The 144179-nt window shown below is 40.9% G+C and overlaps 1 protein-coding gene across 1 annotated transcript; it reads left to right on the top strand.

Moving 5' to 3' along the window:
* Positions 1 to 68055: 68055 nt before the first annotated feature.
* Positions 68056 to 137071, top strand: CNTN3 (contactin 3). The gene is made up of 18 exons (XM_024194979.1): positions 68056 to 68159; positions 68493 to 68595; positions 69502 to 69686; positions 82613 to 82749; positions 83917 to 84046; positions 85364 to 85514; positions 103245 to 103372; positions 104225 to 104400; positions 117867 to 117984; positions 119279 to 119437; positions 119535 to 119684; positions 121136 to 121206; positions 122219 to 122453; positions 122651 to 122766; positions 126154 to 126340; positions 131802 to 131914; positions 134358 to 134526; positions 136870 to 137071. The coding sequence occupies exons 2-18, from the start codon at positions 68498 to 68500 to the stop codon at positions 136971 to 136973; spliced, it is 2427 nt and encodes an 808-aa protein (XP_024050747.1). The 5' UTR covers positions 68056 to 68159; positions 68493 to 68497; the 3' UTR covers positions 136974 to 137071.
* The last annotated feature ends 7108 nt before the right edge of the window (positions 137072 to 144179 follow it).

Here is a 144179-nt window from a genome sequence, read left to right as displayed (position 1 = left end):
GACGCAGGTGCCAATCCAAGAAATCTGTCGGGCTGCTACCTGGTCGTCTGTCCATACCCAGCAAGCTCGGGATGATGCTGGCTTTGGCAGAGCAGTGCTGCAAGGTGTAAAACCGTGAACTCTGAGCCCGTCTCCATTGATACTGCTTGAGTCACCTAGAATGGAATCCACATGAACAAGAACTCGAAAAAGAAAAAAACAGTCAGCTTTTCTAACTGTTCTTCGAGATATGGTGCTCATGTCCATTCCATTGCCCACCCTCCTGCCCCTCTGTTGGAATTGTCAGCAAGAAGGAACTGAGGGCATAAGACCGGCAGCACCTAATATACCGCCGCATGAGCGCGGCACTCCAGAGGGTGCCACAGCCAACCCCATGGTTACCGCTAAGGCAAAAATCTCCGATGACCGTGCATGTGGGTGCGCGCACACCTAGAATGGAATGGAAATGAGCAGCACATCTTGAAGAACAACAATTATGAAAAGTAGGTAACTGTTTTTTTGTTTGTTTGTTTTTTAAACACCTGGTGAACTCCAGTCCATTTCAAAGATAAGTATTTTGTTCTTCAGAAGAGCCACTGAACCCTAGCAATGGATTAATACCCAAAGATACCTCTAGCTAAACCAGGAAAATAATTTCAATTTCCATTTTATTGCCAGAATTTTATGAATGGGCCCCGGTGCGCCCATCCAGCACACCACAGATAAATATAAGATGGTCATTCAGTGACAGCTATATTAATATAATGTTTAGGGCCTGCTCCAAAGCCCATTGAAGTTAATAGAAGTCTTTTCTTTAAATCCAATAGGCTTTGGAGCAGGACTCATGGCTACACAGTTACAAATCATAAACTCAACAAAATTTTAAATTTCAGCAACAACATATCAACTCATCTCCATTGCATATTCCTCTACGCTTATTCACTCTCCTGCAATTTAAAAGTGGCTGATGGGGATTTGCTCAAACTTTCTAAAAATATTTGCTTTAAACTTTTTTCCAACATGGAAAATATTTCTACAGAAAAGGTGAACGTTACCAAAAATTGTCTGTAAAAACAATGACAACTGTTTTGTGTCCCTAACAGTAGCTGTAGGAAGGACTAAGAGTGATTTTCATTGATGAGTGCACTGTATCTCTTTTGCTTGCCTTATATATGGCTGCTTTGGGATCCTGATTTGCTCCTGACATGCTTTGCTTTATTGTCTCGATGCTTGTTACCTTTTGAACTACTCTATAACCACATAGACATTTTAATACCAAAGAGAGAGAACTCGCAAGACTGCTCTGTTAAATTGGATTGGTCACGTTTTATTTTTATCAACAATGCATAACATAAATGTTAATAGGATTTCCAGTGTAGTGAAAGGAAAAGGAGAACTACTCGCACAGACTCTGAATTGCCAGGAGTGTCATTTAATAAACAAGTGAGCTCTCACTGCTTATGACAGAAGATGCAATACTTGGTGTTTATTTTCCTCTATGTTATTACCTGGCTCAGCACTGTGTACAAAGACATCTTCATTCTTTTTTATGAACCAGTATTTTTTTCAGTTAAATTGTAGATAACAATATACCTTTGAGGCTTAAGCCACTCTACATGGAGCAATTTGGCGAACCCTGGAGATCAATCATTACATACTGCATCCATCACTTAAGATTTCTGTTTATGTACCAATAGAAAGATTTGAAATCCTATGGGTTTTGTAGTTTGTTTGTTTGTTTTCTTATATATATATCTCAGTCGATTAACTCCTCTTCAATAATGCTGTCTTTAAACTTGGTTTTTGAACAGAATACAAAAGGAACAAATGTGTATTTTTGAACATTTCCCCCCCCCCCCCCCCCGGCCCAAGCTTCTGTTTTGGAATGGTTAGATGCTGAAATCTGTGTAGTTGTTTGGTCATGTGTAACCCCAGACTCAGCCCCATTTATTCACCCATTGGAGAGTGTGCACATTGGATACATCGTGGTACATTAAAGGTTTACCAAAGCCTGCCACAGCTGTCATCTCTTTGACCTGTCAGTAAACTAAGTCTTCATATAAGTTTGCTTTCATTCAAGTATAATGCTATTACTGCAGAAGTGGGCAGAATACAATTCTCTAAAGATCTTGTCTCATTCCCTTCTGATCTAAAGAGGTTAATGTGCTCAAATCATCCCATCATTTTGTTTTTCCATTCTCTGTCACTGCAAGAGGAGTAAAGAGAGAAAAAGAAATGTATTGAATAATCTGTTACTATCAGCATGGGGGATGAAGGGGAGTGGAGAAAATGACTGACTGCTGGGGTATAAGGCCTGTTTCTCTTCTACCACCCCTATCCCACATAGGTAATCACCCCTCCTCGATTCAGTAGCAGCAGACTAATCTAAATCCTCCCTTCCCCTTCTCCTTCCCACTGTGAACTACCAAAGCAAAGTCTGACTTAAACAGTGTTGTGCATATTAGTGTTCATTAAGCCATGTTTGCACAAAGAATTTCCTAATCACATATATGTGTATATATAAAATGTTCTACTTATGCTTTTAAAGAACTGAGAACTCTGCCTTGCATGCACAGATATCTGATTTGTAACACTACTTTGCAGAAAGATTGCTAATCCTGTAAGCGCTCCCCATTTCGCCGATGCTTAAAAAAGCCTGGTGCAATGGGCACATGACTAAGCCACATGACTTTTATATGCTTCCCTTTTATACGCATTCATGACCCACCATTCCAGGAGAAACCTCTCACAGAAACAGAACTTCTTGCATTACCTCTTGATGGAATTACTGCTGTGTTGGGACCTTGGAAACCTGATGAGAAATTGAGAGATTGGAAAGGATAAGAAAGTATATAGCTGAGGGGCGGGAATTGGCCTCTTGGGCCATCTATCCCAACTCCCTGCATGAAAGAAGGCAGCTATCCTCTTTGTCTAGCGTGATTGCTCTTTATGAACAGATGGTTTTTATTTTACAATGTTGTTCTTTTTCAAGTGCTTATTTATTGATTCCTTGTATTATATGTTTCATTCAGTAATGAAGTTAATCTAACAAGTCAGTCATTCCTTGGGCTTTTCTTTTTAAAGATTGGCTCTGTGGTGCAGTTGCTTTTCACCTACTTTTTTCTCTCTGAATTCTAACACGCGATTGCTAGCAACCCTGCAGATTTCCGCACTAATTTCCGGAGGACCTTAGATCTGTATCATCTGCTTCTTTTTGATTTATGAATATCTAATTTTACCAGGTGTTCTTTTTTCTGCATTCTCTTACCAATCACTTGCCTCGCTTTGCACAAATAATCAATTACATACCATTCCCAAACAATTTTCTTTCTCATTATCCTTTTTATTAACAAATAGAACAAAATAGTTATGCAGCTATTCCTAAAGTACTTGCTCCTTAATTAACACACACACACCTTCTCCATATATTTTCTTTTATTGCATGTGCTTATGAAGACGTTTCTTATTATCCCAGTTTTAATACTACAAAGTTTGCTTTGCTTACAGCATATGCTACTGCTTATTTGCCCTTCTTAACTTCATGTGTTACTCTTCCTTTCCCTTTCATTTTACAGCTACTGTAACCCTTCTTGAAATTGCATTGTCCTGCTCTTGATCTTCCTGTGTTTTGCTTTTACTTTTGTTTTTTAGGATACTGCAGAATTAATATCCTATTATGTTTTTAATTGTCTGTCCCTCCTGATACCTCCTTATCGTTTGGTAATTTTGCCCATAGGACTCTGCCAACTCATTTACCTGATTTTTTTCAAATATGTGACTGGTTGAAGTAGAGCCAGGGCTGGCTCCAGGCACCAGCATTCCAAGCAGGTGCTTGGGGCGGCAATCTGCAAGGGGCGGCAGTCCGTGTGTTTTTGCCGCTCCAAGCAGCGCGACGAATTGCCGCCACAGACGGCGGGGGCAGTCAGTGTGCCATTAGGCCGGCACGTGCGTTTCCGAGGCAGCGGCAACTTCTATGTTCAGCTGCCCGCGGCGGCAATTCGGCGGCTTCTGTCTTCCGGCTGAAGACAGAAGCTGCCGCCAAATTGCCGCCGCCACAGAAATGCATGTTCCGCCCTAACGGCACACGGACTGCCCCCCCCCCGTCTGCGGCGGCAATTCGTCGCGCCGCTTGTGGGGGCAAAAACAGTAGAGCCGGCCCTGAGTAGGGCATCCTCTGTGTGACTGCTTACCACAACCTCGTTCCTTGGAATTGTAAACTGAATTCAGAGTCACCTGTTCCCAGGTTCCTCTTTCCTCCTAGGTCCATGGCTAACTCCTTTGGGCCAATACTAGATCCGTTTGTCTTCTGTTTTGTTATGCCCCCATCATTGTCATGCTAGAAAAATCAAAATACTTTGCTGTAAGTTTTCCCCAACAGTCACCCATATAAAATTTCTCATGAGCCTTAAAGTCTGAACACTCGGGGGCCTTGTGAGCTATTTCATTAGTGCTTCCCTTCACTATCTACTTAGGGTGCCATCACTGTACTTTCTGAGCTCGTCCTTGGTACGTAGAGCCATTTAAAATCAAAAGCAATAACCGTTTCATGCTTTTGACTTAGATTTTTTGAGGAGGTGGGAATTTGATTAATTAGAAACAGTGTATTGTATTGGTGCTGTATATGGGCCAGAAGACTATCAGAGCTGATTGAGTGCGAGACAGCCCACTTAGCCCACTATCAAAACCTGTTTTTTTTTAAAAGGTATTGATTATCGAAAAGATCAAATGTGTTTGGGGAAGAGAAAAATGTTGATTTTTTTTTTAATGGTTTATGGGGCCTTGCCTTGTGAATCTTTCCAGACACAGAGCGACAGGCTGATTCGTGCTTTTTGTATTTCAATTGGGATTTATCATCCACATAAGTATTACATTGTTTGATTTTAAATGTAACTGGATTGTATCTGGGCTAGAGCAACAACTATTATTAGGAGGTGGTTTTTGTGACCAGACTGTCTGGAAACTACATTACAAGGACCAGGCGGCATTTTTATTATTTCCATCTTAAGAGTAGTGGGAGTAGGTATACAGCAGAGGACGTGAAATCCTTGCCCCATTTAAGTCAATGAGAGCTTTGACATTGACTTCAGTGGAACCTGGATTTCATGTTTCAGGCATTTTCTTACATGCTGTATGTGGAGAAAGGGTACAGTGCAGTTGTTTTAAAGGATAACTTTTACATAGCTGCAGACACCACAAGGAAAGCTCTGCTACAGGTAAGCAACATCATGTCCGTTTGAGATCATGGTTAGTGTCCCTGTGAAAGTGCACCATGGAATCTGTCCTGAGAACTTCAGCAGCCAGATAGGTGTGTCCTAGTCACGTAGGGTACCTGTTTGCTTACCCCTATGGCATGTATTCACTCTAAACTAGTGGTTCTCAACCAATTTACCATTGTGGGCTACATCCAATACTACCTGTATGGCCCTGAGGATGACACATGGGCGGCAGCTGTGTGCCAATTGGGCCACAAGCGGCCCATGGGCCACAGGTTGAGAATCACTGCTCTAAACAAAATGATTTTTATTGACTGCTGTGTTTCTACTGATGAGAGAGAAGCAAACACAAAATAAAGTTGCTTATAGTAAAATCATATTTTGTCTGGGGTTAGTGGAACAGTTGGTCTGGGTGTGAATAAGGCTTGCTGAGTTTGTTAAAAGAAGTGTCAATTTGCAAGGCTCCTGTTTACTAAATTTGCTGAAATGACCAACCGGGAGATAAAGCCAGTGCTAGGTAAGGATAGTAATGTATTTACCATCCCTGCAGGAACATACATCTTACACTGAGTATTCAGACTTTTAAAAACCAGTTAGCTACACTCAGCAGCAGGGGAGAAGGGGAAAGTTTCCTGGATCAAACAGAGAATTGCCTGTTCTAGCAGCTGCAGAATATGGTAGGTACAAATCATGTGCTCCCCTTGCTAAGCAGCTACCATCTGTACTAAGCGAAAATGTTAAGCCTTTGTTTTATTTTTTGCAAGATAGTATTTATCAGTCTCATCTATTTTAGCATTATAGATTAATCGTATTTAAGGAGAGTTGTCACTTCTCTCATTTCAGAATTTGTGTTTGAAGCCTTTAACTTGCCAAATGCGTGAGTATTTTGCAACTTTGCTTGAAGGGTTAGCTTATAAAATACCATAGGCGCTGGTAGCCTGTGTAACCTTCATTTGGCCCTCTTACGTGTATACATTATGATACAGTCTTTAATTACATAATCACATACTGTACTATTTTTTCCACAGGACCCCTGCCTCATTCACAGGATGGACAGTGCTCACTTAATGAACAGCTATACAATATTTAGTTTTATCCTCATTGGTCAATGTGTGGCTCCATATCTTATTTTCTCCACACTATTCAAATCCTGCTCTTAAGACAGAATCATTAATTTCCTTAGTGGTCAAACTAGATTATTATTTTACTTTTTTAAAATATGATTTTGGTAATTTCTTTTTTTTAACATGTAAACACATGGAAGTAATCCGTGTCACACCTTTGTTAACCAAAGTCGCTTGTTCTGCTCATTTAATGGCATAGATTATCTACGACACATTGTTGGTTATCCGCCAATTAAATCAGGGCAATAAACTCATTTCTGTTCAAAACCCTCTCAACACACTGCTTTTCTGAAAACTTTGGTGAGAGAAAAGTATTGTGTAGTCCACACGGTATAGACAACTCACACTACTGGAATGTAAAGGAACAAAAATATATTCTGCCTTTCTTCGATGTTCTCCTCCACTTCTATTAAGTTACAATTTAGCTGTACTACCTTGATAGAAATAGATCATTTTCCTTATCTAGCCTGTCCTTTTGAGCTTGTTAATGCAGTCTAATTCTAGCTAGTAACCTACGAGATTTAAATTCATAACTGGTTGCTGCGATTTCTCAGACTACATGTTTTATGCTTTTGAGACATCTTCGTAGTCAACTTAGGGCTGGTCCACACTGGGGCGGGGGATCGATATAGGAAACGCAACTTCAGCTACGAGAATAGCGTAGCTGAAGTCGACGTTTCCTAGATCGAACTAAAAGTACCTACTTCGGGTCCACGCGGCGCAGGCAGGCTCCCCCGTCGACAGCGCTTCTTCCTCTCGGCGAGCAGGAGTTCCGCAGTCGACGGGGGAGCGCTTCTGGGATCGATCTGTCGCGTCCAGATGAGACGCGATAAATCGATCCCAGAAGATCGATCTCTACCCGCCGAATTAGGCGGGTAGTGTGGACCAGCCCTTAGATACAGCAGCATTTATACCAGACCTTCCTATTCCTTTTGTTAAGGGAACCTGAAGAGGAAGAGCATTAATTCTCCATCTGAGAAATGTTACATTTTAACATTGTATTAGTGATTACTTTTGTTTCAATACTATATGTTTTTGTACAATGTGCTATTTTCAGGTGGTTCAGTGTGAGTTGTGTTTTGTCAAATGTAAAATTCACTTAACATATTGACAATTGTCATGCAATAGGTAATTAGCAAAACAAAGGTCTTAGACTCCTTCCAAATCAAATAAGCATGATTCCATAGAAAAAACTATTATACCCAGATGCCAAATGTACTGGTACCTCACACAAGCTTAGACAGAAAATTAAAAGCTCTAATTTGCTTTGAAATCCACTGTGAAATACTTATACTCTTCATAATATTAAATTCTTATTTTCTTGATTCCTGTTTGTAACATACCAGCTGTATAGATTTATTACTTCAAAAATATTCTCTCTCGGGCTTTCTTGTATTTATTACGGTTGAGTAAATAATTTCAATGAATAATTTATCTGACAAATTCATCTTCTTCTAAGGTTGCAGGATATCTCTGAGATGATGATAATTTCCTCAATGTAAAAAAAAACTGATTAATTTTAAATGTTTAAGCTCTATAGGTTGATTGCAAGCATTTTATGTGAGCTGCATTACTTAACTATCATTGACAAGGTGGGTGAGGTAATCTTTTTTTATTGGACCAACTTCTGTTGGTGAACGAGACAAACTTTCAAGTTATATAGAGCTCTTCTTCAGGTCTGGGAAAGGTACTCTGAGGCTTTCTCTACATCTACAGTACCAAGTTTTGTCGCCAAAACTGCCTTTTGGTGACAAAACAGTGAGTGTGTACACACTGCAATGCAACTTTTGTTGGGAAAAATTCCCAGTTTTGGCAACAAAATACTTCCACCCCCACGAGAGACTTTTTTCGCTTCGCTTTATTATCAACAAAGAGCCAGTGTAGACACCACACCTGCTTTAATTGCTTTATTTGGCCTCCAGGACGTATCCCACAATGCGCATCCTGACCACTCTGATCAGCATCTTGAACTCCGCTGCTCTGCAGCCAGGTAAACAACAATCCACCCCTCCCCCTTGCAAACGCCGGGAATTTTAAATTCCATTTCCTGCTTGCTGGCTCGGCATGGGGAGGTCTCATCGTGTCTTTCCAGGTGACCATGGCTGGCTATTGCACCAAACGCTCTCCTGCCTGGACCACAGCAGAGCTGCTGGATCTGATCAGTATATGGGGAGAGGAGTCTGTACAACCCAAGCTGCTCTGGAACCGTAGGAATTGGGATACCTATGGGCACATTTCTTGAGGCTTGTGTGAAAAGGGCTATGATCGGGACACGCCACAGTGCAGATTGAAGATAAAGGAGCTGAGGCAGGCGTACTGTAAGGCCAGGGAGGCAAACTATCGTCCCGGTACTGCACGTAAGACCTGCCGTTTCTGTAAGGAGCTTGACGATATCCTTGGTGGTGACCCCACCTCCACCGCCAAGAACCCCGTGGATACTTCAGAGGGAACAGAGGCGGCAGAAAGAGGACCTAACCCGGAGGATGAAGTTATTGATGAAGAGGTGGAGCTAGAGGAGGATGTGGAGGTCCCGGCGGTGTTGACCAATGGGGCAGGCAGCCAGGTACTTTTTTCCACTCCTGAGGTGCCTAGTGAGTCTCAGCAGTTGCTCTCCAGCAAGCAAGAAGCAGGAGATGAGATGCCTGGTAAGTGGCTGTGGCTTGTGTAGTGCGGAGGTTGGTTCAGGGCATAGAAAGGTGGAAGGCTGGCTGTGTTTCTGTGAGCTGGACATTTCCCTGTGTAGCTAATTGGTACGGCGGAACAGGGTGTTGATGCACGCCGAGATCTCATGGGAATCCTCCAGAGAGATCTCCAGGAAAGTTTCCTGGAGGTACTCAGTAATCCTCTACCGCACGTTGCATGGTAGAGCAGCTTTGTTCCTTCCTTCCTTCATTGCAGGACACTGTCCCGTGCCATTCGGTAATCACGTGTGCAGGGACCAAAGCGGCACATAGGTGATCTGCCTATAGAGCTGGGCAGAAGCTGCAAGCAGGTAGTAGATGTACCCTCGCTTCCCTGCTTACCCTCAGCAGTGAGATGTCTGCTAGAATCATCCCTGTCTGTGGAAAAGTGTGGGATAATTTTAGAATTATTTCCCTTTAAAGCTGCACTGCAACTCTTGCAAAGACTGCATGTTCTTCTGTTCAGGTGCAACACCCTCCCCTCCCCCACCCAAAACTCACCATGTTTTGGGTGCTTGCAGAGATGTGTGCCTGGCAAGGGTCAGTGAGGAAGTGATTGGTATGTTGCAAAAGGTGCATATAAGTGAAATGTTTCAATATTGTGCTTGAATTTAACAATCCTGCTTCTGTGCATCGTCCCCTGTGCTTCACCAGATGTGGCCTTCAGGAACACCCCATGCACCCCTGCTGACCATCTCCAACAGATAAGGAAAAGGCCAAGACGCAGCAAAGAAGACATGTTCCGGTACTGAGAAAAGGGAACAAAAGGAGTGCTGGGAAGCCAAAAGGCAGGACAGAAAAGAGAATCAAGCGTTTGCTAGGGACACAACTGAGCAAATGATAAAAGTAATGGAGGAGCAAACAGAAATGCTCAAGTCTTTAATAATGCTGCAGAGTGAGCAGGTCTGGGCTCGACCTCCACTGCAGCACATGCACAATTCTTTACCAGCCTTCCTCCCCACTCCCCCCACACATTCCTTTCTACTTTCTGGGACTCCTCAGTTACCCCTTCACTCCGCCCCCTCACACAACTTTCAGAATGACAGCTGGACCTACACACAGTTGTGAGGGTCTGCCCTTTCCCAGTCCCTCCTTTCCCAGCAAGCGTCTGTGTTTTGGTGAGTGTCACTGTGCTTTTTCTTGATCAATAAAGGCAAGGTTTTATAATGGGTAAATCATCTTTATTTTGTTTTCTACGAATTCACATTGCAATCACTACGAGTACATGTACAGGCATTTTAATCATTTTCTTACTGCGATATGTGGCCCCAAATGTCAACATAACCTCCTAGGAAAAAAAAACACGGAATGCACCATGGAAGCTACTCTAAGGAAGATATATGTTGCTGCTGCTCATTGTCAAAGTGCTTCCTCAGAGTCTCCCTGATTTCAACTACCGCCCTGGGAGCTCCTCTGACAGCCCTGGTATCTGGCTGCTCAAACTCAGCAGCCAAGTGCTTGCCTCAGCGCTCCACCCCAGAGCAAACGTTTCACCCTTAGATTCACGGAGATTATGCAAAGTGCATCATGTGGCTATGACCATGGGCATATTCTCCTCACTAAGGTCTAACCAACGCCAGCGCACCTTTAATCTGCCAAAGGCACATTCTGTCATTCGGCACCTACTCAGCCTGTTGTAACGCTCCTTACTGCTGTCCAGGTGTTCCATATAAGGTTTCATGAGCCAGGGCTGTAAGGGGTAAGCCGGGTCTCCCAGGATCACTATGGGCATTTCCACATCTCCCACTGTAATGTTGTGGCCTGGAAAGAAATTCCCCGCTTGCAGCTTTCTGTACAGGCCGGTGTTCCTGAAGATGTGTGCATCATGCACCTTTCCAGACTTCCCCATGTTCATGTCTGTGAAACGCCCACAGTGATCCACAAGTTTCTTCAACACCATGGAGAAGTACCCCTTCCTATTGCAAGGTGGTCTGCTGGTAAAATTGTAATATGTGTGCCATTTATTGCCCCTCCACAGTTAGGGAAACCCATCTCTGCAAAGCCGTCCACTTTTTAATGTACATTACCCAGAGTCATGGTCCTTTGTAGCAGGATTCAATTTATTGCCCTGCACACTTGCATTAATGCAGCCCCAATGGAGGTCTTCCCCACTCCAAATTTATTTGTGACCGACTGGTAGCAGTCTGGAGTCACCAGCTTCCAGACAGAGATTGCCACACACTTCTGTACCGAGAGGGCAGCTCTCATTCTGGTGTCCTTGCACCGGAGGTCTTGGGCCAGCTCAGCACACAGTTCCAGGAAGGTGGCTTTACGCATCTGAAAGTTCTGTAGCCACTGCTCTTCATCCCACACCTGCATGACAATGCGATCCCACCATTCAGTGCTGGTTTCCTTTGTCCAAAAGCGACGGTCTACCCTATGCAGCTGCTCTATGAATGCCAAAAGCAATGTAAAGTTGCTGCTATCCATATCACGCAGAATGTCGGGCACCTGCGAGTCTTCCTCTGTCAGTAATTTCATGATTAACTGCACTGCCATACGCGATGTCCTCATGACACTTAACAGACCATAGGAGAGAAGTGCGGGATCCATCCCTTCTCACAAAGGTGCCGGGTTGCACAGCAGAGAATGGCTGTTGCAAAAATGCCATGAAAGAAAGCCGGAAGCCCGTGGAGTGCTGGGACACAAAGCAATGCATCACAGGACATTTAGCCAGATCCCAAGATGCGTCACGACCCACTCCTCCTTCCCACAACACCTAGCAACAGAAGGTGTCACCCTGCACTGTGGGATACGTACCCACAGTCGATGACAGTGCCCCCAGTGTGGACGTGATCTGTTGCCAGAGGGGGCTAGTGTTTACAAGCTTTTCCGTTTTTTATTCAGTTGACTTTTGGGTTTTGATATAAGTGTAGATGACAAAACTTGGTAGTGTAGGCAAAGCCCTAGTGTCACAGCTAAAGACAAGGTGGAACATATTGTTTAGCATAAGTAGTTAATACATCTTAAGAGACCATTTATGGTGAAGTAACCTGTTAACTCCTCTGCAGTCAAAGGGGGGGGAAAAAAGGGGGTGAGGGAGTTACAGATTGTTGTAATAAGCCCTCTAAAGCCAGTGTCTTTATTAAGACCATGATTATTAGTGTCTTCCAAAGTTATGAATTAAAGCTCCCAGGCTCATCTTTTGAAGGTGTTATGAGGTCAGATATGGAGTGATCACAGGTGATATGGAGTTTTTTGTCTTTTGTCACTTTTCTGTGTGAATTCATTCGAGAATGTAGTGATTGTCTGGTTTCACTCACATAGTTGTTGTTGGGGCATTTACTGCATTAGATGAGGTACACCACATGTTGAGATATGCATGTGCAGGACCCAGGATGTGTCGTGGGGAATATTGATCATTGAAGCAGTGGAGGTATGTCTGCAGGTTTTGCATCTGTTGTTATGGCAGGGAGTCTGGTGCTGCATTGAGTTGGTGTGTCCTGATCTGTGGGAAGTTTGCGTCTGATGATGATTTGTGATTGGTCAGATAAAGCGATATGCTGTTATTACTGTTCTCTGAATGGGAAATTGTGCTAACCATTTAGCATGAATAGTCATGTGCAAACTTACATTTTGAGTTCCACTAATATTTACTCCTCAGAGGTTGAAATTTTTCTTTCCCTGAACTCCATGCCAGTAAAAAGTAATTGTGTGATTTGTTCATCAGAAGCAGTCACAATGTAGGTCTAAACACAACAGAAAGAAATTCATTTAAAATTCGATTGAATATTCACAGAACTTTTTTCTGCAATATTTGCCCCAACTTGTTGCTTGTTGAGAAACTCTATATGCAGAACACTCATAGAAGTCCTGATTCAGGAAAACATTTAAGTACATGCGTAAGTCCATTCTCTATTCAGGAAAACTCTTAAGCAATATTTAAAATGAAGCATGTTCTTAAGTGCTTTCTTGAGTGGGATTGCTTTCCTTATTCAGGGCCTGAACTACTTCTACGTTACTGTGTACATCCTACCAACTGATGATGTTTCCCTACTTCAAGTATATGAAACTATATGGACAGTTATTTAACATAGTTGTCCTAGAGCTAAAATAGATGCATCCATAGGTTTCCGTATTTAGTCACTCTCATCTGTCTTACACAGGAGTAGAACTGGCATATAAACTATAAAGGTAGCACAGCTGGCTCTTCTTCAGCCTAAATGCAATATCTGAAAATATTTTTTTTTCTTTTTGGATGATTGTATTTGGGTTTGCTGTAGCTAATCAGCATGCAGGGCTGGTTCCATATCCTTGCTGCAGCACCAACTAAATTGGTGCATTTCACACAATTTTCGTAGCCGGCTTTATGATGAGTTTCTCTGAGACTGGAACTATTAATCTTTAAAGCCACAGAACTCAGATCTTTGTTAGCTGTGGAGCAACAGATGTTGTAGGGCTTCTGTTGATAGGATATTTTGTAACTTAGATTTGTTATAAATTGTGTGGTACTAGTCAAAGCAGGTTTGCTTTTTATTAGGTGTCCCAAACCAAGGTCCAAATGACACTTTGCTGTATAACTCATTGGCAATGTCCTTGCAATGCTCTCTGGTGAATGAGAACCCAATTATACTGCAAAGTCTCTGATGTACAGCATCATTTCACCAGCATTTAAAGAAGGCAGACTTCTTTGGAAAACTAAGGAATGAAATCCTAGCCCTATTGAAGTCCGTGGCAAAACTCCACTTGACTTCGACAGGGCAGGATTTCACCTAGCATGTTCACTTGAAAAATGTCTCATTCTTCACAGCATCTAACAATGAATTTCTCATTCAGGAATAGTATCTCTTGTAAAGACCTTCATATTTATGCCCACATCTAGGAAAGCACATAGACATGTGCTTGTCTGTATGCAAGTGAGTAGTCCCATGTTCTATTGACAATAACGCCTGCCTTTAGAACATCTGCTATCGAAGTGATATGGATGCTTTCTGTAGGTCTTCAAGGACTATTCACATGCTTTGCTGGATAGGAGTCTTAGAGAGCAACAAGTCAAGGAACTCAGTTATAGGGGAGTTAATTGCTTTAAGACCCCGTACTATAGCATCTCTTGAACTTTCTAGCCCAAAGCTGTAACCTCAATATTTGCCTTGAGTAAACGGATAATTCATAGAAAAGATTAGCTTTGGGGTGCTGTTCCTTTGAAATACATCTCTTCTTAGGCTCCAGATTGAGTAGGACCATTTTTTAATATTTCTCTTTCAAGATGTGTTTTTCCTGGCTATTTCCTCTTTCCCTTAATTCCTGCAGTGCACACTTTCCAGCCCCATATGGTCATACAGATCCTTTTCCTGGACCTTATGATTTCTCTCTCCATTCCATCTGGTCATTCTGTGTAGCTCATACACACTTCTCCCTCCCTCTTTCTTTCTCTTTCTCTCTCCTGATCCCCTTTTTACTGAAAAGTTTTCACTCACTTTGTTGGCATCATGTCTCTCTGCATCTCTGGTGATTTTATGCCAATTTGGTTTGCTTTTAGTGTTGTTTGTGTTTATATCTATTTATATTTTGTTTTGTGATATTTTAATTATTCTCAGTTAATTATTATGATCAGATTTTATTGTTTTTTTTGTTACTTACGTGACATAAAGGAGTTGGAGAGTGAAAGAGCTTTATAAATAACAGTTTATTGCTATTATTATTTGTTGTTGTTCACAGCTCCCAGTTCACACCATCTGTTAATCTCTGTGTGAGTCATTTGTGAAACATAATAGAAATTAGTCTGCATGCAACAGAAACAATTCATAGAATCTATTTCTTTTCTTTTGTCTATGGCAATGTTACTTCATTTTGTTAGCAGTAGTGTTCAAAGCCCCATAGATACGAGTGTGGTCCCACTGGTTTAAATAAACTTTGTAAGTTAAGAATAACGTAACCCAGTACGGTAATGAATAGAGCAATGTGGTGTAGCGTGAGCAACATTTTAAACTAAAACCAGCCCCATTAGCTGTGCTGAGATTGGACTTGAGGCAACTAAGAAGAGTCTACCTTTCTGTTCCTTCTGGGTCTGCAAGGCTCTGAAATGCTTCCCCGGTATAAGTTAAAGAAATCTAAGGTATTGCCCAGGATGAGCAGAACTCTGAACATTTCATTTCTCCTATTCCTGGTTCTGGCATGCCCCCTTCACAGGGAGAGAGCCTACAGAGGGGGAGAGAGTACTAGTAGGGACTACACCAACAAAGAGTTTCCCCCTCTCCCCTTCAGAGGCAATCCTCAGCTTGATGGAAGCTCCACAGCTGCTTTGTGCTGCTAACATAATGCAGAAAACCTTTGTCAAGGATGTGAATTTGGCCAACGTAACTGAAAGTGTGCGCGCACCCAAATAGCTTCAGCATTAAAGATACTAACACTTTCTACAACAGCAACTGGGGGACAGCTATGTTTAGTACTGATCTAACCGTGGAAGATTTCTCAACTTTGCATATGTTGTGTAAAAAATTGACTATTAAAGTTTTCCTGATGCTAAACTTGTATGAAAATGCATATCCCACTGAAGTGTGTTAGAAGTTTTGTCATAACCTTGAGGTAGGGTTGCCAACATTGTATATTAAAAATAAGGGACAGTTTTCTTAGCACGCTCGCTCCATCTCTTCTCCCGACATTATCATTATTAGTATTATTAATAATAAGCAGTCACCTACATTCACGAGGAGGTATTTCTTGCAGCACTCAGCAACTCCAGATCTTGTTGTACAGAGATGAAAAAATAAGGGAAAATTACATCCCTTGTAATAAGGGACTATTGGCAAACCTACCTTGATGGCATTTTAACATCACTGTTTGCTATTATTAGAGTAATGTGTTGCAAATGAGCATAGAAGATATATAGCTTCCAGTGTTATGTCAAAGTCATCTCACTGTCTACTTAGGTACGTTATTGGTTAGAGCTGAACTTCAGTAAGGTATATATTTAAAGTATCCATGTCCCTCCAGAGCAGATGTTTGCAAAGCAGACATTATTGCAAGTGGAAAGTGGCACTCTGAAAAATGTATTTGGTCTGTTAACTATGTCACTGATATTAAACATTGTAAATAGTGTTGATTTTATGACTAAGGATGCAAAAAGGCAGCATTCATCACTGCATAATAGCCCACTGGTAGTAGACCTTTAATTGCGTGCATAGTTTTTCCTGGTTTTTATAAACACAAAGAAACTGAAATCCTGCTATTTCTGTCTTCTTCTTTTTTAACTTAATTTTCAGTCCCCTATTTGAACATTGTTTTATTGAAAACTTATTCTACGTAGACTCTACAATCAGAGCTAAGCAGGAGGAGTAAGGCATGTGTATGTGGGTAGGGAGCTGCTCTCTCTTACTCCCATGCATGGCCAAGTGAAGACTCTGACTATCTAGCTTGTAGCAAGCAAAGTGACTAGCCCTTCTGGTGACCTCCGAATGTTTTGGTTTAAAGGGTCGTTTTAGTTATCCAAGCATTACATCTGAAGTTCATAGTTTAAAATCTGTTGTGTTCTACTATATGCCAATACATATTTCTTAGATTGTAAACAATACGTAATGAAAATTGCCTTTGACCCAGACAGACTTGCATACCATTCTCAGAAACACCCACCATGGTCCCATGAGCTACACTCAGTAGAACAGCAGTGCTATATCAGATATTTCAGCAGCAGCAATCTTTGCTTTAATATTTTTGATCAATGGATGAGTTTCATTCTCCCTATTTTATTTTATTGTATCCTAGTCTTCAGAGTCATGAATCACATTCTCTGTGAGCATAATGCCACTGTAGTCAGTAGAGTAGTTTATGCCAATGTAGAAACCACCAGGAAGGGGGTCTTCTGCAAGGACTTAACCTGGGACCTCTGATTTTAAAACACAGCCCACACCCCTCCCTAGGCTCCCTAGTTTATCGACCCAGCATGGGAGGCTCGCTGCCACGGGCTGTATTGACACACACGAGGAGCCCTAGTTATGGACCTGGATCTCATTGTGCAAGGCACTGTACAAAACCCCAAAGAGCTTACAGTTTAGGTACCCAAGTCCCATTAAAGGTTAGTGGGATTTGGTGCCTAACTCCCTTAGGGTCCTTAACAATCCCAGCCTTAAAGTTTTCAAAATCATACTTAAAATCTTTTTCATACCAGATGAATTGCTTCCGAGCAAAATGCATGCCAATTTAATGACATAGAATTGTGTCGATGGGGCACTTATTGAAGATAAAATCACACTCAAGTTTCCCATCTAGTACAGCTGGTTCAGAAGATGAATTAAGTCTTTGTTCTTGCTGCCTGGACTAGCAATTCAATAAAGTGTAGATAAAAAGTAGGCACATTGCCAAGGTCACCAGCTGGATATAAATATTTATATCTGTTATTCACGTGTATTGATTTGGAGGACAATATTATGAAGGGAAAATAGCATGCCTCAGAGAAGAACTTCTAAGATTGTACAGAGTGTCACTGCACTTATTTAAAAATCTTTTTTTTCATCTTTGTAAAAATGGGAGCACTTGTTATACCTAATTTTCAATATTAGTGAAGGCTGTGATTTAAAATAAATGGAATTCAATAGGAGTTGGATTCTTACCTTTGAAAATCCCAGTCTTAGCTAGTTTTAGTGAGGAGCTATTGTGTATATTGTATGTGGGTTGTTTTTTTAAATGAATTCCACTAGTGGTGGGAGAAGTTAGTGTATCTTCAGTCATCAGTACAATACAATAATCAGCCAGAAATGAACTGCCTAAAAAGTCCTACTGCTGGTATGCAATGGAATTTACATATGGATCTATATTTATGGAGAACTATTGGCACATGTGTTTTTCTGCCTGGATAGCGTGGGGATATTGCTTGGTATTCTCAGCCGGTCAGAAAGCTAAACTGAAACAAATTTCTGAAGCTACTTCATAATTAAAGAGCAAAAGTCTCAGGATTTCTCATGTACAGCATCATCCGGCTTCACTGAACAAAGACAGGATAGTAGGTCTGATGTTTTATCATCCATTTGCTCTCTCTCGTAAGCAGAAATTTGTGAAAACCAGAATTTTTCAGTAGGTAGCTTAAGGGAACTAGCAGACATGTTTTTCGCAGATTAAAAGCTTTCCCCCTTCCCCTCCTGAACAGATGTCTGTAGCCTTTTATTTTATTTAAAGTGAATTATGTAATGTGGTTTTACACCACCGTGGGTTCAGCTCTGGCAGCTATGGTTTCAAGCTTAACAGAGTGATAGTCACCTCTGCTACTTGCTTCAGAGTTAGAGTCTCTAGGAACACATAAAGACCAAGGGTAGTGACGAGACATACATTCACCAGTACAAAGTCTAGTCTGTTTTATTAAAGTTATGATTGCCCAAGCATATAGAAATTCTATACAGACCTATGCACAAGTTAAAAATATAGTTATATTCACAGTCTTAACAACAGTGTTAGGGTCTGATGGGTCTCTCATGGTTTGATCATCAGTAGAGGGATGGGGACAGAGGGTCCTGTGGCACCTTTAAGACTAACAGAAGTATTGGGAGCATAAGCCTTCGTGGGTAAGAACCTCACTTCTTCAGATGCAAGTCAGGTTCTTACCCACGAAAGCTTATGCTCCCAATACTTCTGTTAGTCTTAAAAGTGCCACAGGACCCTCTGTTACCTTTTACAGATTCAGACTAACACGGCTACCCCTCTGATAGTAGAGGGATGGTTCCTGCTGAAGTCTCCCAGAAGGAGCTCAGTTTTCCCATACTGTGATTCTGTCTACACCTACATTCTGCACGTGTCCATAAAAGCGTCCACCCTCTTTTCTCTTATTGGTCTGTGTCCCCTGGAAACTTAAGGGACCCCAATTTTCTATAGGCTGTGTAAGTTCCCTTTGTTCTCATTAGCATTGATACAACCTGTATCTCATGATTAAGACACATGTCTGAGACAGATGCACCTTTACAGTATTTTTATGATTTAATATTAATTTTCTGGGTAATTTTGTGCAATTTTACCAGTTGGTACCTCTTTTCCCATAATCTTAGGGCATCAGGTTATTTCTTGGTCACTTAAGTCATCATTTCTTGTCTCCAAGGCCTAAAATAGTTAAGCTAAAGTCTTGCAGGCCTCAACCTACAGATCTTGCATTTCAGCTTGTCTTACTTATGTCTAATACTTGGTTCCTCTAAATATTGATCAGTTTTATACTTTTATAATCCTACAAATTAACTCTAATTATCATACAATGAATATATGTAACATAACAAATTGATTGATCATAACATCACACAATAAATGGATACTAAACTAAAATCTTTGACTACATTCCCCGCCTTGACAGGGTGAGTGTTATCTCATTATCATTGAGGATTATATAATAAGAGGCCTGTCACATACATATTACACGACAGTATCCAGCAATGATTAATGCAGTAGTACACATAGTGATAATATTGTGGACAAAAATTCATTTTTTCCATCCAATTCTCATCCCTCTTGGTAGAGTGAATACCTTATATGAGCTGCTACTGTCCAAAATTTCAGACAGTGCTTGGTTTGTCTTATTTATGTCATTCCTAATTTTAATTAATTGAGATTCTTTTCTCTTTAACAATTGTTTTAGATGTAAAGTTAATGGCATATATGCATGAAGCACTGGAGTACTTTGTTTAATGAGATCCTGGTAATCTGGGTTGCTAAGAATAACAGTTTCATTTTCAAAAACATTGGAGATTTTGTCGTATGCCCAGTAACTGTGGGTATTTGTTGCTTCACACACAAATTTGGATTTGTGACCATACATCCAAGAGGACCATAATAGAATTACTTGTGATTAGTTACTACACAATATTATTCCTTTTCATCATAGGCCACACATTCTGTAAGAGATTTCCATTTGATTAGTAGCACTGGGCAGGATACCAGTGTTGCATTGCCCTTGGTACCTTTCCAGCTGGTCACATGTCAAGGAGAAGAAGAAGGAGGAAAAATAGGCAATATATCTGCTTTTTTCTTGTATAGGATGTTTCACATGTTGTAGTATATTATTGCTTTCCTTCACCCTCCCTCTTCACAAATCAGTGTCATTTAACGATCATGGGTAACCATATCACATGAACTTTTTAATGCTCTACTTTCCAAAGCAGATAAGCAGTTATTCCCCGAGTAAAGGCAATGAAAATGATTGTTATGTTCTTCTTAGGTCAACTTGATATTTGGCAACAATTTCTGAGCAATGTACTTAGGACTTAAACTCCTACTTTACTAAATAGAGGGAAGCCAGTGGAATATGTGATCTTATATGCTTACTATTTATGCTTTATTTTACAAGAACACATTTGATTGATTGATTGCATTCCTTTTCATGCAGAGTAAGAAACTCTTCCAAAAAGCTAAATTCCATGTTCTCACACCATTTTATTAAAATGGCATGTGTATTCTAACTGATATAAGTTTAAGTATTGGGTGCTAAAGCAAATGAAAAGTGTATATATTACCATGGAGAAAGAAGGGAAAGTGCTGTTTTGGAAGCCAGAAAAGTGTATATCTCTTTCCTTACCTTGATTGTTATTAATTTTAAACTTACTTCAATTTTACAGGCAATAAAAAGGCAATAAAACTGTTCTTTTTATTTGCAAATTATCCAGTTCAAGCACTCTGTTTTTCAACCAAGCATTTTACTCACCTCCTACTCAAAATTGGCTGAACCACTTTCTACTGAAATAAAATAAAAAACCCCAAAACATGATTTAGACCGAGACCAAGCCTGGAAAATTTCACTCTGTGAAAGAAAAGTCATAAAGTAACTGAAAAATTAGAATTTCTGTGCTTTTTGCAACATTAAGGTGGTCTCTGCTGCTCTGCTATAATACATAAACAAGGTCAAAGACCGTTATATTCCTCCAAGCACAGGTTTAATTTAGAACTGTGAATTTCATTGTATTCCATCAGCAGATGACCATTTCAAAAGTGGTGTATACAAATATACACTTGTTTCTGTTTAGTAACAGGTGTACCTTCCAAGATGAAACACCGTTTTGGACCTGATCTCATTGTTTAAGAAAAAATCAGGGCTTAGACTTCTGCGAATGAAAAATATTTTTTTTTCCTTCCTTTTAGCAAGCCCTTACCCTGCTCTTATCTGTTTGTCAGAGGGCATTGGCAACTGTAGGAGGTGGGCAAGCAGCACGTTACCTGGCTCAGATACAGTGCACTCAAGTCCAATACCTGTAGCTGATAGTGAATGGCACACATGTAAGGTTTTTTTCCCTTATACCACATTCGTCATTTGGGCCCAAGATCAGTTAGTTCAGTTATTCCTGAGAAATGTATCTCTAAATGATGAGTAATAGCTGGAGTCAAACCATGTCAAGCATTATAGGCAGAGATTGTAGTTAAGAGGACCTGACACTTCACCATTATAAGATCCTGTTTTGAGATGCTTATAACTTGGCCGAATTTTAACTGGGCTGAAATTTCCCATGCTGGGTGTCTACTTCTGGCTGAATTCATTGGGAAAATGTTCAGCAAAAAATAATTCTGCCGTTACAGAAAATGAAACTTTTTTCTGCCATGTTGAAAATTCTTTGTCTTTTTGTTGAGAAATTCTAGTACCTCCATGCTTTGGAACATGGCCTTAACATTTGGCATGGAGGGGTGGGCTTTGTATCAGGATTGTGCCATGTGTTGGTCTTGTGAAAAAATGCCCAAATTTGGCCAAGTTGTAAGCTGTTGGGAAAAAAATCTCAGTTTGCAGTTTGTGAGAGTTTGGCAGCTAAATTCTCCAGAGATTCTGTTTGCAAAGAGCATGCTCCAACCTGGGAGTGCAAGCACTTAACAGGACTTCCTCTGAAATTGCTCCTACAAGCAGCCAGGAGCTGCTCTGGCACGGGGCAGAGGAACTGAGACTAGGAAGACTGGCTGTGTGTGTGTTCTCAGCTTCTTCCATTGCTGGTGTCCAGGCAACATGGAGGAGAAAGAAGAAAAAGCCTGACTGGAATGCAGAGGTGACAAGAATCAGACCGGGGGGATGGAGGGAGTAGTTTGAGGTACAAGAGACTGCTACTGACTAGGTGAGAAGCCCAAGAGGAGACTGGTACTGCGACTGGGAGCTGGGATGAGGGGACATCTGGGACTCAGACAGCCCAGAGCAGGAGAGTGGGACTGGGGATGAGATGCCACAGGTGGGAATGGAGAGAAACAGGGACAGGCAGCAGGGGCCAAAGGTAGAAGGAGGCCAAATTAAGGTTGCACAAGTAGCTTTAATTCTGATATTTCCTAACTTCTGAATGATCGACTTTGTAGCTTTAACATTACTTTAACATAGTTTTTGTGTGTAGGAATGGTTAGCAAATCTCTCTTCCTCAGAGCTTGTCTAGAAAGGCTGCCATCAAAGGGTCCTAGACTAGGGGGCCTGGGTAGCTGTATCCACCGCTCCCATGGCACACTGAGAAGGATTAGTAGGCTCTGTGACAGATGCATTTCTGCCCGCTGCTCATCAGTGACACTTCTTCCTTCGACAACTCTGATCTCCCCTGTAACCACAGGCTTCTCAACTTTTCCTGACCAGCACTGATAGAGCAGCAGTGCCAAAACAGAGATTCCTGGTCTGACGGTGACATAATAGTTGGACTCCCAGATAGCTGTGGAACAGCTGGTTTGGGATTGGAGCATGTGGATTATTTTACTTTTGCCAATACCTCCCTGGATGTATTCACTTTCCACCCACATAGCCCCCCTTTCCCTCAAACGTTGGTGCAGCAGGTGAGCAAGTGTGCAGCAATGCAGTACAGGATATGAAGAGGACACGGCTCCACTGGGTAGCTGACTTGCTCAGAGGAAATGTCAAGTGACTGGTTAGCCTCTGACAACAGTCCTGTGCATTTTAATAGAGGTTCTGGCCCTGTGTATAATGCAATTAATTCTAAACTAAATATCTTTAGGGCTTTTCCTCAAGTTCTATATCATCTGTAAGATTATATTTTGAATTCAAGAATTCTTCTTTTCTGCGAATTTTATATTCTCAGCACTGACAAAGCCTCTGTTAAGAGAAAAAAGCAACAGAGGGTCCTGTGGCACCTTTAAGACTAACAGAAGTATTGGGAGCATAAGCTTTCGTGGGTAAGAACTTCACTTCTTCAGATGCAAGTAATGGAAATTTCCAGAGGCAGGTATAAATGGAAATTTCCGTTACTTGCATCTGAAGAAGTGAGGTTCTTACCCACGAAAGCTTATGCTCCCAATACTTCTGTTAGTCTTAAAGGCGCCACAGGACCCTCTGTTGCTTTTTACAGATTCAGACTAACACGGCTACCCCTCTGATGTCTGTTAAGAGAGACTCCTTTACAAAGTAACCTACTTCTGAACATGCAATTCACAATTTAATATAAGAATAATATAATCCCCAACATTCTCCTTACCTGACCCCAGATTTACAAACAATATCTGCATCATAAGGGTATTACTACCAACCCTTGATATGCAATGGTTCATCTGTCCAAAAATATATCCCCTTTTCCAGAAACAAATTATGATTTCAGGAAGGTACATGAAGCTTAAAAATGTCCAGAATGTTGCAATTACAAGACAGCAAAAATAAAGGAGATTATTTTTCCCTCTTATCTTTTCTGAGTGCTAAAAAGGGTGATTTTTTGATACGTTATAATATGTTTAATGTTGGAGAGAAACCAAAACTAATGAACTGCATCTTATTTATATATATTTTTTTAAATCACATAATAGCCCACTGGGGTTAGGAGATGATATAACACTCGCTATTATAATGATCAGGGATGTTGCCTTTATAGAAACGTATCCTCTTATTCCGCAGAACAGGGCCAGATTTTGATCTTGGTTGCACTCTGAACGGATTCTAGTGTAACTGAGATCAGTCTCTCTCATAATCAGGGGGAATGTTTCCCAAATTCAGAGATTTGGGCTTTAAGTGCATTACAATAATGGCGAGACAAGGTGAGTGAGGTAATATCTCTTATTGGACCAACTTCTGTTGGTGAGAGAGAGACAAGCTTTAGAGAGAGCTCTCTGTCAGGTCTGTGTAGCTCGAAAGTTTGTCTCTCTCACCAACAGAATAAAAGACATTACCTCACCCACCTTGTCTCTCTAATATCCGGGGACTGCCATGGCTACAGCTACACTGCATACATTACAATAATGCTCATTTTAACATTTATTTCATGTGGTAGTTTTTGATTATTACCTGACTTGCACTTTTTGTCTGATGTCAATTTGCAAAGGAGAATCTAAAGATTTATAAAGAAATTCACTGATGCTATTTCTAAGACTAGGTGATTAACTAGTGTTTGCTGTCTAAATCTGAGGTTGAGAATTTCCTGGTATTGAGTGAAAATAGCTTTTCCATTAGAATGTGTGGCTCTTCTGTTTAATTCTTTACTTTATTTAAGAACCTCTCCTGACCTGAAAACCTCTCTTCAGGTACCTTGGAGGGTCAGACACCATGTTTTCAGCTGCTCCTTCTGTTGTCTGTCTCTTTGCCTGTCAGTCTGTCTGTGTCTTCTGTGAATTCTCAATTCTTCTTTGAGTGCTTGCTCACACCCATTCTATTGTAGGGGTGTGTGCTCGCCACATGCACCAGTGCTGGAAGTTTTTTCCTCAGCAGTATCCATAGGGGACCGGCTCTGGCACACTCTGGAGTGGTGCCCGTATGGCGCAATGTAAGGGGTGCTTCCGGCTCCCACCACCCTCGGTTCCTTCTTACCGCCAGTGACATTTCTTGCATTGGCAAGCCTTCTCATTCTTAATCCTTTGAGATGAACTTTTCTCTGTAAATAGTTAAAAGTTGTTAGTAGTTTCCCTCAGTGTAGTTAGTTAGTCCCAGATGGGACTCAGCCTAGGGATGGGGCCTGCCCCGATCCCCAGGCTTCAAACCCTGTGATCGCCGCAAAAAACAACTATGCCCATCAGCGATCCTCATAGTAGCTGTCTGAGGTGCCTGGATGAGTATCAGTGACAAGTGTCGGGTTTGCAAGGGGTTCAAACCTCCGACAAAGAAGGAGCGAGACCTACATCTCCTGGTGCTCCTTATGGAGTCGGTGCTAGCACGGGCACTGGAGCCTTCCAGGTCGGACTCTGCTCCTAGTATCTTCACCAGCACACGTACAGGTAGGGACACACCCAGCTGCAGTTACATACAGATGCTGTGATCAGCTCTGCATGGGGAGGCACAGTGAGGGCACCTCCCAGTTCCTAAGGCACACACTCCTCTCTGGAGTGTAAACCCAAAATTATACTGTCTTGCGCTGCACAGAGAAGTGTACAGCGTAAACTCGTGACATTCCCCTCCCCCCAATGTAGAGAGGAAATATACAGCAGCTTTCTGCCCCAAGTTATGATTTACACACAAACTGGTTTTAGACAAAGCAAAAACAAATTTATTAACTACAAATGGTAGATTTTAAGTGATGATAAGAGATAGCAAACCGATCGAAGCAGATTACCTAGCAAATAAACAAAACATGCAAACTAAGCTTAATATACTACATAGGACAGATATGAATAGCAAATTCTCTCCCTAAATGAGGAGGCAAGCAGGCTGCAGGCTCCTGAGGGGCAAGCTGCACTAATTTACAGCTTGGAATCCCCAGGTGTTTCATTCACAGGCTAAAAATTCCTTTAGCCTGGGTCTAGCACTTCCGTCCAATTCAGTTTTTGTTCCTTCGGTGTTTCCAAGAGTCAGTGTCCGAGTCAGTGGAGAACCCCGATGATGTCACTCCCCTGCCTTATATAACTTTTGCATATGGCGGGAACCCTTTGTTTCAAAGCTTGGTTCCCACACCAGTCAGTGGAAAAATACTGGTATCCCAAGATGGAGTCCAGTACCAGGTGACCTGATCACATGTGCCTGTAGTGTCATAGCAGCCATGAGTCAGAGGCTGTTTGTAGCATCCTCAGGAAGTCGTCCCCCCCCGACTAGGCCCCCACTCCCGGTGGGAGATAAACTACTTCTAAGGCCTATTGTTTTCTCTAATGGCCCTTTAATCTGAATGGGCCCTTCCCAGCCAGCCATCTGGACAGAGTGCATTGTGCCTAGTGGGCGTTCCCCAGGTGTAAACACATTTGTAATACAGATATATAGTCAATATTCCTAACTTCAGATACAGAAAAGATACATGCATACAAATAGGATAACCATATTCAGTAAATCATAACCTTTCCAATGATATCTCACATGACCTATCTTGCGTGAAGTACATCAGAATTATGCCATAATCATATCATATATAATAACATCTCTATGAAGAATACGGGGTGCAGTGTCACATATGTGTCCGTATGTGTTGTGCTCCCAAAGTATCTGAGAGTCACTGAATGAGACCCATATCAGTGACAAGTGTCGGGTCTGGCAAGTATGAGTGAAACCAATCTGCCTGTAAAGTGACTGACTCTGCCCCAGTGAGAATACAGTGTCACGCTGATATGAAAAGAGAGAGATGGTCAGGTTCATACATTAATAGGCTCTTAAGCGCTCACAGATGTTTTCTCTTTCAGTTTGATGTTTAGTGTTTTTAAATTGTTTAAAGAATAATAATATGAATAAGGAAAAGTACATTATTACTGTTGCATTAAGCAACAGTTTTTTTAAAAAATGAGGCATTGAAATGCATAATTACTGTAGTTGAGTGGTCTTGTTGGGTGAACATCTGTTGTTGCTTTTTAATGTTACATATAAATTACACTGGAAAACAGCTATTGTTGGTCAACCCACTATTTTTATTATGCTTGGCTGCAAAGATTTTAAAAAGTCCTTTGTGCGCGTCATCGAACATCTGTACATGATAACTTTTGTGCCTGTCCCCTTTCCAAAGTTCTAAACAAATCTTTTTCCCCTCCTAGCTGATTCCACTGATAGCTGTCTGGATTGACTTCTGTTTGGCCTATTAATTTGTAATGGTGTACTTCAGTTCTTCATTATTGTAAATAACACTCAAATGAGTATCTTGAGAGCAGATCTCAGATTGTACTGGAGGAAAACTGCCATCCACTGTGAGCTCTGTTTTCAAAATCCAGTGTTGATGTCTCTGCAAGTTTGCGTTTGAAAGATTTGCTTTAAGATTATTTAGAGTTTACTGGGGAGGACTTCTTTCTTTATTTTTTATTTTTTTTAGGATGGAGTACCAAATTGTCAGCTTGTATTTACGGCTGTTTCTGGCGTCACAGATAGATGTAACAGGGCCTGACTGTCCATTGGACCGTGTGTCATCATTTACACCATTGCAAAGTGGGTATAAAATGTTATTGATCTGGAATTCTGCATTTACGCACAGAGTTAGCAGCATTTTACACCCACTTTGCACAGATATTTAAATGACTGTACAAGGTACAAGGCAGTGGAGAATCCAGCCCAATATACTGAGACCCAGTTCTGGTGTCCTTACGTAAACAAACTACCATGAACTTCAAAGCAAATTTTGCCTGAGTAAGATCAGTAGCATCAAAAAGACATCCTCCAGTTGTTCTTCGAGTGATTGCTCATGTGTATCCACAATAGGTGTGCGTGCTCACCACGTGCACCGGTGCTGGAAGTTTTTCCCCTAGCAGTACCCGTAGGGGGGGAGTGCCCCCGCGATCCCTGGAGTGGCACTTGCCTGGCACGATATAAGGGAGCTGCGCGCTCAAACCCCACCCTCAGTTCCTTCTTGCCGCCAGTGAAGATGCGTCGGAACTGCTCTGCTCCAGCTTTGCTGCAGCTTGTCCCCAGAACTGTTGGTTCGTTCAGTGTTAGTACCTGTAGTTAGTTAGCTGTTTAGTTAGCCAGTGAGCCCGGGCCGGGGCATGCCCTGCGCCCCAGGATTTAAGTCGTGCAGCTCTTGTAGGCGTTCTATGCCAAGAAGTGACCCGCGCGCAGACTGTTTGCACTGCTTGGGAGAAACCCATATCAACAAAAGGTGCAAGATTTGCAAGTCGTTTAAGCCTCGGACCAAAAGAGAAAGGGACATTAGGCTCCAAGCCATCCTGATGGAGTTGGCACTGACCCCGACCCCGGCACACTGTTCTGAACCGGTACCCGGCCCCATGGCATCGGTACGCGGCGACTCTCCGGTACCATCGACCAGAGAAAGAAGTCGGTGGGACATACGTACTCGGCATCATGCCCGGAGTCCAACCAGGTGGTGGACCCTCCGGTGCCGGCCAACACCCAGAGCACCGCACTGGCCTCTTCGCCCCACCCGGAGGAGGCAATTGCGGCCCCGCCCTCCTGCGTCCCACAGGAGGACTTTAGGGCCCACCAAGAACTCTTAAAAAGGGTGGCAGCAAGCCTTCACCTCCAGACAGAAGAGATGGAGGAACCCTCAGATTCCCTCTTTAACGTGTTGTCCCCATTGGCACCAGGTAGGGTAGCCTTGTCGCTCCATGACGGGTGGCTAAGATTTCAAATGCCCTGTGGCAAACACCGGCCTCGTTGGCCCCCATCTCTAAAAAGGTGGAACGCAAGTACTTTGTACCCACTAAGGGGCACGAGTACTTGTATACCCACCCAGCGCCCAACTCCTTGGTGGTTGAGTCGGTCTACCATAGGGAATGACAGGGTCAGCCAGCCCTGACCCCAAAGAACAAAGATTCTCGGAGACTAGACTCTTTCAGAAGGAAAATTTATTCATCTTTGAGCTTCCAGTTAAGAGTAGCGAACCATCAGGCTCTCCTGGGCTGGTACAAATTCAGTCGGTGGGGCTCCCTGCCTAAGTTTGAGGACTCTCTCCAGGAGTGTGATAGGAAAGAGTTTAAGGCACAAGTGGAACAAGGGGCAGCAGCCGCTGGGGGTCCCTGCAGGCAGCCTCGGACGCTGCGGACATGGCCGCATGATCAATGGCCTCTGCGGTGTCCATGAGACGGGCACCATGGCTCCTGCTTTCTGGGCTGTCCAGCGAGGCACAGTCTTCCACGCAGGATCTCCCGTTTGATGGGAAAGCTCTGTTTGTGGAGGAAACAGATACAAGGCTGCATGGAATGAAGGACTCCCGCACGACCCTCCAGACTCTGGGCCTCTATGTCCCAGCTCTGGCAAAACCTAAATTCAAGCCGCAGCAGACTCCCGCCCAGGCTGCCCTCCCGAAGTACGGGACCGCCCATAGGAAGCAGTGGGAATATAAGAAACGCCCTCAGAGGCATTCTCAGCCTGCCTCCCAGCCTGGGTCCTCCAAGGGCAAGCAGGCGGGGAAAAGGCGTTTTTGATGGGATGCTCAGGGGCACCCTGCCAGTCCTCATCAGGGATCCACCCCCAATAAAGCTTCCCTTCTCCAACCGGTTGTGTGATTTCCTCCTGGAATGGTCGCGGCTAACCTCAGACCGATGGGTCCTCAACATCATCTCCCGGGGTTACACCCTCCAGTTTACTTCCTCCCCGCCCAACCACCCCCCGCCCCCGTTCCTCCTGGGGGACCTCTCGCACGAAGCTCTGCTTGAGCAGGAGAGACTAGGAGCCATAGAGGCGGTGCCCGAGTTGTTCATGGGCAAGGAGGTATTACTCCCATTATTTCCTTATCTCGAAGGCCAAAGCGGGGCTCAGGCCCATCCTGGACCTCTGAGGTCTGAACCAATACATGGTGAAGCTCAAGTTCCGCATGGTCTCCCTAGCCTCCATCATCCCCTCCCTGGATCCCGGGGACTGGTATGATGCCCTCGATCTACATGACGCGTACTTCCACATCCACATATTCGAGGGGCACAGACGCTTCCTCCATTTCATGGTGGGACAGAATCATTATCAATTCACAGTTCTCCCGTTTGGTCTGTCCATTGCCCCCAGGATGTTTACTATATGCATGTCGGTGGTAGCGGCCTACCTCAGACGGCGGAGCGTCCAGATATTCCCCTGTCTGGACGATTGGCTTGTCAAGGGCATCTCCCGGTCGCAGGTAAGGGATCATATGGCGCTCCTCCTGTCCACGTGCACCACCTTGGAATTACCTATTGTGGTATACACATGAACAATCACTCGAAGAAGAAAAGACAGGTACCTTTTCCGTAACTGGTGTTCTTCGAGATGTGTTGCTCATGTCTATTCCACATCCCACCCTCCTTCCCCTCTGTTGGAGTTGTCTGGCAAGAAGGAACTGATGGTGGGGAGAGCGCACAGCTCCCCTTATACCGCGCCAATCAGGCGTCACTCCAGGGGTCGCGGGGGCGGTCCCCCCCTACGGGTATTGCTAGGGGAAAAACTTCCGGTACCGGTGCACATGGCAAGCACGCACACCTATTGTGGAATAGACATGAGCAGCACATCTCGAAGAACACCAGTTACGGAAAAGGTAACTGTCTTTTTCTGAACAACTATTGGCTATTGAGTATGAATTTACTGGTGATCAGAGGACATTCAAATCAGATCCTTAATGTTATTCCCAAATATCAAATGCTTCATTTCAGATGAAACTCTAGTTACCAAATAGCAGCAAATTAGAGACCTGATTCTAACCCAAGTTACAGTAGTAACACCATTGGAGTTGACTGAGTTATGCTGGTTTAAACCCAGCATCAGTGAAATCAGATTCAGGTTCGGTATCTATTTAGTCATATATCTGCATAAATAATTCCGATCCTCATGGTCACCCTTACTCAGTTGCTTATACTGAGTAGTCCACTGAAGTCAGTGCAACTAATTTGTCTAGTAAATTGCTGTTTGTCCTGCACAAGAATCACAGACCTGGGCCCTCTATGAATGTATTCTTCTGTCATTGTATGTGTTCTGATACACACTTCTTTTATCTTTCAAAAACAGATCTTGAAACCTTTAAAACTAAAAGAATTACAGTGTCTGTTCGAGAAGGTCAAGGAGTTGTGCTGCTTTGCAGACCACCGCCTCATTCTGGAGGTAAGAAATGTTTGCAGCTCTGTTGTTTGCTGCCATAGTTAAATGATGTCAGGTTGGAGCCCCTACACTAAAAGTGTCAGCACTGTGGGATCTTAGAGTAACTAACCAGAATTCTCCTGCAGTAGAAGTTCCATATATACATATGCCATCTGAAATCTCTATTTCACAAAAAATTGAGGACTAGTCCATGTAAGGATACTCCATGCTAGTAAATGATTCCCCCCAACAATGTTTATCGTATTAGTGCCAGGTGAACAAGCATTTCAAAACCTTAAAGGACCTGAATGCACATCTGAGAACATACACCCTAGTTGACATTTTTAATATACCTCTCGGCAATAATTTCCATTCTTTATAACTTGTCTTAGATGCCTGCGATTTTAAAAATCTTTCTCCTGTGAGCTAGACGTACTTAGTCAATTATGATTATTATTTTGTGATTATTGTTTGATATGTATTTATGTTGCAATGGAGGTTAACCAAGTTAGGGCTCCTACATGCTAGGTACTCCACAGATATACAGGAAATGCCAGTGCATGTCCCAGAGAGCTTATAAGCCAAATCGTGAACATTGTTGGAACTATTAGGAAAGCAATAGATAATAAGACAAAAATATCATAATGCCACTATCTGCATCCAAAGTACACCCATGCCTTGAATACTGTGTGCAGTTCTGGTTGCCCCATCTCTAAAAAGATCTATTAGAATTGGAGAAGGTGCAGAGAAGGGCAACAAAAATGATTAGTGGTATGGAACAGCTTCCACATGACGAGAGGTTGTGGGACTGCAGCTTAGAAAAGAGAAGACCAAGGGGGAATATGATAGAGGTCTGTAAAATCATGAATGGTGTGGAGAAAGCGAATAGGGAAGTGTTATTTTCCCCTTCACGTAACACAAGAACAACGGGTCACCTGATGACATTAATAGGCAGGAGGTTTAAAACAAACAAAAGGAAGGACTTCTTCACAAAGCCCACAATCAACTTCTTGTCTTGGGATGTTGTGAAGGCCAAAAGTATAATTGGGTTCAAAAAAGAATTAGATAAGTTCATGGAGGACAGGTCTATCAATGACTATTAGCCAAGATCGTCAGGGATGCAACCCTATGCTCCAGATGTCCCTAAATCTGCAGCTGCCAGAAGCTGTGATTGGATAACAGGGGATGGATCACTTGAAATTGCCCTAGTCTGTTCATTCCCTTTGAAGCATCTGGTATTGTCCTCTTTCAGGATACTGGGCTAAATGGACCATTGATTTGACCCAGAATGGCTGTTCTTATAGGAGTCCATTCCAAGAAGATATTTATTGACTTAACCAGCTATGCCACTAATGTCCTCTTTCCCTCTCTGAACATCTTGGTAGCCAAGTGTCAAGCCCCCTCACTCTTCACCCTCTTCACTTCTGGGAAGGAGATTCTGCTCCCCCTTTTCTCCCACACCTCCACTCCACCAAACACTCGTATCTTTGCTCCCCTACAGCTACTGGACAGAAAGTTCACTTGGCTTTTGACTGCTGGAGAGGAAGGGGCTGTTTAACTTCTCTTCTCTCTCCCTTTCATTCTGCTGGCTTGAGGGTCTGTATGTGTCAACTCCTGTTCTCTGTCCTGGCTTGGAGTGTGTGTGTTGGGGGGGGATAAAACCCATCATGAGAGTGGGGGTACTTGTTAGGTGGGTTCCAGGGCTTTGCCTTCCCCACTCACACACTTGTCATGCAGCTCCTTCTCTCTTCTCACCTTGAAGGCCTGCAGTTGCTCCCATGCTTTCAGTACAGAAATGGCACTGACATGCCCAGTTGATTCTCTGCCAAGGCACTGAGTATGTAACGTTTACTGCAGATGTAAGTATTATTTCTCACTGGATGTAACACATGCTTGATGCAAAAACAACACGTGAATCAGTCATGAGGATCAGATTTAACCAGATATGAAATTTTGAAATAAAATGGCCTAGTGTCTCCCACTTCTGTTCGGTATTGTTTAAATTGCTGCCTGTCAGACAATCAACACCTGCCACATTGACTGGCAGATGACACCCATCTCATAAGAAGTAAAATGTGCACTCTTGCTACAGTGAGAAGTCCACAGCCTCAAACATTGTTTATTTCCCTTATTTCTGCTCCTGAATTACCCTCTCATAACACAATAGAAGACTTAGCTGCCTTTTGATTATGTTCTTTGGAAACTTAGAGTAAGTATCATGTTGGCAGCCTTTCCTGGTGACACTACAAGTAGCACTAGGCCCATTAATTAGCTGAAAGCAATAGCGTAAAACTCTAACTTTTAGCTTTAATGCAAATTTATTTGTGGGCACACGATTTAGTGGAAGAGTCACTCACCTCTTATTAGAACAAGATCAGTTCCTTTCAGTGATCCCAAGGGCACTGCTAGCGAGAGTCAAATAGTAATTGTTTACCTGGTTGCCTTTCCAGCCTTGCTTGTAGACCATGAAAATGTCACTCCATTGAGAGGTGAATGGGAGGGTGCATAGAGAAATTCATTAAAATTCCAGTCTGAGTCACTCTGTGTTGGAACGTAAGAATATAGAATCTGGTATATTTCATTCTGTTTTGAACAACTTGAGAGACAAAGGACCCCCATGTATGAACTGGATGTGGAGGAGAGAAAGAAAAATCACAAAAAGCTGAGGCTGAGGGAAAGGGAAGGGAAAGGTGGACGGATTTACCTGGATTTTGAAGTGTGTTCCAACCTCTAGTTAATTTCTTGGGGCTCAATGGCTTTGATTCTACAGGAATTCTAATAGTTGATTGATAACCCTTACGGTTAATTTCTGCCCTCTGGGCAGTATTGCTGAAGCCTATGTAGTTATGTAGCTGTAATTAGCCTAAGGAGCAGGTTTTGGTCTTAGTTTTGCTAGAATGGATCTATTTTCATGACAAACAAACTAATAAATCTGACTCTGTCTAAGGAGGAGAAACTGTAATGTGGTGATGCTCAACCAGAGCTAAAACAAATATTCTGATGGACCATGCAATCATAGACATGAAAACAAAGTTCCGTTAGAGGCAAAAGGCTATGTGCATTTTATAATTCATGCTCTATTTTAAAATGTCTTGGACTAATTGGCTTTGGGCCTCCAATAAGATTCTGAAAGAAACTAGTTTTGTTTGCTTGTTTGTTTTAATTATTGATGTGCAATCACATTTCGGAAGTACTGCAATGTTAAATATTGGATGCTATTTCCTAGGCAAGGTGAATATAAACTAGACATGGGTGAATGGCTGGCATTGGTAATGCAGCGATTTAGCTATTATGGCTCTTTGCGTTTGACAGGGCCAAGCAGATGCAGCCTTAAAGGGGCCATTTTACAACTGGCTGAGCTTGCTAAATTTTTCTGTCTTTGAGATGATGTATATTCTGAATTCCTGTTCATTCCTCCCACACAGTTTCCCCTTTCTTGTTGCTGCGGAGATGGCACATTCTCCCAGCTCTCTATAGGAATAGACTAATGAAAACCTATTCCTGCAGATAGACAAATGCTTTTATTACTGATGTCAGTCATTCAATGAGGTCATGTATGTTGGCTTCCATATTTAACAGCACTGTGGAACTTCAAGAATATGAAAGTCTGAGGTGCCAAACAGAAGGTGATAAAAAAAAACAGATGATTTTGCTAAGAATCTTTGTCCAAAATGACACGTAGAAAAAGTGAGAATTCCTGTCATCATCCACAGATGGGATGTGACTTGCATCCAAACTATAAATGTTATTCACCAAAACGGAGGGAAAGACAGCTGAGTTGCTAGTGAGATACCACAATGGAATCAGGAGTTGCTCCTAACATCCATTTAGGATTCCTAGACTTGTGAAGAACTGACCACTATCTAAAGCTGTTGGAGGTATGAGAACAAAGTGGAACAGCCATAGGAGTCAGATCAGGGTCCCTTTCTAAGCCCCAGACCACAAACAAACCTGAACATTGGGATGGTCAAGATCTGGGTCTGAGTTTTGCACCTCCAGCAGATCTGTAATGTTACGTGTCTCTGTGAAGCCAGGTTAATGTATTGCACTCCAGTAACCATTATTTTTTGTGTGATATAGTTGTGCCAAGATAAATGAACTTTTAAAATAAATATTGTTAAATTCACAGCCAAAGTTAATAATGTTTTACCAAGTGGTCTAATACGCACATATCCAAAAAAGCTATAGAGTGGAAGGAAGCACACAAGCATGAACAGTTTCATTTTCCACCTTTGAATTGGATCCTGACCTTGCAAACACTTATGTACATTTTTAAATATATGAGTAGTTCTATTGGCTCTAACGGCACTGCTCACAAGAAAGGATAAGCACACGTTTGCAGCGTTAGGTTCTTGAACTGCCACTCAATCTGCAGTTGTTTAGAGTCAGTTGATATAAAATGTATTGTATAAAGCCCAACATGAGCTAGTAATAAAGTCAGGTGAACAATGAAACCATTACCTTTGACTATTTTATTCACACGTCATGGTGGTCTGTTATATTTGTGAACATCCATGAATTATTGATCCAGCTCTCCAAGCCAAAAGTTTAATCTCTGTCAGCCAGTTATGTCAGCATTTCTCTCCCATTGATCTGTCAAATAAATAAACTAATTCTATACAAAACGGTTTAGAAATCTTCTTCAAACATTTCATAATATCGTTTTTTAGGGTTGCTTTCCCCATGTCCCTGCAGAAACTATTCCTGTATTCTTAGTAATTTACTAAAGTGCACAGAGATGTTGAGAAGAGCTTGAGGAAAGAACTATTAAATCCTGTAAGAGATGAAGGGCAAAACACTGTCTGCACTTTGAATAGAGCTCAGGAAGAACTTAACGCCCTTACCACCACACAGCCCATGTTAATTTTTAAAAAGTATGGGTCATCTTGCAAACTCTTAAGCATGTAAGTAACTTTACTCATAGGAGTAGTCTCTTTGAAGTTAATGAGATTACTCATGATCAAAGTTACTTGTGTGCTTTCGTATTTGCAAGCTGAGCAAGTGCCAAGACTTCAGTGGGAGCAGGACTGGGCTCACATTCTAGTTTTGTTTGAATTATTTCTATTGGATTACGATGGGTGGATGGGAGTGATTTACAATAAATGCTCTTAACTGACTCACCGTGGAACACTTATGTTTCTGGACTTAGTTTGCTAGCTAAGCTGTGCCATAAACTGCTAGTGAATTATATACTCACTAGCATTTGTGGGAGGATACTTCATGCCTCTTATAATAGACTAGGAAGAGAGGAGAAGACTGTTTATACTATAGTTATGGTAATTTTGGTGTTTGGTATTTGCCATTTGGGGAGATCGGATTAGACATTAAATTGAATGGGGGACCTTCAATTTTGATGCATATTGGGGATTTTATTTTTGAGTTCTTTTTTGGTCATAGATCCAACTGAATATTTATATTTTTATAATGCTTGTATTGGTGCCTAGCGGGTTGGGTTTTATTTGAAATAAATATTTTGCTGATATAACGGTGTGCACTTCACATCAAATCTCTTGTAATTATAGTTGACTGTTGTTTTTTGGATAATTAGGATGCCCCATATCAGGTATAATAATTGATTTGCAGATATGGGAAAACTTTTCTAGCTGCTATAATTTTCACTGTATCACCAACTGTTCTGCTAAAACATACTGTTTTTCACAAATCATTAGGAAATTCTCCCCAGTATACACATGAGGTGAAATAACATCTGAAGATTAGATTTACGTGGACTTACAGCTATCTTTTTCATTCATTTTAACCATTAAGGCCCTCTGAAGTCCTTAAAGGGTGTTTTGATTTTTTGCTATCTTTATACTATGTTTTTGATTGTTTTGAAAGAGAAACAGTATATCAGATCTCTGGCGTGAATGAAACAAGTTAATGTTTGGCACACATTTCACATGCCCACTTAAAAATATTAATAGGATGTTCGTTTTCTCCTGAAAAGGAAGGAAGGAAGGAGCTAGCCACGAGCAGATGTTAAAAATTATTTTTTTCTGTACTGTTGTCTTTGTTCCAAAACAAGTAATTGCTGAAAGAGTAATATAGGGACAAGGCTCTGTTAAGCAAATCAACTTCCCAAGTTCATGTAGAGCATTGCCTGCCATCACATGTACATACGTATCTTGAGTTTTCATATAATTTACATACAAGATTTCTAATGTGCATGAGTTATATACAGTGATTTCTCCTTAATCTGTCAATAATTTTGTCACTGAAGGGAATGTTATCCATCTTTAAGATCTTCTCTGTTAGACAGGGAAGGGGTCACATTCTCCAAAGGGCATGGAATTAGTCAAACTGACCAACTTTCTATCTCACTCATTCAGTAGTGTGGGCAACAGATAAACTGTATTTTTTAAGTTATTTGTGCCTGTGCCCATGACTCCCCTATGATAGGGAGTTTTCTTCTTACAGATAACATTCAAGGTTCAAATCTTCTCTTGAAAGTCAAGAACATGGAGACCTGGGAGAAGGTTTAGAATGTGTGGGGAGCATGGGCTGTTATAGCAGGGGTAAAGGAAAGACCAGACAGAACTTGGGGCGGGGGGGGATCAAATCAGTATCTTAGATGTCTGTATACTAATGCAAGAAGTATGGGGAATAAGCAGGAAGAACTCAAAATCATAGAATCATAGAATATCAGGGTTGGAAGGGACCTCAGGAGGTCATCGAGTCCAACCCCCTGCTCAAAGCAGGACCAATTCCCAACTAAATCATCCCAGCCAGGGCTTTGTCAAGCCGGGCCTTAAAAACCTCCAAGGAAGGAGACTCCACCACCTCCCTAGGTAACGCATTCCAGTGCTTCACCACCCTCCTAGTGAAATAGTGTTTCCTAATATGCAACCTAGACCTCCCCCACTGCAACTTGAGACCATTGCTCCTTGTTCTGTCATCTACCACCACTGAGAACAGCCGAGCTCCATCCTCTTTGGAACCCCCCCTCAGGTAGTTGAGCAGCTATCAAATCCCCCCTCATTCTTCTCTTCTGGAGACTAAACAATCCCAGTTCCCTCAGCCTCTCCTCATAAGTCATGTGCTCCAGACCCCTAATCATTTTTGTTGCCCTCCGCTGGACTCTTTCCAATTTTTCCACATCCTTCTTATAGTGTGGGGCCCAAAACTGGACACAGTACTCCAGATGAGGCCTCACCAATGTCGAATAAAGGGGAACGATCACGTTCCTCAATCTGCTGGCAATGCCCCTACTTATACAGCCCAAAATGCCGTTAGCCTTCTTGGCAACAAGAGCACACTGTTGACTCAATGTTGGTAAATAAAGAAAACTATGACATAGTTGGCATCACAGAGACCTGGTGGAATAATACGCATGACTGGAATATTGGTATAGAAGGGTAATATTGGTATAGAAGTGTACAGCTTGCTCAGGAAGGACAGGCAGGGAAAAAAGGGAGGAAGTGTTGCCTTATATATTAAAAATGTATACACATGGACTATGGTGATGGAAAATAGAAGACAGACTTGTTGAAAGTCTCTGGGTAAGGATAAAAGGGGAAAAATACATGGGTGATGTCATGGTAGGGGTTTACTACAGACCACCTAATGAGGAGGAAGAAGAGGCGGATGAGGATTTTTTAAAACAGCTAGCAAAATAATCCAAAGCACAGGACTTGGCGGTGATGGGAGACTTCAGCTACCCAGACATCTATTGGGAAAATAACACAGCAGGGCACAGATTACCCAGTAAGTTCTTGTAATGTATTGGAGACTTTTTTTTTTCCAGAATGTGTAGACAGCTACTAGGGGAGAGGCTGTTCTAGATTTGATTTTGTCAAATAGGGAGGAACTGGTTGAGAATTTGAAAGTGGAAGGCAGGTTGGGTGAAAGTGATCATGAAATGGTAGAGTTCATGATTCTAAGCAATGGTAGGAGGGAGAACAGCAAAATAAAGACAACAAATTTCAAGAAGGCAGACTTTAGCAACTCAGGGAGTTGGTAGGTAAGATCCCATGGGAAGCAAGTCTAAGGGGAAAAACAATAGAAGACAGTTGGCGGTTTTTCAAAGAGACATTATTAAGGGCACAAGAGCAAACTATCTCACTGCTTAACCAGGAGATCTTCAATGATCTCAAAATCAAAAAAGAGTCCTACAAAAAGTGAAAACTAGGTCAAATTACAAAGGATGAATATAAACAAATAACACAAGTGTGTAGGGACAAAATTAGAAAGGCCAAGGCACAAAATGAGATCAAACTAGCTAGAGACATAAAGGGTAACAAGAAAACATTCTACAAATACCTTAGAAGCTAGAAGAAGACCAAGGACAGGGTAGGCCCGTTACTCAATGAGGGAGGAAAAATAACAACAGAAAATGTGGAAATGGCAGATGTGCTTAATGACGTTTTTGTTTCGGTTTTCACCAAGAAGGTTGGTGGTAACTGGACATCTAACGTAGTGAATGCCAGTGAAAATGAGGTAGGCTCCGAAGAGACTAAAATAGGGAAAGAACAAGTTAAAAATTACTTGGACAAATTAGATGTCTTCAAGTCACCAGGGTCTGATGAAATGCATCCTAGAAAACTCAAGGAACTGACTGAGGAGATATCTGAGCAATTAGCGATTATCTTGGAAAAGTCATGGAAGATGGGAAAGATTCCAGAAGACTGGAAAAGGGCAAATATAGTCCCAATCTATAAAAAGGGAACTAAAGACAACCCAGGGAATTACAGACCAGTCAGCTTAACTTCTGTACCCAGAAAGATAATGGGGCAAATAATCAAGCAATCAATTTGCAAACATCTAGAAGATAAGAAGGTGGTGATAAGTAACAGTTAGCATGGATTTGTCAAAAACAAATTGTGTCAAAACAACCTGATAGCTTTCTTTGACAGGGTAACAAGCCTTTTGGATGGGAGGAAGCGGTAGACGTGGTATATCTTGACTTTAGTAAAGCTTTTGATACTGTTTCTCATGACCTGCTCATAAAAAAACTAGGGAAATGCAGCCTAGATGTAGCTACTATAAGGTGGGTGCAAAACTGGTTGGAAAACCGTTCCCAGACAGGCATTATCAGTGGTTCACACTCATGCTGGAAGGGCATAACGAGTGGGGTCCTGCAGGGATCAGTTCTGAATCCGGTTCTGTTCAGTATCTTCATCAATGCTTTAGATCAGGGGTGGCCAACATGTGGCTCCAGAGCCACATGCGGCTTTTTAGAGGTTAATATGCGGTTCCTTGCATAGGTGCCAACTCCGGGGCTGGAGCTACAGGTGCCAACTTTCCAATGTGCTACAGGGTGCTCACTGCTCAACCCCTGGCTCTGCCCCAGCCCCACTCCACTCCTTCCCCCAAGACCCCGGCCCCTTCTTCTGAGTCTGCTGCGCCCTTGCTGCTCCCCCCCCCAAGCCTTCTGCACACCACAAAACAGCTGATCATGGTGGGAGGAGGCGCAGGGATGGACGGTTATGTGCTGATTGGCGGTGCTGCTGGTGGGTGGGAGACACTGGGGGAGAGGGGGGGAGCTGACGGGGGGCTGCTAATGTATTACTGTGGCTCTTTGGCAATGCACATTGGTAAATTCTGGCTCCTTCTCAGGCTCAGGTTGGCCACCCCTGATTTAGATAATGGCATACAGAGTATACTTATAAAGTTTGTGGATGATGATGATGCAACCCCTACCAGCTTGGTAAGTGCTTTGGAGGATAGGATTAAAATTCAAAATAATCTGGACAAACTGGAGAAATGGTCTGAAGTAAATAGGATAAAATTCAATAAAGACAATGCAAAGTAGGAAGGAACGATCAGTTGCACACATACAAAACGGGAAATGACTGCCTAGGAAGGAGTACTGCGGAAAGGGATCTGGGGTCATAGTGGACCACAAGCCAAATATGAATCAACAGTGTAACGCTGTTGCAAAAAAAGCTAACATTATTCTCGGATGTATTAGCAGGAGTGTTGTAAGCAAGACACGAGACGTAATTCTTCTGCTCTACTCCGTGCTGAGTAGGCCTCAACTGTAGTATTGTGTCCAGTTCTGGGTGCCACATTTCAGGAAGGACAAATTGAAGAGAATCCAGAGAAGAGTGACAAAAATGATTAAAGGTCTAGAAAACATAACCTATGAGGGAAGATTGAAAAAATTGGGTTTATTTAGTCTGGAAAAGAGAAGACTGAGAAGGGATATAACAGTTTTCAAGTATGTGAAAGTATACATACATTCCTCCTCCTTTGTTACAAGGAGGAGGAAGAAATTTTTTTTTAAACTCTGAAGATAGGACAAGAAGTAATGGGTTTAAATTGCAGCAAGGCAGGTTTAGGTTGAACATTAGGAAAAACTTCCTAACTGTCAGAGTGGTTAAGCACTGGAATAAATTGCCTTGGGAGGTTGTGGGATCTCCATCATTGGAGATTTTTAAAAGCAGGTTAGACAAACACCTGTCGGCGATGGTCTAGATAATACTTCGTCCTGCCATGAGTGCAGGGGACTGGATTAGATGACCTCTCGAGGTCCCTTCCAGTTCTATGATTCTAAATTATATTGTACACAGCACTACAGCTGGTTGGGAAAATGTGATGGTAGCTTGGGGAGTGTTAGAAGTGTTGCTACAGAAAATGTCAGCTTTTTGTCAAACACCTGAAAACTTTAAGATTTTTGGACAACATTTTTCTGATAGAAAAACTGAAAATTTTAGAGGAAAGCAAACACTCTCCACAAAAATAAAATAAAATAATTCAAAAAATCCTGTTTTGTTTTGTTTTTTCATTAAAAAAAAATTACATGGAAAATTTTCAATCAACCTCATACAGTACATCTCAAATATACATCATTTGGAGGGATATCATTTGTTTTAGTGCCAGTTTCTCCTATATTTCACACAAATTTGGTGTCCCCTCACTGTTATTGTTGCAGTAATAAAGACTCACATAACTGAGAATATACAAAGCATTATTAATACTAAAGAAGTGAATCCAACAGCATTCGAAGGCTCCTGCATGAATAATTATTTTTGTCTCTCTCATTTTGAGTGTTTATCACACATTGTGTCCCGAACTTGGTGATTGGAAGATTAAGATTGAGAATTATAAATGCTGACAGTATGTGCCTCGTGTGTATTGTATTTCAGCTTTGCCATTGCAGTTCCAATTCACTGTATACATGTTACAGATTCAAGAAGTAAACGTGTTGGGAATGCAGGAAGGTTGTTTAGACTTTACAGAGATTTTTTTTTATTTTATTTTTTTTAAACTTTGGACAAATCTGACAAAACTGTCCGAGACAAAAGTGTCTGTGTAACAAAACGAACTTGGTTACTCCAATTACATTCTAATGTAGTTGTTAGTGTTTTATAGCTGAAGTGTTCACTCATGCCATTCTCCGGAGCACAAGTAGCTCTTCTTCATTGCTCATCTGAGGGGAGGTCAAGCCAAAAATTAGTTGAATAAATAGACTCTTTCTTCAATTTCTCTGCCTTTAAGGATCCAAACAGCCAGCGGATGGTGTCAAAAGGAATCTGGATTTTTATTATATAACATGCTGCTGCATAACACCAGAAAAGCTGGGCATAAATAGTCCCCAAAAAATAAAACACCAGGCTTTTGGTATGGAAGAACACAAGGATACCTGTAATGGATTGACGTTAATCTGTCAATAATACCTACTCGACACAGAGCAGACTAATGATAAAAGGGAATTATAATAAAATATAAACCCTGCCTCTTTTTAAAGGAAGACTATAAGCTCCATTCAACTTGCATCTCCAGCTACTATTACTAACATGCAAAAACATGGTCATTGAGCTAGAACAAAGATCAAATGACCTTTGGAGTGTGCAACACTGATTTGTAAATAAGATGGGAAGGTGGTGATGGGAGACCATTACTGAGCATTGTGACAAAGTTCCGAGCCTGTATTGGTGGGTCCCACACTTCTGGGCGGATTCAGTGGCCTCAGAAACTCGACAAGGCCCCAATGTGACCTCCTCTTTCTCAGTGTAGTGGCAAGAGTCACAGCCTATTGAGTTACTTTCATCGCCGGCCAGTGTGGGAGATAGGAAGGGGGAATACCCCACAGTCTCTGTTGCTCCTTAGAGCTCAGTAGGCACAGTTTGGCCTCCTGCCTGGACTGAGTCCTGCTTCCCTTCTCCAGGGGATCTCTGTAGAGCAGTGGTTCCCAAAGTGGGGTTCGCGAACCCCTGGGGGTTTGCAGGACATTTCAGGGGGTTCGCGAGAAAAATTTCATTAATGGCGGCCAGAGGACTCTGCTGGGACCCAGTTGCAGGGCAGACAGCCCGAGCCCCAGGGAGAGCGGGGCCGGGCAGTTGGGGCAGGCAGCCCGAGTCCCGGCGGTCAGTGGGGGAGCCGGCAGCCCGAGCCACAGCGCTCCGCTCAGGGTTGGCAGCCTGAGCCCCAGGGAGAGCGGGGCCGGGCAATTGGGGCCAGCAGCCCGAGCCCTGCCCCCGTCAGCGGGGGAGCCGGCAGCCTGAACCCCAGCGCTCTGCGTGGGGCTGGCAGCCCGAGCCCCAGGGAGAGCGGGGCCGGGCAGTAGGGGCTGGCAGCCCGAGCCCCGCCCCCGTCAACGGGCGAGCCGGCAGCCCGAACCCCAGCCCGAGCCCCAGGAATTTGCCAAATCTCATCTAAAGCCAGAACCACAGCCCTCCTTGTTACCACCAGCCACAACCTCACCCGAAACTAGAGGTGGGTGAAAAATACCAAGCATTTTTCACAGAAAGTTTTGAATTTTTTTCACATTTTTCAAAATTCCCCAAGAAAAATTTACAAAAAACTGAAACGGAAAAATGGTCCATTTTCAATAACTGAAACATTTTTCTGATTTTTGAAAACCAAAAATGAATTTATTTTTATTCGAAACCATTTTTTTTTAAACAAAAGCCAAAAAAACATTTTACAGAAACATCTTTGGTTTCTGGTTTTTCTATGTTCGTTAAAAAAAGTTTCAATTAAAAATATTTTTCAGAGGTTCATAGATTCCAGGGCCCAGCAATTGGGGCATCCATCACACTGAGGAAATTTAAACTTAAATCCCTGAAAATATTCATTTTTAGGAGGGGGTTCACGAGATTTCACAATTTAGTGAAAGGGGTTCGCGGGCTGTTAAAGTTTGGGAACCACTGCTGTAGAGTATGGGGTGGGGGAAACCTGGGCCCACCCTCTACTCTGGGTTCCAGCCCAGGTACCCTAATGGTAGCAGCTGTTGGTGACTTTCCCTTCACCACTGATGCTGCTTTGATTCCCTGGGTCACTTCCCCTGTGGTCCTCTTTTCCTAGCTTCACCCTTAGCTCAGGATTCAGCAATGCTTCTTCTCCTCCAGCTCCTTTCACCTTGGCTCCCTGGAGGGCACTGGAAGGAGAGCTTTTAAACAATATAAGTGGGACCTTGATTGGTTCCAGCTGTCTCCATTAGCCTAACGGCCTTAATTGGTTAATTGGCCTGGAGTAGCCTTTGTTTGGCTATTCAGGGAACAGGGATCTGCTCATTCTGAAGGCTGATATACCTGCCTTCCACTACTCTTATATCCTTCTGGTCTGAATCTGTCACAGCATATATATTTTTTTTCCAAAGGATGTTTAAAATTTGTGACTGTGGACAAGGAAAAGGAGGAACTGTAAACTGTCCATCCAAGCAACTACCACAATATTGAATGGATTTGGGAACTGGACAAAGGATGTTTCATGAGAGACGTTTGTTCCACAGAGAGTACATCAGTGGAAGTACTTTAGTTGGAAGGTCACAAGGGAGAAGGCCAAAATAATCTGAGGGAGATAACGGAGAAACTTGAATCAGTATAGGTAGAAAGATGATACAAGACATCTGACAGCAGAGGCTGGGTCTCTGATATGTTGCCCTGGCCAAAGGTTTGGGAAATGGAGGAGAGAAAATGACTAGCTCTTGTAGAATCATAGAATATTAGGGTTGGAAGGGACCTCAGGAGGTCATCTAGTCCAACCCCCTGCTCAAAGCAGGACCAACACCAACTAAATCATCCCAGCCAGGGCTTTGCAAAGCAGGGCCTTAAAAACCTCTAAGGAAGGAGATTCCACCACCTTCCTAGGTAACCCATTCCAGTGCTTCACCACCCTCCTAGTGAAATAGTGTTTCCTAATATCCAACCTAGACCTCCCTCACTGCAACTTGAGACCATTGCTCTTTGTTCTGTCATCTACCACCACTGAGAACAGCCTAGCTCCATCCTCTTTGGAACCCCCCTTCAGGTAGTTGAAAGCTGTTGTCAAATCCCCCCTCACTCTTCTCTTCTGCAGACTAAATAACCCCAGTTCCCTCAGCCTCTCCTCGTAAGTCATGTGCCCCAGCCCCCTAATCATTTTCGTTACCCTCCGCTGGACTCTCTCCAATTTGTCCACATCCCTTCTGTAGTGAGGAGACCAAAACTGGACGCAATACTCCATGTTTGTGTGAGTCGATATGTTATATGCACTGTCCTTCATTTAAATCTCTCTCTCTCTCTCTCTACTTAGCACCTCTTGCTTTACTCCACCTACACATGGGTATAGAGTGTTGTTTAAGAATTTCACACACACCAATGCAAAGGAACAGCCTTCAGACCCTAAGGAGAGGTCCTGTAGCAAAGGAAGGGTATTTGGAGTCCATCTGTTTTTGAGATTCTTGGTCAAAAGGGCACAGTCTAAGGTCTGGTCTGCACTTAAAAGTTGTGCTGGCATAGCTTGGTCATTTAGGAATGTGAAAAAATCACACACTCCTAATTTATATAGTTATCCAGACAAAAGCCCTAGTTTAAACGAGTTATTCCCACAAAAAAAAGTCCTTTTTCTGATATTGCTTGCTTTGTTCAGGGATCTGGTATAAACTATACTGCAAACCTTTTCTAGTATTGTATAGACAAGACCTAAGGGAGACATCTCCCATAGGGTGTATTGCTTTCAGTGTTAAGTTTCAGAGAACACATGGAAAATTCCAAATACTGCAGGTGAGAATTGAGTTAACTTGGCATAAAGTGACTTCCTTACACCCAAATCCCTGGCCTTTAAATATCTGGGAATTTAACTGCTTTCAGATGTTAAACAGATCTCTTGTCTCTGGCTGCTTACTTGCCATTGAATTCTTTGTTATAAGCTCACCTGTTTAAGAGGGCCTTTTCTAACATGCCACTGTCCAGTAGCTGGCCCTGTTCATCTAGGAGGCACAACCAAGAGCAGCCCTGAAATGGCCGTTGTTTGGCCTACAGCAGACATTTGCCTCTATCTTACTTCCTTTCCAGTCAGTAAACAATTGTTTGGGGGTAAAGTCGGGGGGGCTCCTGTTATATTTTCTCCTGGGTTTTCCCTTCTTTTGTCTCTGAGGATATCTTCACATTCCCATTCTCCTTCATTCTTCTCATCTATACTGCCCTGTCCCCTGAGGGGCGAGAGCTGTAGATTGTTGGTGTTAGAAAATGTAAAAGACAATGCAAGTCTGACCAGCATCAGATGCCAAAAGACAGTAGTGGGTGAGAACAGTAGTTGTAATTTCTGCCATTAGTGGCTTCTTCACCCCTAGAAGGTTCCTAGACAGTCTCATCTTCATCCTTATTCTGAGAGCATCTAACCTATAGTCTTTTTTGTGGAGAGGAGAATCACTGGTGCCAACCATGAGGAAGCACATACTGCTGGAAGAACAACCTCACCCTGCCAGGTATGTACAAGAGCAGTGACTCTGTTATAGCTTGGGAGCTAGGATACAGGATGTGACCTCATTGGAGTTACTCCTTGGTCGTGGGAGGTAAGGTAGTCCCTGCAGAAGGTGTGCTGCCAGAGCTTTTCTATCTGCTTTTACCATTCTCACTCTCCTTCTCCCCTGCACATATCATCTTTATGCACCAGGAGTTGCATTTTGCCTTTCCCTATGATATTGGTAGTGCTGCTGCAGTTTCTTCAGCAGGATCCTTCCATGTTGTCCCAGTCAGACTGGCAGAACTGCTGCGACACAGTCAGAGACCAAGGCAGTGTCAACAAACTGAACATACAGATCTTGTTTTGTGAAGTTAACTTGTAATTTTTAAAAACGAAGGTTAGTTTTGTTCCCTGCTTAAACTGTTCTAGGAGTACATGTTTGTCTGGAAAAGGCAGACTTTAAGATCTTATGCTGGAGGAGAGGGGAAGAAGTCTCTCTAACTCTGCATAACCTTTATATTGCTATAGCTGCACAAATTATCTTTAACATATGGAGGATGCGAGTAACCCAAGACAACTTGAATAAATTACAACAATCGTATACAAGAGATTATTGACAGTTCTATTCATTAGCCTCAGGGCAGATATGTTTCTGCCTTGCAGGCAATGGCATGAGTAAGAGAGACCTGCTGATACCTCTGGGATCCTGAGGCATTTGATTGCATGTGGTGGGTGGGCGGTTTGTTGATCATGATCTCAAATTAGCATTTCAACAGCAGTTGCTGTTACTTTAATCCACTGGGCTGCTAAATTGCTAAAACATTATTATCGTTATCAAATACTTCCGTGTGCACAGTTTTAGGGCTAAATTCTGGTTGCCTTACTCACATGATTAGCCCTGTTGAAGGCACTGTTCTTAATTCATACTCTGCCAACCGGACTACTCTTGTGAATAAGGCAAGTACGAGTTTGTCCTGCCTCTAACTTCCAGCACCGATAGATGCAGTCTTAATTGATAAATGAATGTATATTGAATGATATTGATCATTCTCGCTCATGGCTCATTATTTTAAAGACTTGGCATGTCAGTTCAAAATGATGTGAGATCGCTTAAAATAGATAATTTACCGCTCATTAGTTAGTGTGACAAATCGTTCAATGAATAATGTCATGTCTGTTGCAAATTAGTATTTTCACATGCAAATTGATATTGCCATTTGGAGACCCATAAGTTCCAACAAAATACTTCTTCATGAATAAAATAGTGTGAAAACTCTCCTGTGCTGAGTAAGTATGTGTCAGGAATATTTTCAGACCTTTATTTTACCTAACTTTTGAATGCTCAAATACCATTTTGCAACAAAGTATAATCCAGCATATTTTTGTTTAATTTGTTAAACACATCAGACCTTTTTTGTGTGCGCATGTATGCATGTGCGATAGAACTGCAGAATTCAATGCAAATTCTGTTACTGTTATTTGGGCTATAAAGGGTCAAACATTCAGCTAGCTGCAAATTGGCCTGACTTTGCACAAACCCACTTACACCCTTGTAACCAATTTTTCACACCCAACTGTATGTGCACTTAGAATAAATTGCACTTGGCAAATACAAATCATGATGTGGGCACCCCCTTGCTCAATTTTCGTACACAAAAAGGCATGCACACCCAGGGTAGTAAATTGAGTAATCAAAGGCCAAGTAAAATCAAAGACCAAGGCCTTAAAAATTGTGTTCTGTAGCACTTCTTTAGCAGGTCTGCCTCTGCCATGTAGAGAAATTGTGTTCTACTTAAAAAATATAAATTGCAGTGGCCCTGATAGTATCATCATCATTTGCACAAATTTCAGATGACAGCCTGAAATCAAATGGGACCCAAGAGAAATTTATATTGGCCCATATAAGGTACAATAATACACGTTCACAGCTGGAATTTACATTGATTCTATGTGTCGTGTTTTTTTCTACTCACCAGCAACAAATCAGTGTTGACAAAGAGAAATAACTCCTCAGACACGCTCTAGCTGTGTTCTTCCCTTGCACTAATGCAGTCTTTCATCATCTTTTTCTTTTGACAAAACTGTACACTGGGTAGAACTGAAAGTAAATCTGACCAAAATCATCATATCTTTATTTGAGTGACGGTTGCACCCACTAGAGAGACAAGGTGGGTGAGGTAATACTTTTTATTGGACCAACTTCTGTTGGTGAGAGAAAAGAGCTTTTGAGCCAGGCAGAGCTCTGCTTCAGGTCTGGGAAAGGAATTCACAGCTTCACAGCAAAATGCAAGGTGGAAGAGATTGTTTAGCGTGAGTGGTTAGCACATATTGTAAGGGTCCATTCAAGGTAGAGTGGCGCGTTAACACCTCTGCAGTCATGGGACAAAAAGAGGGAGTTAGTGGGTTACAGATTGTTGTAATAAGCCATAAATCCAGGTATCTGTTCAAGCTATGATTTTTAGTGTCTCACAGAGTAATTAATTTAAGCTGGCAGGCTCATGTTTTGAAAATGTTGTGCAGGTTTCCTTTGAGGGTGGGGACCGATAAGGCAGATATAGAGTGATCACTTTGTGAAAAGTAAAAACAACAAGGAGTCCTTGTGGCACCTTATAGACTAACAAATGTATTTGGACATAAGCTTTCGTGGGCTAGAACCCTCTTCATCAGATATGGAGTGGAAAATGCAGGAGCAGGTATAAATATATGAAAAGATGGAAGTTGCCTTACCAAGTGTGAGGTTAGTCTAAGGAGACCATTCAATTCACAGTAGGATATGAAGGGAGGAAACATAACTTTTGTAGTGGTAATGAGAGTGGCCCATTTCGAACAGTTGACAAGAAGGTGTGAGTAACAGTAGGGGGAAATTAGGTTTAGGTTTTGTAATGACCCAACCACTCCCAGTCTTTATTCAAGCCTAATTTGATGGTGTCCAGTTTGCAAATTAATTCCCGTTTTGCAGTTTCACGTTGGAGTCTGTTTTTGAAGTTTTTTTGTTGAAGAATTGCCACTTTTAGGTCTATTATTGAGTGACCGGGAAGATTGAAGTGTTCTCCTACTGGTTTTTGAATGTTATAATTCCTGATGTCAGATTTGTGTCCATTTTTTCTTTTGCGTAGAGACTGTCAGGTTTGTGAAAAGTGTGCACCCACAGGCAGAGCCAGTAGCTCCTCTGGTGCGGCTGTACTGGCCCCAGCCCTTCCACAAAGCTACGTCTGCAGGGGTCTGTACAGCCCCACCAGAGGGTACAGCTGGGGGCGGTACAGCCGTGCAGTACCTGCTGCCGGTGTGGGGCCGCCGGGCTACCCTAGGTACTGCTCCTTTCACCACTGCAGTTCCCGGAAGAGCCCTGCTGTTCAGTTCAGCACTGACCTGAACTCCAGGGCTCTCCCGGGAACTGCAGCAGCGACAGGAGCTAAGCGTGCAGCCACTGCTCCCAGGAGCCAGCGCCCCGTGCCGACAGCTCCTCTGGTGCGGCTGTTCCGGTACCGCCCCCAACCCTATCCTCCAGTGGGGCTGCACAGACCCCAGGAGACACAGCTTCGTGGAAGGGCAGGGGGTGGTACAGCCAGCGTCAGAGGAGCCGCTGGCGTGGGGCCACCCGGCGGCCCCCCATTCTGCTCCTTTCGCCGCTGTGGTTTGGAAACACTGTATGCAGAAGTCTGTATCCAGCGCAGTGGGAGGACAGACCCCCCCCCTCCACCCCCGGTAACATGGGATAGGGGATGAGGAAAGCGTGGGGGCTGGGGGCAGGGTGGGAAGGAGTCACGTGGGGATGTCAGGTGTCCCTCTTTAGCTGGTGCACCCCCTTTGTATCCCTCCCATGAGTCGCCTATGCCCACAGGTGATACAGTGGTTTTGTCTTTTATCATTTTTCTGTGTGAGCTCATTCGAGAGCATAGTGATTGTCTGGTTGTATCCACATAGTTGCTATTGGGGCGTTTAGTGCACTGGATAAGGTACACCACATGTTGTGATAGGCAAGCGTAAGACCCAGGGCTCTTTGAAAGGTGAGTAGTGGGGGGGTGTTGATCATTGTAGCAGTAGAGATAAGTCTGCAGGTTTTGCATCTATTGTTCTGGCAGGGTCTGGTGCTGCTTTGAGTTGATGTGGCCTGGTGTGTGGGGATGATGATGAGCTTGGAGAGGTCGGGGGGTTGGTGAAGGCCAGAAGTGGAGGGTCAGGAAAGATTTCTTTCAGGATGGGGTCGCCAATGTGTATGGGATGTAATTGTTTAATGACAACCCTTATGGACTCCAGTGTGGAGTGGTAGGTGACAACTAGGAGTGTACAGTAAGGGGGATTTATTTCTGTATTGAAGCAGGTTCTCTTGGGGTATTTGGGTGGTCCGTCCCATGATGCAATCTACTTCTCTGGTGGAGTGTCCTTGTTTGGTGAAGGTGGTTTTGAGTGTGCTAAGGTATATATATCCCGGACTTCCTTCTCGGAGCATATTCTGTGGTATCTGTGAGCCTGGCTGAATGCAGAGTTCAGTCCTGGATCCAGTACTATTCAGTATTTTCATTAATGTCTTGGGTAATGGAGTGGAGAGTATGATTATAACATTTTTGGATGACCCCAAGCCAGTAGGGGTTGTAAGAGCTTTGGAGGACAGAATTAGAATTCAAGATGATCATGACAAATTGAAAAATTGGTCTGAAATCAGGAAGATGAAATTCAGTAAAGACATATTCAAAGTACTACACTTAGGAAGGAAAATTCAAATGCAGAACCACATCATGGGGAATAACTGGCTAGGCAATAGTGCTGCTGAAAAGGATCTGAGTGATTATAGTGGTTCACAAATTGAATAAGAGTCAACAATGTGATGCAATTGTGAAAAGGCTGATAGCATTCTGGGGTCTATTAACAGGAGTGTCCTATGTAAGACACAGGAGGTAAATGTCCCACTCTACTCGGCGCTGGTGAGGACTCAGCTTGAGTATTATGTACCATTGTGGGCACCACACTATAGGAAAGATATGGATAAGTTGCAGAGAGTCTAGGGGAGAGCAATAAAAATAATAAAAGGTTCAAAAAAACCTGATCTATGAGGAAAGGTTAAAAAAAAAAAACCCTGGGTATGTTTAGTCTGGAGAAACGAAGGTTGTGTGGGGACCTAATAAGTCTTCAAATATGTGATGGGGTGTAATAAAAAGGATTCTGATCAATTGTTCCCCATGTTCACTGAAGGTAGGACAAAAAGTAATAGGCTTAATCTGCAGCAAGGGAGATTTAGTTTAGATATTAGAAAAATCTTACTCACTATAAGAATAGTTAAGTTCTGGAATAGGCTTAAATGAGGTTGTGGAATCCCCATTGGTTTTTAAGAACAAACGCTTCTCACGGTTGCTCTAGGTAGACCCAGTATACTTGCCTCAATATAATGGGCTGGGTTTGATGACCTCTCAAGGTCCCTTCCAGCCCTACATTTCTATGATCCCATTATTCTATGTGCTAGACACTTTCTACACCCATAGAGATGCATTCCCTGTCCATAAAAGCTTATGACACAGGATGAGTATTTCAAGTTTGGGAGAAGGGGGACTAGACGGTAACACTGTTTTGTTTCAAATGCTTCACAAAATTTGAAATTCACAGAGGCCGTTTTGTACATGAATATAAAAATGTTTGATGTAAAATCTCTACTCTCGCATTGCACAAAGGACTATGTGACTTATTGGATACCCTACATTCCCGTGCTTTTCATAAGGCATTGTTTGGACATTATGCATAGATGGTGAAGGATGCTTTTGTGGGTCGATGGGACACTAGAGGTTGATGGTGCTAAGACTCACCAATAATGCCCAGTGTTGCCAACTCTCCTGGATTTTATTGGGAGTCTCACACTATTTGTTGTACTTAAAGCTCCACCTCCTAGAGTCAAATGATTACATGAGAATTTCAGTTTTCATTTAAAAAAAAGAAAGCAAGTTTCTAACCTTTGTGTTTGTTGAGAAAAATTGAAAATATAACCGGAGTGCACTCCAGTTGCTAATGCAAACCAAAAAGAATGCAAACCAAAAAGAACCCAAAATGTATTATTGTATGGAAATCTCATTTTTAAGCCCATCTAATGATTTTTGGGCTGCTTGACTCATGATTTTTGGACACTTGAGGTTGTCAGATACGCAGGAGACACTGTGTAGTGTGCACTTCGGGGTGTAGTACCACCTGCTGCCATCGGGGGGAGTGCTGGTGGCACTAGAGCTGATTCAGTCCTTGGAGGCTGTAATATACAGGGTTCCAACTAGAGATGAGTAGTGAGAGTCCCAGTAGCACAAGCGGCACAAAGCTGAGGAAGGAGGCAAGGGGTGGGGCTAATTCCGTGGGAGCAGGCATTAGGGGATATGTACAGGGATCCTTGTCGCCACAGCAAGGAAGACCACGGGGTCTCCCTGGCACATGTTGCCTGATGCCTGCTCCCAGAGTCCTTCCCTGCTGGAGCAAGTAGAGATGATTTCTGAGATGTCGGAGTGTGGGGCTCCTGAGGGTGGCGGGTGTGAGGTAGAAGGGTGAAGAGTTCTGAGGCTGTGAGCGAGTTTTCTGCGCTTGGGATGTTTTATTGGGGGCAGGGTGGGGAAGAACGAGAGGCTGTATAGTAAGAGCTGGGTTGGAGTGGGAGAGGACAGGAATTGGAGAGAACAGTGAAGGGATCACACAAAAGAGAAGTCAAATTAAAAACCATTTTCTCCTGCCCTGCCCTTTGCTGTAAAGCATCACCGGGTTTTTTTTTCCTGTTTGTAAAGGGAGAGGACGTGGGAAGAGGTACCCATTTTTCTTCCCACTTTCCCACCAACATCCCTTATCCTCCTGCAGATTGCTTTGGCTTTCCTCACCCCCTTTAAACACTGTGGTACAGTGCCCCAGTCTTTTTCTTTCCATACGGAAGGTTAGGACAGGATAGCTTACTGCCTGCAGCACTACCAATGATTTTAGGGCATCAGTTACCACTAGTGAGTAAAATAGTGGATACAGTTTGTGTTTTTATTGGGGTTATGCCAAGCAAGTCCTATTAAATCAATACAGGATTATTAAATGACGTTTGCCATGTGAGTCCTATTAAATACTACGGCAGTACTTTGAAAATTTACCCTTAAATAATTTTCATTAGTTTATACAGCTAACAGGTGACATTAATAAGAAATGAGATGTGGTTTAGCTGAGGAGTGATCCAAAGCATTGTCTTTTTTTTATCTTCAAAATTATTATAGTCAGGAAGTAATTTGAAATACTTTCAACCATTGAAAAAGCACAACAGAGTTGTTAAAAAAACAACAACAATGCTTGGAGCAATTCAAATATAAAATAGTGGGGAGGTGATTAACAGAACAATTTGTCATTTGAAATAGATATGGCTAATGGGTATGTGTTTAAATATTGCTTTCCGAAGCAGTTTCTTACCCTAAAAGTATGCACAAAAGTAAGAATAATATGCTCACATTTTTGAATGGCATTGCTAGTCTGAAACAATTAGTTCAGAAATGTGATAAAGAGAAACTAATACATCATCCCCTCACAGCTACAGGGTAAATGAAATTGGGTTTTTATTCAGTAGTAAAACCCAAATGTATAAAAGCATTTTGTTAGACCTTTTCATTAGCATTTTAGTTTCTCTCCGAGTGACAAGAAACATTTAACCTGTCAGCCAAGGAGCGCTTTTATGTTACAAGGTCACAAGTTTCATCCCTCTTTGGGATTTTTCACTCCTGGCCTATATCTAAATGACTGCAGTGGAAGCACTGAAAACTCACAGATCTCATTCCTTCTGTTAGAATACAAGGAAAGAACATTGTTGTGGGCATTCAGTTTTAAATAAATGGTAGCTAATTATAAAATCCCCATGTGTCTGAAGAGGCAAAGAAGAACAAGTGGTGCCAAATTGCCAAGTGCTTATGTTGTTTGGATTTTTACTTACCTTGTGTTATATGCATATGGCATTAATACATTTTCTAAATGAATGAAATGACGGTTCTTGAAGATAAATGTGTAATGAGGGTGAGCAAAGACATTATTATTATTTTTTTTAATTGCAGCCACATGCTGCTCTTTGAAGGTTTTAAGAAAACTTGGGGGGGGGAAACTGCAATATGCTGTTATTACTGAGTGTCGTCCCCCCCCCCCCCCCCCCCCCTTTTTTTTCCCCCCCTTTCTTAACCAACCTTTTCTTCCCCCTAAAGACAAACCCAAATGCTTTCTTCATGTTGAAAAAAAAGAAGAAAATGACACTGATGATGTCATCAGGCTGCTTTCTAGAGATTTCACTGAACGTTCATCTCTTCTGTGCTAATTGGCTGTCTGCTTCAAATCCCCTCCTTCACAGTCTTTTCAGCTTAGCCTCACTGCACTTGCCCTTCATCCTCTTCCCCCCAGACCTATCCTCCCTCACCCCCTTTCTTTCTGTGTAGTTAATCCACTCCCAACAAAACTCAACCTAGAAAATTAAAAAAGGAAATACAAACAAAAAATCCATGGCACTAACTTAACATTTGCAAACCATCACTTTTATGCCCCTTTCTGTCTTGTCTATCATAGAATCATAGATTATCAGGGTTGGAAGGGACCTCAGGAGGTCATCTAGTCCATCCCTCTCTGCTCAAAGCAGGACCAATCCCCAGACAGATTTTTACCCCAGTTCCCTAAATGGCCCCTCAAGGATTGAACTCACAACCTTGGGTTTAGCAGGCCACTGCTCAAACCACTGAACTATCCCTCCCCCCCGTGTAGACTGTGAGCAAATCAGAGGAGGAACTATCTACTATTCTGTCAAGTATCAGGGGGTAGCCATGTTAGTCTGTATCCACAAAAACTACAAGGAGTCCGGTGGCACCTTCCTTAAGGTGCCACCAGACTCCTTGTTGTTTTTATCTACTACTCTGTGATTGTACAGCACCAAGCTATTCTACTACTCAGACATGTCCTCTACAGGCAGCCCTACCAGTGTCTGTTTTGTGAAGGGCTCACGTGGGCACTTGATCGAATCACATCACAGCCTCTGCATATCCCATGTGCAAGCAGAATCCAGTCTCTGGAAATTGCCCATCTCTTCACTGCAATTTGAGCTCAGCCTCCCCATGGCTTTTTCTAACTAGGTTTAAGTCACTTTTGGTGTGAGCTAAAAGCAGTTTCCTAAGTCCTGATCTCTCTTTTACAATGCCTTGGCGGGATGTGTATTGTGCCCATGCTTTGGCTTAATTGTTAGTATTTCATTTGGCTTTGATCTTGTTGGATGTCTTAATTGTCCTTGATAGTTTTGTGTTCTAACTCTTTTTGGAGCACACTGTGTGCTTGGAGGTGGGGACTGGACACTTTATGAATACAGTTATGATGTTTTATATTATGGCACCTGATTAATACTCTAAATGAGCTCTGAAGAGACGAGTGTGGTGTTACCCATTTATGAATGAGTGGGGAGGTGCTAGAGGTCAAATGGGCAGTGCTGCTACTGGAAAATCAAGATCAGCTCCTTCTTTTCCCCAGGATCAGACATGAGGCTGGCTTATTTCTTCAATTTCACTTCACATAACACTTTAGTTTGAAGCAAAAGACTCAATTTCAACCAAAAAAATGCATTTCAACATTCTTACTAAGAATTTAGGGTTAAACATTCAACAGGTTACATGGGTAATTGCTCACACGACTTTCATTGTTTTGTTTTCTTTTTGTGGGAGTTGCATGCCTAATAATCTGCATAACAGGCTGAAAATTCATCTTTTATATTTTATCTGCAAAACAATTCACTTTTTATGCCAGAAAGATTAATGATTTACATTAGTTTCAAATCAAAACATTTCCTTGGTACTCTGGGGAGTTTCAGTGTACAATTTCCATATTCTGTGTAGTTGGAAACAGAATGATCAGATACGAATTTCCATCATGCAATAGAGGGAAGGGCTACTAAAATGATCAGAGGAATGGAAAAATCTATTCTATGAGATAAGACTTAGGGAGCTTGGCTTGTTTTTAGCCTAACAAAACAAAGCCTGAGGGGAGATAGGATGGGGCTCAATAAATACATCAGTGGATAAATACCAAGCAGGCGTGACGGAAATAGAATTAGGAACTCGGGGGAGGGGAGGAGGCACTGGCACCCGAACTGTGGCCCGGCTCCCGAGACCCGCTTGCTCCGCCTCGTCCCTCTCATCGCTCGCCCTTAAAAAAGTGGGAGGGCATAGCCCTCTGCAGCATGTGGCACGGTCACATACTGGTTTAAAGTAGAGTAAATGGCGGAGTCTTTGTAACTTGAAGTCTTTAAATCATGGTTTGTGGACTTCAGTAACTCAGCCAGAGGTTATGGGATGTATTACAGGAGTGGGTGGGTGAGGTTCTGTGGCCTGCGACGTGCAGGAGGTCAGACTAGATGATCACAATGGTCCTTTCTGCCCTAAAGTCTATGAGTCTAAATCCAAAATGTAAATGAAATCAACCAAAAGAAGAGGGCAGCATAAATAGTGTTGTTAGGCTTTCAAAAGAAAGTCTCCACATTTAATTTGTACAAATGTAATGAGAAGAGGAAAGGACACAATTATTTTATCCACTTAATCTGTGCCCCTTTTGTTCCTAAAAGGGTAAATTTTTTGAAAACACTGCACAGGGGTTTCTATTTGGTAGATGTGAGTGGGGATGGTATCCAATAATGGTTCCTGTTTCACTTTATTGTTGATAAAATCACTACATGCATGAGCACAATTCTGGAAGCCCCACAGAGCTGCTAATTCAGTTTCCAACTAAAAGTAATTGGGTCTGTTTTCCTTTTTCTGTCATTAAGAGTTATGAGTGCTCAAGGAATGCAGCGTCAGGCCCTGCTTGGAAATACTCTTTGTTTGCACTCAGCCTGTTGTGAGTCCTTGTCATATATGCAGTTACACAGGGCATCTCATTTAGGCAAGTGGCAGACATGACCGGTAACCCTTCTACGCACACATCATACATCATTTGAAAGCTTATTATGTCTACTTTAAGATGAGGTACGATGTGGATCTGTCAAGTGGTGCCTTTACCATAGAAATGGGGATAAACAATGACACTATCACTATGTTAAAATGACTTTTCGATATTTACATTCGTTTCTGTTAGTTTAATGACTCCGTGTATTATTTTAAGACATAACATTGGTTTATTTGTGACCTCAAAGCACTGCAACCACAATCTTAAAATTTAATAAGAATTTGTACAGGTATCATTGAAATCTAATAGTGCTGATGACATCATCATCATCTTGTTCATCACTATAATCTCTGGACAGTGTGTGGGTTACTACAGTCTTCACTGCCTTGGCATGTACACAGTCCTGTGCAGGGACCATTGTTCTGACTACAGGCACAGTTGATATTGCAGTAACCCCTACAGGCATAGGCATAATTAAGATCTTGTAGAAGGTCTGATGCCGTTGGGTCCCTGAAGAATACAGGAAGTAATTCATCCCTTTTTTTTTTTTATTTATGTTGCAATGATGATCCAATATCTGGTTTATCTATGTGTGAAGACATCCAAATCTTTGTTTGCTAAGATGTTCTTTTGACATGCTCTTCAAAACTGTCCTCGCATGGTGGGAGTTTGGCTAGTGACTTGTCCTTTTTGATGGCTAGATTGTGGTGCAAGCAATTCAGGTCTCTGTTGGTCTCCTTTTCTTTCTCACTCAGGTCATACAGCATTGCTACCAAGTTCCTTGCAGCAGAAATTGCAGCTTGTCCGACACACTTCCCCCAATTTGGCAAGATCTGTGAAGCAGTAAGATCCCATTGTTTTGACAACATTAAACACATTTTTTTTCTCAATGCTGGATAGGGATGGCACAGAGTCGAATCTTTGAAATGCACATACAGCAGGAAGTATGTTGCAGAAGTCAGAAGTGAGTGCATCACAAATTGCATGCATAGGTCTGAAGAGATGTTTGTCAGTCGTGCTGGTAATGGTGCCTGTTTCAATCCACATGTTGTCCTTGTGTTTCATTTTTGGAAAGTAGTGAACAGCAAGGACTAAAACGTGTATCAGGTGACCTAATTACTATGGATCCTTTGACACCAAGAGACCCCAAAGCTATATTGGCACATACAACATGCAGAAGCATCCTTGTGTCTGTTTCCTCTTGAGTATAACACAAGGCTTGGTTTTCAGCATCTGTGTGAGTGAAGAACTTTGCTACTTTACCATTGGAAAAGCCTCCAGCAGGAAGGAATGTTTGTGTTGGGTGTGTTCCTACACACTCAGGTACATTTTGAACCATATATTCATAGAAGAATTTTCAGAGTTGTTGTCAAACATTTTAAGGACTTTGATTATAAAATTAACTTTGTCAGATCCTTTCAGGACCTGTCTCAAATACTCAGCAGCCTATTCATAGAATATGTGGAATTTGTCTCCATCTGTACAAAAGCTGTGGAATCTCTCATGTACAGTGTGGTTTCTTTCCTGCATGCTCTCAACTCATGGATTGTTTCAGTGCAGTGCTGTGATAACTTTGGAACTGTTCAATACTATGCACTCCTCAGCTGAGAAGCACATTCTCCGAATGTTTTCTGAAGGATGATATTCACTGCTAGCTGAATTATATGCCTCTTTATCTAACAACCAAAGGTCAAACTCTTGCACCACTTGGGGCACAGAAGTAGCTGACCTCTGCAAACTACAATCACCTGTTTTGGATAATATTCTGAGGCTTTCATTTTGGCTATTTCAGATTGAAGAATTGAAGCAGCATTATATAAAACCACTTGTCCATTTGAAAGCTGTTTATAAGGCTCACTCAGCAGAAGAACATCCACAAAACGTTTGGATGACTTAAGTTCCTGCTTCGTTTACTTGCAGCTAGGATAGCATCAGCTAATGTTATTGCACTGCATAGAACAATGGTAGACTTGCCTTGTCCATGCTGTTCATGGAATGAAATTGCAGAACCAGTCTTTTTTTCTAATCTTGCCTGTAATTTGCTACTGGAATTGCTTGCAGTTTCTCTATCTGAGGGAAGTAGGGCATTATAGTTGTGTAGCAGCGTGGACAGGAGAAGAGCCTTCTTGTTGTACATAAGATCATTGTCTACCTCTCCAACCAGCTGATAAAATGCATTGTCATAATGTGACTGTATTGTTGCAGGGTAACTAGATAGTTTTGCTTTAAGATTTGTTTTACCCGAGTAGGAAAAAAGGCATGTTGAGTGATAAACTGCATGTGTAGCGATCAAGTCTTCCACAGATATTCTGCGTAACATGTCATCATCTCCTTTTTGAAGTGCTGCCTCCCTTAAATTGGTTGTTCTCTCATATGTTTGTATTTTATGAAGTTTCTTGTCTTTTTGTGTGTTGCTTTTCTCAAGCAAGCAATGCAACAAGACCAGTCAGTGGAGGACGTGCTTGCTCTGGTGGCTGAGCATGATGCTCTCTGATCAGATTCAGAGTAATTTTCTTCCTGAGTTCAGTACAGCTCTGACATGTGCCAAATTCGACTTGCTTGTGTGTTTCTGAAAGCAAACCCTGTGATAGGGTATTGGTGGCACATCAGCTAAACTCATTCAGTAGCTGCCTATACAATTCATCTCTCCTGGCTCCATCACAGAAGTCTCTCCAGCACGGGTGGCTTTTGATACTTGCATTCTTTTGATTTTCTTGACAAATAACACATTTTTCAAAGTTTGTGGTGAGCCTTTTGCTCTTTGATGTAAGCTTTATGGGGTTTGTATCCTCCACGTTTTCCTATTCTGTAATCGCCTGTAGAGGTAAAATTCCCAAAGTATATTGGTAACAGCACCATCACTACTGACATTTTTCATTTTCTACAACTATGCAGATTTGTGCTAAATTAGATCTATATTTTAGTATCAAAATTGCCATTTTTGTTTAGTGAGCACTTTGACTGAAGCCCAGTATGAAACTGTGTATTGCCATCTGTAACACTAATACTCACCTGTGCATAAATGTCACTGAATTAAAAAGCTAGTTTCAAGAATATTTCAAAGACTAGTATTTCATGTATAGGAAATTACAAATTTAAACCTTCTACCAGACACACTAAATGCTACATTTTTGCCATATACTAAACAGCTTAATCATTTCTGGAAAAAAAAATACTTGCCCAGACCCATACAAATCTTTTAATACATTGTTGTTTGGTAGTTTTGACTAATAAACGCCACATTACGGGGTTGAAATTAATGGAAACAATAAAAACTGTAGTCCTAGTCATGTTGCAGTGTTTCTGGAACTGTTCGAAAATGACACTTTTTCATATTGGGTACCATTGTTTCGCCTTGCCTACAGGGTAATGGAACCATTTGACAGCTCCTCATCATACCGAATCTAAATATACATAAAATAAGCTTCCAATTGAGATATGATGTGAGTGGTGTGTAGAAATGGGTACATTAAACTCCCCATATATGGCCCTTTTTGGAGAATTGTCACATGCCTACTTGTCATACAATGCTTTCAAGCTGATATGCAGACAAGTTGGTTGTCACCCCTCCAGACCTTCAGGCAATTTTCACACATCCTTAGAAAGGTTGCATGAGAGAGCCTGGCAATGTGTCAGTGGAACTAGCTGTCGCCTTAACAGGATTTTCAACTGGATTAAAACTGTTTTGAAGTTGCATATAACTACACTTTACATATCCCATCTATGGTGGTAGGGATCTAATATGAGTTCATTAACACCTTTTCTTCATGCCTGCAAGTAATAGGGTGTTATATTTGGGTCTACAGCTATAATGAATACAGGAAGTGTGCAGGAATTTGCATTGTATTTTACATCAATAATATACTGTCAGCTTTTCTTGAGTCCAGTAACTAAAAATATGAAGGCAGATCATAGAATCATAGAAATGTAAGACTTTGGAGGGACTTTGATAAGTCATCTACCTTACACTGAGGCAGGGCTAAGTATTATCTAGAACATCACCGACAGGTGTTTGTCTAACCTGTTCTTAGAAATCTCCAATGACTGAGATTCCTCAATCTCTGTATGTAATTTGTTTCTTCTGAGCTCTCCATTCCAGTTGCAGTTGCTGGTTTATGTGGAAAATCTGACTCCTATTGTTTCTTCATTTAACACTGTGATTATGATGCAGTTAGCGTCAGAAAAACATCTGCCAAAATGTAAAAGACAGATGGGTGCATCTGTAGACAGGAAAAAGTGTCGGGTCTGACCTGATTTTTCTGTGGATTTTAGCTTGCTTTCTAATAAATAGTGAAGTCTACTATTCCCTAAGGATTGACTGTTTCTTTACTGTGCATTGTGTCTTCCAAATGCCTCTGTTACAATCCATCTTGTGCCGCATCAAGGATATGTGGGGGTTGCACCTCACACATCCTTAATCCATCATGAGTCTTTCTCCATATGGTCTTGAAAGCACAGTGTCGTGATATGAAAATAGTGGAGGCACCTGGAATAAAAACACTGATGTTGGAAGGGAGATAAAACCTCATGCCAGTCTGCACCTGCAAGGCAGGGGGGAGGGATGGAGTGTAGTGGCAAATTATCCCACATCTGCCTACTCTGGGGTTTCTTGTACCTTCCTCTAAAGCATCTGTTACTGGGCACAAGATGAGTCTGATCCATGGTAATTCCTATGTTAATGTTAGATAAAGAAACCAACCAGAGACAACTTTTTAAATTTTTTTAAATAAATTATTTAATTTTTGTCTGGGTACATTCTCATATGGGAAAGCTAGCTATGTATCAGATGGAAAAGTCATGGCTAGAATAGTCTATTGAAAGTGCTTCGAAAAGAGCAGAGGAAAATTAAGTGAGTTGTGCTAAATCCAGGTGCCTCATTTTAGTTCTTTTTGGGGATTAAATACACAATTAGGTATGGCCTTTGTAACAATCTGTATTCCTATGTTAACCCTTTTTACAAAACTATAATGGATTTTGTACAAAGTATGCCTTGTGACGTATCATTTGAAAACTCATAATCTGCTGATCATTATCGTCCTGGTAAAATGTGTGTGTCAACATTGTATGTAAAGTTATAAGATTTTACTGTATAATATTACTGAGACATTCCAAGTTTCGAAAAGCAGGCACAAACGAGTCCCTCGAAGACAAAAGGCAAACTGATGCATCAGCCAGGTGTCAACAAAATCAAATGGGCTATCACCTGTTTAAGTGGCCATTCTTTGGCAGGAAAAAGGGTGTGAGCAAGAAATTTACATCATGGCAAAGAAGCAGTTGGAAGTTCCTGTCTCCCCAGACTTTTTGTCTCCTGAACCCTGGAGATGATTCTCAAAGAAGAGGAAAAGGATGAAAATGAGGAACAGAGGCCCAAAATCATCTTTCCCTTCATCCCTACTCATGGCATCAACAACACTTGAAGGATAAAGGAAACATCATTAGACTGACTGAAAAGTTTTTAGCTAGTAAGACTGCTAAAGCATATGGCAAGAGAAACCTTTTCTTTTAATTCACTTTGCTTGTTAAATTAGGTATTAATTTGCATTTTACCTTTTATTTCTTTATAACCAATTCTGACTTTTAAGGCTCATTACTTATAATCACTTAAAAATGTATCTTTCTGTAGTTAATACATTTGTGTTGTTTTATCTAAACCAGTGTGTGTTTGGATTAAGTATTTGGGAAACTTCATTTCAGATAACAAGGTTTGTGCTTATTATTTTCTATTAATGAAATGACAGACTTTATATGAGCTTGCATTGTCCAGGAGGATGCTGGACAGTACAAGATGCATATTTCAGGGGGAAGGTCTGGGACTGAGAATCTGCCGGTGTTACCCTGCAAAGTAATTCATAAGTGGCTGATTATAGCACTCATAAAATATAGCTGAGAATGATTTACATGCTGGAGGCTATGTGTGAGCAGACCAGCAGTGGTTGCTCTCACAGCGAAGCAATGTAAGAGGCACCCAAGGTAAGAGGCACCCATCAGTCCAGCACCCTGGGGAATGTCACAGCCTTAAAACACTGTTCTGGAATTTCAGTCACTTCCTCAGCTTGCTTTCTTAGTCGTCTGAGCCCAGTTTAGCATAGGGTTGGCACTTGGAACTCAGAACCTGGCTGTACACAGTAGATCAAAGCTTCCACAATCTCACTTCCTGATGGCCGTATAGACATACCCATCACTTAGGTGCTTTTGAAAATTGTACTCTTAAATTCCTAAGTGACAGAAAATGACAGTGCTAGACTAGAAATATTATGCTGATTAAGACAATTTTATCTTTAAATTCTCTAGACTGTATACATTTAAACTTGGAAGCTTTGTAATTGAACTATTATGTATATGCAGTGCCTAGCACAAAGGGGGACTTGATCCCAGATGGGGCCTCTCGATGCTATTGTAATATGACTAATAATAAAATAGGGATAAATAATGCTGAAAAATTGACTGAAGTAATCATACTTGGAGAAAAACTGTGGAAATAAGCCACGATCTAAACAAATAAAAATTAAAAATTGAGTAGTAGCTATAATTCTCTATGCCTTATGCCCCTTGTAGTCTCAAGAAAGAAAAAACTCTATGGTTGAAAACAGAGGATTGGATCTCTGAGGAAACCTAAAAAAGGCTGCATTACTTTCATTTATAATAGAAGAAATATAATGGACAGGAAAGAAGAGATTTTATGTCACTAGAGGTACAGTAAGAGCAGCAAAAGGCAAGCAGAGCAAATGTAATAAGTCACAGAACAAGTTATTTAATATGAATTTATTGGGGGAAAATACAGCTTTGTTAGGCAGTGTAAATATAAATGAAATACTAGCTATGGGGTGCTGGGAAAAGGAACGTTGTACTTCATTTTTAAAAGAATCAATGAAAATTGCTGTTGAAAGGGCAGTTAGGATTTATTCATAGTATGTCTATATGTCTGATCAAACTGGGATATACTGGGCCTGACTGTTGTCCTCTGTTACAGGAGTAATTATTGACTTGACTGAAGTTACTCCTGCTTTATGCCAGGGTAATGAGAGCCGAATCAAGCCTCTGCTTTTTACACTAAATATCCAAATCCTTATTTTTTGCTTTAGTGTCTTTTTCTGGAGGAAAAATAAAACGGATTTCATTAAAGCAGAGTCAACAGAAAACAGTTTTACAAAAGAATCTGCTTTATAATTTACTTTAAACAACATTTCTTTTAAGGATAGGATGTAGGTGGCTGTGTTTAGTATCTCGAACTGCTGAAGAGAAACAATTACATCTGAAGAGACTATTCAGAATGATTTTACAATGTCATACTAATTATCTAACTTCTGCAGCTTTCAGTATAAAACAAGCTCTACTGTGATAATAAAGTTAGTTAACTCGTTGCTTTAACAAAATGAATACTTATGCTTCTATCCTTTATTAAACAGAAATTTAGCCACATTAGAAATTATTCCCTCCCTATTGTGAAAAACATTAGTATTTAACAGGGCTGAAATCAATAGGGCTGTGTGGAAATGAAATAAGATTCTGTAGGAAGTTCTCTATAGAAAGTGTGCCACTCTGTTTTTATCCGTTTTATGAATCATCCTATAGAATTCTATAGCAATTATATAATTCTGTATAAAATTCTATAGGGTGCTTTTGAAAACTAATTACAAAAATGTCACTATTTTATCTCATCCTATAGGACTTTTGCATACACTCCTGAACACTAGGTAAATTGAAGAGTCTGATCTAAAGTCTGTGTCTCTTGCCCATCTCCAGCATTAAACTATATAAGCGAAGGAACATCAGAGTTTTCTCTGCTGTTTTAAATCAGGATTGGAAGGCAATACACTCAAGACTCTCAGTAAGAAAGGGACGGTGTAGCAGATTGGAGAAGAGAGGTAAAGGAAAAAGGGAAGAAAATAATTCAGACCAGAGACAGAAGGAAGGGGAAAGGTGAAAACATGGTATGAGGATAAAAAGGCAGAGCAAAAAGGGCAGCTCAAGCAGGATAAGGAATGAAGAAATCAAATAGGTGAAAGGACGTACAGTTTGATTTTTTTCTGTTTTATTATGCTCCCCTGTTGTAAAATCAGAACGGGTTTGGTTTATTTTATTTTAATTTTTTTAAGCCTGTCGGTATGCAAACAGATGCAACCCTTTGCTTCTGGAAAGGTGCGGATGACCTTGATTCAGCATAGTTTTGGGACCCCTCTTTAGTCCTTTTGGGGGTACCTTAGGTGTAGCTGAGGAAGCTTCACCTTAGGAGCATTGCATTTCACTTCCAAAGGTCGCATTATGCCCAGCTTGAACCCAACAAGAAGATTGCCAATGTGAAAATATGTAAATGTCAGAGCAGTTTTAAAGAGCCCCACAGTATCAGAAAGGGAATAAACGTCATCAAAGGTCAGTCGCTCACATACAGTGAATGTCTCTTTGTAGAAAGCAGTAGTCTGGGCTCAGTGCTGCCATGTTTACTTATGCTGTGTGGTAGTTGAGCAGGCACAGAGTGAGGCACTCCACAACAGTGGGTTTTATCTAGTCCCCTTTTTCTATAAGATAAGGTGGGGATGCATGGGCTGATTTATAATATTTTGCACCCTCTTTGTAGTTGCGTTCCTTGCTATACCTCCTCCACCCTGCTCTGGTCTCCTGGCCTATCATGAGAGGTGCACCCTTTTTATATGCCTAATGGACACAGGTTACCCTTCTTCCCCACTTCTCATAAAGTTGGATACATGATATTGTGGAACAATTGCTAAGTATACAGAGGGGGACACTTTCAAAGGCGCTCAATGTTGACCTAACTCTGGTCTCTTTGAAGGTAATGATAAAATTCCCATTGCCTTAACCTGGGAGAACTAGGCTCTTTTAGGTAAGTTTTAGCCCATATATATATTTTAAGGTCGGAAGGGACCATTGTGACTAGCTAGTCTGATCTCCTGCATGACACAGATCATAGAATTTTGCCCACTATATTCTTGCATCAACCTCAGTTAGCTGCCCTCCTCACTTAAGCAAAATTCCTTTTAAAATCAGTGAGACTGTTGCTCCGCCATGCTCTTTTGAATCAGGCTTTAAATCCTTGTCTACAAAGAAGAGTTGTATTATTTATACTGATGTATTATATACATATGGTTATATCAGTATTGTAGCCTGATATGGGGGGAGGGCTAGCTCAGTGGTTTGAGCATTGGCCTGCTAAACCCAGGGTTGTGAGTTCAATCCTTGAGGGGGCCACTTAGGGATCTGGGGTAAAATCAGTACTTGGTCCTGCTAGTGAAGGCAGGGGGCTAGACTCAATGACCTTTCAAGGTCCCTTCCAGTTCTAGGAGATAAGATATCTCCATTAATTTATTTATCTATAGATTATATATTAATTATATTGATTACTTAAGAATTCACAATAATCACACTGAGGTTTGGCAGATTCTTGTCCGAAGATCAGTCCCAGTGTTATTAAAACTACTGTTCAGTTGGGAACCCCGACATGCACAGTTGCAACATTCACACTTTAAGAACCCTTCTGCATTTACAGTAGTTTATTAATACATTTAGCAAAGTTACAATCACTCTAACCCAGAAAGATATTTAGAAATAATACTGCATGTACATCTGAACATCCATCTACAAAGTTCATAGGCCTCAATCCTTATGCTAACTGCTGAAGCCAGTGTCTTACAGGCTAAAGCTCTAAATGCCCCATGGGCTACAGTGTAACTCTTCTGTGTGGGGACACTTACACTGGAATAAATGTCCACACGGGGTTGCAGGGGCATAAATAGTCTGGTTTAAATTCACACCTTAGGTTATACTGAAAAACTTTTCTGTTTAGGCAAAGGATTATCCTCATATAAAGGGACTTATACTAAAAGTTCATTAGGTCTCTTGGGTATATTCTTTCAGTAATGAATGCCTCCTAATATAACAAAACCCTAACACTTGAAAACAACATTCAGGCTCAATAGAAAGCAAAAAGGTCTTGCCGTTAACATTGTCTATGACTTTGCTAATGGAGGGAGTTTAAATTTTAATAAAAGAAAATGAAACATAATTAGGAAATCCATCCCATTTTGATGTCTGCTTTGTATTACTCAGTACATAAATATTTTAATAATTTGCTTTAGTCCAACTTCTCCCATACACATTATCTCCAGTGTTGTGACATTGTTCTTCTGATTCCCTGTTCTCTTGGAACTCGTTGGGAATATAGTTCTAAGAATTATGTTAAATTTGCACTCTTTCTTTTGATAGCTGCACTGAAAGGATCACTACATGCACACCTATGGATTTCTAATTAGCTGCGTGCAAAGAGGTATAATGTCCATTTGCAAAGGCAGGGCAAGTGCTATAAGGTATTTTAATACTAGGGCAGGTCAATCAAATTATAATTAACTCCTAATTAGCACTCACAGAAGCTCTAACTTTTAAAAAAAACTTTCACCCAGGTGGCACTCAGAAAGGTGAAAAGTTGTTTGCTGCCTGCAAAACATATTTGAAGCAGTGGATATAAGGTTTCCTGCCTCTGACTGTTTGGGAGCTGTGGGAGGTGACAGGGTAGAGAAATACTGGTGTATTTCTATATAAATTGTCCCAGGTAAAATGGCCAATCCTTCCTAGTTGAGGCATAACTAACTACACCCTGATACCAGTATTTGCGAGAATATCGTACCTGCCAGTAAGAAGCCCACTTCTTGTGCTATCAGGCAGACTGTGTGTATTACATTCCTATTTCTTCTTTTTTTTAAACACAAATTAGAACTGTCATTTGCTTGGATCTTCAATAAATATCCATCATTTGTACAAGAGGACAGTCGCCGATTTGTATCTCAAGAGACCGGGCATCTCTACATAGCTAAAGTGGAGCCATCAGATGTAGGAAATTACACCTGTGTTGTGACCAGCACTGTAACAAACACCAGAATTCTCGGTTCACCAACCCCTCTAGTGCTACGCACAGATGGTATGACTTCAATCTGAAACTGTATATTGATTAAAACTGCTATCTACATACACATAGTATCTGGTGCATGCATTTTTCAGATGTAGAGTAATCTTTCATGCATATCAAGAAAAGTAGTTTCTAATCAAAAGATTCATGCTGACTTTGACTACTGTACACTTAAATTATTTGTCTCATGGGAAGAAAATCCCGAGGCCCACAAGTTTTTTTTAAAAGTGTGCATTTGATCAGACGAGATGGATATGTTGAACCTAACTTGTTGTAATGCTAAAGAAAAAGACAGAGCTATACAAATAAAAACTACTGATCTTTTGTTCTTCTCATAATTAACAGGTGTTATGGGTGAATATGAACCCAAAATAGAAGTTCAGTTTCCTGAGACACTTCCTGCAGCTAAAGGTTCAACAGTGAAACTGGAATGTTTTGCCCTAGGAAAGTAAGTTCTTATACGCTTTATTAAAATTAAAAACATGTATATAGGCAACATAGCAATTTAAATGAGACTTCAAGTTACCTTGAATAAAATCAACATGATGTTATACTGATATTTATTCAAACCATCTATGGCATGCGAACACACACAGAATTCTCATTGTACTGTTAACTGATGCTGTCATAATACTTCTTTTCTTTGACATTGTAAATATCCATAAAAACAGTTTCTTAGCACATCATCGTAGTTCTTTCCTCTTATCCAAACTTAGTCTCTTCTGCTCTTCACAAAAGACTTCACACAGTCTTAATTTCTGCAGATGTATTTGCCAGTTATTCTATGGGTTATTTGACGAGAGCTTTGCCAAGTATTCATGATTTAGGGTGTGAAATTGGCAACCTAAATCACATAGTACTGCTTGTACTTATTCACTAGGTGACTGAAATTTTTAAAATCAAAGAATTAATGAACAGCAATTGAAGAATGCAAATTTCAAAATTGATTAGCCTCATCCTATCTTTCTTCCCATGGAAGTCAATCATAAAACTGCCTTTGACTTTACTGGGAAACCAACACTAAGATTTTTTGAAAATCCTATCCTAAAGTATTTCTGTAATGAAACCACTGGGATTTGTAGAAAGTTTTACAAACACGAAACAGTCATCCAAATTGTTGTGAATAATGGACAATCTGCCAACACAAATAATAGTGAACCAAACACAATGCATATATTTGCAAATCAGTTTCTTCAGTGTTCCACCATCTCTAATATATGATAAAATTGACTACAAACCTTTTTTCTTTAGTCAGTTTTGAGGTTATAATTTCATATTATGTATATAATGTTGCCAAATGAGTGTTTTTAAGCAAACTTTTTAAAAGTAACTAATCCCATAACTTTCTTTTTAGCCCGGTGCCTCAGATAAACTGGAGAAGAACTGATGGCCTACCATTTCCAAGTAAAGTAAAGTTGAGGAAATCCAATGGCATGATTGAAATTCCAAATTTCCAGCAGGAGGATGCAGGCCTCTATGAGTGCATTACTGAAAACTCAAGAGGGAAAAACATTGCAAGAGGACGTCTCACCTATTATGGTAGGAACCTTTCATCATTACAAAATAAGAGGCAATTTACGTAGGACAGACTATGGATACATGGTTTAATACAGTATCCTAGAATTCCTGCAGTTGAGAAGAAGAGAATCTCCACATCCAGTTTTGAAGGGGTTTTTTTTTTCCGCTTAAACAGGCTTTATTCCAAGAGAAACAATCTTTAAAGCTTCAAAAATAGGAAATGAGGGCTTTCTCCTGCTAAGAACAGTCCATGTTCAAGAGCACTCCTGGAAGTGGTATGGGAAGAACTATATTTAATGAATTGGCTGTTGCAACAGAATAGTTAGTTACCTAAAGCGCTCTTTTTTTTTTTTATACCGTCATTGATGAATAGGTCAAAGCTTTCCAATGGCCATAATTGTTTTGCATACTACATGTGGAAGCCAGACTTCCGTTTAAACAAATAAGCTGATTTTTTGAGGATCCTTTTGGGATTATCAAATCCTATTTACAGGAAAATTAAATTCCCTCTTGGTTTAGAAAAAATGATTCCCCAATACTCTCAAATCCTTTGCGTTCGAAAGGACCAATTAGGCTTTAAGATGAATAAATAAATTAGGGAATGTAATCTAACTTAGAAAATGAAGAAACGTGGAATTGAATAGCTGGAGAACAGCTACAGTCTCTTGTGCATTTAAAACTATACAGCCTATTGAATATCAACAATGCATATTGGTGTTTTCTTAATGGTAAAGTGATTTACAGGCAAACTGGCAATTGACAATTTTTGTAAAAGTCACATCTCAGCAAATGTAATTTTCCTTAGGAGTAGCAATTAAACGAATGTTTCACTGTATGCTATGAAGTGTTTACTTCATGTAAGATTATTTTAACAAAGATACAAAAGTTGTATATACAAGGTTAGAATGTAGACTCAAAGAAGATCACAGAAATATTCTTTTCAGATGTTTATGCTTTGATACAGCACACAAAGCGCTACAGCATAGATTTCCTGAATTTTGATTCAATTTATATAAAGGTGGTTTCACAAATAAGTGGAAAGGCAAATTTTCCTCCGTGTGCAATTAAATGAAAAAGGATAGACTGATTGTCCATGTGCATGTTGCATTTATGAATCCTACAATAAACATTTATATATATATATATATATGAAAATACAGTACAAAATGGCTAGGATTTATCATCTACCGTGTTTCCCCGAAAATAAGACAGTGTCTTATATTAATTTTTGCTCCCAAAGATGCGCTAGGTCTTATTTTCAGGGGAGGTCTTATTTTTCCTGGAGCTTCGGGGCCTTATATTCCGGGGTGACCTTATTATCGGGGAGGTCTTATTTTCGGGGGATGCCTTATATTACAGCAAGAGGCAAAACTGGAAGTAGGTCTTATTTTCGGGGGATGTCTTACTTTCGGGGAAACAGGGTATGCACTGCTTTTTATAGAGTGACTTTCATTAGCAACTTGCAAAGTCTTAAGTAAGTAACAGTACATCCATCGAGTTTGTCACTTGGTTACAGCAGTTTTACGACAGTGTAATAAACGCATTGATTTATGAGCCACACCACCACAAACCTGGTGTAACACACTGGTTCTAGACAACTGATTTATTGGTTACTTGGCATAATTTAACCTATAGGACACTGTTTTCTATGTTGCATTTGGGTTCCTAGAGGACACCATGCCTGAATCAAAGAAAGTTTCTGCACAAGAGATGGCACGACTGGGTTGGGGCTACTGAGAACAGAGAGTCCTGACCTGCCTCTGACCTTAGAACCATAAAAGGATGAAAATAACAGGAGTACTTGTGGCACCTTAGAGACTAACAAATTTATTAGAGCATAAGCTTTCGTGGGCTACAACCCACTTCTTCGGATGCATATAGAGTGAAATATATTGAGGAGATATATATACACACATACAGAGAGCATGAACAGGTGGGAGTTGTCTTACCAACTCTGAGAGGCCAATTAAGTAAGAGAAAAAAAAAAAACTTTTGAAGTGATAATCAAGATAGCCCAGTACAGACAGTTTGATAAGAAGCAAGTATGAGAATACTTACAAGGGGAGATAGAATCTATACGGATACAGACTAACACGGCTGCTACTCTGAAACCTGTCATAAAAGGATGAAAATGCTCACTGCAAACTGTGTATCCACATGGGAATTGGAACTGTCTCAGAGTTAGTATTCAGCTACAGTGTTGGGGATAGGTTCATCCTTATTATTGATGGTTAAGACAAAAACAACTACTATACATATTATAATGGTACAAAAGTTGTACAAGTTGATTCATTTGTTCTGCTTAGTGAAATCCATACCACAGAATCAAATAGTCTTCACCTGGTCTTTCTACTTTGATACTTGCTCTGTTGACATAAGTTGCAAACCAACCAGTCTATATTAAGGAAAGCATATTTGTATAATTTTTTTCTTTTGGCAGCTGGGGGATTGTTTGTAGATTAATACTGTTCTGTAACTGAAGATGCTGTCTTCATGTGACTCTAATATTTACTTGTCACTGACTGTGATATCACAGCTCAGAAATCTTTCTGGTAAAGAAATGTAAGCTTAAAGTATATGCAATTTAATCATCCAGTAAACTCCTGTGTCAATTATTCTGGAGTGCCTGAAGAAGTTATTCTGAGAACCACAGGGTGAGAAATTTAGTTAAAACTAATGCAATATATTAAGGGTTCAGCCATCTGCTAGAAAGCACCAACTCTGGTAAAATACAATTATAAGGCACGGTGGTGATACTAGTGCAGGTTGGCTGGTGTGTCAAGGTTTTATGAGTCTGAGATGCTTCTGTTACTCATATGTGGTGAAATATGCACATAACTAATGAAGAATCTAATATGATTCACCAAGGCAGGGGAGGAGGGAGTATATCTTCCTCTCACACAATCACCACACTATCCTGCCCACTTTCCTCATCAAGAAGTTTGATGTTTTTACTAATTATGGCCCTCATTCAGCAAAGCACTTAGTCTTGAGTTTGACTTTAAGCATGTGCTTAATTCTCATTGACAAATCGGATTTAGGGACATGCTTGAAGTTAATGAGGTGCTTAAGTACTTTGCTGAATAAGGTTGGACTGGGGCTTAAAGTTAAGTATAGTCTAAGTGTTTTTCTGAGTCTGGGCCTATTTTATCTGTAAATACTATTTTGGAAGGGTGAGCGTATTTCCTTGTGCTTGTTAAAAATCCCACGCACACCAGTGGCACTGTATAAATAATGGAGCAGGTGTTGTTATTCTAATTCAGCACTCATACTTTTGACACTTTTCTGAAGTTGTTAATTACGATAGATATCTAAAACAAATATTCTTGACTCTTTCATAATGTCACTAAGATCATATTAATCCTCTTAATTATTTCTCTCCTGAAGGAGTTTATTAGGGGATGATCCAACGTCAAGTTAACAACTTATTTTTCTTTCCACAGTTCTAACATGTTTAATACCTGATTTTTCCACATTACAGTCCTCATCTTTTAAAAATTGAAAACCTGGGTCAGATATTGCTCTAATTTATTATATCATCATGACATAGATAGATTGCTCTCACCTTCAGTATTGTGCTCCATTACGATACCCCCATCCCATAAAAGATAGAGGAAACTCAGTGAAGATGTTTGGAAACATAGAGATGCTTCCAAATGAGGAGAGGTGAAAAAGATTACCTGTATATAGTTTAGAGATAAATAAGAGGTGACAAGATAAAAGTACCTAAAATAACTATAGATGTCTGTGAACGCCTATTTACTCCATCTCTTCATGCAAAGAAAGTCACAAAATAAAATTAGTAGCCAACACATTTTAAAATGATCAAAGGAAATGCATTTTTAAACACAGAATGACCCTGCAAAACTCAACTGATTCAACTATTATTGAGGCAAAGAGCTTAATGGAGGGGCACAATTCCTTCCCTTTTCCTTTCTTGCTCCTTAGGTTAGTCATTTTTCTGCTGGTCTATAATAGCAATACATTACTATTGTGCTGGCCAGCACGTTTGCAGCAAAACCAACGCTCTGTCCATTCCCTGATCACTCGCTTAGGAGAGCAGTGGGTGAACAGCAACCCCCGTCTTTCTGCTCACCTAGACCCAAGGTCTGGCGAGTGTAAGGTGAAAGGAGGACTTACACCCCTATGCAGGTGTATAGCCCAAGAGACAGTTAACCCCTTTGGTGAATAAGCTGCTGGTGCTCTGGGTCTGCAGTAATGTAATAGTAAAGCTACCTTGAGATTGCAGTATCTTTGAAAATAGATCATTGCCAGAGCAATCGAATTATATACACTCTAAAATATTAGTGCTTTTGTCAGATAACCTCAATCTGTCTTGTTCATAGAGATTTCTTCACAACATTAATTACAAAAATATAAATAAACAAATTAACATTGACGAGTTGCTGAGCTTGATCAACTTGAAACTTAATCATCAACGTTATCTAATGATTTAATTGCTTTGCTACTGAGACAGATTGTTAATCTTTGTATGTACTAACAATTTTCCCAGTTATTAAAAATTACAAAAAGTAAGTCTGATTGCTGGAGGTATTGAAGGCAGTTTGTTTTTTTGGGGTGTGCTTTTGGTTACAGAGGATGGGGCACCTCACAACTCCAAAACTCACTTATTTTGCCCGCCAAAAAAGGCAAATTAATGCATAGTCATTTAGTTTTGTATATACAAATAAGCTCATCACTTCCATGGTGATAAAGTAGCTTGAGTCATAGCCTGAGATTGGGGAAAATATTGCCCTGTTATCTAGAAAAGCAGAGAAGAAATTTTCCATTTTTGCCCAATGTCATAAGTTGGTAATTTTGGTTGAACTGTTGTAACTAATTTTTCTGCTAACGTATTGCCAGACTACTGGGTCAGCAGAAAACACAGGCCAGTACAGTTGAGTTTTTCACCCAGTTCTCAGTTCCCTCCATGTCTTCCCCGTAGGGAGTTCCCCATCTCTATGGCAACTGGGGACAGACCAGATCTTTGCTCAAAGCCTGGTCTTAAGATCCCCTTCAGGAAGAACTCCGTACAATTCTCTGCACTGGCTCCCTGGCTCCCTTTGTCGCAGAGTTTTCATGAGGTTTTAGACAAGGGGAATAAGTCCCTTCCTTTGTGCAGGGGGAGAATCTTCAAACTACCTTATCTTGGGAAATGTTCCTTATGAAGCTTCTGCTTCTCGAGGTTCCAGCAGGGGCATTACATGTTAGAAGGAGGCCATTGCTGTCGTGAGAGTTGGAAGACCAAGGCTGGGATTGTCTGGAAAACCATCCAATTCCAAAAGCTCCTCTTGATTTTTCCAAGTCTGGGCAGATTTTCCTGTTATGAGTGGAGTTTCACGGTGGGCCCTCATCTGGATGTGAAGTACCACAGAAAATGGATGTTTGACATAATCAGGGGAGGATATAAAATAGAACTTGTTAATTGTCCTGCGGGGTAAGTTTATCCATTCCCAGAATTTAAATAAAATAAAACAGCACTATCAACAAGTCCTTCATAGCATCAAAAGATGTAGGGCCCAATAGTTTCTCCTGCATAATGAAATGATAGAACCAGTTCTATAGAGAGACAGAAATTTTGGTAAGGTCACAAGATTTTGTGGTACCAAAGAGAAAACAAAGTGATGTAGCCCATTTTAGATTTCAGATCTCTTAACAAGATCAGTATTCCAGGTGGAAATCCATCCTTAGATTATCTTCCCAAATTTTCAGAAAATGAAAATAAACCTCTTGGAGATCTATTGAAGATATGATCAGAGAGAGTCAGCCAGAGATACTTTAGCTTTTGTTACAACAAGAAGCGTTTTCAATACAGAATACTTCCCTTGTAGTCTTGTAACTGGTATACAAGTATTCTCAAATGCCATTTCATCCCTCCATTCAGATGACAAACTTCTCATCATGTTACACATGGCCCAGCAGCCAACACTGAAAGCCTTTGGGAGCAAGTATGAGCAAACAAATGGATGGGCCAATTATAGCCCTCGCAAAGTTCCCCATCTGAGTTATCATCTAAGAAAAACTTTATTTTAGAAGAGAAATGGAAGAAGGTATTACCTGATTCCTCAGGGTTCTGCATTAAAAAGGAAACTCACAGTCAGCTAGCTCAGCAAAATACACTTCGAACTGAGGCTGTACAATCTAGATCATTTAGCCTTTTGGCACATCACAGGCCAGGAGGGAAGCTTATTTATGAATCTATTTGCATCCATATCCAGGTGGAAATCCAAAAGAGGTACTACATGAGGAAAAGAGTGGTTCCATTATCTCAGAAGTGGGCTAAAAGGCCTCCTTTCTGCGTTTTCCCCTCTCAACCACTGAGAGTAAAGAATATTGTGAAGGAACAGGCCACAGTGATTTTATTCACCTTTTTGTTAACCCTCAGAAGGTCTTGGTTCTCAGACCTGATTTAAATATATCTGGAACTGCCTCTCAAACTCCCAATACACACACACACACACACAACAGTGCAACAGGGACTTATCCCTGTCCCAAACCAAAATCTAGCACTGCCTCACCCATCATCTGGGAAGCTAAGAGGAAGGTTTGAACTACCATCATGCATTTAAGAAGGTGATACACAGCTTGTTAGTATTTCAGGGGAAATTCACAAGTGATGTCAATTTATCACTTGATGTAACAAGGGACACACATCAGGATAAGTCAACTGACGATGGGGCTCAAAGCCAACGTTTCTTGGAAAGACAAGTCAGACTGCAGGTACATTGCACTGTAAGATACCCAAGAGAGTCTTTCATCACTGTCACGTAACAGATTCCTGAGGACCACCACTCTAACAATATGCAGATTGCTATCATGATCTTGATCTGTATACTACAAGTCCTAATAAAACCACCTTTCAGCTTCACAGTGATAGGCCTCTTCCTTGTCTCACTGAAAAGCTGTTTTCTACTCACCGCTTCCTTGTTTCAGAGCTTGGTTTGCTCTCAGTGAAACCTCAGTTCCATGGTCTATCAAGCATGGTAGTTTTGTGAACTAACCAGGCCTCCATTCCCAAGGTCACCACAATCTTTCTCCTATAATAGGAAGTGTTGTTTGTTGTCCTTCTGGATGAATCTGAATATCCTAAAAAAGTAAAATGCATAAGTTAATGCAAACAGAGCCTAGAGGAGAGTAAAGCTGTATAGCTGAGGTACTGAAATCTTCTGGTTCAACTTCTCTCATTATCAGACACTATTTTTTTTTAAATATTTTTTGGGTGTGGAGATATCATATTCATCTTATGAGGAAGTAGGTAAGACTACTATTACCATGGTCTTCCATCCATACTTTCTCAAACCTTATGGAGTTGACACCCTCACACCTGGTAATGCACCATTTCGTGGAAGGGTATTATGCAAAAGGGTGCCCTCGTAATGCTTACATTCTTACATGGTTAGAATGAATCCTTCTCCCTGTCTAGAAATGATATACCGTTTTCTGTATCCCACTGTGTAGAGTGTCTGGCATGGAGGGGACTAAGAAAGGGAAAATTCTGTCTTACCTGCGCGTTTTTATTCTAGGACCCTCTATGTCAGTCTGATGCTCCCTCAAATGATTGCATTATGTCCTTTTTTACCCTTGCTATTGGTCACTTGTTAAGTGGTTTGAAAAAGAAGAGGGTGTTCCTTAAATTCCATGTTAAGACTCTGCTGCAAATGGTGTCAGTTGAACAGTGCTTTTGAACTTATAGTTAGTATTTTTCAGCTTTGGAATCTATTCTTCTAGAGAGTTCTTCCTTGAGGGGGTCGTCCTGAGCCCAGGCTCAGAGTAAAGATCTGGTTTTCTCCCAATAGCTGTAGAGACAGACAACAAGCCACTGTGAAAAATGATATGGAGTGTCCCAGAATGAAAATTTACAGATAAGACAGAACTTTCCTTTTCTCGGGAATACAGAAAATGATGAATTTTATAGCTATGAGCATCAAAGAACTGGGCTACTTTAAACCTACTTTATAGGAATGCTTTCAAATGAGGGTATATAGCAGATGTGAAATATTGCACATCTATGGATCCATCAATAATGCAAGTACTGTTGCCTGTTTTACATAAATATTTAGGTATGCAAAGTGCAAGAACCATGCAGACATCTATGCTCAGTCTTTCATCCCCCTTGACACACATGGGACAAACATTCCAAAATGATAGTGCAAGAAGTTTTAGCATAAATGGTGGCTCTTTTGGTAACTTCAGTTTAATAATTTAGCTTTTGTGATGTAAATAAATTTGATGATAGTAAGATAATAAGTTTGTGTGACGCAGAGATGAACCTGTGTTATAATTGAGGGATACCTCGATAAAGAGGACAGTTGAAAGTGCATTTCTTAGGGTACAAGAGGTTTGTCAATAGAACAGTATCTGCTGAGATAGGGCAGAAACAAGATCTGCAGTTTCTCTGTTCCCAGTAGCAGTCCTCCCTTGGACTCCCCTGGAATCTTATCACTTAAAAGGCCCATTCACTGTTCCTGTCTCAGCCCTTGGGCTTTTCATCTGGGAAACCCCTTACTTCAAGGTTGCTCACCTAGCATTGGTCTGGTCATTAACTCTTGTTTGCACAGCTAGTCTGCAAAACAAAGGAACCTCAGAAAGATTTCACAGAGGATGGGACAGAAGAGAGTGGTTTAAACTACATAATCCCCTTAATGACTGCCAGATGTATACTGCATGTTTAATTTTAACTCTTTACATGAGTGTTTCATCCCATGTGCTTATACATCAGTGACCTATAACCGGTATGATATTAGTACCTATTAGTATAACATTATACTGTATTATTTTAATTATTGTAATGAGTCCAATGTAATACACTGTGACAACATCATCTTTTGAGGAATATAGACCTGGAGGTATATTACAGTACAGAAATGGGTAAATTGGTTTGTATAAAAAGAAAACCAACCCAAATCTTCATCCAAATGGTAGACTAATGGTCCTGTGGCTAAGGCACTGGCCTGAGAATCAGGAGATCTGGTTTCAGTTCTCAGCTGCCCTGTAGACTACCCATGTGACCAAAAGCAAGTCATTAATTTCTCAGAGCTGAATTCATCCCTGTTGTAATTTCACTGTAGTCACCATCTCAACAGGAATTCATTAGGCCCTTTCTGCCTCAGTACTAGAGTGAGTTGCAATTTTTTATTAGAATGATTGTTCCAACCCAACGTGCCCTTTTTGAAAAACTGAAATTTTTTTATGAGAACATTTCAGTTTTGACTTAAAATTTTGATGTTTCTATTGGGAAAATCTAAGTGATGGCTTCCCACCTGGGAGGCTTGTGTCACTTTTATTTTTCTACAAATGAAACTGCCAAAATCTTTCCCAGAAGGCTGCGGAGGCTGAGCATCCTAACTCTCTGACCTCTCGGCCTTCCCCCAGCAATGGGGACAGAGAGGCAAAAGGCAGCCAGGAGACCAAAGCATCCCGTTTTGTTTCTCCCAAAAGGGAATTATTTTAGAAAACCCTTCCTGTGAAAAGTTTTACAACTGTTGATGTTTCAGATCAGTTTAAGATGATTTTTTTCAAAAGCTTGAAATATTTCATAGGAATGGATTTCCATTTTCCAGCCAGGTGTACTCAGAACCTCATCTATAAAATGTGGCTATTTCCCTACCTTGCCAAGTCATTGTGAGGATAAATGTTTAATGTTTGTGAGGTGCTCAGTTGGGCTCCCAAATCATTTTTGAAAATGGGCCTTAGCCTTCTAGGTCATTCAGCATTTTCAAAAACTTTACCCCAAAGCTTTTTTCAACATTCAAAACATTTTCAGTAACTTTTATTCTTCGTTTCCCCACAACCTGGTATTGTCTGAATGTGGAAAGATGCGTCTGTCTTGAGCTATGTTCTTTTCATAGCATTTCTGGTGTGGATGTTTATCTGAACCTTTTCATATTCACCCATCATTATTTTATACTGCGGAATGCAGTAATGCTGGGTTCTCTAGGGGTCTGTGTCAACAAGTAAATAGTGCCTCTGTTTATATTTTCTATGTAAAATGCGCAGAAGAAGGTGTGAGGTACTTTACTTTTTGAAATGCAGCTTTCACCCAATAAAAGGGAGTACATTAAGAAATTAAAAATGAAAGTAGTTTTGATTTAGCACTGATACCCATCTTCCAATGGTAAATTACTTATCCCCTTCCTGTTAGCAGTCAATCAAAGCTAGACTCGACAAGTAAATAAGGTATCAATTTTGTAAACTCAGTTCTGGCAGAATGTTATAAGAAGGAGAACCAAATTCCAGACAGCCTTCTTTTTTCACAAAAAAATAGCAATTGCAGAAAATCCATAAAATCAAGAAAGTTATGGTTTTGAGCCCTGACAGTCTTATTTTAGCAAAGTGTTACACAACCTTGCATCTGGTTTCTGCAAATGCAAAGGTCAGGGTTTGTCTGTTGTGAGAGAAATAGCATATATGAGAATACAGACTTAGTACAAACTTTACTTATTTCTGTTTCAAATGGAATTCATATTAAAAACTTGTCAAGAAACTTTCTGCTTTTCAGTGGAGAGCTACTAAAGGGCCAGGTTATTATTACCTTTTACCCAGTTAGCTTGTAACTACCAATTCCCCATTTCCCTTGTTTGCAAAGGAAAGGGGAAACAGCTGTCATATGATATCTAAATTTATTTCAAGAAATGCTGAAGAGGACACAATATGAATGGTTCCTTTCTTTTGTTAGATAATTGGTTATTTTTATGGTCCTTCTTAAGGCACGTGCTGGGTGGTGTGCCATATGTCACCCATGGCCATTTACCCCAGGGGGTTAGGGTAGGGTAATTACCTCACAACTTGCCTTTAATAGTCAGCAGATTTAAAATGAATAGGCAGCAGATTTAAAACAAACAGAAGGAAGTACTTCTTCACATGACGCATGGTCAACCTGTGGAACTCCTTGCCAGATGATGTTGTGAAGGCAAAGATTATAACAGGGTTCAAAAAAGAACTAGATAAGTTCATGGAGGATGGGTCCATCAATGGCTATTAGCCAGGATGGACAGGGATGGTGTCCCTAGCCTCTGATTGCCAGAAGCTGGAAATGGGCAAGAGAGGATGAATCATTTAATGATTACCTGTTCTATTCCTTCGCTCTGGGGCACCTGGCACTGCCCACTGTGGGAAGACAGGATACTGGGCTAGATGGACCTCTATTCTGACCCAGTATGGCCGTTCTTATGCCTTGTGTTTTTCCAGTTCTTGATATTTTTGAGGTTCGCATTGCATATCGTTGTAAAATGGATTTTAAGAAGACTACTTGGTCTAAGCAAGATTTTCCAAACTGATGTTCAGTCCAAAGCTTGTTCACGACAGTATAGTTGGACCATGCTGTCTGTATCCAGGTCACAATGCCTGCCTAAGAGCCCCAAATGAGGTGCTGTAAGGTGAAGCAAGCTAGAATTATCAACCATAAAGATGAAGGTAAAAGTGGAAGACCTTGCATTTTGGGTCAGCAAGCCAGCTCAAGAAGCTAAACATTTCCGTACTCTGAGACTGATCAACTCTGAGGAAGAAAGTCATGATGTCAACAGGCTACGTACCCATGACTTGTCTCCCTGTATCTAAAGAAGCTTGCAAGCATATAGCATTGTGACAGCAGTGTCATCATCTGGTGCTTGACTGCAGTTACAGCTCCCACTCCACGCGAGTGGAACGACTATGAGAACTAGAGAGTTCAGAGCCCTTTGTATCTTACGTATCTTGTTTATCCATTTTCTGTTTTTGTCTTTTGTTTTCATTAATTGAGGGACCTCCCAGCTTTTTATTATTTTAGGGTGTGACTGTGTGGTTACGTTAATGAATGTGTGTGTAACCACCCATAAAGACCACATGGGGAGGTGTGAAAGAATAATCTTCTACGTTTAAGTAGCCCTAAAATTTTGCCTGAAAATCATTGCATATATGTGTTCCTAGTTCTGTAAAAGCATCCAGAGAAATTAAATTATCAGCAATATAATGCTAAGTGAGAGCTGTGAAACTTTTGCTTATTAGAAAGTTTGATTAAAGTGTGCATTTGTGTTAGTGAGGAGTAAATGGATTGTTCGTCATACATAATAACGGTGTTTCCCAAACTTGGGACCCCACTTGTTCAGGGAAAGCCCCTGGTGGGCCGGGCTGGTTTGTTTACCTGCCGCGTCTGCAGGTCCGGCTGATTGCGGCTCCCACTGGCCGCAGTTCGCTGCTCCAGGCCAATGGGAGCTGCTGGAAGCGGCGCGGGCCGAGGAACGTACTGGCCGCAGCTTCCCGCAGCTCCCATTGGCCTGGAGCAGCAAACCGTAGCCAGTGGGAGCCACGAGCGGCCAGACCTGTGGACGCAGCAGGTAAACAAACCGGCCCGGACCGCCAGGGGCTTTCCCTGCACAAGCGACGGCCCCAGTTTGGAAAACACTGATAACAGAGATATCTGAGAAGAAAGTTTCAATTGGCTTTTGATGTTGTGATTTACATGTAAACAATAATTTGGTTTCTGTATTAAAATATTCACCCAGCTATGTTTTGATTACACTGCCATAGGAAAAATCCTTCACTTGGAGTTTAGAAATAAACGGACAGCCACCTCTTTAGAAGTTCTGGTTTAAGTATGTATTAATTTCATGATTTAACTAAACTGATTATTGAATTCCAATATTGGTGCTGATTTGTCTATTTACACTTATTTTGACCTCAATTTCTTACTGTATTGTTTAACACTTAATTAGTGTAGTAATATTTTAGTACTTGGTGATATATTTAGCCTTAGTGATGTATTTATCAGCTTTAATCAAATTTATTTTAAAAGGACATCGAGTCATATTTCTTTCAGTAAGCAACCCAGGTCAGAACCATGGAGAATCTTTGGGCACCAGCTGATCCACCTAGCAGCATAATATCCTCTTTCTAAATTAACCCTTTTGTTCTCACACTGAACAGTAATTTGCAATTTGTTTGGGCTTTCTTGTTTTGTATTTCTTATGTAGCAAAACCTCACTGGGTCCAGATTATAAAAGATATTGAAGCTGCAGTCGAAGATAGTTTATACTGGGAATGTAGGGCAAGTGGGAAGCCCAAACCATCCTACAGATGGACCAAGAATGGAAACACTCTAGCATTAGAGGTAAAGTGGATTTTTTTTTCTTTGTTTGACTTTTTTTAAGTAAAGTCATATGAAATTAAGATCCCTACATATTAACTGCTAAGAGTTCATTGAGGTCCATGGAACTAACCAGTCCAATAGGGTGCCCAACTTTCTAATTTATGAAAACTGGACACTGAGTGCCGGAACCTCCCCCACCCCCTGCTCTGCCTTTCCCCAAGGTCCCACCCCTTGTTCCACCTCTCTCCACCACCCTCCCCCGCCAGCTGAGCAGGGCTCTAGGGGTGGAGGGGTGACTGGGGCAGGACATTGAAGAGAGAGGTAGGCTCCAGGGGTGAGTAACTGGGGCAAGACGGGGAGGGAGAGCCGCACTCTGGGGGCGGGGAGGGTGACTGAAGCCGGGCGCGAGAGGGAGAGGCGCGCTCCCGGGGTGCGGGAAGAGACTGGGGCAGGGTGGGGGAGTCATGCTCCGCGAACAGAGGGGTGAGTGGGGCAGGGGTAGCCACTCTCTGGAGGTGGAGGGGTACTTCATGGACTCCAAATTATTGTAAATTGATGAAGTTAGAGCAAGTGATTACAGACTTTCAGTGATGCCAACTCACACGATTTTATCATAAGTCCCATGATATTTGGTCCGTTTCTTAAAGCGCAGCTCTTGGAGGCAAGTGATTGGGTGAGAATCTCAGCTTTTTAGTAAGTTTCTAATCTTCATGATTATAGAGAAAAATTTCAGGCCTTTAGGACTCAGACTAATAAAAAAGAGCCTAAAATTATTTATTTTTGTAAAAAACAACAAAAAAACAAAACATGATTTGGGGGGGGGCCTAACTCATAATTTCTGAGTACTTGCCGTTGGCAGTAGGGCACTTTGCTAGTCAGAATCACAAGTGACAAAGTTAAGATCCATACCTGGATTTCCTTAGTGTGGGGAGGATTTGGTGTCTGATTCAGGCCTTTTTCTCCTTAGATGGCACCATAAAGCTCTATTTGTCTCACTCAAGCCATCATTGCATCATTCCCAAAGTATGGAGTTCACCCCTGTGCAGAGAGCATATCCCCTACATAAATCCCGCTTAGGGCCTCGTAATGGGACTTACGCAAACTCTCCGCACATCGATGAATTGCACCCCTATTATTTATTTCCTGTAAAACTTAGTGTACATTAAAGGTGTTTTTCTTAATATCCAGGGAAGGATCCAAACTGAAGGTGGTACACTTATAATAACAAATCTAAATCTGACAGATTCTGGCATATACCAGTGCATAGCTGAAAACAAACATGGAATGATATATTCCAGTGCAGAGCTCAGGGTTGTAGGTAAGATTAATTTTCCTTTCTACTGGGGGTGGGGGGAGATAACTTTTTTGCCATTACCGCTGCAGCTAGTAACATGCACATGATCTCAAAGTTTTAACCCACTCAGATGCTTTCAACAAAATAAACATTTTTATTACAGCAGATAACTTCTTATCCACAGTTCTGAGGAGTTTACCCACCTGGATCTAAAGGATTTGCTGGAAATAGCCACCATATTTACAGCCCAGTCATTCACTGCTTTAACCCGAGGACACAGAGATACATTATTAATTAGGGGGAGAGCAGAGACAAAGGCTTGGATGCAAGCCCAAAGATTAAAACTAATCACACGATCTGGAAGCCACATTGGCTCAGCACAGTAGTCAGTAGCACTGACCTTCTGCATCCTGACTCCACTATTCCCAAGAGAGAAATGTCATTTCAAAGCAATTAGTTGGTTGTGTGTGCTACTTTCCTTGATCGTCGGGATAAGGGTCTGTCGTTTTATGGTCAGGTGATCTGTGCTCAGTTTAAAAACAAATGACAATCACTTACTAGAATGAAACATTGAACTTGCAGCGTGTCACGTGAATTCAAATGCTTTCATGCTTTTTACTTTTAAGGCGAGGCAGAGTGATTTGGAAAATTAATTGGAATGAGGCCTATGTAAAACAAACTAGTTCCCTTCTAATGATAAGGTTCAGAGTCAATCGCTGAACCATTAACCCAGCCTCGTCTTCCTAAAAATTGGATTTCCATTCAAAGTTCAGTGATTGGCATTCTTCTCTGTCATGCCCATTTGTTGAACTGTTAATATGGAATATACTTCTACAGTCCAAGCGGTTTCATAATCCTGAGGCCCAGACCAGTGATCTGACACAAGACGAGGAGTCAGGAAATTCTCTGAGTTCTAATACAGGTCCTGGTGCTGAGTCCAAGTGATCGTGGGAAAATCCCTTCAGGCCAGATTCATCAAAGCTCTTGAGCATATACTTAAAGTTATGCATGTGCTTAAACACGACCAACTTCAGTAGGACTTAACCATATGTTTAAATCCCAGTCAAGTCAGTGGGACCTTAAACCCATGCTTAAACCTCAGCATGTGCTTAAGTGCTTTGCAGAATCAAGGCCTTAACTTTTGTGTCCCAGTACCTCAAGTTGTAAAAAGGAGAAATAATATTTCCCTTACAGGAGTACTGTTTGAATTAACTACTGTACTTAATTAATGTTTGTAAATACACTTAGAAGCTGAGAAGTGTCATATAAATGCTCAGTACTAGCATCATTAATATAATGTCAATCAGTTTTATTTCACTGTTAACATTCCCTCTGTTTTAGCTTCTGCTCCAGATTTCTCCAAGAACCCAATGAAGAAACTGATTCAGGTTCAGATAGGCAGCACAGTAAATTTTGAGTGCAAGCCAAAAGCTTCCCCTAAGGCAATTTGCTCCTGGAAGAAGGGAGGCGAGCTGCTACAGGAAAATGAAAGGTATTATAATTGTTTTAATCTTATTAAAAGATTATTTGTTTATAACCTGCAAATTCCTTTTTAAGGACAGCTATATAATGGTATCACTTTCAAATCCAAATAGTAACTGGGCAAAATCTTATCTAATATCTGTCTAGATTTTAATAATTGAAAATAACAATATCTAGCTTTTATATAGCCTTTATACCGTGTGTATTGCCATTCTATCTGAGAATATTCTGCTCTGAGATACAAGCATACAGCATTCATTGAAGTCAGTGGGCCAGCTTCTGCTTTCTGGTTCACAGGAGTAATGGAGAGCGAACTTTGGCCCAGGTCAGTGGCACCTTGGCAAATCTATGTGAGACTTGGAAATATACTGCAATTACAAAACCTGTAATATAACATGCAAATACTTGTACTTGCAAAATCCTTTAGACAAAACCCTTCACAAGTGGAGGGTAAGAAAAGAGGTTTGGGGTAAGAAATGTAAAGTAGTGTTACAGTGAGAATTTGGCTCAGAAACAAAAAACAGAATAGGAATAAATGGTCGATTTTCATCATAGCAAAAGGTTAACAGTGGGGTGGTCTGAGGTCCTGCACTTAAGACAGCTGTTGTTTAATGTATTTATTAATAATCTGGAAAAGGGAGTGACCAGTATGGTTCAAATTTACAGATGACACAAAATTAGTCAGGTTAGTCCACTGTACTCCAGAGGGAGCTAATAACGCCAGGCAGTTGGGTTGAACAGTAGCGGATGAAAATCACTGTTAAGTAATGCAGGCTAATATACATTGGAACAGAAAACTCAAATTGCTCATACACAATGTTGTGTTGTAAATTTTAACTATAACCACTTAGAGAAAAGATGGGGACATCACTGTTTACAGTTCAAAGAAAAAAATCTGCTCAATGTGCACCATCAGTCAAAAAAAAAAACCAACCCACAGAATTTTGATGTGTAAAGAATGGGATAGAAAATATTATAATGTTGTTACATAAACTGATGATGTTCCCTTACCTTGAATACTGTGTTCGGTTCTGATCACCTTTTCATAAAAATATACCACAGAAATAGAAGTGGATGAGAGATGGCTGATGAAAATGATTAGAAGCATGGAAAGGCTTTCATATGAGCAGAGACTGAAAAGATTAGGACTGCTTGATTTAGAGAAGAGCTAAATAAAATGGGTCAGAATAGAAGTATATGATGTAATGAATGGTGAGCAGAGGATTTTCAGGCACTTGTGTATACCCTTTCTCATAATATTATGAAATAGAATAGCAACAAATGGAAAACTAATAAAAGGAAATACTTTACTAACGTAGCACATGACAAGCCTGTGGAGGTCCCTGCCACAGAATATCATTGAGATCTAGCAGATTTCAAATAAAAATTAGGGGTGTGATTTTTCAGATGCGATTAACATTGACCTAACTCCGCTCCCCTTGAAGTCCACAGTAATTTGCTTCAAGGGGGACAGAGTAAGGCCAATGCTAAATGCTTTGAAAAATCCCACTGTATCATAAATGTCTAATGAGAACATCCATAGTTACCTTTTTTTTCATCCTATCTAATGTATAAAGAATGTGAACCCTCATGCTTTTGGGTATAAACCAACTAATGAATGGAGTTTCTGTGGGGGCAAGTAATTCCATAATGTCCTTATGGCATCCTTTTCACAAGCAACTGGCACTGGTCATGGTTGAGGGTGGGATACTGGACTGGATGCGGCACTGGTCTGATCCAGTGTGGCAGTTCTTATGTAAACGTCCCCGTTTCCTGAAGACAGAATTTAGCCTTAATTGGGAGTTATATTTGACTCAGTGGTAGTGGTCCAGTCTGTCTGTCATACTGTGGGGGAGACAGAGCCCTCACCTATGTTTGCCCTTTCAATCCTTCGGTGGGTGTGGAGAGAATTGAAATATATTTATGGAATTTTAAGTTTCCAAGGTCTCTCACCACTCCCATGCCATCTCTGCTGAATGAGTAATTAAAGAGGCAGCATTTTTTCAGTGTGTGACAAGTGGCTCTGCTTACTACATTCAGGCGTAACCTAGTCAAGAACCATCAGTCTGGAAGCAACAGACACTCTTGTAAATACTTGATATCTAACTAGTTTAGCAGGATGCACTGAAATATTCCAGAGACCAGATACATTTCCTGGGCAAACGATCTTCCTGCCTTACATATTTCAGCCTCTCCTGTTAAAACCGAATATTGCATGCTTTAATTGGGCTCCCACAGCACTGAGATACTAAAAATTGTCCATGCATGTGCTGAATTCCATATGCACATTTTAAAAAGAAAATCTGAAAAAATGTACACAGCTGTTTTACATATATAAATTAGTACATGGGCTTAAATTTACCACTGACATAAGTGATTGAAACTTTGCCCAATTATAACAGCATTGAATATGGCCTGGTGTTCTCAAAGTGCTGTGCAGTATAGATGCTGAGTATTAATAATAATTAGTTCATTAGCGGTACTATTACTATTATAAATACGGGATGAATAAATATAACTGACTGTAAATGAAAAATGGAACAAAAGCATGTCCAAAACAATGAGAAAAGTAAATGTGCCCCCTTGTACAAGATTATACAGAAACCAAATGATTGACAATAAGCAGAGTCCGCTAAATAACTAAATGTGGGGCAGGGGGAGGGAGTTTTTATACTTTCTTGTTGATAGTTTGTGGTTCATTTCTACTTTGTTAAGAAAATAGGCTGCTTCCTACCATAGTTAAATAAAGACCCCACCTAGGAACAGATATTGAAAAATTGTCAAATCAGTTTGCATTTGCCAGATTTTGTATGTGTTCAGTTAAAAATCGCACACGCTCAGTGGTTCAGTTCCACTGACTCAGAGTACAGGAAAATACAGCTCTTTCTACCCTGGAAGAGTAGAAGCAGAGGTACATTTGCTTTGTATTTCTTAAGCCTTGGGGGAGCGCTGCTGTCCTCAGCATTCTCCCTTACACCTCACCATTTGCATGGAGCAGGTGCCTCCAAGATGTGATCACAGGCAGGAAGAAAACCTTTGTGGGACACTGAGTGACAAGCAGAAAGAATTCTGAGGATGGCTGAGAGCCATGAAAAAGGGTGGGCTGCAGAATGTGTTTGTTGTAACATTCTGGCATCAAACGTCCTCTATCAAATGAGAGAGGGGATGTGACTCTAGGTGGAGGTGCACTTGAGAGGCCTGTGATGAGCATAGGGAAGCTGTGCTGACTGCTTTGATTTGATGGGGTGGTTCAGAATGCTGATTCTAATTTCTTCTACGTATGCTTCCATGGAACCTTGTTTACTGTGTTAGATTTTGCAGCGCTTGACTTGCTGCTGGCAAGGTATTCTAGTTCAGGAGAAAATCACTGGGTCTTATTCCCGTAAAACATTGCTAGTACTGTCACTTTTTTGTTGTGAAATTAATTAAATATTTTTAAATGCAGAAAATTGGACAAGGTGTTTCATAGATATTTTGTGGACGTGGCTCAGAGATGTTACCTTTATTATTTGTTACATACATCAAACTAGAGATGGACCAGAACCAAAACCCCAACACCCCTGAGCTTTGAAGAGTCAGCAGCTTTTTGGTCTGTGCAATTCTCACTCCTCTCACATCAAACACTATTCTTATTTGTGGTCAAGTCTAATGCTGAGAAGTATAGGAGTATGGCATGATGTTGGGCACACACCCTTACACAGCTTCATACAGCCCCATAAATTTGCTCAGCTGGCTGCAGACCCACCTGGGATCATGAACTCCTTTCAAACCAGTCTCTTTCCTTGTTGCTTCTGCTTTCCACATGCAATTTCCCATCATCTTGAAATGTCACAACATCTCATTGTCCTGTGAGTTTGTAACCTAGTACCTCAATATCCACCAAAATTTGTGAGATCCCCTTCATAATTTGGTGTATTTCAACTATTGCATGTTTTCTATACCTCCTTCTTGCTCATTTTTGTAAAGCACTGCTTTGCATGCAGAAACTCAGGGCCTGATGCTGTTCTTGTGAGAAAAAGTCCCATTGATTTTATTGGGGGGAAAAGACCAGGTCTATATTGAACATACAAATGTCCCATCACCAACAAATATTTTGTGTACAAAGTACTACCTGATAGATTTATGCACCTACTTGAAAACTAGGGTGACCAGATGTCCCGATTTCATAGGGACAGTCCCGATTTTTGGGTCTTTTTCTTATATAGGTTCCTATTACCCCCCACCCCCGTCCCGATTTTTCACACTTGCTGTCTGGTCACCCTACTTGAAAACGCAAATCATGGCTCTTAGATGTGAAAACTGAGTTCAGTTGTTTTTAAAATGTAGCCCAGAGTATCTACAGCTTTATTTTCGATAGCATGCTATAAATGGCTTACAGAATAAATGTAATAACAAGCCAATAACCCTGGATTAATCTAATGAACTTGCCTTCAGAGTAGAGTGGAATTGTGAATCTTTGCAGGAGACACTCTAGTTCATTACTGTCTCCTGTGAATAATTGCAATTCAGGAATCTATTGCAATTCAGGAAAGGTTTGTCACTATATACAAATCGCAATTCAGGAAAGGTTTGCAATTAGTGGAACTTTTTTTCATTCACTCTCTTCAAATGAAGAAGTCTTTATTAAAGCAAACAAGCAAAAAATATGATGCTAATATCCGGACTAGATTCTGCTCTTTGCCAAGCTGGTGAACGTAGGGGAGGCAGGCAGGACAAGCCAACCTGGATTTTGGGCCCAGGTCTAGTGCAGAGTGCAGCCCTTGTTCTTCAAATACTCTCCACTAGGTGCATGTTGGGAGGGGAAAGATAAGGCAGGAAGTAGGCAGAACTTTAGCTGTGTCCCCTGTCCATATCCCCCTGCTGGCCAAATTAGTTGGCAAGGTGCAAGCTGGTAGGTAAGCTGGATACTTCCCAGGGACGCAGTAAATTATTTTCCCTTCCTGAAGCTGCCTGGGGGGGGGACGGGGGGAGGACAACTCTGCACTACCCCCCTCCATGATGCTGAGCGTAAAGGCTCATTATAACCCCATATTGGTAAAGAAGGCAACTAATCTTTCCACCCTCATCAGTTGAATAGAAGCTTACCCATATTAATTTCAGTGGGTCTTCTTGTGGAAAGGGGGCCGCTCAGCTTGAGTGCAGGTGGCAGAACCTTGCCTGGTGTTAAACATATATTGGACTAAATTCTATTCTGTTACACTTGGGTAAATCTGGAGTGACACGATTAGAGTGAATACGTTTTAATAAAGTTTATACTTGAATAATTAAAAAATACGGTGATACTGTTTCAAAGTGTTCTCAGAATTTTGTTGTTTAATAATTTATATTTGTTTGGATGTGGTAGCCACATTCCTTCTAAACATGTACGATTTTCACTTTGATGTCATTGTTGCCTATATTTTTTGAATATTTGTTGCTGCATTTTCAGCTCATGGGAGATTTGGAGAACAACTCATAGGTTTAATTAAAAGAGCTAAAAATGTCTTGGAGAAAAAGCATACAATTTAAAAATGAATTCATATCTTCTGTACTGAAAAACCACTCAAAACGGGTGGAAAAAATAAATTCTTGTGAGCCCCTAAAAAGGTGTCACTTTTTAGAGCGACTTGAATAAGGAATGCAGGGGCTTGGAGTGCTGAATTGGGAAAAGTGTTAAAGGGACAGGGGTCTGCATGGAAAATGCATCAGGATGGGATGGGAAGAATTAAATGACTTGAGTCATTGAGGCTGGCGTTATTGTCAGAGTATAGAGGTTAGTAGAGAGATAGATGGAGGCAAAGCTTTGAGGCATATTGAAGGCAAGTTTGAGCAGTTCCAAATGGATCTAGTGCTTAAGGGGGATCCCGGGGTCGGATCAGAAGAGGAGTGTGATACCTAGTAGTGATCCTCGCATATAGCTGTAGTTAATCATTTAAACCTTATGCTCCTTCCCCTTTTTAAAGTGAATTTTTCCTCTGCAGTAAATTTTGTAATCCTTTTAAGGGTTATACAATGAGTTACACAATGGGCATAAAAATTTTGATCTTGTTCTCATTTAAGTCAATAGCAAGACTCCTATTGACATCAGTGGTGCAGAATCAGACCCTAGAAGAGGAGGAGTCTGGTTGATTTTGTGGTTATCTGGCATAACAGCACAGGTCAGTTCATATTCCCCATTGCAGCCATCGTTGGGCCCCAGCCTGCTATGGGCAGCCAAGAGCTAGTTAATCTGTTATTTGCCAATCATCTCATGTTACAAGCAATGTTGCCAATTTGTGTGATTTTTATCGCAAGTCTTCTGATGTGTGGTGTTAACTGGAGAAGTTGGAAGCTCCAGATCATTTGGTGGCACTTCGTACAAATAGTGCAATTTGACTTCAGTTGGGTCTTCCAGTGAGAACTCCTGCAGTGCGTGACAAAATCACCTTAATCTATAAATTTAGTATGGGGCAACTTTGGTTACAAGGCCTGCAAAGACTTCTTTAGAGATTGTTTTATCAGCAGGTCAGTCATAAAGCAATAGATTTGGCCGCTTTGATTCAAAGTTAAACATAGTTACAAATAAAAAGTCTGGCTCTTCTTTTGGTTGCATTGGAGCCACTTCAACTGACGAAGACAGATCAGTGGTTTATCCACAGTGGAACTGCTTCAACAGGAGAGACAGGGGGAGCCCCACATCAGAATATCCCGTAACCGAGTGGTTAGAGCACTAATCTGAGAGAGAGCTGGTCCTTGTTTAAATCCCTTCTCCCCCTCAGGTGGCGGGAGGACTTGAACTGGGGGGCTTCTACATCCCAAGTACCTGAAACAGCAGTCTAAAACTTATGAGGGAGGTCCTCACCTCCGCTTCCCCCTGCTTCTTGCAAAAAACCCATTGGGGGCCTAACTCCAAAGAAGGTTCACAGCTGAGAATCGCTAACAGAGGTAGGTGATTCCCCTCAGCCTGGAGTCCGGCATCCATCTCCATGAGAGGGGCTGGGCCTAGCACGCACCCCTCTCGTTGGCATCTCCCATTGGCTAGGTTAGGTGGCTTCCCGCTTAGTCTGCTGGCTTTTGTCAGTTGCAATCTAAGGGGCCTCTCTCTCTCCCCATACATTGTATAGGGAGTCTAAGTCCCTAACCTTTGTGAATCACATTGAGTTCCTGTGGTTTTCTGGGTGCCTAAACCTTAGGCCTTGTGACACTAAGCACCACGAAGCCTACGTTTCTTTGTGAATCTAAGTATAAGAGAACGGTAGTGCCAATTATTTTCACCCATCAGTCTTCCAAATAGAACAGACAGAGCATAATGCTGGTGGAGATGGCATGGAATAAGAAACCGTCTTCGTATGTTATTGATTCATCCCCAGATGAATGTCTTCTACTCAGATGTTAGAAAACTCACGCAAGTTACTCCAGGTTTACACTCTTTCTTTCCACCCATCCCACACTCCACCGCACCCCCCGGAAATCTGATTATTATGGAACATATCCTGAATTGTTGAATTTTTAAACTGATAAAATAACCATTTGGAATGTTAGTGACTGCTGCCAATAAATGGCTACAAAAAATTCTCCCCTCTTAAGAAATGTAGTCAATCAGAATAAAAAAAGAGAAATGGATTGATTTACTGTCTCTATTAGATTAACAACTGAACTATCTGGGAAGCAGTGACTCTGAAAAAGACTTGGGGTCATGGTGAATAATCAGCTGAACATGAGCTCCCAACGCAATGCTATGGCTAAAAGGTCTAATGCGATCCTCGGATATATAAACAGGAATACTGAGTAAGAATAGGGAGATTACATTTCAGAGGTATTTGACACTGATGTGAACACTAGTGGAATACTGTGTCCAGGTCTGGTGTTCCCAGATTCTTAGGATCATTCTAGAATCAGTACTATTAGCTGGTTCTAAGCCTCTGTCTTCACTGTTTATTGCAAACTTTGATTTATCTTTCGATTGGGAAAGGGTTAATATTGGTGGTTTTGAGGGGAAAAAAGAGCATAGTCATAACAGTAAACAAATCTATCTTCTTCGAGTGCTTGCTCATGTCGATTCCATTCTATGTGTGTGTGCGCACCCATGTGTGCGGTCATCATAGATTTTTGCCTTAGCGGTATCCATAGGGCCAGCTGTGGTGCCCCCTTGAGTGCCACGCTCATGCATTGGTATATCAAGTGCCACTGGCCCTACACCTTCTCGGTGGTGGTTAGTCGGAGCGTCTTTCCTTGCATAGCAAGTCGTCTCCTCTGACTTCAAGCCTTAGGGCCTTGTAAATAGTTTGTTAGTGTTAAGTAGTTGTTAACAGTAGTCATCAGGGGTCTGCTAGGAGGAGGGTTAGACACACAAGTTTTAGTCATCACTGCCCTTCCTCCTCCCACAGAGCCTGGCCCAGTGAAGCATCCTGGAGGCCAGAAGCACTCCTTTGGAACGTGCACTCGAAAGCGATTCCCCATTGAATTCCCCTGATCCACACTGCCCTTTCCTCGACCATTTTCGTCCCTACCGTTCGACCTGGTTGCGGGTCACCTCAGACCACTGAGGGCTGGACGTAGTATCTCGGGGCTATTCCCTGCAATTTTAAGCCGTCCCTCCCTCCCCCCGCTTTCCTGTCCCTCTTCAGGGACCCTTCTCATGAGCAACTCCTCGTTCAAGAGATCGAGAACCTCTTGCACCTTGGGGTGGTGGAGGAGGTCCCTCAGGACATGAAAGGAAAAGGATTCTATTCCCTCTACTTCCTAATTCTGAAGGCAAAAGGGAGCTTCAGACCCATCCTGGATCTGTGTCACCTCAACAAGTCTCTCCAAAAGTTGAAGTTTTGCATGGTCTCCCTGGCCTCCATCATCTCCTCCCTGGATCTGGGAGACTAGTACACCACCCTCAACTTAAAGGACGTTTATTTCCATATTCCCAGGTCACAGACATTTCCACCGTTTCATAGTGAGCAGGCACCATTTTCAATTCACAGCACTGCCCTTTGGTCTCTCATCGGCCCTCAGGGTGTTCACAAAATGTATGGTGCCAGTGGCTGTTTACCTGAGACGCCGAGGGGTCCCTAGTACTGACCCTGGTCTCTGATGCTTCGGACCTGGCCTGTGGAGCCCATCTGGGCGAGCTGAGCACCCATGGCCGCTGGTTGCAGGATGATCTGGCCCTCCACATCAACGTCATGGAGCTCAGAGCAGTTTGCTTGGTCTGTCCAGCATTCTTGTCCGCCTGAAAGGCGAAGTGCAGGACCTGACGGACAATACCACCACCATGTATTACATCAACAGGCAGGGCAGTGCCAGGTCTTCAGCACTTTGTCAAGAAACTCTCCGCCTGTGGGATTTTTGAGTGCAACATGCCGTTCATCTGAAAGCCGCTCACCTGCCTGGGACCAGGAATGTCCTAGAGGATCACCTCAGCAGGACTTTCTCCTCTCGCCACGAGTGGTCGTTCCATCCGGAGGCGGTCAGCATAATCTTCCAGAGGTGGGGGACTCCCCAGGTGGAGAGCTGCTACCTGGTCGTCTGTCCACACGTTTGTGTCTCATTATGTGCTTACCCAACAAGCTCAAGACGACACTGGCTTTGGCAGAGCAGTGCTGCAAGCTGCAAGACCGTGAACTCTGAGTCTGCGTCCATTGATACTGCTTGTGAGTCACCTAGAATGGAATCAACATGAGCAAGCACCCGAAGAAGAAAAAACGGTTACCCACCTTTTTTAGTCTTAAAGGTGCCACAGGACCCTCTGTTGCTTTTTACAGATTCAGACTAACACGGCTTCCCCTCTGATACTTGCCACCTTTTTCGTAATTGTTCTTCGAGATGTGTTGCTCCTGTCCATTCCATTGCCTGCCCCTTTACCCCTCTGTGGAAGTTGTCAGTAAGAAGGAAATGAGACGGGTGTAGGGCTGGTGGTGTCTGATATACCGACGCATAAGCGTGGCAGTCAAGGGGGCACCACAATTGGCCCTGTGGATACTACTAAGGCAAAAATCTCCGATGACCGCGCATGTGGGCGCGCGCACACACCTCAAATGGAATAGACAGGAGCAACACATCTCGAAGAACAACAGTTGTGAAAAATATGGTTAACCGTTTTTTTTCTCCAGATATTTCTAGGCTCCTCCAGACTAGAAGAAGGGGGTTAAAAACCACAACAAATAAAAGATGCTAAAAATTGTGTCTTACAGTTGTGAGGAAGTGGTGTCAAATTAAGGGAAATAAGATGATTGCTGATTAAAAAGTTGAATGAGTCTGATGAGGATCAGTAACTGGATTCATCTTGACTAGAATTTGAATTAAGTAACTTTTACTTCCGTATGGTCTATGGAAACTGTGTGTGATCCGGAAAGGTAACGTATTTGCATTTACTTACCAGGACATCAATATGAATTTAATGATGCTAGCTTTCTTGTTGAGTAATCTGGTTCAATCTAGCTGGAATTTGACTGATATATAAAAAATCAGTGTTGACCTAGTTTCCTACTGATCCTTTGTATCGAAGTGTTGTGTAGTGGGAAAGTAATACATTTGTGTTTATTATCATATCAATAGGGGCCTAATTTTGTTGCTTTTATGCTGAATAATCTGATAAATACAAAAAAGCAGTTGGGATGTAGCTTTGTTGTTATTTTAGTAATAAAACGTTGTGATCTGAAGAGTAACAAGCTTGTATTCACTTACTGTCTCATTATTGGGTCCTGATTTCATGCTACAGTCCTGTCTGGGACTGAATAAACAGGGTCCCCAGTAGCAAATACTGAGGTGGGATCAGGGCTTTAATCTTGTATGTTTATGTGGGGGGAGGGTGGTGTTCTATGAATAATCAGATCTAATTTAACTTGACTTTGATGGGTAAAATATGCAGTTTTTACCTAGTTTTATAGTATGGGCCAGATTCCCTAAGCAAGCCACACTGGTCCTAGGGGAAAGGAGGGTGGACACAAAAGTGGCTTCAGCTGGTGCTGAAGTCAATAAAAAGACTCCCATCGACTTAATCTTGGGCATGGTTTATTTTTGAGCAGCCTGATGAGATAGAAATGCCCTGGCCCTAGCTGCTTTCTGCCAGGAATGCCCCCAGTGCCAGGGGCTGGACATTCTGTTGTCATAGCTGCTATAAGAACTCCATGCTACCCATGGATTACACAGGGGGAATCCTCAGATGGATGAATCAACAGGCTTTAGAGATGGGTTGTGTTGCCATACCCCTGGTCAGGCTGAGGATCGGGCCCTATGTGTTGAATTTTTATATGCCGTAATGAAATTCTCATGCATGATTAGCCACCTGATTTTTATCTAATGGATACTGAACTACTTAGGGTGTCTTGAGGAGTTGGCGATGAGCTTATATTTATTGCATTGTCCATTATTGTCCTGACCTGATTATTATTTTATTGAAACCCTTTAAGTTATACCTATTGTGACATACCGGGGCACAATCCAGACTAATGAGTAGCTGTTTCACCTCTGCCCTGCAACTTGTCATGCCCTTCACAACGCCTTGTTGCTGTAGCCTACAACCTGGACTGCTCACAAACAGCCTTCAACATGTAAATCACTCCCAGCTATGACTGTGTATATTGCAGCCAGCCAGCCACACCTTGGCTCTTGCCAGCCTGGGTTAAGCTGCAGAGTGACCCCAACACACTCCCAGTCCCAGATCTTCCCCAGAAATATATGTCCTGTACTTCCCAGCCCTTTCCTGGACAATACAAATGTATTAAGTGTGTTATTCCTTTAAGGAAATTACAAAATACATCTTTAAGACTAGCAGATGTATTGGAGCATAAGCTTTCGTGGGTGAATGCCCACTTCTTTCCATTTCCATTACATGCATCCGAAGAAGTGGGCATTCACCCACGAAAGCTTACGCTCCAATACATCTGTTAGTCTTAAAGGTGCCACTGGACTCTCTGTTGCTTTTTACAGATCCAGAGTAACACGGCTACCCCTCTGATAAAATACATCTTATTATTTTAAATAGTTATCCAGACACTTCAACTTAAACACATTGGATTAGCTAAAATAATAAAACAGGTTTATGAACGGCACAGAGATAGATTTTAAGTGAGTACAAGAAATGAGGCATAAAAGTCAGAAACGGTTACAAGAAAAATCAAGATAAAATGCTTATTGGTGCCTAACTTCACAAAGGATATTAGGATCAAAACAAAGATTTCCCACCAGATGCTTTCGGCTGTCTGAGGGCAGGTCTACACTTAAAATGCTGCATCAGCACAGCTGACCCTATGCAGCTGCGCCATTGTAGCGCTTAAGTGAAGGGGCTCCTACACTGACGGGAGAGCCTCTCCCATTGGCGTAGTTAATCCACCTCTATGAGAGGTGGTAGCTACGTCGACATGAGAAGCTCTCCCATCGACATGGCACTGTCCACATGGGGGGTTAAGTCGATATAACTACGTTGTTCAGGGGTGTGGCTTTTTCACACTCCTGAGCGACGTAGTCGTACCAATATAGGTCTGTTGTGTGCCTCACTGACCAAACTCTTTGGGTTAGAACCCCTCCTCCAGAGTCTGATGGCTGCTTCCTTTTCCTTTTTGGATGCAGAGAATATGATGGGCAAGGAGAGAAAGAGGGGTGTCTTGCAGTGTCTGCCCCTTCTTCTTATAGTTCTTTCCCCCTTTTGCAAAGCATTTCCAGCTGGGAGCAAGATGACAGGTAGTCTGTCCATGCTGTCTCTTGGCTAAGACGTAGATTTTTGCCCCAACCCCCTTTCCTGCCAAAGAATAGCCATTTAGCAGGTAATGGTGCATCAGCCTTGTTTACCACTCTGCAGCTGCACTGCTGTAAGATCTCCTGTGTAGCCACTCTATGCCTGCGGGAGACGAAAAGTTGTTGAGTCCAGGAACTTAGCAAGATTTAAAAATCTTGCGTGAATATCGAGAGTTATCATAATGAATTTTGGAAGCGATATTTAACCTCGTGCTTCATGGCATAAGCCAGTCTCTAACTATTGGAGATCAGGATGACAACTAATGTTAGAGATAGATCACTAAGGCCAGGTCTACACTACCGCGGTAGTTCGACGGCTGGCAATCGAACTTCCGGGTTCGATTTATCGCGTCTGGTCTGGACGCGATAAGTCAAACCAGGAAGTGCTCGCCGTCGACTGCGGTACTCCACCTCAGCGAGAGGAGTACCACGGAGTCGACGGGGGAGCCTGCCTGCCGCGTGTGGACCGCGTCTGAACCGCGGTAAATTCGAACTAAGGTATGTCGACTTCAGCTACGTTATTCACGTAGCTGAAGTTGCGTACCTTAAATCGAATTGGGGTGTTAGTGTAGACCAGGCCTAAGGGTTTCTTATACCTTTATCTGAAGCCTCTGGAGACACAATAATGGACTACATGGACTGATCCAGTGTGGTAATTCCTGTGTTCCCACCCTACCTTCCTATCTCCTGACTTATTGCCAAATTTTCCCATACAAAGCCATGCCTCAGATTGTCTAATAAAGGGCATGGGGCTAGCAGCCATGTCAGTGTATTTTCTCCTTCCTTCCCTGATACTTGGAGGAGAGATTACTAGCAACGAGCCATTTCTTCTATATCTATGGAGGTAGGAAGAGCTGTCATTTTTTTGTTTTTGTGTAAAAAAAAACAAAAAAAAAAAACAACCCTAATATTTTAACACCTTGGGCTTGATTATCAGTGAGACCTCAAATTAGCCTCCATGTATGTACAAGTGCACACATTTTTACTGCACTCTTTCCTGTTCACTTGCAAAGGCAGAATGTTAATGCACCAAAAGTGCATGTGCGGGTACTTGAAAATGGAATCTAGTCTCTGAAAATTAGGATCGAGTCTCTCTCTATTGTGCAGTATTGAAATATACTATAAATATGTGGAATACTAGAAAGCAGTCTCATTTTTATGTATTATAAGCTAATAAGTAGAAATCTAGGTCACTTCTTGAAAGCCAGCCTGCTGGAAAGATATTTGCTTTGTTAGAAAGTGTAGATTTCTGACTCTTTAGATTGTCTAGAATGACAGGGAGATGGTGGTGGAGGTTAGCAGATACTTCAGGAACAATTCTCTTCATCAGCTGAGCTGTATTTGCTGCTTTAGTAATTGAAAAAGTAAAGAGCTCGGTTTTTAATTTACCAATAAAGATTTTATTTTGACCATACAGTTTTTCAAAAATTGATTTGTTTTGTTTAATTCTGAAAAATAATGTGATTCTTAAATATATCCAGTTTTAATAAGCTTGTTCCTTCATTATTTCAGACAAGCTCGACTTGCAAATAGCTCAAAGCACTCTAAATGTCATTTGTTTTAATTAAACAATAGACTTTTTTTTTTAACACCCTGATCCAATTTTCTCTTTTGCTTGATCTAAGGCCTTGTCAACACTGGATTTTTTTGCACTGAGATATCTACATCAATGTAGCTACACTAATGCAAACCCCTTGTGCAGAAGACACACATCGTTATAGAGTCTAACAGTTCAATAGATTGCTTCTAACCATGATCGATAACGTTCTAATAACACTTTCTCTTGAAGTGCTTATTACTATCTATAAAACCAATGAATCATGTCTGCAACATGCTTAAACGTCTATTAATCATTTATTAACCTTTAATAACTATATATGTGCCATCTAATATACAGTGTGACCAAAAGGTACTTGTAATGGTGCAGCTCACTCCAGTTTCACACCAAGTTAAACCACACTAGTGAAAATAACTTTTTACCCAGGAGCAGTACCCACCTCCCACAGCTGTTTGGTGGCACCCCCAATTAGCTGATATGTGGTGCTGCCAAAGAGCTGATCGGGGCGTTGCCAACGAGCTGATAGGGGGCTCAGGGAAGGGACTGTGGGAGGGCAGAGAGCGGCGGGAAGGCGGGGGCCTGGGAGGGGGGGGAGGGGGGGGGGGAAGAGGCAGAGTGAAGGGGGGGCTTTGGGGAAGGAACAGAGTGGGGTGGGGCCGCAGGGTGGAGCGGGAGGTGGAGCACCCCTGGGCAAAAGTAAAAGTCGGCACCTATGGTCCCAATCCACCCCCCCCAACACACAAATATGTAGTCAAGAATCTAGATATATCTAGTGATACTGTTTTTGCCAGATAAAATGTTCTAAATCTAAGTGAACATCTTAGAAATCTGAATCTACATAAATTTGTTTAATATATGCTTTCTCCTTCCCTTTAACATCCTCTTATTACATTCCCCTCTGTATATCTTTCTACAAATTAATAAAAGTTATTTTTCTCTTTCCAATTTTTGTTGACATTTTTTCTGATCCTAATTTTGTTTTTAGACTACATCTGTCTGTCCACTAGTATTTTGGGCTCTGTTCATCAGCTCTGTAAAGGGTTACATAAGGATTTAAATGCAAGGGATTTGTAAATAATACGGAAATATCATTTGCATACTGGTGTAGTTCATTGTGTTTATTACTGTGTTCTAAATCCCCTAATTAGAGTTGCGGTGAGGAGGGTATGCAGACAGGAAAAGAGGTCTGGGTTATGTAAATAGGGGCAGCAGTAGTGAACGGGAAACTAACCCAAATGTCCGAATTAAAGCATCTTTGCCACCCATTTTCACCCTTGTATGTGAATATTTTTGGACTGATGCAGTATCTAGACTAGCTCAGATACGCCAGGTTACACTGCAACCCTGCTCTCGCAACAGCCATTATACAAGCGTGATATAGGGTAATATTTTTTTCTCACAATAAGGTGGAAACTAAAGTTGATTAGGAAATTATTTTTGTCTTCCACAAAAAAAGGTGAATGAAATGTTCATTGTTTAGTTTTCATTATTATTTTTCTTTGTAAGGTTGGTTTTTGAAGGGGTGGGGATAAGGTGCTGTTGAGATGCTGAAAAACCAAAACCAAAACCAAAAATAATTGGTTTAAAACCTATTTTTCTTTGGTTGCCAAAAAAAAGTTTTTTATTTTAAGTTTTTCACTGAACATTTGAAAATTTTCAACGAAAACTGACATTTTTCCATGAAAATTTCAATTTTTGCTAAAAAAAACCTCCTCCTTTTCCAGGAGTGGGGGTGAGGGAAATTGACAACATTTTTAACCAGTTCTATTAGCAACACACCCGGCCCTACAAAACAGGGCCAGCAGTGATCCTTCAGTTCCTTCCTCTCCCTCCCCTTTCCTATCGCTCCAAGGATGCCAGGTGTCTACTGTGGTTGACCAGTGTCGTCGTCCTATATCCTCTGGCTGCATAAACGTACATATGCATCTTTCCGCAGCCCTCAGAGTGACACTCTCCTTGCATGGCTGTGACACATTTGCCACAGTGGAAGGGTACCTTAACTGTATCTTCACTGTGCGGGTACATTAACCAAATCAGGTCCCAGCCAGACTGCCTCTGGCGTATTACACTGCCAGTGAGCACCACGCACGCTATGTGGCTGAGAGCGTCTGCCACAGCAATAAATGAGCTCCTGTCTGAATAGGTGAGTATTATTGTTTAAAATTGAGAGTAGACCCTGAGTAAAGCTAAATGATAAAATTAGTACTGGGGATGCATGTCAGCTCGTTGGAGTTCGAAATAAATTTGAATTTTTTTATCTTCTCAGATGCATTTGGACATTTTTCATGTTATTACAAGAGAATGGTAAAGTGATAAATTTAAGCTCTAATTTTTGCAGGCATGTATTTCCTTATGCATTATCATCACACTTGCCTTTTAAACTGTCATGCATTAGTCATAAGTACTTTTCTTATTCTTTACCCTGAACATCTGTCCGTATGTATCCTCAAATTAACAATGCAAAGTGTCTCTTGTAATCCAAAGCTGCTTCGTTATTTATTGTACTAGTGGATAAACCGGTTAGTTTAATTGTTTGCATCTTGGTATATTTAAATATTCTCTCCTTTCAGCTAGTCTAAAAGAAGAGCGTTCCTGAAACACATACAGCCGCTGTATGTGGTTTTAATGGTTAATTGGGCAATTGTTCCACCTTAACCTTAAGAGCAATGTGGCAATAGTATGGAGTCTGGCTACAGTACCTTAGTCGTGATCTGTTGGTTTTATACAATCATAGTAGAGATGAAGGTCGCTGACTCCATCAAACCACAAGAATAAGTTGTAGTCTGGAAATGCTACATTTATTCACTGTATAGTAAATATTACCCTGAAACATGAGTGTCTGTTGCACCTAGAAAACAAAACATTTTTATTTATTTATTTACAGGCTAACTAAATCCCATGTACACTATTAATGATGGTGCAACCCACTGAAACAAGCACCTTCTAAGAGACCAGTTTTGTTTCCAGTACACAGCTGAAGCAACCAGACGGTGCCCTCCACTCTTTCCTTCACATCTGCCATGCAGATCTTCTCTCTCCAAGCCAAAGAGTGGCAGCAGAGCGACTACTGTTGCAGTTTCAGGGCTGCACTACCCCTTGCAGCCATTTTGCCTCCTTTTGCAGGGCCCCAAATTAACAACCAAACACCTAGGCAGAGAACATCCACTGAGCTGTGCTCTGCAGTATAGGGGTGGTGGAGGGCTAAGGAAGAACCTTTTACGCAGACAACAGGAAACCTGCCTCTCCCAGGCTCTGGAACCAGTTTTGGGGGGAGGAGCAAGGTTCTGGATTTTCCCCAAGGAGAACAGACTTGTTAATGTATTTTCTATAGACTTCGATCACATAGTGGGCCAGACTCCTCTGCTGCATATCATCACTCTATAGCAGTTACATTTTAAAACATCAGTTTGGAGATTGTGCAGTGATGTAATAAGGTGAATGTTCATTTATGTCTTCTGCAAACCTGTGATGCATTTTTCATCTCTCCATCCTTTTTTTTAGAATAACGTTATTAAAAGATGGAGGCCTAAGCCTAGCTAATGTGACTAAATTAGATGCTGGAAGTTACTCTTGCCTGGCAGAGAATCAGTTTGGAACAGCTAGTAGCACAACAAGCTTAATAGTTACAGGTATGTTTGGGGTTTTTTAATAAGATTATTTGAAATGGCTCTGAATTGCAATAAGTCCAGCAAGTAGAACCCACAAGAAGCATAGGAGTTCAACATTTGGGCTGTAGTGGGTTTATTGTGTGTGAATGGAGGTAAAGGGTCTGAGGAGTTGTATGTTTAAAAATACTTAAATAAAAAGAGATAAGTTCTGGTTCTTTTTTAAATTTAATGGGGAAATCTCTCATCTATATTGTGAAATAGTTCCTAGACCAGGGCACTTGGAGTAAGGTCATCTGGATACTACTACTGGCTTGCACACTGACTCACTGTATAATCTAGGGCAAAAAATTAAACCATGCTTCCTCAGTTTGGCTATCTGTAAAATGGGTCTATTTTTACTTTCAGAGTTAACTGGTGTTTGTAAAGCACTTTGAGATTGACAGATTAATCGCTAAAATTACCACATTCTGTACTTGCTTGACACGTAGATCTTCCACTAATAATGCAAAAAGAATGCAGGAAAATCCAACAAAAATCCACAGTATGGATCAGAGAGGAAGATTTTTCCTTTAATTATTAGCAATATTAGATTTTCTATAGAACTGTACTTTTTTGTGTGCATTGCAATTTGTTGAGCACTATAAACTACGCAGCAGGTCACATTCTACTCGGAGCCACAAGGAACTCCTATTGAGGTTAATAAGCTCTCACAATACTTCAGGAACAGAATTCGATCAATAATATTTACAATATAGAATTTGACTAACCTAAAGTGACTGCCACTGGTCAAGTGCATCTTATAGAATGTGAATGTTTAAAGAAAGGTGGGATAACTGCTGAGATGGCTAAAATGACTATTTCTGCTCTCCATAGAGCCAACAAGGATAACTGTGGCACCTTCAAACATGGATGTGACTGTTGGAGAGAGTGTAATCTTGCCGTGCCAAGTTCAGCATGATCCATTGCTAGACATTGGCTTCGCGTGGTATTTGAATGGAACGCTCACCGATTTCAAAAGAGATGCTTCTCATTTTGAGAAAGTAGGTGGGGTAAGTTGTGAACGTTTGTTTCTATGATTATAGGTGCATGTATCTTAAAGACAAGGTTGACTTAAAAGAGCGAAAATGTTGCACGCTTTGTGACTTCAGTTTTTTGTTTTGTTTTTGTTTGTTAAAATTTAACATGGTAGCCAAAATACAACCAGATCTTCTCTTCTTATGGTACGTCTACACTGCAGCTGGGTGTATGCTTCCCACCTTGGGTAGACAGATGCATGCTAGTTCTGCTTAAGCCAGCACACTAAAAATAGCAGTGTAGCTAGAGGTTTCAGTTGCCAGCTCAGGCTCGCCAGCTGAGAACAAACCCACCTGGGCTCCTTGGACGCATACTTGGTTGGCTAGCCTGAGTCCCCATCTGTGCTGCCCCCAGCTACACTGCTATTTTTAGCATCCCAGCTTGAGAAGAGCTAACGTGTCCGTCTACCCCAGCTGGGAAGTCCACTCCCAGCTGCAGGGTAAACATACCCGTAGTATTGTAGAATTGCCTTCCCCAAAGGAGATCAGTTGTTCAGAATTACAGACACAGAGCTTGCTGCTGTACATATTCCATAATACAGATATTAGATACCTGAAGCCCAATAATACAAAAGAATTAAAAATGTAAGAAAGTTACTTACACCTCACAACCACAATATCTCTTTGAACCATAGGTGAGGATCCAGATAAATTGAAAACAAGTTGTTTGCTGCCACGCAGAAATCTGTTTAAATAGATACTTCATGAGATGTATCCCATATTCTTTGCAGTGTTTGCATTCCTCAATGGTGCACAACGTTGATGTTTTAGTCTCTGCCACAGTCAACCACAAATTGACTTAACCATCAAATATGTTTTTTCTAAACAATATCACTTTGATTCATACCTATAAATACTGAAGTCTCCATTAATAAGCATCAGAGAGGGCTCCTTTTATCCTGACCGTACGCTGTCCGCTTAAGAGAGAGCAATATCAGAGTCAGATGCATCAACTGTGTGGTTCTACAAAGTAAGACTGGTAAGAAGTTTGTGTGAACCTTGTGTCGAGTTTGTCTGTGTAGATTTGTACCACCCCAAATTTCACTCCAAGGTTTGGGTTTAAACCCACACAAAGTTTTAACATAACTGTTACAAGAGATCTCTATACCTGTATATAGGTAAATAATTAGGGTGCTAGAAGAGAGATACTCAAGAATATGTAGCAGAGTTCCTGCATTTTGTAGGACTGATAAAATTTGCTGTGCACTGCGAATGGCTTCCTCTGTGTAGCTCTCTACATCAGCTCTTAATAAAAATTGCTAAGTGTCACCTGGTTTTGCATCCAAACACTATGCAATGGCATTACATAGTTTCAAAGGAAAATTCATACATGGGTTCAAGATGATTGGAAGGTTTGTGTAAGCCTTGGAGACCCCTTTGATAAATCTGAAGGGCATTTCAAATGTGTAACTGTCAAATCTTCATATCCCCAAAAGAACTAAAAGAGGATTTAAACACCTCTCCATCCCAGGCAAAGGCAACAGTTATCAGCTTGAGCTCCCTTCAAGACTAAAGCCGGAATGTGCAAATTACTGCCCCAGTATCTCGTATAGGGGAGGACCATTCATTCCTTCATCAGTACAGACTAAAGCATGACATAAATCCAGGATGATCTTTTCAAAGCTATGTCTATGCTGGGCCATGTTATAAACATAGCAGACAGTATAAGACCCCATGTCATCTGAATATTTTGGCCTAATTTGAAATCATTTATTTGAATGATACAGGTATGTAAATAAGAAAAAGTTTGATAGATTAAATAGATTAAAAGTTTGAGGCCAGATTCTCAGCTGGTGTAAATTGGCATAGCTTCATTGTAGTCAATGGTGCTATACTGATTTACACCAGCTGAGTATCTGGCCCGTGTAAGCTGTTTCTAAAGACTCAATGTAGTTAATTGTCTGAGCGCTCATGTTCTCCAGTGCTCCTCCTAATGTATGGTTCTTCACCACTCCCTGCTCAGGGCTGTGTCACAAAAGCCACAATCTGGGCTTCTAATTAAGACATTCGGCTCTTGTAAAATACTTGTCTATATTTTCAGACACTCGCTGAATTGTGTCAGTCTCTGAACGTCATGCTTTCTGTCTAGTTAGCAAAATGGTTGGTTGATTACAGTGAATGAGCAAACTTGGCTTCTAAAATTTTAAGCTTCCAGACTCTAAAAAACAAAAGAGGATTGCTTCATTTTTGGATGACTTCTATATAAAATCAGGTGTTTTATTTAGTTTTTAGTCACACACATGGGAAAAGCTCCAGGTTTTCCCTTTCACTGCTCGAAGCTTACTTTTCTGTTTGTTATAATAACTGGGGGTCTCCCACATCCTGGACACTGGGCTAAAAGTTATGAGTGAGCTCGCTCTCTTTCTCCTCCACTCCCAGCTTCTTACAAAAATGACGTAGGTACCTAATGCCAAGAGAGGGTTTCTAGCTGAGAATCCCAAGCAGAGGGAGGCACCTTCCCCGAGAAGGGCAGGGCTTAGGAAACACCCCTTGCCTTGGCATCTCCCATTGGCTATTTTAGGTGGGGAGCTGCCTAGCATGCTGGCTTTTGTGAATCCCATTCTGAGTCACCTATCTCTCCTCATTCATTGTATAGAGCGCGTAGATGCCTTACTCAAGTTTGTGAATCCCAGTGATATTCTAGGCGCCCAAGGCGTCTACATAGCATTTAAACACCTGCAGGTGGTTCGTGTCAGCTGACTTGAGCTTGTGGGGTTTGGGCTGCAGTGTTGTAAAATTGCAGTCTAGCGGTTCGGGATCTGGAGCCCGGGATCTGGAACTCTCCCCTGTCACAGAGCCCATCCCCAGCCTGAGCCTAAATGTCTAGACTGTGATTTTACAGCCCCATAGCCTGAGCCCTGCGAGCCCGAGTCAGCTGACTTGGGCCAGCTGTGGGTGTATAACTGCACTGTAGATGTACCCAGAGTGACTTGCCTGAGGTCACACATGCAGCCTGTGGCAGCGCCAGGAACTGAACTCAGATCTCCTGAGCCTCAGTCCATTGCCAAGGTCATCCTTCCTCCCTTATTTTTCCTATGTCTGTTTGTCTAATGTATTTATAGTGTGGCCATCACCATACCATCAAGATCTTTATGTGTGAAGGAGAGTGGTTGTGTCCATTAGTAAATATTTTTATAATAAATGCTATTTAAGACAATGCAATGCATTTAAAAGGTTGTTTTTTTTAAATACTCTTTGGAATATCCATTTAATCCAAGCATGAAAGGTAAAGTTTGCTATAACTGCCAAAGCCAAGTGGTTGTAGACAGCCCACTTAGCCTCAGCAGGTAACATTGGCCTCTCGGTAGGTTTATTAAAGTTCCGTTTCCTACAACTCTGCCTTCTTGCTGATGAAACCAATGACCAGTTAGGTGTCCGACTCCCATTGAAAGTTAATGGAATTTAGGTGCCTAACTGCCCTTTTGTGCCTTTGAAAATCTTCTCAAGAGGCATAGCATTTAATCAGTGGACATGAAAGAGGATCCATATACATATTGGCACGTGATTAAATGCAATTGCATTCAAGAGAAATTAGGTTTCTTTTGGAGAGCAAAGAGACTTTTGTAGATCTTATAATTTTTTATAAAAATCTTTCTGGAAATTTGAGCTGACCATCTGTCATGTCCCAATGTGAATCCTCTGATTTCACAGCCTGTTACCTTGCCATGTTGCTGCATAGTTATTATTTATTTACTACGTTTCAAATAAAGTACCTAAACAGGCTCTACATAAACATAATAAAATTACAAGGGAAAGGTTAACTATCGTTGATAAAAGGATCTCTTCCAATATACGTGACTTCAGTGGTAGATATGAACTGGTTGGAAAACTGATTTTTTTTTTCCAGTGAAAATTTCAACCTTTCGTCAAAAAAGATAAATCAAGAATCCAAAGTTTTTGATCAAAAAACCAGCTGAAAAGTTTTTGCTTTTCAGGAAAAAGTCAAAATTTTCAATGGAAGGCAACTTTCTTTATTTTTTTTCACTGTGTTGAACATCCAGTTTTCCATCAAAAAACAGTTTCGATGGAAAATTTTCAGTCAGCCCTATTCAGCACCTCTCAGGACTCATCCCAGTGATTCTTCATTGGCTAACCCACAAGTCTAAAAGATATAGCTTTTTACTGGAATATTTGCCATAAAGAAACAACAGCTGAGGGTATGTATAGGAAACAGGAGCCTTGTCATTAATGTTTGGACAAGGTGGGGTACTGGTGCTCTGCTAACTGGAGACTACAGAAGTTAACCACAAGACAAACTAAAATACCTTAGGGGCCCAATCCAGCTCCCACTGAATTCAATGGAAAGACTTCAGAGGGAGTTGGATAGGGCCCTTAGTGAGCAAATGAGTCAGAATACTGATTTATAAAGTGTCTGATGGCGTATTCGTACACTTGAAGTTCATATTCCCCAATAATAATAGGGGATTTCAACTGGAAACACGTCACCTCAGATTCGTATGCAGAGATAAAATTTCAATACAACATTAATGACTGCCTCTTGGAGCAGCTAATCCTGGAGAGGCAATTTTTTATTGAATCCTAAGTGGCACATAGGATCTGGTCTAGCTGAACTACTCAGTAATAGGGACCATAACGGAATGAAATTAAACATCCTTGTAGGGGGTAAAATACCAAGGAAACCCACTCTGGTAGCATTTAATTTCAGAAAGGGGGGTGACACAAAAATAAGGAGGCTAGTTAGACGGACATTACAAGGAACAGTCATAGGAGTGAAATGTTTGCAAGCTACATGGACATTTTTTAAAACACCATAATAGAGGCTCAAACTCTATGCATAGCTCAAATAAAAAAAAAGTAAGCTTACCAAAAAAATGCCACCATGGCTTAACAGAGTAAAAGAGGCAGTTACAGACAAAAAGACACCTTTTAAAAATTGGAAGTCAGATCCTACTGAGGAAAATAGAAAGGAACATAAAGTCTAGTAAGTCAAGTGTAAAAGGGATAATTAGGCAGGCCAAAAAATTTTTGAAGAGCAACTAGCAAAAGACACAAAAACAAAAAGCAATTTTTTAAAGTACATCAGAAGCAGGAAGCCTGCCAAACAATCAGTGGGGCTACTGGACAATCAAGGTGATCAAGGTGCTAAAGGAGTACTCAAGGAAGACAAGGCCTTTGTGGAGAAGCTGAATGAGTTTAGTGCAGAGGATGTGAGGGGAGATTCCCACACCTGAGCTATTCTTTTTAGATGACAGATCTAAGGAACTGGCCCAGACTGAGGTGTCAGTAGAGGAGGTTTTGGAACAAATTGATACATGAAGCAGTAATATCTCACCAGGACTGTACCAGATGACTGGAGGGTAGCTAATGTAACACCGAGCTTTAAAAAAGCCTACAGAGGCAATCCTGGCAATTAAGGCCACTAAGCTTAACTTCAGTACCAGGCAACTTGTTTGAAAGTGTAGTAAAGAACAGAATTATCAGACAGATTAACCCAATATGTTGGGGAAGAGTCAACATGGCTTTTGTAAAGAGAAATTACGCCTCACCAGTTCGTTAGAATTCTTTCAGGGGGCCAACAAACATATGGACTATGTTGATCCAGTGGATATAGTGTACTTGGACTTTCAGAAAGCCTTTGACAAGGTCCCTCACCAAAGGCTCGTAAGCAAAGTAGGCAGTCATGGAATAAGAGGGAAGGTCCTCTTATGGATCAGTAACTGGTTAAAAGACAGGAAACAAAGGGTAGAAATAAATGGTCAGTTTTCAGAATGGAGAGAGAGGTAAATAGCAGTGTCCCCCAGGTATCTGTACTGGGACCAGTGCTGTTCAATACGTTCATAAATGATCTGGAAAAAGGGGTATACAGTAAGATGGCAAAGTTTTCAGATGGTACAAAACTACTCAAGATAGTTTATGTGCAAAGTTGAGTGTGAAGTTACAAAGGGATCTCACACAACTGGGTGCCTGGGAAACAAAATGGCAGATGAAATTCAGTGTTGATAAATGCAAAATAATGCACACTGGAAAACATAAGCCCGGCTAAACATACAGAATGATGGGTGTAAATTAGCTGTTACTACTCAAGAAAGATCTTGGCATCATTGTGAATCATTCTCTGAAAACATCTGTTCAATGTGCAGCAGAAGTCAAAAAAGCTAACAATGTTAGGCACCATTAGGAAAGGTTTAGATAATAGGACAGTAAATATCATAATGCCACCATATAAATCCATGGTACACCCACACCTTGAATATCGCGTGCCATTCTGGTCGCCCATCTCAAAAAAAGATATATTAGTACTGGAAAAAGTACAGAGAAGCACAACAAAATGGTTAAGGGTATAGAACACCTTCTGCGTGAGGACAGATTAAAAAGACTGGGATTCTTCAATTTAGAAAACATATGACTAAAGGGGGATATGATAGAGAGCTATGAAACCATGAATGGCGTGGAGAAAGTGAATGAGGAAGTATTATTTACTCCTTCACGTGACACAAGAGCGAGGGGGTCACCCAAGGAAATGAATAGGCAGTAGGTTTAAATCAAACATAAGGAAGCACTTCCTCACACAACACACAGTTAAGCTGTGGAACTCATTGCTGGGGATGTCATGAAAGCCAAAATTATAACTGGATTCAAAAAAGTATTAGATAAGTTCATGGAAGATAGGTCCATCAATGGCTATAAGCCAAGATGGTCAGGGATGCAACCCCATCCTCTGGGTGTCCCTAAACCTCTGACTACCAGAATCTGGGACTGGATCATAGGGGAATGATCATTCAATAAGTTTCCCTCTTCTGTTCATTCCCTCTGAAGGATCTGGCACCAGCCACTGTTGGAAGAGAGGATACTGGGCTAGATGGACGTTGGCCTGACCCCGTGTGGCTATTCATATGTTCTTATTCACTGTATGAAAAATTTGCTAGAGACCCCAATTTTGGTGGTGGCTGGCAGTGACTGCAGCAAATGCAAAGTAACTTTTCAATTGATGTTTTCTCTTTGAGATGAGCAATGATGTAATAATGTAGTGGGAGTTCCTGGAACATTCTTGAGGGAAGTGGCATGCCTTCAATCTTTGACATATAGCAGCTCTTAGAAATGTTATGGTAGCACCTGTTATGCAACATACAGCTCTTCCATATGGACCCCAAAAATGCCAGGATATAACATTGTTTTACGTCTCTTTTTGGTTAGAAAGATGAGTCATAGGAGCAGCACGGCAAATCAAGCAGTTTTTGAAATTGTGAACAGATTGCCTGTAAACTGCTTCAGATATCACCTGTTCAGACAATCCAGCAGCAGTTGAAATTGTCTTCCAGCCAGCAAAATGAAATGCAAGGATGGATTTAGTTTATGTTTTCAGTCCAATTCCATCCAGGAGCAGTAAGAACAGATGCACACTTGCAGACATACACAGAGCAAAGCTGCAGCATGGATTTCCTTTTAACACTGACCATGTTGGTTCACTCCACGCTGGCCTTAGTTTGTAAGTTCTGTGGAGCACGCCGTTACAGGTGCTCATATAGTATGGGCTGCCAATTTGTGTTGCATAGGTTAGGGTAGTATGCAGCGGGGAAGGTGACCTTCCTATCACCTTAACTTGTCCACACTAGCAAAAATTTAATTGTGCTGGCCAGAGATGCCAATGAAACTTACTCTGTTGCGAACTCTCTAATGATCAATGACAGTAGAGAGCACCAACTATGTTGCAGCAGTATTGGCCAAGTATTTTCAAGGTATCCCAGAATGATTTATGTGAAACTTCAGGACTTTGATAGCACCATATTATTTGGGATGTAATGTATGAAAAATATTGGAACTTATTCTACAGCACTCTATTGTTTACCGCAACTAAAAAGGGGGATTTGGTTTAGCCCATTCTAACTTGTCATCCAAGGAGCAGTCAGACTTTTATTTAAAGTAACATTATTTTATTTGACAATCCTCTGGGTAAATTTATGGGTAGAAGGCTTAGTACAAGATTAGTTTGTGCTGATAAATTGCAATGTTGAGAATATGTGCTGAATGCGCACTTCCCGTCAGGTAGTTTCTGTACTCCAGGTTGCCTTTGCATTGCTCAGTCTCAGGGTATGTCTAATCTGCTATTGTTGATGTGATTACAGCACATGTAGAGATACACAAATTACCTTTAATCTAGCTAGCTCAAGTACCAATAGCAGTGAAGTCACGGCAGCATTCACTTCAGTGGTAGCCACCTAGGTACATCTGCAGGGTCCCAGTTGGGTTTATACAGCCCATTTTGAAGCCCTTTGTTGCCATCACTTCACTGTTATTGGTTCCCAAACTTACTAGGTTAAAGCTACCTTGGATATGTCTACACATATTGCAGTCATGCGTCCCGATTTGCAGTGTAGACATACCCTCAGTATATTGTGGGGTATTGCAGCCAGTGTTAGCATTGTCTTGTAAATTCTTTTCCTGTCATTGTTTACATCTGCATTATATGAGTGAACATAACATTACATTTATTTATTCCTATACAGTAAGGAGAGCTGATAAAAACATGCTTTTAGGTTGTGTTACACAAAGAGGTCGTGGGTAGTATTGCTGGAACCAGCACTTAAAAAAATCAAAAGTAAAGGCTTGATTTTGCTCTCATTCAAGTCAGCAGTGAAATTTCTTTTGACTTGAATGAAGCAGGAATAATCCCTGAGAGACAAGCCGGTAACAATATTGCAAGTTTATGTAAAATTTATTTTAGAGCCTTGTATTTTAATAATGGGCAGTCTCTCTGGAAACAAATGATCCTTGAAATATTAGGATCAAAATACAATTGCTAATGGTTGTGAACATAAAACAAACACCCCAAAGAGTTTCTATGTTTATTCATTCAGATTGCAGTCTCAAAGAAACCCTTAGCAAAGAGTGCCCACGTACATTTCTGAGTGACTTTGGCATACATTTGTAAGTGCAATAAGGGTTATAAAACAGCAATCATCCAAAGCAGTGTCACTTCTCCTTTCTCCCACACCTCGTTAAATCACCAACCGCGTGACCAATATAACTGAAAGGTCCCACCAGACAGGAATCCCACCCTCAGATTCATCACTCCTCTACCTGACAAATGGGCTTGAAAGCATGCCTGGAAGGTCAACACATTTTAGTAAACACGAAGAAAACTTCTCAAGTCTTCCAGGATGTGTCTGTTCCAAAAGGGGGCATATCTTCATTCTGTGGAAGGGCAACTTATTCAGAATAAAAGTCACCCTGAGGAGGAAGCTAGTCACCAAATGGGAGGAAGAGGTGGTGTATTAAAAAAAATTGCATAGCTGTTGAGAGGTGGAGAACATTTACTGAGGGTTTTACTCTTGCAACATAAAACACTTAATTCTCACCAGTGCACTCCATGCTGAAAATGCTCTGTCCATGAGTAATCTCCCATTAAAGATGCAGGTAGGGCAAAGTGGACTGTTGTAGCAGTCTACTCTCCCATGACCTCAGTCCTGGAGGGTGCTGAACAACTCTCCACAAGATGTGGTCAGCACCCTTTCCTCCCACTGAAGTCAATGGGAGTTGGGGGTGTGGAATACCCCTCAGGATCAGCTCTAAATTTGGAAAGTTCATAGAAATGTAGGATTGGAAAGGACCTCAAGAGGTAATCTAGTCCATCCTGAGCTGAGGCAGATTAAGTATACGTAAACCATCCCGTTCTTAAACTCCACTGATGGGGATTCCATAACCTCCCTAAATAACCTGTTCCAGCGCTTAACTATTCTTATAGTCAGAAAAATGTTCTTAATATCTAACCTAAATCTCCCTTGCTGTAAACTAGCAACCTTTTATGTATTTGAAGACTGTTATGTCCCCGCTCAGTCTTCTCTTCTGTAAACTAAATATATCTACTTTCAACCTTTCCTTACAGGTCATGTTTTCTATGGCATTGATGTTTACAATGGCCTAATTGGTCTGTGTGTTTTTCTTAAATGTTCTAGCCAGTCAGAACTACTTTACTACTCTTCTCTGGCTGGATTGTTTCTGTCTGAGGCCTGGTTGACGTCAATAATAATAATAATAATGATAAATAATTAATAAGTGTATTATATTTTATTGGTATTAGAGGCTTCAGCCAAGATTCATGCAAACCCATAGTCAAGCAGTCCCTCTCTAAAGAGCTTACAGTCTAAGTACACAAGACAAACGGTGGGAGGAGAAACAGAAGCACAGTCAAGTGAATGACTTGCCCAAAGTCACTCAGAAGATCAGTAGCAGCACCATGGTTACGACTCCCAGGCCAGTGTCCTGTCCAGTAGACTACAAGACCTCTCTAGACAATGCTGCCTCTCCTATAATAACCCTTGAATAGAGGGCCTCAAGTAGTGAACCCTTCTACCAACTAAATGATCCATAGATGGCTTGTTTAAAATTCTTCTGCGAGTGGCAGGATTTCCAGGCTATAATCAGGCTGAGTCAGGGGGACTAGGTTCTGATTTTGGCTCCATGAGTGTAAATCCAGCATAGTTCCTTTGGAGTCAGTTTGACCCCAGATTTACCCCAGTATAACTGAGTTTAGAACAGGGGTGGGCAACCTTTCAGAAGTGGTGTGCCGAGTCTTCATTTATTCACTCTAATTTAAGGTTTCGCGTGCCGGTAATACATGTTAACGTTTTTAGAAGGTCTCTTTCTATAAGTCTATATTATATAACTAAACTATTGTATGTAAAGTAAACAAGGTTTTCAAAATGTTTAAGAAGCATCATTTAAAATTAAATTAAAATGCTGATCTTACGCCACCAGCCTGCTCAGCTCGCTGCCAGCCTGGGGATCTGTTCACCTAGGCCGGCAGTGGGCTGAGTAGGGCCTGCGGCCGGGACCCCAGACTTGGGGGTGGGTGTTTCAGGGGTCAGGGCAGAGGACTGGGGGAGGGGGTTCAGGGCAGAAGGCTGGGGTGTGTGGGGGGGTGGGTTCAGGGATGAGGGCAGAGGGCTGGGGTGTGTGGGGGTGTAGGGCAGAAGGCTGGGTGTGGGGGGAGGGTTCAAGGATCAGGTCAGAGGGCTGGGGACTGTAGGGGGTGCAGGGCAGAAGGCTGGGTGTGTGTTGGGGTGGGCGGGTTCAGGGCAGAGGGCTGGAGGGTGTGGGGGGTGCAGGGCAGAAGGCTGGGGTGCTCGGCTCGTGGGGGTGCTCCCAGCCCCCTGCCCTGAGCGGCTCATGGCAGGGGGCTGGAAGGGATATGCCCTGTTCCACCCCCTTCCCCCAGGCTCCCAGGCTCCATCCCTACCTCTCTCTGCCTCCTCTACGGAGCTGTGTGCACGCTGCCGGTCTTCCCCCTCCCCCTCACTAGGGCCATCAGCTGATTGGTGCAGGGAAGGAGAGGGGGAGGGGCCAGAAAGCACCACGCCGGGGGAGGAAGCGGGGGAGGGGGAAAGCTTGGCTGCCGCAGAACCAAGCTTCTGCCTCCTGTCCCCGCAGGGGAGAGCGGTGGGCAGGGGGACTGAGTGGGGCTGGGGGCCGGGACCGCGTCAGGGGAGCTGCGTGCCACTCAAAATAGGCTCGCGTGCCGTAGGTTGCCGACCCCTGGTTTAGAAACTGACTTAGAGACTCATCTCTTGGGAAGATGGGATATGAAATGCCTTAGGAGTTACTCAGCAGCTAGAAAGAGGGGATATCCCTTCTTCTGAAGAATCTTCCTCTGTGGCTGTACAAAGAGAGAGAGTGTATCCAATGCAGGATCAAACCCTAAAGCAGTACTGCAGAAATAAATGTTAAGTTGCAAAGCTAACACTTCCCGGTGCATTTTGAAATTACAGCTATCAGTCAAGACTCACGACTACCCTCTCCACACACAGGAGGAAATCAATGTAAAGCAAGTGCATACAGTGCAGTCTGAGGAAAGAAGAATGCACTATGGATGAAATGCTCAGTTAAAAACCAAAAATAACACCAAGGGAATCTTAAAATCGTGTGAATTCAGCCAAAGAGTTACAAGTGTACAACTCCTTTTAAAAAAAGGTATTCATGTGACATTAAATATGGAACACCTACCATGAAAAGTCTGCAGAAGGAAAAAAATTAATTTTGTGATTCTCACCTACAATTTTATCTCATGTAAGGACACAACAGTTTGATTGGGGGGGGCAGCAAAATTGACTCTCTAAAACCAATCCAATCTTGCATTGTCACATTCTATTTTACTCACACATCTACAGAAGAAGCTGAATTTTTTCATACCAATTTCACATGGCTACCTTTTCTAAAAGTCTGTTATATCTGGACTATACTAGGAAGCTGCTTAAGAGTGTACCCTTCTATTTAGAATGCAAACTCCACAAGTGACTAATAAAAGGTCCTTTGAGTCAGGCAACTACATTCATGTATTATAGGAGATGAGGTTAGTGCATCACAAGTAAAATCATGGGAGTGACTGAGCAGGGCTGTGACAGTGGAGTTGCAGAGGGCTTACTGTGCTGCTGCAGGGCTGATGACACCCAATCCTTGCAGGTGCAAAGGGCGAGGAAGGGGAGTCTAGGCTTCTGGTGGGGCAGGACTGCAAGAAGGAGGAGGAGCCTCTGGTTGCGGGAAAGGGCACCCAACTGCTCAATGGCTCCTGTCTTCTCGATTGTCTGAACTCCCAATTATCCAAATAAAAGCAGTGTCTCCCCTGCTATTCGGACAATCAGCAGTATGCTGTATACCAAAACATCCCCCTGCATTGTGCATACTCACAACCTTATGGAGACCACCAGATGTATCAGAAGAGAAGATAGAAGGAAAAGTAAGTGGAGAACCACTGTAAGTGGATGACATTGAAGTTTCCACAATCCTGTCATCCTGATGTCCCAACTAGGGATTGAGCATACACTTCCATTCTACACCTTGACCTTACAACCCTACAATTCCAGGACCGTATTTGATTTAAGTTTCAGCCCCTTTTTGCATATATGTCATTCCAAGGAACCATAATTGGCATTCGGATTGCTAACATAAGCTATTTGTGTCAAGACATTCGCTAATATTTCCAACATATTAATGTGGTTAACCTCACGCGTACATATTCCAGAAATCCCCTAGAAATCTGTTATTTCAAGCGTAAACAGACCTTTTGTGGATTACTTGTTTATCACAAGATACATATTGCTAAATCATATAACCCTAAGCCAAGAACTGTAGGCTAACTAACTAGGCCTCATACTTTTGCAGAGCCTGTAACAAATATTTTGATAAATTTTCTGTTTCCCCCTATTTACATTACAGCTTTACTTGCTTTCCTTATTGGCACTTTTAACATTTCTTAACATATAAATTAGATAAGCTTAGATACAGACCTACCAAAATCAGTTCAGGAGGTCAGAGGTCAACAGAAGCATATTAGTTATAACATGTGGTGAGCACATTTTCTCCTCCTTACAGAGCAGCTGTACTTTGGAAACATTGGACATTTTGGACTGCTTGTTTATTAGTTAATAGAACATGAACCTTGCATTATATTAACAACTAAATATATAACAACCTTATGTATTCAACAGAGTGCATCAGGAGACTTAATGATTAGAAACATCCAGCTGAAACACAGTGGAAAATATGTTTGCATGGTAAAGACAGAAGTGGATAGTGTATCATCGGCAGCAGATCTGATAGTACGAGGTAAACTTTGGCTATTTTGCTGATCTTATTTTCTAATGACTTTCCTAGCTGACATTGTGAAACATAGAAGGGGCTAGATTGTCACTTGAACTATACGCACATGTAAGTGAGGAATGGAGAGTATGAATACTCTCTCCTCTCCCCAGTCCCCCTGCCTGCCATGTGCATGCATGTACACACAGCCCTGCTTGGGCCCTGCATGCCCACTCTCACTCTCCTTGGAATCTGGAGGAGCAGGCAGTGGAAGGAGCACTGGCTTCACACCTGTTCTCATGGCTAGTTGAGCTAGTGGGGGAGGGCAGGGGTGTAGAAACTTGCTGCTAGTAGAAATGCAATTGTGAATGACCTCCACCAAAGGAGCAGCTAGGCAATTGTGGCCCACTCATACACCTGCCACTCCTGTGGCTTTGTCTCGAGACACAATGTAGTCCAAATTATGGAATCTGATGGTATTTATTTTAACTCAAGATTTATTTTAGCTGTTAGAGATTAAACTGTAGCTCCAAATAAACTCTCATTATTGATTAGCCAGCTGAACTTATTGCAAGAAAAACAGCTGTAATACAGTGACGAAAATTCCAAAATCTACATTCATTCAGTGTATTTTAAAATGCACAGGACATTTTACAGTGGTGGCTGAACTGTTGAGCATTTCATCACTACCACCACCCCTGGGGCAAAGCCAGTTTTCATCTTCTGTTTGTGCAGCGCCTAGTACAATGGTCCATGACTAGGGCTCCGAAGTGCTACCACCATAATAATAATTTCCTCTCCTGTTGTGTGTGAGGCAAAAGCAGCATCTTTTGCAGGGTCTCACAGAATCAGGATTTTCCAGCATGCTGCAGGAAGCTTGCCTGAGTGAATTGCTGTCCAGGGTGCTGATCTGATGTTGTGCTGAAAAATGACTGCAGTGCATCATACAGAAAACAGCTTTAGATAACAAATTGGAGGCCTGCCGAACCGTATTAGTAAATTTAAAGGAGGACATCAAAGACTAAAGAAAAAGGCATTGCATTTGGAAAGGTAGAGGAACTCTGCTGAACAAAAGTCCCTGAAAGAACCTATCATCTGTGTTATAGTTTTGGAATTACCATTTCAGAACTTGGTTTTCACAGCTATAAAATACCAGACAGAAGTTCAGGAAATGTGAAAACTGGTATTTTTATTGCAAGCTAAATTGTTTTATTCCCCCCACAGTGCTGGTAAAATAGGAATCAGTTGGGGCTGTATCTGTGGGTTTTGTTACCTTCACAACATACCACCAACTTCTCAGTCTGCTTTCTGATTGCATTAGGCTCCCCTGGCCCCCCTGAACATGTGAAAGTGGATGAAATCACAGATACCACAGCTCAGCTCTCTTGGCAAGAGGGCGCAGATAATCACAGCCCAGTCACTACTTACGCCATTCAGGCGAGAACACCATTTTCAGTGGGTTGGCAGAGAGTCACAACAGGTAAAACAAGAAATCTTGTTACAGTGTCTATATCCAGTTGAAATGGTTGTTTAAGGGGAGGGAGAAGTTCCTAATGCCCCACAATTTTATTGAATAGTTCCTGATGTCATCGATGGAAACACTTACACGGCCACGGTAGTGGATTTAAACCCTTGGGTTGAATATGAATTTCGTGTCGTTGCCAATAACAAAATTGGAGGTGGAGAACCTAGTTTACCCTCAGAAAAAGTAAGAACTGAAGAGGCAGGTTAGTGGGTTTTTCTATTTGTTTGTTTATAATTAAAATGCCTTGGCTACAGAACAGCATTCAGACCTATGATCCTTTTCATACCAGTTTTGAACTACGGTCCAATATAAAGGCACCAGAACTAATTTGTTTGTGATTTTTCCATGCAGCTAGATGAGTGGCCTTGCTCCACTGCTATCATCAACAAAACATCCCAATACATGCTACAGCATGCTGAGATCTCATTGTGTTCAGTCAGCTATGTAGAGGCTACAGATTTCAATGGATGTAGAGGGGATTTCTTTATTTCATTAAATAAAGGAGGACAACAGTGCAAGTTTCAACATGGGATTGCTTCACATTTGCACTTAGTTCAACCAGAAGAAAGCATCATTTGTACTAGACAGTAACAAGTTGTTTTCATAGTACGGCATAGGAGCACTGCCTTCCTCACACATTTAATGTTCTGCCATTAGTGCTATTGAACGCTCACAGGTGATGGATAACCAAGCGCACACTCTAGTGCTCACATGCTAAGATAAGGAAAACCAATTTTAATCACTACAGGATGGAATTACTAGAGAAGGTCACTAAATAGTTGCATTTTCTCTGAAGCACTGAAGTATTAAAGGAGTCTTTAAAAAAAAAAAAAGAAAGCAAAGCACAGGGCTAGAAAATTACTCTATCGAACAAGCCCTGTTTTTAATGCTTGAGAAACACAAGGGGACTTGAGTATAAGTGAAGATTGGGATTTTCTTTGTAATCAGCATCATAAAGGTTTATAGAGTATATGAAGAGTTGGAGCATAAAGTATGCATGTGTGATTATCTAACAGTAATATTTTTCTGCTCAGGACACGGGAGGGAATTATTCAATAATCATCTTTCTCATGAAAATCTAATGCTGTCATGCTGGCAAGGTTACTGCTAATTTGTTTATCCTGAGGTTAGGTATAGGTTGTCATTTTTTTTTTCATTCATAGATCAAGTTAGTTTGGTTAGTTTTGCCACTTTTGCTTTTCTTCTCCTCTTTTGATCTTGGTGCACCTGGTACATATAAGACACGTGTCCCAAGAGAATATATTGATGAATTCCAATAAGGTGGTAGTTACATTGAGTAAGAGCATTGCACAAGTGATCTGTGTAGCATACCCAGCATGACACCTTGCAGCATGTCTCAAGTTGTTCGGGGGCTCTTAAATTTTAAACCAGGATGCAATCCTGCAAATCAGTGAGTTCCTCCTGTAAGTTCTGTGCCGAGCACAGCAAGTGCACAAGCAAAATGAGTGCAGGAAGTGCTTGGTGCTTCCAAGGATTGGGCCCACACAACAGTGTAGAAACAACTGCCCTGTTTCGAGCAACAAATTGAGTAAAACTCTGAGTTCCCTTCAAAGCATAGATTAGTGTCATACAAAGTCATCTGTTTAGTATGTATCTATATGTTTAGCTAAACTATGTGTTTCTTCTTCACAGTTCCTGAAATACCCCCATCTGAAGTAAGTGGGGGAGGAGGCAGCAGATCTGAACTGGTCATAACATGGGATGTAAGTTTTCTTGCAAGAGATATTCTTCCAAGAATAACTCTTTTCATTCAAATTCCCGCTCAGAGATCAAACCCCTTGCATTCAGCAGCATCTCATCTAGGACATATGAGTGTGCTAACATTCTATAATGTGAGCTATGCATATTTCCTTCCCGCTTTCACTTCCATTAGTTACTGTCCTAGAACAGAATCAACAGAAAATATAGTTGACATGCCTGAGATTGCTCCTGGCTTAGCACAAATGTTAAGAGAAGTGTAGAAACATTGTTGAAGAGTCAAGCAGAAGAGTTATGCCTTTAATTTTGTCCACTCCCAGTGGCACTCTGGAGTTTCTCCTTGATTCTGCTAGTTTTGGACATAGGAGAAAAGAAGACATTTTGGTAACACTTTATATTAAGGGTTTTATTTATAAATTGTTTATAAAAGGTTAATAAATGTTATAAACATGTTACAAACATGTTACATTCATGTTACATTACATCCCTAGCCTCTGTTTGTCAGAGGGTGGAGATGGATGGCAGGAGAGAGATCACTTGATCATTACCTGTTAGGTTCACTCCCTCTGGGACACCTGGCATTGGTCACTGTCGGTAGACAGGATACTGGGCTGGATGGACCTTTGGTCTGACCCAGTATGGCCGTTCTTATGTTCTTATAAGTACTGTGTGTTATAGATGGTTGTCACTTCAGTAGGTGTTAAATAGTTATAACCCATAGTAGTAAGCAATGCGGTGTCCTGATGAACTTTTCGTACACATATCAATTAATCACTTTTTAATCTTTTATAAACAATTTATAAATGGAACCTTAATATAAAATGTGACCAACATTTTAAAAAATATTTAATCAGTGTCTGTCAATCCAATTTACTTAGTGATAAACAAGCAACGTTCCTAACAATTTATTCTGTTGTTAAAGGCAATCATACCGTACAAATCGTGAGGTAGCCTCAGGGGAGCACACTTTAATATACCGTACATAACCCATGAACTTGTATCCTTGTTTTTGCACAGCCTGTTCCTGAAGAATTACAAAATGGTGAAGGATTTGGATATGTTGTTGCTTTCCGACCTCTTGGCGTTACGACATGGATACAGACTGTAGTCACATCTCCTGATACACCAAGATATGTCTTTAGAAATGAAAGCATCCTGCCATTTTCACCGTATGAAGTCAAAGTTGGTGTATATAATAATAAAGGAGAAGGGCCATTTAGCCCAGTAACCACAGTCTTTTCTGCTGAAGAGGGTATGTGTTTGAATCATCTCTTGAATGGTTTTTTAATGCCTGTTTGATATGATAATATTACAACAGCTGAATGAATATTTGCTTAGCAGATATCACTGAGGCCATTTTCAATTAAAAGCCGTGCTGACATTTTTATTTTCCTCTTTACCATTTACCATTCCTGTTTACTATTGTTCTCTTTTTATTTCCAAATACAGAGCCTACCATAGCACCTTCTGGTGTCTCTGCAAAAAGCTTGTCATCTTCAGTAATTGAAGTTTCCTGGAATGCCATTCCTTGGAAAATGAGTAGTGGACGGTTACTGGGTTATGAGGTAAACCCCTTTAACTATGCACCCTCCAGTAAGGTAGCATGACCATAATTATGTTTTATTTCCTGATCATTTATTTGTGAGTTAGCAGTCATGCAGTATGTTCAAATAACAATAAGAACATAGCAGTAGGAATATATTACCAACCACCTGACCAGGATGGTGATTGCGCAATGCTCAGGAAGATTAGATAGGGTCTAAAAATAGAAAACTCAATAACAATGGGGGGGATTTCAGCTATATGGACTAGGTCAGGGTGGGATGCAGACATACATTTTGTAGACACCATTAATGACTAATACTTGGAGCAGCTAGTCCTGGAACCCACAAGGGGAAAAGCAATTCTGATTTAGTCCTAAGTGGAGTACAGGATCTGGTCCAAGAGGTGTATATAGCTGAAAAACTTGGTAATAGTGACCACAATGTAATGAAATGTATCATCCTTGTGGTGGTAGGAACCAAAGATGCCCACTACAGTAGCATTTAACTTTAGAAAGGGGAACTACACAAAAATAAGGAAGTTAGTTAAACAGAACTTAAAAGGAACAGTCACGAGTGAAATGCCTGCAAGCTGTATGGAACCTTTTTAAAAACACCATAATAGAGGCTCAAATTAAATGTATACCCCAAATTTTAAAAAACAGTAAGAGGACCAAAAAAATGCCACCATGGCTAAACAGACTAAAAGAGGCAAAAAGGTTAGAGGCAAAAAGAAATCCTTTAAAAATTGGAAGTCAGATCCTACTGAGGAAAATAGAGAGGAGCGTAAACTCTTGCAAGTCAAGTGTAAAAGTATAATTACCCAGGCCAAAGGAGAATTTGAAGAGCAACTAGCAAGACTCAAAAACTAATAACAAAAAAAATGTAAGTACATCCGAAGCAGGAAGCCTGCCAAACAAGCGGTGGGGCCACTGGATGATCAAGGTGCTAAAGGCGCACACAAAGAAGACAAGGCCATTGTGGAGAAGCTAAATGAATTCTTGCATTGGTTATCACTGAGGGGGATGTGAGGGAGATTCCCACACCTGAGCTTATTCTTTTTAGGTGACAAATCTGAGGAACTGGCCCATATTCAGGTGCTGATAGAGGAGGTTTTAAAAAGTACTAAGTCACCAGGACCAGATGGTATTCAGCCAAGAGTTCTGAAGGAAATCAAATATGAAATTGCAGATCCACTAACCGTGGTATGTAACCTATCACTGAAATCAGCTTCTGTACCAGATGACTAGAGGATAGCTAATGTGATGCCAATTTTTTAAAAAGGCCGTAGAGGCGATCCTGGCAATTACAGGCCGGTAAACCTAACTTCAATCCCAGGAAAATAGGTTGAAATTATAGTAAAGAACAGAATTATCAGACACATAGGTGAACACGATTTGTTGGAGAAGAGTCAACATGGCTTTCTCAAAGGGAAATCATGCCTCACCCATCTATTAGAATTCTTTGAGGGGGACAACAAAGATGTGGACATGGATGATCCAGTGGATATAGTGTACTTGGACTTTCAAAAAGCCTTTGACACGGTCGCTCAACAAAGGCTCTTAAGCAAAGTAAGTAGTCATGGGATAAGAGGAAATGTCCTCTCATGGTTAAGTAGCTGATTAAAGAAAAGGAAACAAAGGGTTGGAATAAATGGTCAGAATGGAAAGAGGTAAATAGCGGTGTCCCTCAGGGATCTGTAGTGAGACCAGTGCTGTTCAACGTGTTCATAAATGATCTGGAAAAAGGGGTAAACAGTGATGTGGCAAAATTTGAAGATGATACAAAATTACTCTATAGTAAAGCAGACTGCGAAGAGCTACAAAAAGATCTCACAAAACTGGGTGACAGGGCAACAAAATGGCAGGTGAAATTCAATGTTGATAAATGCAAAGTAGTGCACATTGGAAAACATAATCCCAACTATGCATACAAAATGATTGGGTCTAAATAAGCTGTTACCAATCAAGAAAGAGATCTTGGCATCATTGTGGATGGTTCTCTGAAAACATCCGCTGAATGTGCAGCGGCAGTCAAAAAAGCGAACAGAATGTTATGAGCTATTAGGAAAGGTTTAGATAATAAGATAGTAAATATCATGCCATAATGCCCATACCTTCAATACTTCATGGAGTTCCGGTCACCCCATCTCAAATATTATATTTTAGAAATGGAAAAGGTACAGAGAAGGGCAGCAAAAATGATTAAGGGTATGGAACAGCTTCCATATGAGGAGAGGATAAGAAGACTGAGGCTATTCAGCTTGGAAAATAAACTAAGGGAGGGGGTCCATCTAGCCCAGTATCCTGTCTTCCAACAGTGGCCAATGCCAGGTGTACCAGAGGGAATGAACAGAACAGGTAATCATCAAGTGATCCATCCCCTGTCGCCCATTCCCAGCTTCTGGCAAACAGAGGCTAGGGTCACTGATGTCCAATGTATAGGTTCTATATAGTAGAGAATTTTCTTTCTCTCTCTCTCTCTCTGACTAAGTGTGGTGTCTCTTTCCAAATATCTTTGAGAACCAACCAGAATGGGCGTGTATTGTATAGCGATCCCTGTGATGGCAGTCATGGTTCTATCTCTCTGTCTGCCTAAAGCTGATATTTTTTGAATGACAGCTTTAATTTGCATGGGAACTGTTTTATAAGATACAGTGTTCTAATGAGTTTAGTGTGTGTTGTATTATTGTTTGTTTATTATTGTTAATCGTGTTTGTTACGATACTGCCTAAGGACCAAGAATGGGGTCCCATTGTGCTAGGTGTTGTACAAACACCAAATAGTAGACAGCCCCTGCCTGGAAATGCTTACAGTCTAAATAGATGAGGCAGACACAGGGTGGGAGAAGGGGTAGAACACACAAACAGTGTGAACGATATGTTGGCAGCAAACGTCATGTTAGTTCTATGATTTTGGGGGGTGGAGGGCCTAGTTAAGAGGGTATCAGCTACACGGAAAGAAAAGTGAGGGGAGAGGTGATATTGAAGAGAAAGGAAGGTTAGGGAGACAGGGCAGGAAGACGAGGATGAGAGGGGCACGTATGGCGGGAAGTTGAGGTGAAGAGGCTGTAAGGGAGGAAGAGGGTTGAAGCAAACAGCCAATCAGCGCAGGGCAGAGAATGTAATGATGAACTAATGCTTTTCCTCTGTCATCATTTTCATTCAAATAGTCTCTAACATTTTAGTTTCCTTTTTTCTATAACCACACTAAGAAAGAAATATTAGTATGAAAAGTAAAGCCAGATAGGGAATAGGGATGGTATTTTCATAGGATATGTATTATTTCTGAAACTTTAAGGTAATTCCACCATTTTCAAGAGAGAAAAAAGCACTTACAGGAATCAGACATAATACTGCGTATGAACATTTTGTCATGAAAACATTTTAACTCGTTATGTTTTGTATCATAGGTCAGGTACTGGAATAATGGTGGAAAAGAAGAATCTTCAAATAGAGTAAAAGCTACAGGGAATGAGACATCAGTAAGAATAACAGGCTTGAAGAGCAACTTAGCATATTACACAGCTGTCCGGGCATATAACAGTGCTGGGTCAGGACCCTTTAGTGCCACCGTCAATGCCACCACAAAAAAGACACGTGGGTATCATCAGTCTAAATAAATGAGGGGAGGGCCATCATGGGTTTTCATCACTTGCAGGCAAAAGGGAGAACGTGTGCATTATTGGGAATGATGAGAGGAACAAATGAACCAGACTTTCATATAAAATAGAACCCTCACACTTTTTCAAATTCAAGCCCAGAGCCAACACCCACTTCTGTGGATGTTGTTCATGATCATGGTTATGCAAAAATCAAACATGTTCATGGACCCGACTAGCTGAAAGTCACCACCACTGATTTCCAAACGTTTGTGAATCTGGACTACTAAATTCTTCATACTGATAAAGAATTTTCAAAAGTCAGGTTTGATTTTATGATGTTGAAAAACAGTCTTCTGCTATATGGAACCAAGTGACTCACTGAATATTTCATGGCTTTATAAAATAAGTTCTCTAGAACCTGACTTTGGAGGTGGACTGTAGTTCATGTAAAACAATCACTTATGTTGACTCTTGTGTTCTCTTGCCCAGATTACTCACAAGATACCACTTTACTACCAAAACAAGATTTCACTCCGGAGAACACACAAATACTCAGAAAGGCTGTGATAATTTCCACAGAACAGGAAATGTTTAAACACAGTTCAGAATCAATGCCATAAATTTTGAAGCATTGCTTTTTAACTAACATAAATCCACAAGTAAATCTGAATAAAGGGCCAAATACACCTCTACCCCGATATAACGCTGTTCTCGGGAGCCAAAAAATCGTACCGCGTTATAGGTGAAACCGTGTTATATCGAACTTGCTTTGATCTGCTAGAGTGCGCAGCTCCGCGCCCCGGAGCGCAGCTTTACCGCATTATATCCGAATTCAGGTTATATCAGGTTGCGTTATATTGGGGTAGAGGTGTATATACACAGAGAGACAGACTCTGATATATTTACTAATGCAATTCTATCTTGAGTAGTCCCATGGCCAATCCCAATATGTGAGTCAGTTTATCAGACTCTGGCCCTTGAAGAATAGCCCCAATAAAGTTAACATCATTGTGGCTACTCACATGAGTAAGGCAGGCAGGATTTTTCCCATTAGAATTTTAAAAGTGTTCCATAGAAATGCTAAATATTGTTTTGTTAGAATGTTTACATTATAGTATTGTCGATTTTACTATATCCCGTATCAAAAAGTGTTAAGTAAAAACACCACTGCCAGTTTAACTATCATTTTACTGATATTTTTGTACATTGCTCATATTTTTGTATAAATGGAAGTTTTCTTCCCTAAGTCCACTGATTATTGCCTGACCCATTCACTGATGCTCCAGTCCTAATTTTGTGACATCGTGGTGTCTTGGACGAATATACAAAACTAAGTGAGACAAAACCACTTGACTGTGGTAGTTATTGAATTAAGGCCTCATGCCATTGACTTCAGTGGGCTTTGGATTTGGCCCTGAATGAATACATCTGGTAGATGGAACAGGCTGATTAAAAAGTTTCTAGCTACGCATCAATATTTTGGTAGTGAGTAATGAAGGTAAATAGATTATGGTTCAACAGAAGTGTGTGGCAATTTGAAAATTTTTTGTATCCCTCACATTAAGTGAAAGTTAACAGCTTTCTGCACAACTTTAGTACTCATGCAAAGAATTTGAATGTTTCAAGTCTTCTCATCTTCTCTAAGGAAAACTTTAATTCAAACACGGCTTTTTCAGAATTCCTCCAAACTTTCCACTCATGAAACATTCCTCACCATCTCGTTCCTTTCTTTTCATTCTCTACTTTCTTTTGAGTAGAACTGTTTGAAGAATTTGAAAATTCAAAATTTTCAGTGAAACGTGGACACATTTTTCATTAAAAGTTGTTGAAAATAAGTGTTCCTTTCTTCCATCAGCTCACATTTTAAGCTTTTTAATTTCCACCAATACCCCCTCAGATCTTTTTGAATAATGCCCTTCTTATTGTGCATATGATTATATATGTTACAATTGCACTTTCCACATTTTTGCATGCAACCCATACGATATTAGTTAATATTAACCTCTAACATGAAACATACAAGTCACATACCATAGTCATGGATCATGAGGGTTCAATGGTCAATGTTCTTGTCATAATCAATGCATTATGCCTAAAGCCAATCTTTTGATGTTTCTCAATCTTTTCAGGCTGGCAAGTCCTTATTCAATGGGAAAAAAATGTGCCCCTCCCCCCGCCCTTCATATTTTATAAAAGTAAGAGTAAAAAAATAGTGTTTCAGTGCTAAGCCTATATAAATGTATTTGTGGGGGTGTTTTGAGAGATTGACAGAAAACCTGATTTGCATGGGTTAGGGTGTTCAGAGAGGGGGGAAAGCAAGATTTTCTTTGCATTAGATTGTTATAAAATTTGCCTCACAACCCCAGTGATTGCTTCTCATTACACTCACCATGAGGCTGGGGGGTCTGAAAGCACCAGTTGAAAAACACTGCTGTAAGCCGTACTAAATTGTTTCCATTGCAGGTTCTGTATCAACCACCTTGGAAACAGTGTTTCCCCCTGTTAAATATTATGCACATTTTCATATTTCTAAGAGAGTATCACCACATTTCTTTTAACCTTGTAAGAGTATCACTGAAGGTGACCTCCTAGCAAAGGCTGTTAAAACTTGCCCTAATAGCTTCATTGTTTTCAATCCCATCAGGCAGAACTAAAAGCAGAGGTGCAATATATTGATCCATCAGAGCAACTCCCCTATTTTAATTCCCATAAATCTAATGGTAAAATTCATTTTGTGTCACCATGACAGGAATAAACCTAATTAGAACTCTCTGAGGGAAAGTCAACCAGTCACATTTCATTTTTAATAGGCTTCAGTTCAGCATGGGACTCATAATTCCCATCATGGTCAATTATCTCACAGTTGGTCTATAATGATTAGATGCTCTCTCTTAATTGAAACTTCTTGATGTGGTGTAGAGAGATGCAAATATAAGTTTCTGCATAGGTTTGGCAACTGGTAACGAAGATCCTGAAATGAAGCAAGAAGGAGCCAGTTATTGTAATATCTCCTGCAGCAGAATACTCCCATTTAGGTTATCATGTTACTGTCGTAGTCATTGGAGAGGCAAAGATCATTTTCAAATGACCATAGTTCTATTAATTATAAACTTAATATAAAGCTAGTACACTGTGAATTCAGCTTATAGAGGTTGGGTTAAGTCAAGGCCATTGTGCAAGAGAACTTTTTAGTTAATTGCATAGGAGAGAAGTCAGTGGAATGGTGGACTAAAACTATCGCATTCCAAACACTGGCTGTGGTATGTTAACTGTTTTGGGGAGAATAAATTTTTCTTCAGAAAAAAAGGGCTTTGAATTTTTTCAATAAGTTATATTCTGTTTATCCCAAATATTTGACAGAATATTTTTGCAGCATATTTTAGGTTTAAACATTACATTGTGCCTTTATCTTTATGCAAATTAATATTTTTAAACCAAAAATCAAGAATTACTGTTCTGCCTTAAAAACCTTGAATTAGGCAAAAGTTCAGATAAACAACTGTGCAAGTCTTCATATGATAAACCATATGCTAAAACAATTTAACATTTATCAGTACTTGCGATATATATAAAATTCATTAGAACATATGTTCTGCGCTGAAGGCCTAATTCAGCAAGGTACTTAAGCATGTAACTAACTTTAAGTATATCAGTGGTCCCTGTGAAGTCAGTGGAATTATTCACATGCTTAGAGTTGAGCAAAATTTGACATGCAATTTTTTTGTGTGTGCACACAAAATACAGGTTCCAATTCTTTCAGGTCATGAAATAATTCATCCATTTGGGTCAAATTTGGCAAATTGTTTTGGTCAAATAAAAAAAATGAGAAATATCAAAACATTTCATATTGGCATTTCTGAAACAAAATATTTTGATTTTTGTTTTGGAAACATTTAAAAGGTTAAAAACCTCAAAAATGAAATGGAATGTTCTGTTTTGAGTCAAACATTTCATTTGATCTGAATTGATATTTTTTTTTTTACTTTTCAAATGTCAGTGGATATTTTTTAATTGTTTCTGTTGATCCAATTCAGCCAATTTTTTTTGTTCATCCACTGAACCAAAAAATTGATTATTTGCACATCTATACTTGTGAGTTACTTCTGTAAGTCAAGTGGTAGAGGCCTATGATTTATGCATAATTATTGTGCATTTTTCCACTTGTTTGCAGATGTCATATTACTATTTTGCTATGGGTTTAAAAGAATGATTTATTAATTCTCAAACCCAATCTTAATATCAGTGTGTAAGAACTACTAAAATACGCTATAACACTCAGCTCTCGGGTATAAAAAACTTTATTTGACAAACTCCTTTTATAGATATAGAAATTGGATATTAGTTCATCAAGGTAAATCCTACTTAGTAATCAGAGCAAGGAATATACTGGAAAAAAATATTTGCTTTTGTGTCTGCTTGGTATGAACATATGTGAATCCAGATTTACTGACATGCATGTTCATAGAAAAATTATGAAGTTTCATATGTGAAACAATTTTAGTTTTGTTCCAGTGAGCACTTGCACTCAAAATGCTCATACTACAGATTCCACCAAAGGTCATTACCATAGTTTGATATTGACCGTTCTGCTCCAAAGCTTAGACTTATGCTCCTTGAGCAATAGCTAACTCTATTAGCTGACAGCATTAGTAGGCTGTTATACTTTTCAAGTGTGTTATGTGCTCAGGACAAGATTTTCAGAAATGACTGGTGACTCTAGATGCCTCATTCTCTAAATACACAACTTGAGACACTTTAAGGGATCCTGATTTTCAGAGGTTGGGAGCTTGTTTTTGAATATCTGGCCCCTTCGAGTTGTATCAAAAATTTGGGCACCCAACATTTACTAGTCTGTTTTGAAAATCTTGGCCTTATTCTGTCAGGGAACAGAAAGAATACTACGTGGTTTATCTGACCAGTGACAGTCTGACTGCAGCTCTAATGGGAATTACTGAAAACTTACAGATAACTCTTCATAATCATACCAGAGTTAAAAAAAAAGTAACAAAAGAAATGTTAAATACTTTTGCCGTAACCAATAAATTCAAATGAAGAAAGACTAAATTTGTCAAAGAGGTTATTCATTGCAAAATATTTTCAGTCTTAACAGAATGTTAAAGATATAAAAGGTCTGTATCATCATTCCTCTTATTATAATTTGTTCTAATTCATCATTTTTATATCTTGATACAAAAGCTTTTATCTGGCCATGTTCAATGAAGGACCATAGACTGATAAGTCAGAAATAACATTTTTGTGCATCTCTATTTATCTCCTCTTCTGTTTTTCCAATTTAGTCTCTGAACCATACAGTCTACAAGCGATGATGATCTATTTGAGTTGCTTTTACATCTAACATGTAATGACAGTCAATTACCTGAACTATTATTTACTGCTGTATAATAAATCACTAATGCCAAGTAAATTAAAATCATGCTTTCATTATGTATTTCAAGCACCCAGTCAGCCTCCAGGAAACGTTATATGGAATGTTACAGACTCCAAGGTAGTACTGAACTGGGAGCAAGTGAAAGCAATGGAGAATGAATCCGAAGTAACTGGATATAAGGTAGGTAAAAACAGTATAGCTAGAGAACTTTACGGCAATAAACACTTTCATTTTAAGCTTTTTTCATGTTTATTTCCAAGGCAGCAAATTTAGAGTTTAAAATGCTTGCAGATGCAGCCATTTTGCAGAACTCCTGAATGTGGGGTGCACGATACCACTCCCAAAACATCTTTACTGCACCCCTTTTTTATAGCCATTGTTTATATTATTTCATTTGAAACAAAAGAAAGTGAGCCAGATCCTCGGCTCAACTACAATGTTGGCCCAATTTATCAAACTGATTGCCATGTGTCAAACTGATAATTTCATGGCTTTTTAACTACTGTGGGAAAACTTCCACTGCCTTGATAAAACTTCCATTGTTAATAGTATTCTAGCAGCAAACAAATGTTCAGAGCGTTCTATAAATCTATATGTGCCCTATACAATTGCTATCTCTTAGTTAATTACAGAGGATGCTTCTACAGAGCTACATTGATTTTCACCCCTTGATGTTATTACTGTAAACAGTATTTACATCACAAATCTGAATACTGGCAACATTTTTGAGCCATTCTGGGTTGTGTTAACAAGAGACTGATGGTTGGTTACAGCCTATGCAAGACACCTGGAAAGTTAGGTCATTGGGCTTGCAGGGCATAGTTGGAATGCAAATATACCTAGTCACAGATTCAACACTATCTCTTCTGCAGTATTTGGCACAGCATTAGGTTGCCTTGGCTGTAGCTTCAATAAATACAATACAAACGTCTACTACTGAAGTCTTGTTACACTGGGTAAAGTTTTCAAAAGCACCTAAAACCCATTTTCAAAAGTGATTTAGGCACTTAGAGGAGAGATCATTACCCCTGCTTCAGACCATTTACGCCAAGTAAAAGGGCCTTGGAGCAGCATCAAGGGGCCCTAAAAGCCCCACATTTGACAGGAGAGGATTCTCCCAGCACAGCCATTATAAAGGAAGAAACCCATAAAATTGTTCTCCGAGGTCTCACACGAGCCGTGGTTTCAGGGGCATGTCTTGACTCAGAGGTGGGGCTGAGAGTGGGTGGGGGTGTGCCAAGGGTGGGGCTGGATCATGTAATGCTATAAAGATTCTGAGCAGCACTGCAACCTATAGGGCAACTCAGGAGGCTGTCATAACGTAGATATGTTGTTGTAGCTGCGTTGCTCCCAGGAAATCAGAGACACAAGATGAGTGAGGTAATATCTTTTATTGGACTGACTTCTTTTGTTGGCAAGTATTCAAGCTACATCAAGCTCTCCTTCCCAGACCTGAAGAAGAGTTCTATGGAGCTCAGAAACTTTCACCAACTAAATTCAATTTGGCCCAGTAAACTTGTCCCTGTAATGTAGATATGCATTGACACCTTGTCTCTGTAACGTAGATGGGCATTGATAACTTAATGGTGGGATGTCATGCCTACATTTCCAGTGAACTTCTGCTATTTTTTCACTCCACTCCCACTGATACCATTGGGAAGTTGTGTTATTCTTATGCAATTACCTCCATCTTCCAAGGACGACTCTGAGTGCAAGTCCGAAGAAGTGGGTTGTAGCCCACGAAAGCTTATGCTCTAATAAATTTGTTAGTCTCTAAGGTGCCACAAGTACTCCTGTTCTTTTTGCGGATACAGACTAACACGGCTGCTACTCTGAAGTCTGAGTGCAAGAATTGCCCTGATGGATGCTATTCTGGGGGATGCATTGGATCAACACATTCTCTGGGCTTCCAGCCCGTGCTATCTTCCCAATCAAGCCACCCACTCTGGAAGCTGTGCTGGCCAAATCCAGACCTTATGGGAGAAAGGGGGATGTGGGCACATTGGCCTACTGTGACACCGTCACCAATACCCTTTCTCCTCCAAGGACAATTTTTTAACACTGTGGGCTGCAACCCTGGGTTACTCAATGGAAGCTGACATAACCCAGGGCTGGATATAGCTCCCAGTGTTTAAAATGCAGCAGGACACATACGGTTAATTTCCATGACAGAATAATCATTCAATACTTGCAGAACTTCTTCCAGTATAGCCCATAATTTCCACATTTTTATTAACTCCCTTCTCTGTGTCCCCTTACTATTTATTGCTTGAAGTGTTTGATCTAGATAATGACAGGTTCCAAGTGGAGGGATAATTTATAGAACAATACATTACTAAGAAACTCAAGAGAATATATTATTCATTTGTTATCATTATATATTGTGCCATTTTAGATTAAAGCTGGGATAAAAGAGCTTGATTAATGTTATCTGCTTTTATTGCCTTTCTAGATATTGAGTATAATTCTGCTACATGAAGTCAACCAAAACTGAGATTGTTTTTCCCCCTGTATTTTTTTAGAATTTAACCCTTTTTCAAAAAACAAAATTCGGAGCAGTACATGGTGGAAGGAAAACTGCATGCAGCATCGCCAAAAATTCAGTTTTTTGTTGTTGTTGCAGGTTTTGTACAGGACTAGCAGTCAAAACCATGTGAATGAACTGAACACAAATACGACATCAGCAGAACTTTTACTCCCATTCAATGAGGATTACATCATAGAAGTAAAAGCAACAACTGATGGTGGAGATGGCACTAGCAGTGATGAGATCCGGATTCCCAAACTGACTAGTATGTAGTCACTGATATGAGGTGTCATTATTTTGTCTTACCGTAATGCCTAGAAGCCTACCGATATCAGAACCCCACAGCACTAGGCACCATACATACAGCTTAGTAAGAGAGGATGCATGCCATGAAGAGCTTACATTCTAAACAGGCAAAGCGTGAGGAGGAAACAGAAGTACGGAGAGGTGGAGTGATTTGCACAAGACCACACAGCTTGTCAGTGGCAGAGCTGGGAAAATAAATATATGGAGATATACCTATCGCATAGAACTAGAAGGGACCCTGAAAGATCATCGAGTCCAGCCCCCTGCCTTCACTAGCAGGACCAAGTACTGATTTTTTGCCCCAGATCCCTAAGTAGCCCCCTCAAGGATTGAACTCACAACCCTGGGTTTAGCAGGCAAAAGCTCAAACCACTGAGCTATCCCTCCCCCCGAGAGAACCCAAATCATCGGACTCCTAGGTCACTGCCCTGTCAAAACTGTGGTGGTTCCTCTGTTGACATCACTCACTCTCTCTCACTCATGCCCGTCACCCCAGTCAGGGTATGGGCCGCCAACCACAGACCTCCAGAGTCCTTTATCCTGGGCCATTTGCTCTAGCTGGTTACTCGTACATGGTCCTCACGTTCCATGTACCGATGGTAATCCTCCTGGTTGCAAGAAGGGTAATCGGCTTAGTGGCTTCCTCACGACTTTCACCACCCAGCGTCATGCGTCTTCGAGTTGAAGACCCTTCTTTTTCCAGGCTAAAAGTCTCTGTTATCTCTATTGTTGGCGTTTCTGTAGCAGGTTGATTTTTTACGGGGTGGAGTTGCTAGCACCTACGCCCAACCCTCCTCCTTTATCCTGACTTGGGACAGGCAGATGGCCCCAAAGGACCTCTCTGGTGGAGTTTCTGTTGACATATTGTCTGACATTTCATTCCAAAACTTAGTGGAAAAGCAGATGCACAAGGAGCATAAATTCTGATCTTTTGTTGCTCCAGGTTGTGAGAGTCCAAGTAAGTAATGTGCTGATGCTCTACTCAGGGTGATGTCATCTTGTTACATAAGTACCCACTATAGGTTGATCAAAGGACTGAAGAGAGCAACTCACTTGTATTCCGGGCAAGATAACCTTAACTTGAACTCCCTGGACATCTAGAAAGAAGGCAGATAGTGACAATGTTCGGAAAAGGAAGTCTCTTAAGTAACGCTAATATAGTACTCTGGGAATGCTCAGGCTTTAGAGTTGCTCAACATGAAGTTAATGGGGCTTCAGTGATTTACCCCAGCTGAGGATTTGGCCAAGTGTGTGCCTTCTGAAAAAAATCTATGAAAGGTTTTGCTCTGCTAATGTTTTATAAAAGTTCTATACCCCAGTGACAGGATACAAGACAGACCTAATAGCATAAGGATCATGAACTTGACTTGAGCTTAGTTTAATTGAGTTTCAGAATGCAAAGTAATGCTAACTAGCATCTGAAATTAACAGAGAAATTGTTAATCATTTATACATCTGGGATTAAAGTGCTTCAGCAATAGGCATTAAATGGCACCACTAATTATATATATTCCCAGTATTTTGTAACACCACCTATTTTGTTTTAGTTGACTGAATCATGACTAGACTTTGCGCCTAACATCCACAGCCAGCAGTTGTAGGAGCCAGTCTTTATATGAATGGATTCTTTATTGATTAAAAGAGGGAAAAAACCATGCTTGTACGCTGTATGGTAATAAGTTAATAAAAAGGAAACCAATTAACATTCACATGTCCTTACTCATGATAAACTTCCTTCTTTTGGTTTGGTAAATTACCATGTAGATTAGACAGTCTGTGTGTGAGTGAGAGAGAGAGATTTTATATATATACATAAGTGTGTGTGTGTGTGTGTTAAAAAAATCAGATTTTCACTTTTCATATGGCTCTCTTTTTTTTATTTATAACCTTAAAGATGAAGACAGTTCTGTGAATCCTCCTGAAATGTGAATGTATTTCAATTCTTTATAAATATTTAGAATTATTTGGTAAACCTTGCATTGATTAGCTGAAATGAAGAACTGTAATAAATCTAGGTTAGATAAATGTCTATCAGGGATGGTCTAGACAGTATTTGGTCCTGCCATGCGGGCAGGGGACTGGACTCGATTACCTCTCCAGTCCTAGAATCTATGAATCTTATCTGGAAAATAACAGAGGCTGAGATACTCAAAGGTGTCTAGGTTTCTAACTCCCACTGCTTTTAATTGGAGTTGGGGCCTAAATAGCTTTGAGGATCTGTGCCAGAGTACTTATTGGTTACATGTTTTGAGACATCATATATATTGCATTAATTTAATCCCAAATTTTTCATTTGTCACAGGTATGGATGCAAGAGGTTCTGGTGCATCAGTCGTGAACATCTACAGTTTATCCAGTTTCATATGGATAGTACCTTTCTTGACTTTTAATGCAGTGTTGTGGTGATACATTGTCATTCATTGGATACATTAAATCAGTTACAAAAGTGCTTTTTAAAAAAAAAATGCAGTGGTTATGCATGGGTTTTTTTTCAACTCTGTGTTTTTAAATACTTCATATTCCATTGTAGGTTAAATTAAAAAAAAAACCCACCATATAAAAATTCAGTAAATCCTTTTAAAGGAATCTAAAATGCCTTAATACTTGAACCAAAGGAGTTTACATAATACATTTGTCAAATCTGATGTAAATGAGAGTAAGAGTATTATGCTACGATTTGAGAGCTTCACAGAGTCTCAGATACACCTTAGCTCTATGATGAACTCCATTTTTTTTGCAGTGACACTAAATTGTTTTGAGTGTATCCCGTGTCATTGTGATAGAATAATTCTAATCCACACAAACAGATGAAAATGGATGCATATTTAACTGGAATCTAATGACAAATCTTGGACCGATGAGATCTTTTAAAAGCAGTATGTTTACCAAGTATGTTCAGATAAGCTTGCGTACTGTCCTTTTACATAATCTACTCTAAATCTATCAGATAATCATAGATATTAGAGATGGAAAAGACCTTGTCCATCTCCTGTCACTGTTTTGTCCCATTTACCTTTGAAAGTCCAAGAGACAGGGTTTCCAGCACTTCTCTTGAGAGCCACACTTCAAAGGTTTTCTCTTTTTCCTCATAGTCAGCATACGTTTGTATACCTCCCTTCGAGAACACAAGTCCTTTCTCTCCATTTATATGTATTTGAATTAATTTTAGATTTTTTTCTCATTCCCCTACTTCATCCATCTCTTTGCCAGGTTATCGCATACATATTTAGCATTATATTCTGTCTTCATAACCTGATCCCTCCCGCTCCTGGCTCATTTTTGTTGCCCTTCTCTGAATTCCCACACCCCCAAGGTGTTTTGGAAAATGCAGTGCCCAGAACTGAGCACTGTATTTTAGGTGCAGATGCACCGTGGCCTTATAGAAAGGGACCGTTGCCTCCCTGCTCTGTGATGTGTTTCTTCTGAATATTCAGCCCAAAATTACATTGGCCCTTTGTCTACCACATCACATTGCAAACTATGCCTGATTCAATATATGCTGTTACTCCTCTGCTCCCTTTTAGCATTGCTGCTACCCAGAGTTCTCCTTTTGGTTGCTGAAAGGGACCTCTGTGTCTAAGCACCTCCATCTCCCTCAGCTGGGCTGGCATTCTGTAATAAATCCCATGAACATCATATAATTCTTGGTATGACTATGGCAATATACTATAGCTTTTACTAGATATATAGAAATATATATAGATATAGATATATATATAAACAAAGACTTTTTGTCCTTGTTATTACGGAGATTGTTCTAAATCTATATGTTCCATAGCAATATATAAAAGAGATGCCAAACCTGGTACATTTGATTTTCTACATTTGCAAAGCTTAGACAAATCATACGTTATTCTATCCTTTCAGACAGCTTTCAATCGAATAGCAAATTACACAATGTCAAATGTTCATGTGACATAAAAATGATATTCTGTTTTTTCAGTTTAATCTCAAAGTATTGTTACAACAACAACAAAAATCAAAAATATCAACCTCAAGTGAACCAAGATCAGTAAAATTCTGACACCACTGTAGTAATGTTTTAATATGCATTCAGATATCAAATTCACATTAATATAACACACAAACTATCTTGCTAGCTATCCAAGCAAGATCTGTATATACTGTACATACATAGTAAAAAAATCATAAATGGCTAGTTGTTTTTTCAATATGGCTAACCATTGACGTTTCTAAACAGTCACAAATGGGGGGAAACCGACATTCCTAGTAAATATATAGTTCAGTTTCATGCAATGAAAGGTGAATCTTTCTATTCTTGTTTAAGAAATTCTGCAGTGTCATTTTCATGATTATTCTATTGCATTATTTAACTTTGTTATATATCTCCATGAGATATGTACTGAGTATCTTGTTTCATATTGAAAAGTATGAAATTTATCCTTAAACTTCCAGTTGTGTGTGTATCCTATGGTTATCTGTATGTATTTTTTTCTATTATTCTAATAAAATATTTATAACATTGAGGAATATTGGAATATTTCAAAATATGCTGCCCTCTCAATATCACATATTTGTACTCAGAAGAGCACATTGTAGAGATGTCCAACCACAACACTTGCCTATATTCTTAACAGCATTCCTGCTAACTGCCAATTCTCTATTTTTTCCCCATCTCTGCTCTCATGAGGCCTGATCCAAAGGCTACATAAGTCAACAGAAAGATTCTCATTGACTTTACTAGGTTTACGTACTCTTTTCAAATGTTTCTTATACTGTAATATAGATCTGCCTGGGCCCATTTCCTTAAGCATTTAGTCCTTAAACATTTGTTAGTTTTTGATAACTCTCCGCTTCCCTTCCTAATATTTTATTTTCAAGGGAGGCAGTGTTGCCTAGAAGATAGAGCAATAGATTGGCACTCAGGACACCTGAGTTTGTTTCCAGCCCTGCTATTGCTTGGTGAATGACCTTGAGCAAGTCACAGCACCTAGTTGTGCCTCAGTTTACCCATCTGTAAAATTGAAATGATACCTCCTTTGTAAAGCACTTTGAGATCACCATATAGACTGTATTATAGAAGAACTAAGAATTTATTATTACACATTATTATTATTTAAAGGTATGGAATGTGTATTGAAATGCAAAGAAGTGACAGCCCTTTTATGTTCCTAAGTGCCACTAGTAACAAAGTATGCATTTTTGGCATGCAAGACATGCAGGGTTGGGACACAGAAGCTAGATTCACCGTTTTAAGGCTCCGATCCTGTAAACATGGATCTGAGTAGCTTTACTGTCCCACTAAGTTCATAAATGTTGTGTTTTCATTCTTTTCCATTCCCTTCTTTAGTTTCTTATCTTCCAAACTCAAGCTGCATTTGCTCATATTTTGATCCTTCTCCCTATCTCAGAAATAGCAAGACCTGTTTGGTCTGGCTACTGCTCAAAAAATTCAGCTGCTCCTTCTCAAGCCAAACTAAAGGAAAATCCAACCTGGGCTTTTCTGCCATTTAAACCTTATGTTTAAAATGGCATTTGGCACAGCTAGGCAATGTTACTAAGACGAACGCATGGCCTTCATGTCCTGCCAGTTGCTTCTAAATCCAGCATATTCTGAGTCTACTAAAAGAGCCAATTATGAACCAAATAAGACAACATGACCTCTACCCATGTAGCATAGAGCTGTTCCAAATGTTGCAATCTCAACATGTTTTACAAGCTTGCATGACAGGACATCAAAAGGCAATGTATAGGCCATTTTCTTGGCTGAGCAAGTTTTGGAATTCTGTTCCTAGGATTGTGAATTGGCAAGTACATTTGTGATGAAACGAGATCCAAAAGATCATTTGCACTGTGGTTTCCCAAAGGCTCGGATGAATCTTTGTTTAAGCTGAACTCCATTTGTGAAACTGCACCTTAGCTTAAGAGTCTGGCACGGTTAATATTTATTTATCAAAGCAGGACTCACTTCGATATGCAAAGTGGGGTCTCCGGGAAAGTAGTGCAGAGAAGAAGAAATGGTCAGTGACGGTAAATGTAACAATACACCTCTACCCCGATATAATGCTGTCCTCGGGAGCCAAAAAATCTTACCATGTTATAGGTGAAACTGCGTTATATCGAACTTGCTTTGATCCGCCGGAGTGCGCAGCCCCGCCCCCCCAGAGCGCTGCTTTACCGCGTTATATCCGAATTTGTGTTATATCGGGTCACATTATATCGGGGTAGCGGTGTATCTGAAAAAAAGCCACGTCTATTTTGAAATATTTCATATAGTCGGCCAAATTGCCATCCCGACTTTAACCAGGCCGCTTCCTGCACACCTTCCATGTTGTAGACCACTGTTTAAAAAATCTATCCCATAGGAATTACATGAAAGAACATTGAAAATTATTCGTATGATTAATGTAAAATGGTTGATATCACTGTGTGACTACGCAGTGTGACTGCGAAAGCGTTTCTGCTTTTTTATTGGTAAGAGGGAAAAAAGCATTTACAATGAAACTAACCAATTCTACATTATATCAATAATTCCAAGATGATGCAAATGATGATGAATCATTTGAAGCCCCATTAATGGAGCATAGTTAGTTTGAGTGGGAGCAGTCTATTATAAATAGCATTGTTTAAACATTAATTAGTATTCATTTAGGCAGCATGTAGCATAGCTGGGGGGCAGGGGGAATCTGTCCATCCTGTTGTATCCTTCTAATATATTTAATGATTCCAAAACTTTATACCGAAGCCAAAAGAAGCATTGAAAAATAGAGTGCCCAGTGCAATGGGGTTCAGACCCATGACTGGTCCATAATCTATCCATTAGGCCGCACTGCCTCCCTAAAATGCTATGGTAATATAAATCAATAATAATAAAGGTGGTGGGGAGCTTGGCCAAAGCTCTGAAAGATAAATCCAAGTCTTTATTACAGTCTGCAAAATAGAGACTCGAAGACAGGTCCTGAAATAAAGACCACTGAGCAGCAACAGATCGACTCTGGCGTCACAAACACAGGCTCTGGGAGTTATTTCAACGTTGCCAAAGAAACACGTCAGCTCTTAGGCCCTACTACTCATGCCCATGCTTTGATATGCAGGTGTTATAAGCATTAAAGCAAATCTGTATTGTAACCATGTAGTCACAGACCCAACAATCACTATGCCGTGCTTGAAGTGCTTAGATTGCATGGCTTGCAGGACAGTGGTAACATTAGCCATCGAAATATAGCATCTATGTTAGGTGTCGGAATAGTGTCCCTTTCTTTAGACACTGTTAATGAAGTACGGTAGCAAGGGGCTCTGCTGGAAAGTCTTAATTCATTAGTTTTTAGGCTTGAGACTTTTGATGGAATGTGATTTAAGTTGTCATTCTATAAAATGTGCTGTAGCTCTGTGTAAATGACACATACAAAATAGGGATGGAAAAAACTCCAAGTTCCCAGTTCAGATTTAATTGAAAAAAAATATTTAAATGGACCACTTCTCCCAGTTCACAGCTGTGTGACTCTGGCATAATTCCCTTGAAATCAATTTCTGTAGTTACTACATATTTACACAGGTGCCACACGGGAGGCTTTGGTCCAAAATTTCTAAGCCCTGCACCTATGTCCTACCAAGGTTATCCTAGTCAACTCTATTTCTGCTCAGTCTAAGGGCCTTGTACGTGGGTTCTGGCTAAGCTCTGATTTATCTGTGGGAACAGATGATACTTGCGATTCTGAAGTATGATTTTCTCAGATGTGGCTGGTATCGAAATTAAATCCCACATTTCATTCTCGGACAGTTTGCCCTGTCAGATGTGTGGTTGGAATGTTGGGCTCTTTCCGAATACAAAATAAGTTGAAAACTCATATCGCGTTAGCCTTAAGAAATATTGGAGATCTACATTTTCAACTTAAACTTTAATTTGCCTTTAACTGGGGAAATGCAGAAGTGGGCAGTGCCTGTCAGGATTTTCATATACATGTTACATCTTAATAACAGGCAATAAAACAAGCCAGCCTGCATAAGGAAGTACATTAATCTGACAATTTTCTGTCTAAAATAAATAACAATTGAATATTGGGAAAATAAAAGGAGTTTGTAAGCAGGCACGCTCTCAGAAAAACAAATTCCTCTGTTGTTTTATGCAAATTTTCTTCAGTACTGAGAACAATATAAAGGCTACATTTAGCACAGATATAACTGAATGTACATTATGGCTGTACATTATAGAGACAATTCTTTTCTGTTAATCTGATACCATATGCTACTAAATAGGCAAAAAGACCTTATAAGAACTAAATGTATTGCTTTCTTTAAAATCCACTTGCATGGCTTTTCCTCTCTTAGTGGAGGGCTCTCCCAAGGTGGGGTTTATGGTTCATGTTTTCCCTTTTTGACCTGCATTCAGACACCTCACACCACTTTGGTCTCATCGGGAAAGTGGAGGCGCAGCATATAAAGATGTGTCTAAGACATTTGTGCTTCTGAGATTATTCCTATTTCAACATCTTTATTGGGTGTACCCTAGAGCTACCTACACTCAGGCTGCCTGAGTTCAGCTTCTAACACCTTTCAGCTCTGGGAGCTGATTCTTCGAGCGCCAGTTACTGCATCACCTTTGACTTGCTGGATGAGATTTTCAAAGCTGCCATAGGCAATTGGGTGCCCAACTCTCATGAACGTCATGGGGGATGGACATCCGAACCCCTTAGTGGGCATTCCCCTATATATATCGATGGAGACTTTCAAAGCTGCCAGACACATTGCTGTGACATTCCCTAGGAATGGATTGCATCCTCTCCACAACGAGCCTCCCAGAACGAAAGGGCCTCCCTCTCAAGGATGTAACCATGGTCTCGTGGATAGCAGTGCAGCCACCGGCTCACCAGGCCAACACGGGATTGTTTTGTAGCAGTAGTTTTCATTTTACGGGCTTAGCCAGACAGTGCAGCAGATTCACGCCAATTGACATTTGTTATCTCTTCTTTGCCAAAGGAACAAGTTCAGACACATCCACACTGTGAGTTCTGTCTATTCAAGAGGGAGAAATTTAGTGTGTTTGTGAAATTCCCTGATAAACAGAAGTAATGGATGCCTGAAATATCCTGAATCTTTTCTCCTGACCGTCTTTTAGGGCCTGATCTAAACCTAACAGAAAGACTCACATTGACCTCTATGGGCTTTGGATCAGGCCCTTGCAGGATAATGGCCGAGTGTGTTTTTTACATTAACGAACCAATTTGCCTGTTTATATACCTACTGAGTGAAAAGGGGCGTCTTTTCCCCCATATCCAGATTGGCAAATTGTGTTTCTGAAACCTTCAGTCAAAGCAATTACATTTTTCAAAAGCTAAGCCATGATCCCTTAGTAATTTCAGTGGGGCTTCACATAAGATCAGGGCCTATGTGTTTGAGTTCCCATTTAATTTCTCTCTTTTTATTAATGTTTTGCTATCACCCACCCTCTGACTGACCCCTGTACTGTATGTTTACATAGAATAGTTGACATTTCCTGTCCCCATTGTCTTGTGTTAGTTTTTCTTCCTTTTGCTTCACAATCTCTCAATAAAATCTCCTTCCCTGCAAAAGAGAATCACTAGTTCTTTCTTTAAAATTTGCTCTTCTTTTGGTTTGTGTGGTCTAGAATGTACTCCCTCTCCCACCCCCACC

This window comes from Terrapene carolina, unplaced genomic scaffold (genome assembly GCF_002925995.2).
Source record: "Terrapene carolina triunguis isolate 2854851 unplaced genomic scaffold, T_m_triunguis-2.0 Scaffold89, whole genome shotgun sequence".
Classification (NCBI taxonomy): Eukaryota; Metazoa; Chordata; order Testudines; family Emydidae; genus Terrapene; species Terrapene triunguis.
This window is presented reverse-complemented; position numbering and strand designations above follow the sequence as displayed.

Excerpts from the sequence above, each read along its gene's own strand:
- CNTN3 (XM_024194979.1), top strand. The coding sequence starts at position 68,498 with ATGGGTGAATATGAACCCAAAATAGAAGTTCAGTTTCCTGAGACACTT. Across the intron at positions 85,515-103,244 it reads CTGCTACAGGAAAATGAAAG|AATAACGTTATTAAAAGATG; the intron begins GTATTATAATTG and ends CCTTTTTTTTAG. Across the intron at positions 104,401-117,866 it reads ATTTTGAGAAAGTAGGTGGG|AGTGCATCAGGAGACTTAAT; the intron begins GTAAGTTGTGAA and ends TGTATTCAACAG.